Source organism: Eubalaena glacialis, chromosome 11 (genome assembly GCF_028564815.1).
Source record: "Eubalaena glacialis isolate mEubGla1 chromosome 11, mEubGla1.1.hap2.+ XY, whole genome shotgun sequence".
Lineage (NCBI taxonomy): Eukaryota > Metazoa > Chordata > Mammalia > Artiodactyla > Balaenidae > Eubalaena > Eubalaena glacialis.
Window position 1 is genome coordinate 19,324,127 of NC_083726.1, and position 144,179 is coordinate 19,468,305.

At 43.1% G+C, this 144,179-nt stretch overlaps 2 protein-coding genes across 2 annotated transcripts; one reads left to right on the forward strand and one right to left on the reverse strand.

Moving 5' to 3' along the window:
• Positions 1 to 5,313: 5,313 nt before the first annotated feature.
• Positions 5,314 to 5,991, reverse strand: ASCL1 (achaete-scute family bHLH transcription factor 1). Its single transcript, XM_061205912.1, has one exon. The coding sequence runs from the start codon at positions 5,989 to 5,991 to the stop codon at positions 5,314 to 5,316; it is 678 nt and encodes a 225-aa protein (XP_061061895.1).
• A 24,134-nt stretch (positions 5,992 to 30,125) lies between these two features.
• Positions 30,126 to 101,013, forward strand: PAH (phenylalanine hydroxylase). Its single transcript, XM_061204701.1, has 13 exons — positions 30,126 to 30,200; positions 37,448 to 37,555; positions 50,972 to 51,155; positions 66,302 to 66,390; positions 78,446 to 78,513; positions 85,412 to 85,608; positions 87,713 to 87,848; positions 88,912 to 88,981; positions 92,527 to 92,583; positions 94,941 to 95,036; positions 95,565 to 95,698; positions 98,708 to 98,823; positions 100,880 to 101,013. The coding sequence occupies exons 1-13, from the start codon at positions 30,141 to 30,143 to the stop codon at positions 100,921 to 100,923; spliced, it is 1,359 nt and encodes a 452-aa protein (XP_061060684.1). The 5' UTR covers positions 30,126 to 30,140; the 3' UTR covers positions 100,924 to 101,013.
• Positions 101,014 to 144,179: the final 43,166 nt, after the last annotated feature.

A 144,179-nucleotide genomic window follows, 5' to 3' on the forward strand; every position in this document is an offset into this window, starting at 1 on the left:
CATGTGTCCCTCCCTTTTTAAATGAGTGCGTAAATGGATGAGTGAATGAATGGGTGAATGAAACCATGAATGGCTGCCCAACAGCAGCATGGTCTTTATCTTGGTGGAAAGTCCCCAGCACCACCTCTCTACCTGGTTCAGGAAGCTCGTGAGAAGCGGGTATCCCTCGTGCTGATATAGTCAGGGACAGCTCTAAAGCCCTTTCATTTTCTATTTATCTGGTGATCTATGCAAGGGAAGGCATTTTCCTCATTTTCCAGAAGAGAAAACTGAAACTGACTTCTTTTACCAACTTTCAAGTAAGTCATTCCCAGCTCCAAAAGGTAAAGTGATCTTCCAGAGTTTGGTTTTGAATAGAGCTGGGTTCACCTCTGCCCTACGAAGTTTCTATGAGTCCCTGAAAATCTTACACAAAACGAGTATATCCCTGAGGTCCTGTGGGAGAATCACCTGGGTATCAGCCAGGGTCAGCAGGAGCCAGTAGCACACTTGAAAGGGCAAATGAAAAGAGTTTAATGGAGAGACGGAGGTGGGTGGAACTAAAGGAATCAAAAGGTTGCAGCACCCAGAGACTAGGAACGAGGGGGAGCCTTACCATCTCTGGCTTGTAGGGGACAGAAGAGGAAGCTGTTACCACATCTCAGCAAGAGCTGTTGCTATGGGAGAGAAGCCTCCTGACAAGAGCTGTCCTGAGACCAAGAGCCACCGCCAAAGCAACTGAGGAGCTTTGCAGGGAGGAGCAGGGATAAAAGTGTCCTGACCTACCCCCACTCCTACCTCACAAACTCCTAGTGGTGCCTCCTAGTGGCCAAACCCAGCAGGAAGCCAGAGGACAAGAGAGACCTAGTGAAGAGGTTCACAAAATCAGCTTCCTGAGATGCAGAGCAGGGCAGGAGCTGGAGAGATTCCAGTGAACAAGACAAGTAAGGTCCCTGTCCTCATGAAGTGTACCTTCTACTAGGGGGCAATTGATAGCAATTGTATAAACAAACAGGTGTTTTTTGTTTGTTTGTTGGGTTTTTTGTTTTGTTTTATTTTGGTAGGACTAGATGCCAGGAAGGAGAAACAGCATAATGGATAAAGAGTGACTGTGGCCGGGGGAAAGCTGCTTTAGACAGTATGATCAAGGAAAGCTTCTCAGAAGAGGTGGTGTTTGAGGTAAGGTGACCTGGACTTCCCCGGGAAGCCTACCTTGACTCCACATCTACTCCCAGACTTCTTTTTATGTGCTTTGTGGGTAAGCCTCAAATCTAGGCTGATTTAGATGCATCAACTAACCAGTCCCCATGAAAATGAGAGACTAGAATAACGCCACCAAGTGCTCATATTTACATATAGCTTGTAATCTCCCCTACAAGGCCCTGTGCTAAGTCCTTTACGTAGCCTCCTGTTGCTGCTGTGGGTACCCTCAACCCCATGTTATAAACAAGAATACTGAAACTCAGAAGGAAGGGGGTGTCGATTCCCTGCTCTAACATCCCAAGCCCTGCAAGAACAGCGAAGTGTAAATGCATACTCTACTCCCTCTTTCTTACTAGCCTCAGTCCTAGCCCTTTGACGCTCTAGGCAGAGGTTTGACCGGTGTCTTCCTTCTTCGGTGGGCCCGTCTGATATGAACTTGACATAGATATTTCTCCATGCACATCCCCCTACTCCCAGTTTAACAATGTGAAAGGCAGAGTCAGGGAGGTGAGACGTGTGTCCCAGTAGCTCCAGCACAGCCTCTGATAATACTCGCATTCAACAGTTTTGCAGCCAGCGGCGGGTCTATTTTTTTCTTTCTCTCTCGCACTTCCCGCTCCTCCTGGTCAATTTCAGGCGGCTCCAGTCTGAATTCGGTGGTCTCCAGGCCATTTTTTTGAATAGGTAAGATTTCTCAGTCAATAAAGTCAAGGCAGTTTTCTTCCCCAGCACCCTCCTCCCCCCAAAAAAGAAAGCGGGAGTTGGGGCTAAGACGGGGGAGAGGCCGCGACTGCTAGCCGCTGGGGTCTACGTTTTGTATTTCGCTGACAGCCCAGGGCCGCTCCAAAGCCCGCCGCGCAGCCAATGGGCAGAGGTGATTTATGGAGCTGACTAATGCTGGCTGAATGCGGCCTGTCAGAGCGCCCTGAATGGCTTCCCTTCGCCGCACAAGCCCCGGCTTTGTGTTGCTAAGCGATTAGAGCAGATGTAATGAGATTTTGCCCAATCCCCGCTTTGCCCTTTCCTAGCTTCGGCAAAACTGTGTGTGTGTTTGTGAATTTTTAGAGTTTGCCTCCGCATTGTGGCAAACAACGGCTAACTTTGCCCCGAGTTTAACGAGACTGGATATCTCCCTTTCAGAAGTGAGTAAAAGAACACCTGTCTTCACAAGGAGAAGGGGGGAAACATCCCCTTTGTGGGGACTGAAACATTATCCTAATGTTATATTCATAGCCATAAATGACTTGCTACACTTTCTTTGCGTACCTTATCTGGAAACTTGCAAAGGAGCTAAATTAAAAGAATAAGAAATGCATGGCGGCGGAGAGGGGGGACCCAGCTCTGGTCCTCCAAATGAGAAGATAAAAATAAAGCAGGCATCACAAAAGCATTACTTCCCTCAAGTAAGCTCTAAATTGGACCACTGCTGGCAGAAAGTCCGATTATTTATGGCGATGAGGAATTTACTGATTTTTTTTTTCCGCCTTAATTACGCTCATCTCTTTGAAAGGGACTGAAGCCTCAATGTGCATTCTATAGAGGGTCATTTAGCAAAATGACATCAGACGCTGTGGCGTGCTCCGCGCATCGCGGCTTTAAAAAATGATTATTCTGTGCCACTAAATGGTATAGATGTACCAACACAGACTAGATTTTTAACTCTGGAAGACGTGCTGGCTCCCTGCTCTTTGTTGGGTTTTGTAAGATGCATTTTGCGCTCGGCTTTCCGCTTGGCTGGAGACACGCTAACTGAATCTGCAAGTAATGCAAGCGGCGAGCGAGGAGCCGGCAAGAGGCGGAGTAGGATTCTGATCACGTCCGTGCTAACTGACAAGAAGCAAGCCAGCCAAAAACCCACCAATTTCTTTTTGAATCTTGGTAATTGGGTACTTTTACACGCAGCTCACGCCATTCGGATAGAGTCACAAGCTTAGATAGGCCAGTGTCTCAAAGCGACCACACATTTCTAAGGCTTTCATTTAAATCTAACTCCTGTAAGAAATTTACATCATACGTGCCCTTTACTTAAAACCAATATGGAAAGTGTGTGCTGTGCGGAAAAGGAGTAGAAAATGCATGCCTGGCAGTGAAGGGAGAAGAGCACACCTACCACTGAGAGTGTGGACAGGGCTACCTCCCCTAAGCCCAGCCTCAGGCACCAGCATCCTTTCTCCCACCCCTAGCGTTCATTATCTCATCCCGCCCTTCCACAGTTTCACAATGAGAAACTCGGAATGGGGGTAAGGGTTAGAAACTGGGGTGAGGACCCTCTCTTTCCAGTTCACTTCTGGAGGAATTTTTTCAATGTAAAGTCATGTTATCAAAAGGTGATGTAGCCATTAATCACCACCTATTCTCTAGGTGTCTGTGTACATTTGCAACATGAACATCGAGAAAAACCATATACGTGTGTGTGCATATATATATATATATATGTACATTCATCATAGAATCATCTTGGATAGGACTAGTCACAGCACTTATCTTTGTCATTTCTGCCACTTAGCATGTTTCTTACCACTTTCTTCTCCCCCGCTCTTTCCCTTTGACATTTTCATAATAACTTGGGCAGGGGCAGTAGCGTCAAAGAAGACTCGGAGGCGGCTGATTATTTTCATTTGTAAAAAAAGAAAAAGTTTTATTATGAAACTAGTTTGTATAAAACAGGGTTATACATGGGTTTTTTTTTTTGTAAGTTTGTAATAAAACAGTAAGAAAAAAAAAAAGGCAGTGATAGAAATTTCCCAAAAGGCAACCCATCAAAACCAACTGGCTGCCACTTTGCGTTTGGACAGTAGCTGCATAAACTTTGTTCTTCTTGAACAGTATTTAATAACATCATTAATACATTAACAAAGTTTCTATAAAGTAAGACACATTGGTGCTGAAGTACATCTGGTGGCCTTTTGATCTCACCTATGAGGACAGTTCTTTACAAAACCACATAGGGAAAATGGCAGTTGTAAGGTGAACTACACATCTAAAATATGCAGAGGTAATAGCATTACATGTTAAAGTATCAAGATATACACATTTTAAACCATTTGTACAAAACTCTATAAATTTTTTCTCTCTCTCTTATGTACAAAAATATCTTAATATATCCCCAAACTGGTTAGGATAGATACAAATAGATTTTTCTTATAATAAAAAAAATTCACAAAAGATTGGAAGCATTCTATGATGAAAAAAGTAGAAAAGATGGTGTGAGGGAGTGGAGCTTGGGGAGGGAGCCCCCACCCCTCCCGCAGAGGATTGGGGTTTCAAAGAGGATACTTTCACTGCAGACAAATGTCCACAGCTTATCGGGATGGAGGATACAGAGACGAAAGACACCAACCCATTTCTAGAGGGCTAAGAACTGCGCTTTCAGAGGGGGCGGGGAGGTCAGCTCTGCCTGTTAGTGGTGGGTGGGAGTTTCTACAGGGCGTGTGCTGCTCCCTTCCGCCAGGAGCCCGCTGTTTTTGCACACAAGCTGCATTTTGTGCATTGACTCGGGCCCTAGTCACTCTTTCTATCTCCGTGAATGATTGGAGTGCAAAGATACTGTTCTGAGCGCATTCCTGTTTTGCGAGAGCCTTGCTTCTCAGGCATGCGGCGCTTAGTTGGCGTAGGGGTTGGTTGCCTGGATTTGTTTGTTTTCTTCTTCTTCTCTTTTCTTCTCTTCTTCTTCTTTCTTCTTTTTTCTCCCTTTCAACATCGCTGACGAGAAAGCACTAAAGATGCAGGTTGCGCGGTGGCCCTGTAACATAAGAAGGACGGGAGAGCTTAGTGTGCACTTGGAGGCCAGTAGTGGGAGGAAAAGGAGGTCTGGAGACAGATCTGTCAGGTAGAGCGCCTCTTTTGACAGGTCTTAGTACTCGGTTCCCCGCCTCAGCTCTACCCTCCAGTTTTGGAGACCTGGACAAAGCCACTCTCAGAAGCCAAGGCGGAAACTAACATACCAGGATTTGAAATCGACGGACTTTAACAAATCCTTTAAATCAACCCCCCTCCCTCATCTCCGTGGAGACAGTCCCCCTCCTACAGAAGAAAAAGGACGAAGGCAAGAAAATCCCCCCGTTCCCTCCATAATGCAACCTACCTGCTTCCGAAGTCCATTCGCACCAGGGCCTGACCAGGCCCAGCCCCTCAGAACCAGTTGGTGAAGTCGAGCAGTTCTTGTTCCTCGGGGCTGAGAGGGTCGTAGGAGCCCTCGTCCGACGAGTAGGATGAGACCGGCGACCCGGCCATGGAGTTCATGTCGTTGGAGTAGTTGGGGGAGATGGTGGGCGACAGGACGCCCGCCTGGAAGGCGGCGCTCACCGCGTCGTGCTCGTCCAGCAGCTGCTGCAGCGCGCGGATGTACTCGACGGCGGAGCGCAGCGTCTCCACCTTGCTCATCTTCTTGTTGGCCGCGCCGTTGGGGACGTGCTCCCGAAGGGTGGCGAAGCCCAGGTTGACCAGCTTGACGCGGTTGCGCTCGCGCTCGTTGCGGCGCGCCACGGCGGCCGGCTGCTGCTGCGGCAGGCTGTAGCCGAAGCCGCTGAAGTTGAGCCGGCGTTTGCAGCGCATCAGTTCGGGCGAGGACGAGCGCTGTCGCTTGACTTGCTTGGGCGCTGACTTGTGACCGCCCCCTGAGGGCTGGCCGTCGGCCGCGGGGCTCAGCTGCGGCGCCTGCGGCTGCGGCGGCGGCGGCGGCGGCTGCGCGCTCTGCGCCGCCGCGGCCGCCGCAGCCGCCGCCGCGGCCGTGGCAAAGAAGCAGGCTGCGGGCGGCAGGAAGGGCTGCGGGCCTGCGCCGCCGCTCTCCATCTTGGCAGAGCTCTCCATGCGCAGCGGCCGCCGAGGAGTCGCGGGATCTGAGCGGTCCGGGGACGCGAGGTGCGGGGCGCGCGCTGGGGGGAAACAGACAGGACCGGGGTGGGGGGGTGGGACACGAACAGAGAGGGAGAGAAGGGGAGAGATGAAGAGGGAGCCCGGGGGGAAGTTACAAAAATACAAAATCCCCGGGAGACTTCTTAGGGTGGGAGCAAGGAAGGTGCAACTGCTTCTCCTCCTCCCTCCACTCCTCCTCCCCCCTCCCCTCCTCCCTTCGCAGGTTGGCTTCGGGAGCCTCGCGTGGCGCTCGCGTGTGAGGCTGCCGCTAGCGCCTTCTTGTTTAAAAAAAAAAAAACCAGCAGAAGAAGCAAAAGTCGGTGGTGAGCGCGCTCTGCTGAGTCTTCTGTTCTTCTCCCCTTAGGGCTGCGCTCTCTTGCGCCGGGTCTCGGTCTCTCCAGCCGCGGCTCGGGCTGTTTGTATTATTTTGTTAACCCCCTTTCTTTCTGATTTCCTTCTTTCACTCGCCCTCCTTGGCCGGCTCCCCGTCGCTGCGCCTTCCACGTTCCCTGGCCAGAAGTGAGAGAGTGCTGGGCGGCTGGAGTGCGGCCGCCTTTTCAATGGGACACCCAGCCCCACGCGCAGCCCTGGCCCCGCCTCGCCCCCCACTCCCCGCTGCTGCAGCGAGCGGCTGCAGCCCCCCCGCCCCCCTCCTCTTACCTCCTCCTCCCACCCCCTCCCTAAACTCCCCCTCCTCCCCTCCCCTCCCCCCGCCCGTCCCCCGAGCCCGTTCCTTGCAAACTCTCCATTCAGCCGGGTTTGTTGTTGCAGTGCGTGCGCCTGGCGCGTGCCGGACTCCCGGCTGAATAAACAGGCGGCGCGCTCAGGGCGGGCGGCAGCCGGGGGTGGTTCTAGAAGGGGGGGGGGAGGGGGAGGGCAGCGTCGCCGACGGGCCAATAGCTCTGGAAATTGGGGGTGTATGGGTCGAAAGGTTTGGGGTGAAGCGTCCCGGGATTCTCCTGAGAACTTGGAGAAAATCACAGGGAAGGGTTTGGGCAGAAAATGTGACACGGGGCGGTGTGGAAGTTGGGGGCAGTGAGGCTCCATTTTTTTCCTGTTTTCTTCTCCTACCCCACTGTCACTCTCTTGGGGGGTTTTCGATGCTCTTGGGAGCGGAAGGAAATTTGCTACTGAAGTTCAGAAAGATGGGGAGGACTTCGTGGGACTGTTAAAGTACTGTTAAGACTTAGGTTCTGGTCCCAATGCATCCTCTCACTAGCTCCGTGACCCTTAAGTAAGTGACATCCACTCTGAGCCTCAGTTTCCTCGTCTGTAACAACAGAAGGTTGGATTAGGTGGTCTCTAACGTCCCATCCAGTTGTGAAAGCTAGGATATGCCCCCTACAACTGAGCAAGTGTGGAGGAGGCCAAGAAGAAGGGAGGTGATCGCTTTGAGGGGTGGTGGTAACCAGAGCTGTAGGGAGACAGGTGTGTATGGCCAGGATACTCTTCCAGGATGACCTAGCTGCCTGTAGCATCGCCGCCGCGCCCCCCCCCAAAAAAAGATTATTTCCGGACCGGCTAGGGGGATGCATAAAGAGGGGAGCGCTTTGGGATATTCCCAGGGTGGATCTGAGAAAGGAGACGGGGCGGGGGGGGGGGGGAGGTGATGGAGCTTGGGGGTGGGGGCGGAGCAGCTTCGCTGGTTGTTCGGCGCCGCTGCAGGCATCTCGGCGGCCTTGGCTCAGCCTCCATCCCGCCCCAGGCGTGTGCCCGGCGGGCCGGTGGCAGGCGACTGGGAGCCGAGCCCGGCCGGGCCGCGTGCTGGCGCCGCGAGGGAGGAGGAGGCGCTTGCAGCCGTCGCTCGGCCGCTTGGACGGCGCCCACCCAGGCGCCCTTCCTGGGCCCTCGGCCCTGGCCCTGTCTGGCCAGAGCTTGGTCCAGCTTCGGGGCTCCTTGGGACGCGGCGCTGAGGAGAAAGCGGACGGAGCAAACGGGTCCCATCTCTGTACCGCTCTGGTGGAGGGAGAAGAAGGAGACTGGGGCGCGTCTCAGGTCGCGTCTACATAGCCGGAAAGAAGCAGAGTGTCACCATCTGGTTGATTTGTCCACTAGAAATAGGCAGTTTGGGTTAGAGACCTGGGTACAAGGATGCTCGTGTTGACTTATCCCAATAATTGCTTCTCATTGAACTTCCCTTTGTGGAGATGGGTCTCTCTCTAAAAGATCGTGTGGGTCACCGGGGAACCTCCTCTGGTATGGGCGAGTGGCTATGAGTGCTGTCGGAACAATAGTGGTGGTGAGGGCAGTGGGGTCGGGGTCCCGAGGTGAATCACATCTCAGCCTCAGTTTCTTCGTTTAAAACAGATGCCTTTAGGAAGCATAGGACTGAATGGGGCCAACAGAGATCAGTTCTGTAAACTTCCCACCTACACGGCCCCCTCCCCTACAGTAGTAGCCTATGGCCTGCTGACCCCAGAGGGCCGGGGTGAACTCCGTGGGATTTACACCTCTGGCCTTTCCCCCTGCCACTCCCCCACCCCAGGAAAGGAGCTGAGAGGGCTCCAGATTACATCTGTCTCCTCTTCCAGGAAGTATAGGAGGCCATGAAGCCTAAAGCAGAGTCGCATTACCCGCTTTCCAACAGGAGGAAGCCTCAGACCACCTGGCAGGATAGCGGGCATTCAGGCACATTCCGCCACCCGTTTGCCCTAGCTGTGCGCCCCGGGTGCGGGCCGCTAGGAGGCATCCACCCTCCTGAGCAGAATAGGGGCTGGGGGGGGGGTGCGGGGCGTGCGGGGCGTACGGGGCGGGTCGTCAATATCAATGCATCTAAAGGGCACTTTCCTTCACGTTAGGCTGTATTCCTTCCAATTCAGACTCTATCCTTCCACACTTTACAAAGGCCCATAATCCTGGCTCTACCACCATTTCGCGTTGTAACCTTAAACAACCTCTAAGGCCCTCGGTTTCCCCATCTGTGCCAGAGCGGCGTCCGCCAGCTCATTTCGAACCGTATCTGCGAGCGGGGGAAATTTGCTGATGGCCAGAACGTGTTCTCAGTTTCCTTCTAGGGTGCGGGTTCCACGGGTGCACAGAGATGCTCATTATCAGGGACTTCAAGGCCAGAGCCTACTCCCAACCACACACACACACACACACACACACACACACACACACACACACACACGCCATGTAATGGGCGTTCAAAGAGAAGGGCCAACTAGTGAAGCCGCGCATTGTAGCGGCCCTACGCTTTGGCCTCCGCCCAGGAGAAAAGACAGCGGGCGCTGGGATCCTTCCGGCCAAAGCCAGGGAACATTTGTCCCTATTCTTCCCGCCCCAGCCCCGAGCCAAAATCCCGTCCTCACCCTCCCCACTCCCACATCCTCAGCCTATTTCCTTACATGCTTTGCAGAACCTCCAGGAACCCAGGCTTTATCTTCCTCCTACTCAACACAAAGAGTGCTCCCAGCCCGACGCTGTCCTCTCCACCTTCTCTAACCCTAAGGTAGAACAGTCTAGAATCTTTTCTTAGGGGCTTAGCCTCGGCCCTTGGGGACTGTGCACTAACTATCGAGGGTAGTTTAACATGTTCTTCCACTGAAATTGGCGTTCTGGTTGCTTCACCAACTTGGAGCAGAGGACTGAGGCTCAAGGGCCAATTAGAATCCTGCCTATGATTCTGTGACCTAAAGTTGACCTCCCCAACACACACACTCACACACTTAAGAGAGCTGCCACATACTCTCCCAGGCCCAGGGAACTCCAGACCTTATACTGGGGGATGGATAAAGCAGAGGCACTTAATTTGGTATCCAGGCTCTGTTACTTAAGAGCTGGGAGTTTGAGCAAATAGTCGACACTCTGAGTTTCGGTTTCCTCATCCTTACATGCCCATGGTTATAGCACCTACCTCCAAGAGTTGTGAGATTTCAAAGAGATGTACGTGGAGCTCTCAGAACTAGGTCAAATGGAAAGGGATTAACAGGAAGGGCCTTTTCCAAAACAAGGAGGAAGGCCCTGCTCACACAACCCGCCCAGGAAGGGTTTTGTGGGAAGAGGACGCCTGGCTGTCAGCTGCCTGGAACCGCACCGTGCTAATTGCTCCAGCCATTGGAGATCAAATGCCACCTGTCTCACTGTCCTAGAACCTGGGAATGGGTAATTCCTGTCCTTTTTGAGGAATGGTGGTGATGCTTGCTGGCAAATCGGGGTGATAGAGATAGAAACCAAGTGTTTGTTTGTTTGTTTTAAACACAAACAGTAACAAGTCAGATGGAATACAGACAAGCTTCATGGCTGGCAGAGGGAAAGGGCTTCAGCAGAGCCAGTGGCCCTGCCCTCCAGCTATCTGTGGCTCCTTTGACACCCAGTGGGCCTGACTCTGAGCAAATTTCCAGGCTTTTCTTGATCAGGACACTCAAGGTCCCATTTATCTAGAAGTGGAGGGAGAAGAAAACAACTCACAAAAGGAGGGTTCCATGCTTTCATTCATAAATGGAGTAGTGGCACTCCCTTTGTTTATCTGTCAAGGTCTGCAGGAGAATTAAATCTGTTGTTTTTTGTGAATTCACTTTGCAAATTCTTCCACGCATATCAGGGGTTACCATTCTTGTGATGGGGAGGCAGGACACTCACCCCCTTTGGTGTGTATTACCCATAATATAGATATCCCAGAAAAATGGGGAGGTTCCTCTTTCTCCTCCAGTACAATAAAGGCCTCAGTTTCTGCACCTTCAGACCCCTCTTCTATGTTAGGGAATCCTGAAGCTGGACCATACCTTAGATTAAAACTGCATTCAACACCAGGATCTACATGGGGAGATGACTTTCCTAGTGATGCATAGCAATCAGCTTCCTGGGAGACCTGAGGTGCTGAGGCCCCAAATCTCCCGCCACTTTCTTTCCACCCGCAGCTGAAGGCCAGGCCACCTTTGCTCACAGGCTACCCTCAGGCTCCATAATTGTGCACCTTCTCTCTGCGGAAAGGAGATAGGCCTCATCTCTTTCTAAAAGTGCCTTTGGTGCTTTTTCTCTGGAGGGAGGGGAGTTCATATTGAAAGTGAAACTAGGTTTCCCATTGAATGAATCATTTAATACAATTATATTTATAGTGGATCCTGAATAAAAGGCAAAGGGAGTACAAAGATGAACACAGGCCTTAGAGCCTTGATTTGAACGGGAGATTTTTGGTGCAAACTTCAATGTTGGTGAGTGTTAAGCCCCATAAACCCGGGGTTCTTTGAGAAAAGTGCGCGTGCAAGGAATTCAGAGCAGACACCCACCTCCAGTAGCTGTAACACAGGGCCTCTGTCCTGGGATGTATGCGGCTCCAAGCCTGTGCTTGACACTGTCTTACCCAGGGGAAATGAGAAGTTCATTACTGTGAAGTCTGCTGTCTCCAATACACCCTTCCCAAGGTAAGTTTGGAAGCGGTGCTGCCCAGCCTGGGTTGAGTCTGACCAGCCTGGGATAGGCTGTTGCGGTCGGGGGCAGAAGTACACAAACCAGAGATCTGGCTGAGCTTCTTGGTCACAGCCACCAGGCCTGCACCTGCATTAAGGAATCCAGGCTCCAAACCAATCTATTTGCTTTTTCCATACGCCTTACAAAGGAAAAAAAAAATTGGAAAAACAAAACAAAAAAAGCACAAACTATTATTTTCTCGTGGCTTTTTGGTGAAAGAGGGGAGGTCCGGGAGGGGGAGGGGGTAATTTGCAGCGAACCTCACAAATCCTTTTGAAGTTCTTCAAATAAGGAGAAATAACGCTGCTAAGTCTTTATTTTTTCTAAAGCCCCATTTACATTATGATTAAATACCTTCCTCGGATAAGCATAAAGAAAGTCGTTAATCTATATAGCTCTCCAAAGAATCAATACATTTGAAACTTTTGTAGGATTTGTTACACCCTATTTTCTTACAGTAGACCAGCTCCTCTCTGTCTAGGCACATGGCTCTCCTTCCCTCCCCCCTGCTTCCCCACCTCCTCCAAGAAAGGAAATAAAGTAAAGGTCTTTCACGGTAAACAAAACCAGCTGATTCTTCACAGAGAACCCATGAATAGCTGGAGAAGAAAAAAAAAAACTTACAATAAATGGTGCATTTTTTCTCTGCTGGGTATAGTATTCAAGGATCAGGGCAGTATTCAAACAGAGGTCCATTTTTTGCTCAGCAAGAGAGTTTAGAAAAGGAGCGTGGGGTCCATTCAGCGCTTTCCCCCCTTCACAATCGCCGGGTTCTATGAAACCTATCTTCCATGCCTTGTCGGAGTGTTTCTGGGGACCAATTAGTGCTTTGTTGCACGGCTTCTTTGCTGAATCTTTGAGCAGCAAGAAAAAGCACTCTCGACTCTCCCCTTATTTTGACCATTTCAGTCATTACTCAGTGTAATAATTAATATGACAACTGGACGCTCCAGTTTGTATAGAAACACCTCAGCTACAGGAGCGAGCGTGCAGTGGGTGGTAACGAGCCCTCACATCAGCCGGGGAAGCCACACACACAAAAAAGGAATGAATGGCCAGAGAGAAAGAGAAGGAATAAAGATAAAATAGTTGGCAGAACGCAGAGGAACATAAAACAGATGAGAACGGAGAGACGGAGGGGGAAGGGGGGACAATTAGAAAGGGAGGGGGAAAAAAAACACTCGATGGAGGTTAACTTATTTTGAAACTGTTTTCTGAATAGGACCCTGGACGTGAGTGGGCCGGCTGTCAGCCCAGCGCGTTTCCCGCCCCCACCCCCGACTTTCTGAACTCTCTTGGAACTCGGTGGGGAGGAGGGTTGGAAGGAGGACTCCTGCAGCCTTTAGGCTCTCCCCGGTCGTTCTAAAGAGTGCACCCAACACCCCACCCAGCTCCTAGTTTGCCTTCCAGTTTTGCAAAAATCCTGTTCCCCGTCGCTCCAGCTTCGGGAGGCAATAGAGAAGATCGGGCGCGAGTGTAGACGAGAGTTGAGTGCTGCATCAGCTCCCCGCGGGTGAGTTTTGGGGAGAGGGCACTTGTGATACACCCCAACAACTCTGCAAAGCTGTCTCGTGGAGCAGCGCCCCGCGGGGCCCTGGCGGGGAGGGTCTTCCCCGGTAGCGCACAGCCAGACTGCGCGCTGCGCCCCGGGTCCCCGCAAGTGCGCCCCGGGGTGGCGATGCGCCCCGGGCTGGCGCCCCGCTCCGTGACGGCATGATAAATAATTAGAGGGTTTAAGCGCGTTAGCCACAGCTAATGCTAATGAGCCAGATAAAGGCTCAGTCTAACCCGAAGTGACAGTTTGCGTATAGCAGGGAAGAAAAAAAAAAAATCCGTTTATTTTTTCCCTATCTTGATTGCTTCTTCTCAAATGCAGGCGTCCCCAACCCCCTATTCATTCCCCTGATTCCCTCTTCTCACAGACCCCCACCTCCTGCCACACACACAACACGCACATTCCACCCCCTTTTGACCCTTCCTCTGTCACCCAGGCCCTGCCCGGCCGCCTGGTGACATCGCAAAATCCCCGTGTGTCTCTATCTGACCAGCCGGGAAAGTTCACTCCCAGCGCGCCCTGGCCAGTCTCAGCCCCCAAGCGGAGATGGTTCGCTTTCTTTATAAAATATGGAGCGCAACAAGGCTCGCATGCTGAAGGAAGGACTTTGGGGCTGAGGGTCAGAGGCCTCTGAGAGCTCCGGGGGCCCAGCAGGCCCTTGGGCGCCCTCTGCGCTCACCAGGGCGGGCGAGGGGCGCTGCCTGCTGGGGAGAGGAACGCAGGCGCCGCCGGGGCCCTGGAGCTGGAGCTCCTGAAACGCTCCTGCCGCCTCCTGAAAACAGGGGCAGTTTGCCGAAGTGACTGAGGTCAGTCGTGTGTCCCCATTGTGTGGCCACGTGTCCTGTGTCCATCATCACCTCCCCAAAGTCCGAGCTCAGCCCGACTCCTTGCGGCGCGGCCGGGGAATGCTCTGGTCTATAAATCAGCCAGCGGCTGCGAGCTGTCTGCACCTCAGTGCAGACCTGGACGCTGGCCCCCGCCGGCCAAGGGGAAAGTTTGCTCGCACCAGGTTAGCAAGAAAGAGGCCGCTGCCAGGGTCCAGGGTCTACTTGAGCAACTGTGAGCCTCCAAGGTGGGACAGTTAAACTCTTTCCTCCCCGCCCCCCATTCCCTAGACCTAGCATTTGCAGAGTCTTTTGGGGTAGGAGGTGGAGGGAGGGGACGAGGGTAATTTCTGATACATGGTTATTCGTTGTCATGGAACCTTAAGTAAACAGCAACAAAAACAAAATTAAATGAGTTAATATTTGTAAAATGCTGATAACAGTGCTGGGCACCGAGTGAACACTGTATATGCATTTAAGTAAATATAAGCATACTGAAATACATCACAGGAGGTATGCGCTATTCATCTCAGATGTTAGAAAATATTGCTTTGATCCAAAAATGATCAAGGTTGACATGCTCACTGATTCATCAAATAACTATTGAATATAATCAGAGATAAATAAGACAATCTGCCTTCATTAAGCTTCTAGTTTAGTAGACAGAAAAGGAGGAGTATAAGACAAGAAGGTCCATTAAAACACAGTTTAAAAACAATGGAGAGCCCTCTGCCCTCTTCCCTCACGCTCTGTTAGTGTGTACTCCCACCCTCCCTCATCCTCCAGGTTACCCCCAAATAAATACACGATCTAGGTAAAAAGTGGACTTGTTGATGCAAACACATCCAACCCCTCTTCGCCAACCAGATGGTCACCCCCAGCTTCTCCTGTATGACAATAATTCATGAGCAGACACTAATGAAGTAAACACACACACACACACACACACACACACACACACCCCTTTAACACCATCAAGTGCAGTGAAAAGGCAAGCCACTTGAAGTCAGACTCCAGGTTCTGGAACTTTCTATCTCTGTGCCCATGGGCAAATTGCTTACTCTCTCCTAGACTATTCTCCATCTACAAAATGAGGGGGCTGAGTAAAATGCCTCCCCTTCAGCTCTGACTACACAGACAATACAGGCACGACCACATGACCCTCTATTGGCAACAGCTTCCCTCTTTGAGCAGACAAACCTCTTTTGCTGATCTTTACTGCAAGGACCTTCAGAAGGCACATGACCTCATACAGCTTCATGATGGAGACCAGTCCTTGCTAGTGCCAGAATTATGGCTCCTAGGGGCCAGAGGCTGCATTATGGGGTCAGCATAACTTTAGCCCTGGGGGCCAGAGTAAGAGATGGGCTATTGGCTCATCAGGATTCACATGCAAAGAGAAGAAGCTCACCACTCTGGCTAAAGGCGGCTTTGCTTGGGACACAGGATTCCCTTTGACTGCCTGAGCGGTTTTTGGTTTGGGATTTGGCGGCCCTGGAAGCTCGAAGTCCTCCTTGGTGGGTTGTGTGAGTCTCTCGCCACCTGCCGGTTATTTCTTGAACTGCAGTGAGGACTGCGTGAAAATCTTGCAATTCCATTCATTACAAGTTGATTTTACTAGCTCTATCCCATACAACTCAGTGCAAGCACAGAGCACCGTGCTGTCTGTATCACGTCCACACAATACCTACATTAGAAATACATGACGTGCTGTTAATGTTCAGATTATGAAGCTTCAGCCCAGACCCACCAAGTCATAATCTGGCCAGCTGGCTTTTTTTTTTTTTTTTTTTTTTTAAAACATCTTTATTGAAGTATAATTGCTTTACAATGGTGTGTTAGTTTCTGCTTTATAACAAAGTGAATCAGTTATACATATACATATGTTCCCATATCTCTTCCCTCTTGCATCTCCCTCCCTCCCACCCTCCTTATCCCACCCCTCCAGCTGGCCTTTTTAACAAGCTATAGAGTGGAACTTTTGTACACTGAAGATGGAGAACTAGTACTCTAGAGGTATTTCAGGTGATAAGACACAGTCTCCATTATTCAGAGCTATGAAGAATTAATCTCTTCTGATAAAGAAGTTACACTAGTCCCATGAATATACTTTCTATGGGTTAAGGGGTGTCCTGCTGACTTCTGAAGGGGGTGGAGAGGATTGGTAAGTTATTAAGGGATGCTCTTTGATGCTGGCCCTGAAGAATTGGCAAAAATTTACAGTGGGAAGAAAAGGGCCATTGGAACAACCTACCGAGCACAGAGCCTCTCGCTTCCTCGACTTTTGAGACTCCAACAAACTTAACCTGCACTCCTCTTTGGCTACCCTCTTTCGAGGCTATATCTTGGGTGTTGTCTGCACCCAGAACAACTCCACCTTGGAAATCTTAACTTTCCATCGATTCCTTCTCATCCTCATGCTTTATTACCAAGTATATTCCTAACAAGGAAAGAAATTCTGTTTTTTTTAAAATTGGGAGATTGGGGCGAGTTGCCCAAGCATATGATATTTCCCCCAGCTTTATTGAGGTATAACTAATTGACAAATTTAAATTGCATATATTTAAGGTGTACAACTCGACGTTTTGCTGTTCATATCGCCACAATCAAGTTAATTAACATACTTATCACCTCACATAATTACCATTTTCTTTTTCTTCTTTTCTCTGTGTGTGTGTGCGCACGCACGCACGCGCATGTGGTGAACACACATAAGATCCACCCGCTTAGTAAATTCCACGTATACGATACAGTATTGTTAACTATAGTCACTTTGTTGTGCATTGGATCTCCGGAAAGGAAACTGCTTTGACCAGGGGCTGAAGAAAACTGGACGCTTAGACCACACTCTCAAAGCTTCTGACCTCGAACCTTAAGACTCAGTGACCCAGGGCAGTGAACAGTAGGAGTGTTCCTGAAACCCTTCTTACAGCTAGACAACCAGCGAGAGCTATCCATGAAAATGACTGCAGATGACATAAATGCATCCACTAAATGCAAACTATTCAATAAATGTAACTTCATCTTAACTTCTCCTTAGCTTGATCTCAATGATGTCTGGGCCACTGGGCATGAAAAGTGTGATGAAGAGGACATCAGTGTGGAAAGAGATGGCAGTCTTACCTGATTGTGGTTTAACTCCCTTTGGAAAATTTTACAGAAATATATGTCTATATATGAACCATTGCTAGAGTCCCTCCAGGAGCCGTGAAGGAGTCTATGTACGTGCAGGACCCTAATGCTTTAGCTTCATAAGCTCCATAATAAATCTGCCTCCAGTGCCTGTGAGTAAATGGTAGACATATATTGAATGAATGAATGAATGAATGATTGAATGGCTGAAGTTAAGGAACAAGAGCATGGAATTTGGACTCAAGATAGCCTGTGTGACTTTGGACAAGCTTTGGGCAAGTTTTCTAGGCAAGCCACCTTTTTTCTTTGCAAATTTCCTTCCTCATAGACATTTACATGGAAGAGATAACAACAAAGACAACAAAAAAAACCTCTCTCCCAATCCCACAATCTAAAGAAAACGCCTCTTTCTCATTCTTTTTTGTTGTTTTTGTATTCTTCCTGGCATATTTACACAATGGGGAATACAAAACTTTATATTTTACTTTTATCTGTCATGGGTTGAATTGTGTGCATTTTAAGTATGATAAATGTTTATGATTTAAAAAATAACTTTTATGGCTACGATGTGAATGAAATGTAATTTAATTATTTCCCCTGTTGATGAAGTTTTCACTCCCCCCCCCAAAGTTTTCTGACCTGAACATTTTTGTACATATTTTTCTACATTTCTGATTAAATTAATATGAATTGAGTACTTAGTATTATGCATCAGACACCGTGCTTAGTCCTGGGATTTAGAAAGACTAAGATTTGGTCTCTAGTCTGAGAGTTCTTAATCTAGAAGGAGGAGACAGAATAGTGAAAACAAGACAACGAGAGAATTTATGTGTTTAGTTACAGAAGAAAAGTCAAGATGCTATCTGAGTCAAGGAGGGGTGATGGCTCCCACCTGGAGGAAGTGCTTTTTGGAAGAGGCAGTACTCGCGTTGACCAGCTGAGTACCAGCCCTTGCCAAGCCTCACTATTGCGGCAGCTTCCCCTGGCTTTGACCTTGGATTTTTCTTAAACCGAATCTTACCCTTATCTGCTTGGATTTGATGCCATAGCTCTACTGACCAGTAGCTGAGCCCACTCTGCCCCAAAGTGTCTTCAATCCTTGACTGACATTGTTGTCCTGCCTCTGAGGCATCTGACTTCGATCCAGACCTACTTGTGGCTTTGCTGCTGTCACTATTGTTGGTGGGATGGTGGTAAATGTTTAACAACCCACTGACTTCACCCCTGATTTGTAGTGTTTGCTGATTTCCATGGAGTAAATATTCCCACTTTGGCAGATTTCAAGCTATCAATGTAAGTATGAAGTTGAGAAGAGAGATGTGGTAGCATATTATTATGTACTATTTCTACAGCCCAGATAAAATGGACGTAAATAACCTTAAGAGCATGGATAATAAAATTTAGTAAAACAATTATGAAATAATTAAATCTTGAGGATTTATAACCTTTGTCTTAAATGTAATTTATTTAATTTTAAGTTTATATAATTTAGTTTATAATCAGGGATGTGTTTAGCAACAGGCTCACAAAACTGAAGAATCAGCTCTCTCACATCTATAGGAGCTGGCTTTAGTTCACCACTGGTTATAAATACATGAACTGGTCCTGCCCACCTCTCCAGACTCAGCTCTTCTCTCTCTCCCCTTCCCTCTCTACTTCAGCCACAACTGGCCTCTGTCTGTTCCTCAAAAAATTCCCCTGTTCATTGTATTAGAGATTTTGTGCAGATGTTTCCTCCAGTGGGACCCTTCTCCCCTCAGATCTTTGCATTTGGAGTGGAGCCATCTCATAATTCAGTTCTCACTTCAAATATTACCTTGTTGAATAGGTCTTCCTTGTGCATCCAACTTAAATCAGCCTCTTCAAAACAGTTTATCTCTTTTATAATACCTCTTTTTAAGACTTGATTTCTTCTTGGCCATATCAGTAGTGAGTGTATCTTGTTTTGTTGTTGTTGTTGTTCTTTTCCTGTTTACTGGTCATGTCCCCTAATAGAATGTGAAATCAATGAGAGCATGGAATGTCCTGCTCATCAGTGTCTAGAACAGTGCCTGACACATAGACTATACTCAACAAATATTTGTTTAATGAATGAGTGTATGAATGACAACGCAGTGACTTCAATCTGATTGCCAAGAAGGATGCTAAAGTAATGGCTCCAGAGTCTTAAGATTTTATATATGTACATTTAATAAATTTGATCAAGTGCATTTGGCTTACCAACTGATTTTATTATACCCCAAGGAAATGTCTAAGTTCTGCTAAGAATTCCTGGAATAGCCTGCCTTAATTTTTATTTTGATGCAAACCTCTTCATACATTAATTGTTAGTTTGTGTGGGCATTGATTGATAGCAATCTTCAGATTTCTGGGTTGTCTGTGTGGGAAAAGTTAGACTAAAAAGAAGCAGACCACAGAAGTGAGGTTCTGAAGAAGCTCACAGCCAGCTGTCTATGCAGGGTGCGGGGTGGAAGGGTGGGATTCCTAAATTTTTCCAATGAGACATTGCATTGTTCTTTAAATTCTGATAAGGAAAGAGTAGTGCTTGGACAGATAAATCCATCTTAAAGAACATCCGCACATCTCTTTTATTGCTAGAAGTAGATTTGGTTGTGAGTGGCAAAAATTTCAAAATGACATGGGTTTAAACAAAATAGAAGTTAATTTTTCTCTTATGTCAATGTCTAAGTCAGCAGTCCAAGGCTGCTGGAGTGATGGTCCATGGTGTCAAGAACCAAGCTCCTTCTATCTTGATCCTTCTCTATTTTTGCTCTGAAAAGCATGGCTCCCATTCCTACTTTTACCTCATAATCCAATATGGCTCCTCGAACTCCAGTCAGCATTTCTACATTCTGACCCGCAAGAAGGAGAAAGTAGAAGGAGAAGGGCAGCTTCCTTTAGGAACAATTCTTAGATGTTGCACAGACCACTTCTCTTTGCATTTCCTTGGTCAAATATTAGACCTGTAATTACATCTAGCTGCAAGGAAGGCTGGGAAATGCTTTTATTTTGGGAGGCCTTGGGGCTGGCTAGCTAACATTCAGAGCTTCTATTTCCTGAGAGAGAAGGAAAGAAAATGGGGCAGCTAGCCACATATGCCACATCTTTGTTTCTTCTCCATCAAGTGGGTTAAGCAGTTCCCAAATATCAGTGTAACTACTAGGCCATGCCAAACTTCCAGAAATTGGCCAGTAAGGAAACAACGAGCCCAAATGAATTTAGGCAGTAAATTGCTCGGAGCAAAAATAGGCAACACGTTTCAGGTTTACATTGGCTCCCCTTGTCCCTCAAGTCCATGGGCGTCAAAGCAGAGTGAATCTGGGTGGGTGCTGAGCACACACTAGATCTGTGTCACAGCTGAGGAATACTGAGCTTAGGAAACTCTGGTCTTATTTAAGGGTTGATGGCAACTTTCCCATCCTCCTCTCCAAAGAGAGGCATTATCTTACCCTGGAACAACAAAAATCTTCTCTGGGGAGAGGAGAAAGATTTTATTATGATAGAATGTCTTCAGGGGATGGAGAGGTTCTCTATCTATTATGCTAATCAGGAAACAAATCTGCCCTTTGACCCAGAGGGAGATACTATCTCCCACTTCCAAGGCTGTTTGCTGTGCAAATACCCTTGAAAAGGTAGTCCAAGACATGTAGAAATGCCGGGGAAATTACCTCCCAACATTCCCCTTTTCTAAATTCTACATAAATGCATGGCCCTAGTTACACACTTAAAGGAATATCTGAATTTGTTTGAGACCTATATGTTCTGCTACTACTCTAATGGTATGTTAAATGTCATTGTTTTGTGGTTGTTGTTTTGGAGTCTGAGACTCTTACAGGACATTCTAAGAGATGGTGAGGCCCATTTTGCAACCTTCAACTCATTACTCACTTTAAGGATTTATAAGAGGAGTCTAGGAGACTAACACAAACGATCGGAATAGAGAATTTTATTAGAGAGAGATTTGTTAGTGTGCTGTGAAATTTCTTCTTTCCATTGATTAGTGTGCTATCACATTTCTCCTTTCTTTCCAGACATCTTTCCTCTTCACCTTATATCAAGTTAGGGAGGTTAAAAAGAACCTAACAGAGAGTTTGGCCTTTGTTCTCTGGAATTTGGGAGATGTAGGGACTATGCCTAACTCATGTATAAAGGCAAGAAACTCTCTAGCTTATTTGAATATTGAACATGGATGGATGGCCACAGTGAGAGCAAGCTAGACTCCACCATTGGCAGGACAAAGGTATGTTTTTCTTGAACTAGGCTGCATGATGAGATGACTCCAAAGAGACAATTTACTGTGGGCTGAACCTCTCGAAGTCAGAAGCTATCACCCAGACCACAGAACCATGTTTAAAATCCCCCAATGGGAAATCTTCATGCTAAATACAAAACTCCCCATTAAAGAAATAATCAGAATTTGGACATCTTTTTTGTTTGTGTGCCAGAGAACAACAATACCAGATTATAACTATAGATGCTTCCATGAAGAACAGGTATCATCCACAGTGCAGTGTAACTGGGGCTGGGGGCAGGGTTTTGGGATAAAGCCCAAGCCTCTGTGCTGCCTGATGATTTAAAATGTAAAGGGCAGGGGTATAACTCAAGGTATAAATAGTTCACAGAAAAGTAAATAAAAACCTTGCTCAAAATAAAAGATATTCTAATTAAAACCATAATGAGTTTCTTTCTCCTCCAGATTGTCAAGGATTTTAAAATTTGTTAAGTGCGGAAGAGGCCTCATGGCTGGCCTAAAGGCCACATGTCTGGGTATCTAACATTTGTTCTGCTCCCACAGCAATAAATTCATAAATGTTCTTGGCTTAAGCAATTTGTATTAGCATGAAGAGATTGATAAGTGGGAAGTTGGTTCTAGGTTTTGTGCTGTAGCATCTTCATAGGCTTATGCAATGTATGGGTGAGGTTAATGAGTTCTGTTTTGTTTTTTTTTTCTCTTTTTAAAAGTTTTTATTATGGAAATTGACAAAAAATACAGTAAAAATGAGATAATAAAATAATTACCTATCACCTACTTTCAGTAATTATCAATATTTTGTCAATGAGTTCTGTTTGATCCAGGCAAGGCTCTGTCCAGACGTGTTTTAGTCTCATGGTCATCAGGTTGGTGTGAAGGCGAGTGCCAAGCTTCCATGAGGTCTGATATGTCTCTCATTCACTCAGATGTTACCATCCACGTGTGTGTACTCACTTGTGAGGGCTATAGCCCTGCTTCTCCCTTGATAATGTTGATAACCTTTTTGCTGTGAATCCTGACTCAGCTGATTTGTTTGATTTACTGAAGTGATGTCTGGTCTTTCTGTGTATCTTAACCAACTTGTCAAGATTTGTCAATACTGAGGTAAGCAACCTCATATTAGGTTGGAAAAGTTATAGTAAATAGACACTCTCATATTTTTCTGGTAGTGTATAAATTGGTAGAACCCATATGGATTGGGAAACTACACATAATGATTTGCCTGGGATAGTTCCAATTTATACCTGTTGTGTCAGTGTTAATTATCACTAGCACTCCTTTCACTATCAAAAAATTCCAGTTTGGATGATAAATTATATGGTTACCCTCTGGAGGATAATTAATAATTTTTAATATCTATTGAAATGATAAATGTCCAACTCCTTTGACCCAGAAATTCTACTGAGAGTCTTTTTTTCATACAGACATATTCTAACATATGTGTAAAATGATGCATATACAAAGTTATTCATCACAGCATTATTTGTAATGGCAAAAGATTGGAAACAACAATAATGTTAATTAACAGAGTACCAATTAAATTATGATAATTCATACAAAGAAGTACAATGGAGCTATTAAAAAAGAATGAGGAAGGTATACGTAGTAAACAGGGTGATTTCAAGACATATTATTGAGTTAAAAGTTCAAAATGGCAAGGTATCATGTATATTGTGCTACTATTTGAAAGGAGGAGAACGAATACATGTACACACACAAATACAAACACATATTTGCTTAAAAGTCTCTGGAAGAAAATAATAACATTGGCTGTCTTTGGGGAAGAGAATCAGGTGCCTGAAGGATATGGGAGTGTGACAGAATTTTCACTATTTATGCTTTTACTTTTGGATTTTTGATCCATATGGGTGTTTAACTCTTCAAACACAAATAATGAAATTTAAAATCATATCTAAATGGAAAAAATAAATAACAGAGATAACCAGTATCTTAGTCAGTTTGGTCTGCTATAATAAATATACCATACATAGACTGGGTGGATAAAACAGTAAACTTTTTTTTTTCCTTACAGTTTTGGAGGCTGGGAAGTCCAAGATCAAGCTGCCGGCAGATCTACTGTTTGGTGAGAGCCCCTTTCCTGGTTTTCAGATAGCCATCTTCTCATTGTATTACACATAGTGAAGAACAGAGAGAGAAGCAGCAAACTCTCTCATGTCTTTTCTTATAAGGGCACTAATCTCACTCATGAGGGCTCTACCTTTATGACCTAATCATCTCCCAAAGTCTTCAGTTCCAAATACCATCACATTGAGGATTAAGCTTCAACATATAAATTTTGGGGGGACATAAATGTTTCAGGTCATAACAATCAGCAAAGAAAAACAAATAGAAAGGATAACTTCTTAATCATAAGAAGAAAACTTGATCTATTCTTCTATAGAAAGGTTAAAAAGGAGAAAATGAAATAAAAAGTGCAGGATATAGAAAATACGAAATAAAATAGCAGAAGTAGGTCCTAACATAAAATTTGTTATAATAAATGTAAATGGATGGGGAGGGGGAAGGGTAAGCTGTGACAAAGTGAGAGAGTGGCATGGACATATATACACACACATAATGTAAAATAGATAGCTAGTGGGAAGCAGCCGCATAGCACAGGGAGATCAGCTTGGTGGTTTGTGACCAACTAGAGGGGTGGGATAGGGAGGGTGGGAGGGAGGGAGACGCAAGAGGGAAGAGATATGGGAACATATGTATATGTATAACTGATTCACTTTGTTATAAAGCAGAAACTAACACACCATTGTAAAGCAATTATACTCCAATAAAGATGTTAAAAAGAAAAAGAAAAAAAAAGAAAAAAAAAAGAAAATGTGGTATATACATACAATGAAATATTATTCAGCCTTGAAAAAAGGAAATCCTGCCATATGCAACAGCATGGATGAACCTGGAGGACATTATACTAAATGAAATAAGCCAGTCACAGAAAGAAAATACTTCATGATTCCACTTATATGAGATATCTGAAATAGTCAAACTCATAGAAGAGAGTAGAGCAGTGGTTGCCAGGATCTGGGAAGAGGGAGAAATGGAAAGTTGTTATTCAAGCAGGTATAAAGCTTCAGTTATGTGCCATGAATAAGTTCTGGAGATTTACTGAACAACATAGTGCCTATAGTTAACAATTCTGTATACACTTAAAATGTTTTAAGAGGGTAGATCTTATGGTAAGTGTTCTTACCACAATAAAACATATATTGGTGGTTAAATGTTAAAAAAATTAAAAAATAAATAAATAAATAAATAAATGTAAATGGGTTAAACTTACTAATAAAAAAGACTGAATTATCAGATTAGATTAAAACACAAGATATGTATGTATACATACATATTTATAATCTATGTGTAAACGTTTGAATGTATTGTTTGTGTTCTACATCTTTTTTGTCTGATTTATTAACTTCTGAAATGAGTATGTTGAAATATCTATATCTATCTATCTACCTATATCCGAGAAATAAAGAATACCTATTCTTTGCTAGCATGCCTGAACATTTACAAAAATTGACCACATGTGCTTGGCCACCAAGAAAGCTTCAATAAACTCCAAAGAATCATAATCATAAAGACTGGGCTCTTTAACCATGATGTAATTCAGTTAAAAATTAAAAAATGAAAGTTAAAAATATCTCAAGTACCTTGAATTAAATAGTAGATTACTAATAACCCTTGGATTATTGAGAAAATTATATTCAAAATTTAGAACCAAACAATAATAAAAAACACTGACTGTATCAAATTAATGAGACACAGCCAAAGCAGTACTTAGAAACATTTCATTTTAAATGCATTTATCAGGAAAAAAGGAAGATTGAAAACAGTAAGTGTTCAACTTAAGAAGTTGGGAAAAGAACAACAAAACAAGCTCAAACAAAGGCATAATAAAGAAAAGTGGGGAGAAACAATGAAATAGATGACAACACAAAAAATAAAAAGGAGCAGTCTTATGAAATGCTGACTCACATTGGACAAACATCTGGCAGTATAAGAGAAGATTCAAATAAACAAAATACAAAATGAAACAGGAAAAATAAATGTAGACACAATAGAACTTCACAAAATAAGAAAAGAATGTTTTGAACAATAATATGTTAGTTTTATTGAGACCTTGACAGACTGAATTAATTTCTGAAAAAAATATAAAATGAGAAGAAACAGAAAACATAAATATGCCAATAATAGTTAAATAAGTTGAACTATAATCTATTACTTTTCCTGCCTCCCAAACTTTCAGGTCCAGTATATTTACAAGAGGTCCTACCCTACCAAATCTTCATGAAACAAATAATTTCCATCTTATAGGTTGTTCCAGAAATTATAAAAACAGGGAAAGTTGTACAACTCCTCGTGTAGGGCTACTGCAATCTTGATTTCAAAATAGGATGATGATGGTACAAGTAATAAAATTGCAGTTCCATTTCACTAATAAACAGAGATGGGAAAATCTTACATAAAACATAAGATAACCATATCTAATAGTGTAATAAAAATTAATATATCATAATTAAGGAAGGTTTATCCTAGTTTGTAAGAAGAGTTTAACATCTAAAAAAATCTACCAATGTGATTCGTCACATTAATAGACTAAAAGGAATACATCACATAATTTTCTCAGTAGATGTAGAAAAAGCATTTGCTAAATTCATCGCTTTATGATAAAAATAAGCCTCAGCACACAGGGAGCAGAGAGGTTTTCATAAATCTGATGATAGTTATAACATCAAAAACATACATTTAGCATAATATTGATGGAGAAACTTTGGCTGCATTCATAACAAATTGGGACTTGGCATGTATGTCTACTCTTGACTACTCCTGTTTAACACAAGTGTCCCCAGATTAGCCAATACATTCAGAGTTAAAGCAATTAATGTTTCAGCTGAAATATGGAAGAATAAGTGTGCATTAATAGACAAACTTTGGGAAAAAATACAGTCAAGAAGGGGGACTTGACAACCAGATATTAAGATATACTACCAAACCATATTGTAATAATAAATGCAGTATGATATGGACGCAAGAGGAGACATAATGCAATAAACCAATGGAATAACATTAAGCTTTAGAGAAAGACTCAGGTATAAATGGCAATTTCATCTCAACTCAGAAAATTCTGACATAAAAATTGGGGAAAAGTCTTTGCCCATGTTATTGAAAAACTGACTCATGATATGGAGGGAGAAGAAAAAACAACTGGGTGATTACCATATCCCATATACAAGACATACAGAAAGATTAAAGATCTGAATGTGAAAGAGAAAACTCTAAGGATGACAGAAGAAAGAAGAGAATATCTTAGCAACTTAGGGATGAGGAAGGACTTCTTAAAAAAGACCCCAATAGCACAAACCACAACATTATTTTAAGATGGATTTTTATTACATCTGAATTATATTTTTTTCTCAAGGAAAGACATCAGCTGGCAGTTAACTGAGAGTGATAGATTGGGAGATGGTATCTTTGTGACTTGAGAAAGGCACAAGGGTAATATCTAGACCATACAAATTATTCCTGCAAATCAAGACAAAAACCAGGAATCCCAATAGAAAAATAGGCAAAGTATTTGATAGTGAACTATTCACAGTATGGGAAATCTTATGTGGCATGGTGTAGAAAGAGGTACTCAAACTCATTCATTAGAGGAGGGATGCAAATTAAAAACAGCAAGAACATACCTTTTCACACTGAGTAGACTGGCAAAGAATCAGACACTTGGAAAAAGCCGAATACTGAGGATGCCCAGCAACAGGAACTCTTTTGCCCTACTTGTGGGAGTGTGGACTAGTGCAAGCTGTTCAAAGGTGCAATCTGGCAGTACTTTGTGAAATTAAGAACGCATGTTCCCCATGATTCAGGACCCTACCCTTCTATCCCAGAAAAATTCTCACACGGGGATATAAGCGGACAAGGATGTTTACTGCAGTATTGTTTGGGGTGGTGGAAAATTAGAGATAGCCTAGGTGTCCATCACCGGGGAATGGAGAAATCACATGTGGTGGATACACACTGTGGAATACTCTACTCCAGTTAAAAGGACAAAGAACCAGTACATTCAGCAGCATGGCTACATCCTAAGAACATAGCTGCAAGAAAAAAGTTAGAAACCATGAAATCTATAGTACATGTATATACTGTAGTAAATCTATGCTACAACATCACTCATATCCATGAAAAATACATACACACTCCAATATTTCCCTGCATTTAATAAATCCATGGCTAAATATTAAAACATGTTAAGGATGTTGCCTCTGGGGGAAGGGAATGGGAGTGGGGAATGAAGATAAAAGAGAATGAATAAATAAAACAAGAAAGGGGCCTTGGAGGTTTTGATTATTTGCCATGAACTCAGAGATTATGATTAACTTACCTCTCTACCTGTGAGGTTAAATGAAAAGCGATTGATGATAACCTGCAGTGATTGGGAAATCTTCAACTTCCAAATCAGTGAAGGTCAGCCCTAAGTTTACCAGGTACACAACTGCACATCTTGCGACATGGTGCCCACCTCTTTCTGGCCATTCACAATATCTCAGTGGTCTGTAGGCTGAATTCTTGGATGTTCCTTCTACATCAATTTTCTTAGGACTCAGCACTGCCCTTGTTCATAACAGCAACACATTATATTCCATCCCAATTAAGATGATAGTTTGAAAATCATCTACAAAATTCATGTCACCATCAATCTCATCTTAAGTGAGTTTTTATCTTATTTCATGGATAAATTTTCCCTTTTTGCCAGAATAATTTTTAAAAGAAGCTATTAAGTGATTTTCTCTGAAGTAGCAGACAACTAGTTGTGCTCTCCTCCCAACACAGATCCGGGGCATTTTTATGTGAGAGAAAATTAAGAATTCCATTTTTAGTAGGTGTGAAAAGAAAAGAGAAGTGCTATTATTTTGTTGTCCTAAAAGTCACTGTTGTTCTTATTTTAAAAAGGGAAGGAAGAGTATTTATGAGCCAGTGTCTTGGAATTGGGTGAAATGTAGTTTGACTTTGAACTACTTATCTAAACTTTCTGTGTCTCAGTTTCCTTATTTATAAAGTGGGGATGCATGGTTCAAGTTTGTGAGGGAAGAAATGAAATCATGCATGGGGAGAGCTTGGCAGTGTCTAACATACAATGTACATGTAAGTAAGTAGCTGTTACTGCTGTTTTCATTCATTGCATGCCTGTTATATGGCAATACAACAGGCGCTGTCACATTCATTGCTCTCCTTAGTATGCCAGCAACATCAAGGGATGACGTGATGTTTGCAAGGCAATCCTAGGGTGGAGTAAAACTCTTCATTTCACGTCTGCCACACTAGAAAACCACTGGAGTCAGATAAAGGATACCGATTCTCCTGAGGGTGGAAGTCAAGGTCTTGCCCTTCCATGTTCAACAACACTGATCTTCCAACTTACCATAGAGAATATTAATCACACACCCAAGGACTCCTTTTGGACAGAAATTACACTTAACGTATGTCTGTCTTCTTAGCAGCCAGTAGAAAGCCTGGCACATCATACAGGCTCAAAGAATCCTAAACAACAACCCTTAAAGCCCCATTTTAAAGACAAAGAAACTGAGGCATGGACTTGACCGAAGTTAATCAGTGGTGGAATCAGGAGTTCATCTGTTTGTTTTGAATCCTGAATCTGAGATTTTTTCCTCTTTTGGCAGGTGCTTGGTCATTCTGTCAAAGAATTATGGGAGGGGAGGGGGCGGATTTCTAGCAACCTCTATTATTGGCTTGTTTTCTCTTAGCCCATTGCCCTCTCCTGGCTAAATATTAGGCAGGCACTCAAGGTCTTGATGCCCCTGATTTTTTCACATCCTTTCTGAACTTCTGACTTTGCAGTGCTCTTTTATATTTTGTTTTGCCTGCTGGCAATGAATGCCTCGTCTCAGTTTCTGGGTCTGAAAAAACGGAGGTGAATGACATTTTCCTGCCTACTAGCCCATCTCCCTATTTTATTTTCTTCAGAAGACTTAGTTTTGCCTAAACTTATTTATTTGTTTGTTTTCTGTCTCCCTCCCAGAATGGCAGCATGGGTGGGGGCAGGAGGCAGGGTCCTCCACTTCATTCACTGCTGTATCCCCAGTACCACCTGGCATGCAACAGAGGTCCGCAGTAAGCATTTTTTGTTGCATACTTTTAAGCAATAACTTCTAGTTATGGAGTGTTTAACTATATGGCATGAACTGTACTAAGTGTTAAATGCATCACCTCATTCTTTCTCTTATCCACATTCTTAAAACATCCTGGCAAGATTGAGCTTCCATCCTCTCCTGGGTGCTTCCAGCAGTGATGTAAACAGCTCCGGGACACATGGCTGCATTTCAACCCAGGTCGTGCTCTCACCTTTGCTCCTTAGCAACTGTGCGCTGCGTTCACAACATCACCTATATGTAGTTTTCTGAAGTCAGAGCACAAAAAGGCAGTTTCCTTAGTGGTTAATAGAAAGGAATCCCCCCCTCCCCCATCTCAGTTAAGATCTTGGCTCTGTTTCTTATAATAGTTATCATCAGGCTGTCACAGGTTTACACCAGTCGCAGAGAACCCGTGCCCAGGCTTCTGAGAGTCCCAGAAGTGCCAAACCTGTCTAATCGCCAGGGCACATGTGGCCCTGCGTTCTCTTGTTGGCCTTCCTCCATCCAAGGCGGGCAAGCCAAGTCCGTACTCCCCGGCCCGCTCCCCCTGCCCCTCCCCTCCGAGCGGTCCAGCCCGGAGCTCGCTGCGTCAGGACAACGCCCACCGGGGGCGTGACTGTGGCGGGTAAGCGTGGCCGGAGACACCTTGGAATCTCTCCTCCCTAACGCCAGGTTAAAAACCTCAGCACCACGTGCTGTTTGCACTGTTTGCAAACCCGCCTGCGACTGACGCCTCAGAGCTCGGGAGACCTCACGCGCTGGGAGCTAGCATGTCAGCCGTGGTCCTGGAGAACGGAGGCTCGGTCAGGAAACTCAGCGACTTTGGGCAGGTGAGCCAGGGCGGGCCTTAGCTGCGCAGGGAGGGGAGTTTGGCCCGCGGTGGAAAGAGGTCTGAGGAGTGTTGGGTTTTCTTACTCCCATAAGCTCACCAAGAAGGCTGAATTCATTTGAAGATGATGAAAATGTCTAGGAAGTTGACAGATAACACATGTGCTCAACAAATGTTTCCCAGTGAGAGGACATCTGTCCTGTGTGGCTTTCAGGGAGTCAGGGATCTGGCTTCCAGAGCTGCCACCAACTAGCTGCCTGTCTTTGGACAAGTCACTGCCTCTGTGGCCTCCTTTTTCTTCTGTAAACTGGTCCTTGACAATCTGGAGTGGGAGTTGGGGTCCATCCAGATCTGCTGTTCTTTGATGTTTATAAGTGTTCTCAGCCAGGTATCAAAATGGCAAAATTATGAGAAATTGTAGCCTTTTTTCACCTTTGGGAGAAAATGGGGCATGAAGACGTCTCAGACTTACTCAGACCTGAGGAAGAAGAAAATTAAAAAGAGAGGAAAATGCACAAGAGTTAGCCTTGGACTTGGAAAATAAGAGAGCCCTAAATGTGGCAGGGATAATGTCCAGGGTGTATTCCGTTCGCTAGAATTTTTGCCTTTCCCTTGAGGTGAACAACTGCAGAATACACTCTTTAATCGACGGATCACACTCCCAGATTCTGGGGTTCAGACTTAAAGCCCAGCCCTGGGAGATAACGTGGGTCTAAGGCATCTGTCAACTGTAGGATTAGTGAGAACAATCTAGACAACAGGGAGCCTGGACAGCAGAGGATGATTGATGTTTTAGTATAACTAGAGACTGCAGAACTTTGGACTAACTTTTTTTGAGTCCTGAAAGAAAGACTTCCTTTGAAAATGGTACGTAGGGCTTGGGAGACAGAACTTCATGTTGAAGAGGGACAGCATGGGCGTCAGACAGATCCCAGAACAGATGCCAGCTGTGTCATCATTTAGTTTCTGTGCTGCTGGCCGTGGGGCCCCCATGACTATGGCGGGAGGTTAGGGGCAGCGATCTGGTGAGGGAGCTCTGGGGACTAAAGTTTTATTTGTAGAGCACTTAGAAGATGGAGAACCACAGATTGTCACTGTCGATCACGGGGGGTAAAGAGGACGGTTTAGAGAGTGCTCTGTAACACCTGTGTGTTGAAAGCAAGGGATTTAACTTTGCAGATCCTCAGGTCTATTCATATGAAAAATTGGAATAAAAATACCCACATCCTAGAGTTAGTATGAGAATCAAGTGAAATAATGTCTATAAAGGTCTTAGCACACTTCCTGGAGCATAAGAAAGTGCCAAGGGTGTCTAGCCAGAAATGATTTGTTTGTTCAACCAAATGCAGCAGAACATTGGCAGGAGGAACGCACACTGAGTCAAGCACAGTGGCTGGTGGAGCTTTGCAGTGGAAAGATGCCCGACCTGGAATTAGGAGTTGTGGGCTCTCGTGTTTGGTTTACTGAAGCTATGTACTGGGAAGTCACCTAATCAGGGTGGAGAGGCTCAGTTTGGTATCTGTAAAATTGGTGGGGGGGGGGTGGATTTTGAGCTAGAATAGTCTTCAGGACTCCTTCCAGCTCTGACAATCTGCAAAAAAGACACATTTATGCCTTTTTGAAGCTCCAACCCACATGAACAGAACACACTAGGTGTAATCCTGACATAAGGGTGCCTCCACCTGCAAGCACAACAATCCTGCGGAAGATGTTCAGCTCATTCATCCACTCAACAAAGACTTACTGAGCACCTACTCTGAGCCAGGCACAGTAGAACCTCTGCCCTGATGAAAATTACATTCTTGTGGAGGAGACAGACAGTAAAAAAAATTAACCAAATGAACATATACTTTCGTGTAGAGATAAGTGCTGTAAAGAACATAGAACAGGGCGATGTTTTAAAAGATTAAGGGAACTCAGAAATCACAGCCCTGAATGGCACAAAGCCAGGGTTCAAACCCAGATGTGACTCCAACACCCTGTGCACTCCTCCACCACACTGCTTCCTCCTGTAGATAAATTCTGGAATACAGAGGCAGAGTATGTCCAAGGCAGGATGTCTGCATCTTGTTTTTGGGTATCTTACACTGTAGATGTGTGTATGTATAATCACTCATGAGAATCCACACCTCCTCCCATGACCCCAAAAAGCACTAAGATTGAAAGTCAGTGCCGCTGGAATATCCTTGCTGCAGATTAATTGCTGCTGATTGTGAAAACTGCTCTTTTCCAAAGATAACAGAATGTACTTGTTAGACACAACCAAAGAGAATGTATTTCTATTGTTAAGGGTATTGCTCAGTGATCAAAATCCTTTCCTTCTTGGTTGCTAGTAAAGCTTTTTCTCCCTGCCCTCTTTCTTCTTTTCTAGTTTCGGAGCTACTTTTCTCTACCTTTATGCATCCTGAGTGTACATGTGTTTCTAAGTCAACTCACATGTCTATTGGAAACAAAGTATAGATCATGAGCCAATATAAACATGTTCTGCAAGAGGTTTGTCCAAGATCTCATGCTGATCCGCATAACAATGTTGGAATCAGAATCCACTCAAGGCCACACCATTTCACAAAATTCCATGAGCTTCCTTTCATTTCAAGTCCCTCAAGCTTTGAAAAGGGGAGCTATTGTCCCAGTTGGGTCACTGGGAGGTGGATTAAGGATTTTGGAGTTGTTGGACCTGGGTTCACATACAGACTCTGCCACTCATTAGCTGAGTGTCCTTGGACAAACCACGTAATCTTGCTGAGTCTATTCCTTCATTTTCAAAATAACAGCACCCATCTCATGGGGCGATTGTGAGGACTGAATAAGCTATTATATGTAAACTCTTTTTTTTCTGCCAGTGCTAGTTTCTGCCAATGGTGATGTTTATTAACTGTAAAAAGTACCAGATATGGCTTCGGGCACATGGTGGGTACTCAGTCATGGCCAGCTCTACTTTCAATATTAATAACAATAAAGAGTAGTGCCTTATGGTAAATGTGAATTTGCAGACACATATGAGAAAAGTCATAATTAAAAAAAAATAGGCTATATATTTATCAGTGGTTTCAAAATCTTCCATGGTTAAGAGTCCTCTGCGATGCTTTTGAAAATGCAGATTCTAAGATCCTACACCAAATATTCTGATTTGGTAGGTTTGGATGGGGCCCAGGAATCTGTATTCAAACAAGGAATCACAAGGTAATTTTGGAGTGGAGACCCAAGGAACACCCACTCAGAAACCCTGATCTAGAAAGTATATGGGGAGAATGACGAAAGTGAAAGGGGACAGACATGGGTAAGGTATAGGCTGTTAGGAGTGGTATTGAGTAACCTTCTGGTGATTGGACCAGAGTACAGCCCTTATTATGCAAGAAACAGAGCTTTTAATGTGGACATTGTGTCCATAGCAGAGGGAATTGTATAGAATGAATGACATTTGGGAGCCTGAGTTCTTTTTTTTTTAATTACTTAGTTTTATTGAAGTATACAATGTATACTTCATGTATTGAAGTATACAATGCTGTGCTAGTTCCTGCTGCACAGCAAAGTGATTCAGCCATACATATACATATATATTCTTTTCCATTATGGTTTATTACAGGATACTGAATATAGTTCCCTGTGCTACACGGTAGGACATTGTTTATCCATTCTACGTATAATAGTTTGCATCTGCCAATCCCAAACTCTCAATCCATCCCTCCCCCACCCCCCTCTCCCCCTTGGCAACCACAAGTCTGTTCTCTATGTCTGTGAGTCTATTTCTATTTCTTGGAAGTTCATTTATGTCATATTTTAGATTCCACATATAAGTGATATCATATGGTATTTGTCTTTTTCTGTCTGACTTACTTCACTTAGTATGATAATCTCTAGATCCATCCATGTTGCTGCAAATGGCATTATTTCATTCTTTTCATGGCTGAGTAGTATTCCATTGTATATATATACCACATCTTCTTTTTTTTTTCTCTGTCATAGCACTTCTTTTTTATTTCACTTTTTATTTTATATGGGAGTATAGTTGATTAACAATGTTGTGTTAGTTTCAGGTGTACAACAAAGTGATTCAGTTATACATATACAAGTATCTATTCTTTTTCAAATTCTTTTCCTAATTAGGTTGTTACAGAGTATTGAGCAGAGTTCCCCGTGCTATACTGTAGGTCCTTGTTGGTTATCCATTTTAAATACAGCAGTGTGTACACATCAATCCCAAACTCCCTAACTATCCCTTCCCCTCACCCTTCCCCCACGGGCAACCGTAAGTTCATTCTCTAAGTCTGTGAGTCTGAAATAAGTTCATTTGTGTCATTTTTTTTTTTTAGATTCCACAAATAAGCGATATCATATGATATTTCTCTTTCTCTGTCTGAATTTCTTCACTCAATATGACACTCTCTAGCTCCCATCCATGTTGCTGCAAATGGCATTATTTCATTCTTTGTAATGGCTGAGTAATATTCCATTGTATATATGTACCACATCTTCTTTATCCATTCATCTGTTGATGCACATTTAGGTTGTTTCCATGTCTTGGCTATTGTGAATAGTGCTGCTATGAACATTGGCGTGCATGTATCTTTTCGAATTAGAGTTTTGTCTGGATATATGCCCAGGAGTGGGATTGCTGGATCACATGGCAATTCTATTTTTAGTTTTTTGAGGAAACTGCATACTGTTTTCCATAGCAGGAGCCTGAGTTCTTAACCTGCCACCCACTGCCTGTGTGATCTCAGGTGGCCCATAGTTTCCCCATCTGAAAAATGAGAGTGTGGGACTAGATGAACTCTTAAGACAAGTCCACCTCTTTGAGTCAATTATCAAGTTCCATGTGGGTATCAGAGGCCAAATGAAATGCACAGATCAAGGAGGGATTGTTCACCTTGGCTGAGGAGTACATAGGTTTTCTGAGAGAAGTGAGACCCAAGAGGGCTTTTGAGGAAAGGTGATGTATTTCAAAGGGGGAGAGGGAGGGATGCATTACTCTAACGAGGAGTTGAAAGGGCAAGGAGGAACCAGTTTTCTGGAGGGGAGGTTCCTGTGGGTGAACCTCAGGAGGTGGGGTACTAAGGGGACTTTTGAATATCAGAAAGAGGTCTTGTATCCTGTTGGCCATGGGGAGGCCCTAAAGAATTCTGAGTAGAATAAGGACACGAGCAAAATTCTGCTAGGAGGGCTCAATCACTGCAGATCATTAAGAGCTGGATTATTGTGGTGGCAGTGGGAACCAAAGAAGGACCTGACCCCGAGAATCATTTCTGGAGAAGGTCAGACTGGACTTGGTGATTGGCTGGACACACACAGGAGTGGGAAAGTGGTGGATGACAGAGTTTCGAGCACGGTGCCTTCACGTCTGAATTGCCCCAGACATAGGTGACATCCGTTGAGGTGTGTCAGAAATATGCTCCCTTTCTTGGAGGCCAACAGGAGAGGAGAATGCTGCCAAGTGAACTAGAAATGGAAATCTTTTGTCATTTCAAAGAAACTGGAAAGAACTGAGGGCTCAGTGTCCTCTCCTAGGAAGAAGACTGACATCAGAGACTGCTCTGCGTGTCTCTGGCAGGGTTTACTAGAGATGGAAGGGAGAGCAGAGCCTGCAGGAAGCTGTGATTCATGGACAGCATGCTGGGATCCAGTGGCATGGGTTCCACTGCTAACCGTGCAACTCTGGACAAGTTACTTAACTTCTCTAAACCTTCATTTTGTCATCAATAAAAGGGGCACTTGGAAAATAATAAAACCTACTTTCTAGATTGTTATCAAAATTAAATGAGATAATCCAAATCAAGTGCCTATTATAATATCTGGGACATTATAGGGGCTTTTAATGTATGGTAGATTAAAAAAAATTTTAGAAAGATAATATCATGGTCCATATAAGGATATATAACAGTTCAGTTTTGCAATTCATTTAGGGCTTCCTCTAATCACACTTGCTGATAATTCTGGTTCTTCCCCCGCACCTCTGTTTCAGGTGAGGTTCTGGGAAAATCTGAATTCTCTGAATTAAAAGAATTTCATCCTGAGGGTCATCCGTGTTCATACAGGGCTTATGATGCCAAGTCACTGAGAGCCTGCCCAGCACAGCCTTCTCATGGAGATGATGTAACAGCCATTCCTCTAATTTCATTAACTTGCTTACAAGAGAGTAATTGTTCTGCATGGGTTTTTTTCCCCCCAGTTTTAGGTATATGTTGTTTATTTGAAAGCACGCATGGAACTCTATGTATTATTGTAAAACTTAATTTAACACTTAACTTTAAAATTTTAAAAGATTTTGGCAAACCCTTTCTGGAATGGCAACACTAGTCCCACCTTAATTTACTGTCACATGCATGTAGAAAGTTGCTAGATCCTTGACATTCTTTGCTGTTTTAAGGCATCCATCTTCCAATAAGTTATATATGTGCTCTTATGTACTTAGTGACTCTTTTTCAACAATTGGTGTCTCTGATCCCAGCATCTGGGAACAAGTTTAATGTTCCCGAGACATCTTTGCCAAAGGCCAAGAAGTCATTCGTGGGTATTCTTAATATTTCCATCATTTTTACATATTTCTCTTAATATTATATTTAAACTATTTTATCTTTATCTTTTTCATCATCTGAATAGCGTTTTGACTGGGCTTGTTATGATTACAGATTAGCCTGCTTTCACACATGAGGAAGTTAAGAAGCCTAGGCTATCCCAAAGTGTTCTGGTTGGTAAATGGAAGAGAGAGGATTCCAACCCATGTCTTTGGACTCAAAAGCCTGTGTGTGTTCTATTTTTAGTATTTTCCACCCTGTATTTCTCAGTGTTTTCCTGGGACAATTATTGCACCATATTATACCATCTCTAAGATCTTTTTAAATTTATCTCGTTTGTTGTGTATGTGTCTACTAAGTCAGAATTTGAACTTCTGATGAATGGGGCCTCCTCTTATTCATCTTTGTTTCTCTCAGAGCCCTAATTGTACCTAGCACTTGGTAGGTGCTCATTAAAAAGGCAGTGAATCTATAATGTAACTGGTGACATTTGTGAATAATTAGAGCTTTCTAAAATTGAAATCTGATCTAAGAGCACCACTGAACATTTTACTTCCCTTGATTTACTTATTTTCCACCACACATATACTTCTGTATAGAATATATGTAGCTCATTGTATTCCAAGACTTAACTAGAAGAGAAAGTTCATGATCGCCTCTTCCTTAGAGGTTTCACAGGAATGAATTGCTGAGCTGTGAAAAACATTTTACCCAAATGCATTTAATCCTGTAGGAAACAAGCTATATTGAAGACAACTCCAATCAAAATGGTGCCATATCACTGATCTTCTCACTCAAAGAAGAAGTTGGTGCGCTGGCCAAAGTCTTACGTTTATTTGAGGTAAGTGCTTTATTCATTTCTGCCTTGAATAATGGCATAGCAGACTTCTGTGTTATCTTTTAGTTTGATGCAGTGAAAAGAACATAGGATCTGGAATTGGAAGACTTGATTTTCAGCTTAGGCTCATACATGACCCAACTGTGTGAACTTAGTTAAGTCTTTCATTCTCTCTGAGCTAAGGCTTCTCCATTTCATAATGAGGATCATTCAGAATCACTGGTTGCACACCAGGAAGCCAGTGTTGGACTCACTCTTCTTTCATCAAACTTTCCTTGAATTAATTACAGTCAAGCCTTCATGTTTGCGAGTCCTACATCCCTCGGATTCAACCAAAATTTCGATCTGGGTTTGGTTGAATCCGCAGGTATGCAACCCATTGGTAGAGAGGGCAGACTGTATTCTTTGTACCACTATTACCATTTTCTATAAGAGTCTTGAGCATCTGAGGATTTTGGTACCCATGGGGTCCTGGAACTGTTTCTGCATGGGTACAGAAGGACACCTGTACTATCCTCTCAGTGTTCCTGAAGCACTCTTTAACTTTTAACTGCAGCACTTATTTGCCTTGTGAAATGTATACATTTCTGTTTGACCCCGAGGATAGTTTCTTCAGGCAAGAAACCTTGTGTGAGTCATCTTGTGTCAGACTCAGTTTTTTGTTGTTGTTTTTTTAAAAACATCTTTATTAGAGTATGATTGCTTTACAGTGTTGTGTTAGTTTCCGCTGTATAACAAAGTGAATCAGATATATGCATACGTATATCCCCATATCCCCTCCCTCTTGCGTCTCCCTCCCACCCTCCTTATCCCCCCCACCAGGTGGTCGCAAAGCACTGAGCTGGTCTCCCTCTGCCTTGCATCTGCTTCCCACTAGCTATCTATTTTACATTTGGTAGTGTATATATGTCAATGCTACTCTCTTACTTCGTCCCAGCTTACCCTTCCCCTTCCCCGTGTCCTCAAGTCCATTCTCTGTGTCTGTGTCTTTATTCCTGTCCTGCCCCTAGGTTCATCAGAACCTTTTTTTTTTTTTTCTTAGATTCCATATATATGTGTTAGCATATGGTATTTGTTTTTCTCTTTCTGACTTACTTCACTCTGTATGACAGACTCTAGGTCCATCCACCTCACTAATAACTCAGTTTCGTTTCTTTTTACGGCTGAGTAATATTCCATTGTATATATGTGCCACATCTTCTTTATCCATTCATCTGTCGATGGACACTTAGGTTGCTTCCACGTCCTGGCTATTGTAAATAGAGCTGCAGTGAACATTGTGGTACATGACTCTTTTTGAATTATGGTTTTCTCAGGGTATATGCCCAGTAGTGGGATTGCCGGCAAACTCAGTTTCAATATGTATATTAAATGTTCAATTAAGAATGAAATTTAATTTAAATATGAGCAAAGGAAATTAGACTTTTCAAAATCATTTTTGGAGGCTTCCATGGTGGCGCAGTGGTTAAGAGTCCGCCCCCCAATGCAGGGGACATGGGTTCGAGCCCTGGTCCGGGAAGATCCTGCATGCTGTGGAGCAACTAAACCCATGTGCCACAACTGCTGAGCCTGCGCTCTGGAGCCCATGAGCCACAACTACTGAAGCCCGCACACCTAGAGCCCGTGCTCCGCAGCAAGAGAAGCCACCGCAATGAGAAGCCTGTGCACCGCAACGAAGAGTAGCCCCCGCTCGCCGCAACTAGAGAAAGCCTATGTGCAGCAACAAAGACCCAATGCAGCCAAAAATAAATAAATTAAATTAATTAATTTTAAGAAGAAGGTCTTTAAAAACAAACAAACAAAAAACAACACTTTTGCCCTGGATTTTAAGGAGGAATATTTTTGAACCAAATAATTTTTTACCCCTAGTACTTTAATTAAATTCTACCTGGTGACTGCATACATAAATAGATGGAGAAGAGACAAATCTCCCAGACAGAGGAATGCCGAATAATTTAAGTAGATCCTCTGGAGTCAAAGAAGGAGAACATAACTCCCCACTCCTTAGGTCTGGGCCATGAAGAGTGACTTGATGAAATGGCCCTTTACCTCTGTGGCCTTCCTCCCCCAAACCCATAACCCCAGTCTAACCATGAGGAAAACATCAGGCAAACTCCAATTAAGGGACAGAATACAAAATACTTGACCAGTACTCTTCAAAACTGTCAAGGTCATCAAAAACAAGAAGCGTCTGAGAAGTTGTCACAGTGAAAAGGAACCTAAAGGGATATGACAACTAAATATAATGTAGTGTCCTTAGTGGGATTGTAGAGCAGAAAAAGGACATGAGATATAAACTAAAGAAATTCAAATAAAGTATGGTCTTTAGTTTGTGATAAGGTATCAACATTGGTTCATTAATTGTAACACTTGTTCCATACAAATACAAGACATTAATATTAGGGGAAACTGGATGTAGAGTATATGGGAATTCTCTGTACTATCCTCTCAATTTTTTCTCTAAATCTAAAATTGATCTAAAAAAATAGTCTATTTTAAAGAAATTAAACTTGGCTATCCAAAAGGAGGAAGAAAATGTCTGCCTGAATGAGAGCAAGAAATGAGTGTAGAAAAGAGAGACAGAGTGCTGTCTGAATGACAAGCTGGTTGTAAGAAAGAATATATCTGTAAAATATAGGAATGTCACATTTTAGTCTTTGTGTTATACGGTTCATCAGCATTTTCCTCTTAAGAGGTCAGGCCTTAGGGTTAATAAATTAAATGATAGTAAATTAACAGGATGTTTTCAACCTAATAAATAAGCCACAAGTAACTAAATTACTAGGATGAAATGCACCCAAGGAGCATGGACTGTATGTGGGATGGTTGAATCCCAGAGTTCATTGACCTTGACAGGTTGTTTAACATGTGTGCCTTTGTTTACTCATCTATAAAGTAGGGCTAATGATCCATACCTCCCTGGGGCCATGAGATTTTATGTGCTACGTGAAATGCATAGTATGACTGAGCCCAAAGATGATGCTCATACGATATCTATTCCTTTACTTTTTCCACATGTGTTCTATGAAACTTATCAGAAATCTTTGAGAACATACGAAGAGGAGAAAGATGACTAGAGACAGTCAAAAGCCTTGATTTAAAAAATTTTTTCCCAAAAAAGTAAAAAAAAAAAAACACCCCAAAACTTAGAATGAAATACTTAGTATATTTTGTGAACATTTATAGCAAATGGCAATGACCAAGAGTCAGGGCAGTGCCATTAAAGAAAAGTAGAGTAGCTTAGTAGAACCAAGGGATTATGGTGGCCACAGTGTATTTGTGTACTTCATGTCCTTCATGGTATCCTGAACGAGATGGAGAAGTAAGTGTTAGATAAAATTACAGACAAACCCTTTAAATTGTGTAGTTGACACTAAACTTCTAGACCATCTAAAATGAAATCAAAGGTAATAAATGGCAAAAAAAGAAAGAAAAAGAAACAGGAAAAATCTAAACTACACTTTTGGGCAGTGTTTCCTAAGCAATATTCTATTGAATGCCACAAGTTAGTAGATGTTTTACTAGAGAGTTACAAGGGTAAATATGGCTGGAAAATTCTGCGTCTAGATTTTGGAGAGCCATCATGCCTGTGAAAATATTAAAGACTATGGAAAGCCCTGCAGAGTGGAAACCTATTCAATGCTATCTTACTCAGAATTTCCCAAACATTTTTGGTCATGGAACCTTGTTCAAGAAAGACCTATTACCATTTTGCAGGCACTAGTGTTCCACTGAACTTATGCTATTTTAGAGTTAGGAGCTCCAGACTATCAGTTATAACCTAGGTTTGGGACCCTGAGGAGTAGAACAGCATTGGGATTAAGACTATATTGTCTGGAACCAAACTGTTTGGGTTGAAAAACCAGTTGTGCCACCTATGAGCTGGGTCACCTTAGGAAACTTATTTATCCTCTTGGTGGCTTAGTTTCCTCATTTTTAAAATGAAGGTAATAATAAGCTTGCTTTGTAGGGCTGTTGTGAAGATTAAATGAATTAATACATGCAAAGTACTTATTATAGTATCTGGCACATAGTAAGAGCTCAATAAATGTTTGCTCTCATTATTTCTATGCACCATAATTTTGGAGAGTCGTGGAGCATCAGAGACTCTTAAATTCTTAGCTCTATGAGAAATAGTTAAAGGATTAACAGGACTTCCCTGGTTGTCCAGTGGGTAAGATGCCGCACTCCCAATGCAGGGGACCCAGGTTTGATCCCTGGTCGGGGAACGAGATCCTGCATGCATGCCGCAACTAAGAAGCCCGCATGCCTCAAGTAAGACCTGGCGCAGCCAAAATAAATAATAAATAAATAAATAATTTTTTTAAAAAAAAAGGATTAAGGTTAATAGGCTTGAAGAGGGAAGATGGGGTGAGGAAACAATAGGTTCATTCAAATATTTGAAGGAACATTGTGGAAGAAGAATATTAGTTATTTTTTATTACTTCAGAGGCAAAAGGGCAAAGCATAGAAATTATAGGAAGCATATTTCAAATCACTTAAAGGAAACATCTCTACTGTAGAAGGGTGCTGGAAGCCATTGATTTCAAGCATTATTACTATCAAAACAGCTAATAAAAGGCAGGGCAGAATCAAAGCAAAAATTATGGTATAAATAAACTTACCTTTCCTTAATAAAGACAGAAGATAAAAATCCATTCCAAGGATTCCCTGGTTGTCTAGTGATTAGGAATTGGGCTTTCACTGCCGTGGCCCAGGTTCAATCCCTGGTGGGGGAACTGAGATCCCGCAAGCTACGCAGCATGGCCAAGATAAAAAAAAAATACATTCCAGCTCCTCCAAGATTGGCAATGGAGGAGAAACATTCCATATGGGAGAATCACCTGCTCCCTGTGAGTCCCTTGCTAAGTACTCCTGCAGTCACCTCCATGCTTAATGGGCACTGCCGTCTTTTCCTTAGATGATTAACACCAAAGTCATCATCCCATTAAGAGATGATGTTGCCTGCCAATGGGCTTGTGGTCTATTAGACTTCAGCTAGTAACAACATCAGAATGCAACACAATAGGCTTGATTATTATAATGAAGATACAGATGTATAGTGTTTACATGTATTGGGTGGGTGGTAGGGACAGTGAAGCAGATGGTTTAGTGAATTGGGGCCAAACGAAGAGAAACATACCCAACCCTCTATCTGCCAACCCACAAACATCCCACTGTCCTCAGCAGATTGATCTCTCAATTCTCTGCATTTTCCATACCTCTCTATATTTTTAGCCTGTACGCGCTCACATCCCACGCCTTCTTAGAAAAGTAGTCTCCTGAGAGTCTTTACTGCGAGTGGCTTAGTAATGGGCTATAAAATTAGAAGCAGGCTCCTGGGGGAAGTTGCAAAGAAGAGGTCTCCCTTCCTCTGCCAGCACTCCGCTAATCGTTTTACCGTGAATTCGCCAGGGGAGGGAACAAGCAAACAGGCAGATATACAGAGCTCTAAAGTATCAGTACACGGGTGTGTTCAGTTGTCATCATTTAATTGATGGAGACACACAGGTTCAGACTAAGTAAGCTGCCCAAGGATAGACACTTAGAGTTAAAAACTGCTTCCAAGTTCACCTTTCATTTCCATGGTAGATTGGTCTTTTGAAAACAAATCTATATATTTGTTTATAGTCTAAATGTGACATATACAGTCTATATTTGTCACATTCACTTTCTATGTGTGACCTCTGCCCAGATGACCCACGCCTTCCCCTCATCAGATAGTCCATGAGCTCTTATTTTCTCATTTATGCATTCAATTAATGTTCTTTGAGTATTGGCTGGGTTTTGTTTGTTTGTTCATTTGTTTGTTTTTATTGGAGTATAGCTGCTTTACAATGTTGTGTTTCCACTGTACAGCAAAGTGAATCAGCTATGCATATACATATAATCCCCTCTTTTTGGATTTCCTTCCCATTTAGGTCACCACAGAGCATCGAGTAGAGTTCCCTGTGCTATACAGTAGGTTCTCATTATACATAGTAGGTTATCTCTTTTATACATAGTATCAATAGTGTATATATGTCAATCCCAATCTCCCAATTCATCCCACCTCCCCTTTCCCCCCTTGGTGGCCATACATTTGTTCTCTACGTCTGTGTCTCTATCTCTGCTTTGCAAATAAGGTCATCCACACCATTTTTCTAGATTCCACATATATGTGTTAATATACGGTATTTGTCTTCCTCTTTCTGACTTGCTTCCCTCTGTATGACAGTCTCTAGGTATCGGCTGTTGTCAGACCGTTTATAGGTGCTGAGCAGACTGCGAAGACCCAGGCAGTCAGTCTCTGCCCCTTTAGAATGTGGAGGAGCTCAAGCTTCCATGAGCTTTCTTAACCCAGGCTTAGGGCAAAATTGGCCAGGGGAGGTTTCTTGCAGATATCATGTTTAAGCTGAAACCTAGAGGGTTGGCCATGGGAGAGGAAGGGGGGACGTACATTCCAGAATGAAGAAACAGATGACTTGAGTTGAGAGAATAAACAAGTGGCCAGGTCACAGAATCGTCAAATCCCCTTACCATCTACCAACCTCAGTGTTCCTGGAGACAGAGGTGGGATCGCAGAGGGGACATTCGGTCAGATACAAGATGTTTATTACTCTAAAGTTTGGACTTTAAGGTCCTGCCTGTGACCCCTGGGTCTGGTGAGCAGGACAGGATCAAGAGTGAATCACAAGGGTTGCTTTTACCCCTTTGGCCTTAGGTCCAGAGCAGTTATGGCAGTAAAATGTTTACAGGGAACATTCCATCTTTAATCAAAATAAGAAGAGCCTTGAGTTCCACTGGGGGGAAGAAAGTTCTTACAACCCAGATGACTTTTTCATCCTATTTAAACCCCCAAATATAGATAATGATATAAAGAACGCCCATGTAACTCACTCCCTGCTTAAGAAATACATCATTACAGAAATGGCTACAGTCCCTGGGTACCTCTTCCCCATGCACGTCCCTCCTCAGAGGTAGCTATTAATCTGAATTTGATACATACTATTCCCATGCATCTTTTCAGACTTTGTTATACAGAGATGTCCATTAAGATATATGGCATGGTTTGGCAAATTTTGTTTTATTTTTTTGAGGTATAGTTGATTTACAATGTGTTAATTTCTGGGGTACAGCAAAGTGATTCATTTATATATATAAAAGAATATACAAATGAATAAATATATATATATTTCTTATTCTTTTCCATTACGGTTTATCACAGGATATTGTATATAGTTCCCTGTGCTACACAGTAGGACCTTGTTGTTTATCCTGTAAGCTTTTAATCTTCATAAAATTGGAATCATATTGTAACCATCCGTCTGCAGTTTTCTTTTGGGGGAGAAGGTGGGGAACATTATTTTGATATTTGCACATATATTCTTGCTCATTTTCCCATATCTTCCATCGTGTGACCATATTTCCCGTTGGTGGATATTTAGCTTGCTTCCATTATTTGTCCATACAAATGGTGCTACCCTAAACATTTTGTGTAGGTTTGATGATCTAGCTATTGAATAGAAGAACCTCAAATGGAAAACTGGCACTGTTTTCAGCTGCTAACCTGTTCAAAGCTGGGCATATTTGAGAAACAGCAACACGGAGCTGACTTTCTAAACTTTCATCATGAAGTTGGATCCCACATTGTGAAAATGTAGACACAGTGCTGTGGTCCATTGATGGCACATGACTTGTGATTGCGCATCAGTAGCCTGGACTGAAACAGGCCACTGGGCCATTTTGATTTTCTCTCTCCAGTGGCAAGAAAAGGGAGAAAGGGGAACTTGGGACAAGAAAGCTCTTTTCTCTAACGCCTTGAAAAGAGCCTGGATTAAGCTGCTAGCCTGGCTCTTCCCCAGGAAGGGGTTCCCTCTGAGTTGGACACAATCCCGACCACATGGAAGGGAGGGTGGGGAAGAAATAACCTAACAAAGAGGGACAAGACTGAGGGAAGAAAAGACCAAGAGATTACAACAGAGACCCTTCCAGAGACCCTTCCAAGAGTGGGATCCCAAAAGATGGTCTCCAGGGCGTGAATCCTTCTGAAAGTTCAGCTTGAACCTGCCCAAGAACTCTCCTCCACAGTAGAGTGGGAGATGATCTTGAGCTCCCTCTAGAATTTAATTGTGCTTCTCCTGCTTTCCTGTTCAGCCCAGTGGGTTTAATTTTCAGACTCCTGGTCAGCTAGGGCTGTTGCTGGCCCTCTCGTGAGAGGAGATCAGTAAAATATACAGGAAGCCCTGCCTGTACTTCTCTGAGACTTATCTTTGTAGTTACCATTTCTCACCCCAAATGTTGACGTAGTCCGCACACTGTTTCTGCCTTTGTCCCACAAGAGTCCATTCTTCTTCTTCTTCTTTTTTTTTTTTTGACTGCGCCATGCAGCTTCTGGGATCTTAGTTCTCCGACCAGGGATCGAACCCATGACCCCCGCAGTGGAAGTGCAGAGCCCTAACCACTGGACCGCCAGGGAAGTCCCCAGTCTATTCTTAATATAGCTGCCAGACTGCTCCTTTGAAAACATGAGTCAAAGGATGTCTCTCTCTCTGCCCTATTACCTCTCATAGCTTCTTAATATCACTCCAAGTGAAAATTAAAGTTAAGATAATGGCCGATAGGTCATTCTTGGTTACTTCTCTGCCTCATGTCCTATTGCCTTCTGCCCCGTGCTCACTCTGCCCCTGTCACGCTGGCCTCGTTGATGGTCTTCAGTCATATTGCACAATATCTGACCCCAGGACCGTTGCACTTGCTGTTCCCTCATGACCTACTCCCTCATTAACTTCAGGTCTATGCTTACATGTCACCTGTTTATTTTTTGAGGACTTCCTGACCCCATTGTTTAAATGGCACTTCCATTGAACCCCTGGAATAGTCTGTCCCTCTTTCCTGCTAATTTTTGTCTGTTCCCTCTGAAGGCAGTATATTTTACTTATTTATCATAGTCATTGTTTGTCTCTTCCTTCAAGAATGTAAGCTCCAGGAGGGCAGGGATTTTTCCTGCTTTTTTGTTTTTGTTTTGTTTGCTTTTATTTTGTTTTTCTTTTTTTTTGCCATGTGTGCATCATGTGGGATCTTAGTTCCCCGACCAGGGATCGAACTCTCACCCCCTGCATTGGGAGCATGGAGTCTTAACCACTGGACCACCAGGGAAGTCCCCAGATTTTTCCGGCTTTGTTTGCTGTTGTAGCCCAGCACCTAGGACAGTGTTTGGCACAAGGAAGGTGTTGGATCGGCTGAGTTATGAAAGCCTCCTGTCCGTTTACTTGAGACCAATGACGTGGGACATCGTTTGTGACTGTCTTTGATGTTGCCCCCCAAAAGCTCTGAAACAGGCCAGGACATAACTTCATTTGCACTTATGCCAAGGCAACAGCATGTAGGGGGTCCAAGAAGCTCCCCCTTTCCAGTCTAGTCTCATCTGACTATATGCTCAGCATTTCCTTCTCCTTTCTAAAACATGCTCTCAGGGAAAAAGCTGAGAAAAGTTTAAGGTAAAGCAAATATGAAAGGGTAAAATGACTCATCAGCTTAATCTGTGTCAATTCCCAGGGAAATGTGTCTCTATACCAGGTTGAGAAAGGTAGTGTATAATGAGTTCTTACTGAGTATCTGTGAACGAAGCCACAATTGTGCTAGGTACTTTCCCTCTTTTTAATTCTCATTAAGCTGCCAGGTAATATTATGATTTTTCTTTTAAACGCAGACAAACAAAAGTTGAGAATGGCCAACTAAAGTATCCAAAAGTAGTGAATAGCAGAACAGAATTTGAACTCAGATTAGTTCCAAAGCTCACATGCTTTTCGCTGTACCATTCTTCTTTCCTCGAGGAATGAAATGGAGGAGGAGAGGAAGGGGCCCTAAGCTGGAGGTCAAGAAAAGGTCCAGAAGCATGAATCTGTTTTTCACAATTCATCATATTCATCCTGTGTGTCTGTAGCTTTATCCACTTGTGACGAATCCCCTTTTAGAAAGATTTCCTCATGGATGGGAGTGGAAGGGGGTTTCTGGTCACTCCTTGTTCAAATAGACCGTTCATTCCACTTTGCTTTTCTCTGGTCCCCACACTGTCTGTTCAAGAGTCCTGAGTAATCAAGTTGTTGCTCAGCCATCTTGTATATGCAGAAATTAACTACTGGACAAATTGTGAAATTGTCTTTGGAGTGTTTAACTCTAAACCTTTCTTGCCTCTGCTAAGATGTCCACGTGGATTAACACAAAGAATCCTTTCTTTATCCCTCCCCCAAGATGTGGTGAGTGTGTAGGGGTCAATTTTTAACCTGCATAGAGCCCTTGTTTAAAAGTAAAAATTAATTTACTAAAAGGTAACTAAGATCATAATCAGGTTTGGAGGTTCATTTCTAAAGCCTCTCTTAGCAACCAAAATTATTGGTATCTATCTAAGGATCCACACTATTAACCTGGAAAAACTCCACTAAGGAAATTGCATGCCAAGCTAGAGAGTTAATTGTTAACAAATTGATTCAAATGGGAAAGAAATGGTTTAAAAATTTTGGCTGGATATTCTTAGCCAGAAATTTCAGTCACATTTAAAAGATATAATTTAATTTTCATTATATGCGTAATATTATAAGACATTTGGCAAATAAATAGAAGATACACATAATCTCGTCATAACTCATCATGATGCATTTCATTCTAGCCTTTTTTTCCTTGGCCTGGGCAAAATTTTTTGAAACATATTTTAATGATCACATATCTATAGCCATCGTATTTTCCCAAGTGGCTGTCATTATAACCATTTAAGAGAGAAAGTTAAATTTTCATTGTAAAGTAATAAATGTTGTTTTCAGAAAAGTTGAACTGTGATAAAAAAGAAAATAGAAAGGAGACAAAAACCACCCCTAGGCCCATCACCTAGAGACTATCACTCATATCTTGGAGTGCTTACTGGCGCTGTATTTTATGCATGTTGTTGTTGGTTTCTTTCTAATGGTTGCATAATCTCCACTGAATGATCACACTGCAGCCCGCCTAACCACTTCCCTATTATGGGAATTTAGTCAGCTTACAAATTTAGGTAAAAATTTTTCCCATAAGTTAGGTCTCCAGAATTATAAAAACTGAGTCATGGGGCATACATTGTCTTATGGCTATTCCCAAAGTGAGAAGCTTCTCTCTGGAAGTGCTGTCACATTGCCAGGGGTGGGGTATGGGTGGGGAACATTATCAGCCTGTAGTCTGCCTGCCAGCCTTTTTTTCACTCTACACCCTTTCTCACCTCCTACGCCACCCACCCTCCCATACTGTCTCTCAAATAGCCATGCCGAAGGTGTGTGCACTCCTGGTTCTTGGCTTTGCTGTTTTCTCTGCTCTACACAAGGCAGAAATTGGCTATCTCTTCATTTGAAGTTTCAACTTAGGTAAATAGCAGGCGGAGCTTAACCATTCTCTATCATCCTGAGCCAAGAAGGATGACATTGCTCTTGGCTGCGTTTAGGAGGTCACCTCTGTTTGCATAAAAAGCTTTAGAGCAACCGCTATCTCTCTGGCCTTCTCTCCTCCACATACTCTCTCTCTAGTCGGGACTCCCACATTGGGTTTCCTGGTCAGGGGGTGTGTTCTCTGCAGCTGGTGCCCATAAATAATAGCTCCATCATGTACCCCTGAAAATTATGAGGAAGAAAGAGCAGGAAGGGTGCCTGCATAGGAATGCTTATTACTGTGTTTACGATACCCCGAGGTTTCATTTGGGGGGGTTTGGCATAATAGCAATAACAATGATAAAAGCTGATATTTGAGGGATGCTCACCGATATCTCTGGCAGGAAAGGCTGTGTGGTTAGACCAATGTCTGAGATTAGAGGAAAAGGGCCTCCCTCTCCAGCCACTTTTAACAAAGCACCTTTATCTCTGATTTCATTTTTTACATCTTCCTTAACCTCTTCAGAGGTTTGTTGGGAAGGTCACAGAAAATAATTCTAAACTGTAAAGTGATATTCAAATGCAAAAAGGTATCGTTATTGTAAGTATCCCTGCGCTCTTCAACCATATGCCGCTAACCATCAAGGAAAAAGATTCACTTCTTGAACTACAAGGTTGATGAATTTCATTTCTTTGAAATTATAGAGTTATTCAGGTTAAACGTTTTTTCTGGGTACATTTTGTCCATTTCAATGTTTGGGGCAATGCCCTTTTTGTTTTTCTTTTTTATTTTAATAAATAAAGAGGCTTGGTTTTCTTCACAAAGAACAGTACTGTCAATGAAATCAGACTTTTGAATAAGTAGCAGATGAGTACCACACATTCAAATTTGAGGACCAATTTAAGTAAATAGTTCTTCTTAAATGACAAACCCCATAATAACTAAAGTACCACCAGCTAAAGACATTGAAGTTGAGAAAGTTTATTAAGTGAATATTATTTTTGTGGCATTTAATGAATGCCTGTACATGAGCCTTCCCTTCTCAATGAGGCCTCATGTGTCCACTCTATTAAATACTGCAATCTCCCTCATTCCATCTCAGGATTGCCCGTTCCCTTCATCCTGCTCTGCTTTGTATTTTTCCCTTAGCCTTTATCATTACAATCATTATAAAATAATACACAAATCGGTTATCTTTTATGTTTGTTGTTTGTCTCTTCACAACTTGAATGGAAGCTTTATAAAGGAAAATATCTTTGTCTGTTTTGTTCACTGATATATCCCAAACACCTTGCAGAGTGATCAGTACCTAGTAGGTGCTACATATACATTTGTGGCATAACTTGAATGGAAAGTAATTATATAAAAATATGAATGGTATTATACTGGATAATTTTAACTGAGCATTTACTAAGTACCTGGCAATGTGTTTGTATCATCTCATCCAATGTTTCCAACAAATTTATGAAGCAGGTACCATAGTACCACCAAATTACAGCTGGAGAAACTGACGGTTAGAAATGTGAAAGTACATTTTATAAGGTCTCATAGCCAATATAATTAAGAACTTTGATTTAAACCCAAGAAGCCTGACTCCTGTGGACTCTATTCAAGCAGAACAATGTTGCTTGTATTTATTGATTTATTTATTGAGGTACTATTACTGAGATTCTGTGAGATGTCATTCAGGAAAGGAGGTTTTCCTGTGTAAATATTTTTGGCAACCACTGACCCAATGAAATCTTATGTTTGCAACTCTAAGCCTTGAGCAGATTTCCACGTGATTAAATTCTGTGGCATTTGAACTATCTCCCCCACCTCCTGTGATTAGTTATTTGGTTTTGCAGAAGAAAAGGTAAACAACGTTTGCAGTGTTAAAGACTTTCTTCTATTCTTATATTTAAAAAACAAAAGACAAAAAAAAAAAAAAAGAACTCCTCTTCCTCATCTCTTCTCCTTTCGTTGTGTTTTGCTCTGGTTTTGTGTGTTTGGTCTGTGTCAATTCCAGTGACTGCCCCCTTCATATACTTCCTTACACCTATTTTCTAGGAGAATGATATAAACCTGACCCACATTGAATCAAGACCTTCACGTTTAAAGAAAGATGAGTATGAATTTTTCACGTATCTGGATAAACGCAGCATGCCCGCTCTGGCAAACATCATCAGAATCTTGAGGCATGACATTGGTGCCACTGTGCATGAGCTTTCCCGGGATAAGAAGAAAGACACAGGTAAGAGACAGGAATTTTGCAACACAGATGACCCTACATTCTCATCATAAAATAATGGCAAAAATAACCTCTACCCTGGAAGACCAGGATTAAGTGAGAGGATATAGGTTAGGGACTCAGACGAGTACCTGGCATATTTAGACATTTAATAAATGTTCTTTTCCCCCTTCCTCAAGATAGCTGTTTCTTATATTAGTTGTCTTCTGCTGCAATTTTCATATATTTCTCATTCGTGGATTATTTTGCTCTCAATTTCCTAATTTCTAGAGGTAGCATGATTAGGGGATCCAGGGTGCTTTCTATATAAATGTAATTTCAAGACAAATTCTTTAGTTATCTCCATTTCATCTCATAGCCTCTCCCCAAGTCCTTCTCATGACATGTCAATTCTGGAGCTGGAGCTCCTTGGCTCCTTGTGCTTAGGTCTTTCACTGTCTTTCCGTCTCTTCCACTAGATTACAAGCTCCTCGTGGGCAGGGAGAGTCTCTTACCTATGTTAATATCCTCAGAGTTTAGTACAGTGCTTAATACACAGCTCTCAGCAAATGCTTGTGAGTGAATGGCTAAACAGAGCAGTTGTCAAGACTTGCTCTGCCCCCTTATTTACTTACTGAAATTGCTACTGAGTCCAAACTTGTTCTGCTCGGGTCATGTCAGGCCAATAAATCAGGAGACGAGTTGTTAGGGCAAGGAATAATGACTTTATTCAGAAAGCCCGCAGACCGAGAAGATATCAGACTAGTGTCTCAAAGAACCATCTTACCTTATCAAAGAATTCAGGCCTTCTTTGATACTAAAAAGGTGAAAGGGTTTGTTTGTTGCAAACTTCTTGGTGCAGGAATCCTTTGTTCTTGCAGGTATCCACATAGGTCAGGTCATGATGTTCCTATAAACCTCCAACAAAACAAATAGTATTCTCTGTTCTGCAACTAGTTATCCCTGTATGTATGAACTCTTAAAGGTCAGAGCCCTGAGAATAGGCTATCCTGTATATTTCAGGCTATAGGCAACATTCTTTTACAAAATGTGCAAAGCCATCATGACTAAGCAGGGGCAACAGAGTACAAAGGTTAAAGTAAAAGAAACAGCTCTAATATGGAGTCAGATTTGTTCTTCCCTATTACAAAATGTCATTGATGTGCCCTGGAGGGGAGTGGATTGTAGGAATTAAGAGTATGGGCTTGGGGTTGGACAGGCTTCAGTTCAAGTCCTACTTTTTCCACTTATTGGCTTTGAGACCCTTGACAAGTCTGTTTAACTGCTCTGACCTCAATTTTTCATAGGGCTTTTGTGAGGATTAAATGAGATCTTCCATAGTCGGTGCTTAGAACAGTGCCCAGCTGGATAAATGAGAGTATGTGATGGTTGTTAAATTGATGAGCCATGCTAATACATTATTATTAACTAAAGGCTATACATTAGGGATCATGCTTTGTATTGTATAGTTCTGTTGGTTTTGATAAATGCATAATGTCATGTATCCACCATTACATCTCATGCAGAACGGTTGCAACGCCCTAAAAATGTCCTGTGCTCCACCTGTTCATCCCTCCCTCCTTATCCCCTCCCCCTGGCAACCACTCATCTTTTTATTGTCTCCATGATTTTGACTTTTCCAGAATGTCATGCATTATGAATATGGAATCACAGAGAATATATCCTTTTTGGGCTGTTTTATTTTTACATTTAGCAAGGTTCCTCCATGCCTTTTTGTGACTCGATAGCTCATTTTTTGTAATTACTGAATAACGTTCCATTGTATAGATGTACCACATCTTGTTTATCCATGGGTAAGGCTGTTAAACATTCATGTGCAGGTTTTTCTGTGGACATAAATTTTCAACTCATTTAAGTAAATACTTAGAAGTGTGATTGCTGAGATGAACTACTTTTTTCCTATATAATCAAAAATTGTTTTCTACTGTAAAATCAAAAGCTTTTTTTCTCGCCCAAACATTGAAGACTAGCTCAAGAGAATTTCAGGCTCTGTACCTGAAAATAGTATGTTAATAGGCAGAGATGCTTTAAAATGAGACAAGACCCACCTCTTTGCATAGGCCATTGAAACATTTTCTAAAAGACACCTCCGAGGCCATCCTAGGAGACCTCTTCTCTTCCTGCTCGTGTCCTCCTGTGGCTGTAACCAAGACAAGGAAGTCCATCCTGGGCTTCTGCCTTTGCCAAGGGTAGACAGCAATGCACACGGTCTCCGGTCGCTGGGGGCGGGTACTTGGAATTCCTCCTCAGATTAACCCTATCTGCCTTCCTTCCTCTTCCACCTCCCAAGTGAGCTGCTGCCCTGATGACGGCCTTCTCGTGCTTTTCCGGCCACCTGCTCCCCACAGGAGCCACAGGCCCTCAGGGCAAAGGGGCTGCCGAATCGTGGGTGAAGCTCTGCCTCTGCTCAGAGCAGGTAGAGGGCAGGCCAGCTGGTGCCCTGGGGTAGGAAATCAAAGCAACTGACAGGCAGGCAGGCAGCCCCCTGGGGAGGCAGGGAAGATGCATAGAGATCAGCTGAAGGTCTGGCAGCCTGAACGGGAGGCTCAGAAATAGGATGTGGAAGAACAGTTAGGAGCCCAGACTCTGGAACCAGGATACACACTTGGTGTGACTTTGGGCAAATTACTGATCACCGCAGTCTGTCACTGTATCAGATGGGAGTACGAGTCTCTGCCTCACAGGATTAATGAAATAACACCAGTGGAGCACTGAGAACAGCACCGAGCGTGTTTAAGGGCTTAACAGAAGTTCTCTATTCTTAGCATTAGCATCCTTGTTATTATAAACTATGACCTGAGCACGGGAGCCACGAAAAGCCAGCCTGTACACAACTGCGTTTTCAGAGATTCTGGGAACTAGAAAATGACCTCACAGGTCAGGCAGCCCAACAGACTCCTTAATTCTTCATCAAAAAAAATGGAGGCCGTGACTTGCCTTAAGGCACAGAGTGAATTCTGTGCAGTTGTGGGCAAGCGGATGTCTAACATGGGCTCATGGGCTGGCGAGGATGACGGGACAGCCAGGTGAATACAGAAGAGGGGCGGGTGCTGTGATGGAGACACGGCTGGTGGAATTGGGCCTCTTCTCCACTTTGAACTCTGAGGACCCAGCAAGTGTGAAAGTGAAAAAGCCAACGTTCTGACACAGGGGCACCACGTCATCAGTGTGGGGCTCATCGGAGGTGGAACGTGGCACAGGGTTGATTCCCCGGCGGGGCTCAAAATGGCAAGGCGTTGACGTTTAACGTTGGATTGATATTTTACCTAGTGAGGAAACAACTGCTCGGACTAACCCTTTAAAACAACACGTGTTTCTCGACCCTTATTTCTTTGGATGGTTGGTCACCCTGTCGCATATTGGCTGCCACTCCCTGACACGGTTTCCTGAGCTTCATGTCCACGTAACGGACCGGCTGCTCTGGATGCAGTGATGCCGAAACAGCCCAGCTTTGCACCTGCCGAGAGACACGGGCCCTTTGGGTTTCTGGGGGTAGTTTTTGTGAACTGGAATCTGGGCCCAGAAACAGATCTTTTTAGGGGAAACAACCATCCCTTTGCAGAGTTGTTCTTTCCGTCGAACTCCACGGGAGGATGATTAGAAGAAGAAAAGCATCATCATAGATCTGAACCTTTGATTCTTTCACTTGACAAAATGCCCTTTCTATTGAGGGGCTCAGATCTCAGGGGCGAGTCTGACAGCAGGTTGAAGGGGAGAGATCTGAACCCCTCAAATCAATTAGGCTAAACCACTTTCCATTCTAGTTTTCAAACGTTCAAAAGGCCGTGTGGGCGCTAGAAAATGAAAGTTTTCAGTTTCTTAATTGCTAAAGTTCCCCACCCAAAACAGCTTAAGGGAAGGCTAATTATGGTGACATGTTAAAGAAACCCCAACCTTCTAAAATGCCTCCTAGAGAAGCTGATGGGAGTTTAATAGGATTTTAATCCAGAGAGTCTTTTGAATACTTGAGGTCTATTCTCCTGCTACCCTCTCTCCTGATGACCTCAAATCCTTCTTCAACCCAACATGAAAGAGCATTAATATCTTCCATCGATCAATCTACTAATCCTTTTACCTTTCCCTTTGAGTCTTCTGCATGACATTACATTGAGCGGTGGGGGCAGGGTGTGTGTGTGGGGGGTGGGGATGGAAAATTCCTACATGGAGCCAGATTGCAGCCAGGAGAAGCAGATGGACAAAATGACTTGGCTAGACAGAGGTGTAGGATCATCACCTTTTGAGAAATTTATCTGTTTGGTGTTATTTTCCAAGAGCGGTTGGCCATCAAGTAGATTTCGTTCATGCTGTGGTGATTGTAAGGGTCTTGCTGTGGAAACAAAGGGAGTCCAGACTGCCAGGACAATTGTAATTTTCTGTGGGGAGTAGAAAGGCTATTTATTTATTTATTCATCTCTCTATCTACTACCTATATCTAGCCTAGGGGCTCTTATGATTTTATTTGTCGTCTTATTTGGATTAATTCCTGAAGCAATGATTTAAGTGGAGAAGACAAAGATTTAATTGTGAGAAGACAAAGTAACATCATTATATTTATTCCTTCCCTCATATATGCCACTCTCCCCTCCCAGCCCTCTTGAGTTTTTCCCTTTTTTGCTTCAACATTGCTGCCATGAAAGGCAGTGCCATGACAAGCCTGAAGTTTCAGATCCATCGTGGAAGGAGGAAGGATAGGGTTCCTCGGAGGAGTCTGAAAAGCCCCTGGGATTTTGGGCAAAATGGTACATGTGCACCTGCATGCATATGTTTTAGGAGAGAAGATTTTCAAAAAGGTCATTGTTCCCAAAGAGTTGAGACCCTGTAGAGAGAAGCTGCTTAGGGCAGGAGGGGGTCCAGATGGTTTTCCCCATTTCCGTCACCTGTGCCTGCTTTTCCTCTCTCTCTCCCTCTGCTCCTCTGTTCTGTTTCCATCATCTTTCCTTTGTCCCCCTCCTCACTTCCAAACCTCCTCCCATGCGTTTCACTCAGCCCCAAGTGTGCCTCAGGGCTGTAGATGTTCGTGGCCCTGGGCCTGCAGGAGACCCAGGGTCTGCATGTTTGTAAAGACACACAGGATTGATTGACAGCCTTTTCCAGTCTACCAGGATGCTTGCTGCCTGTGTTGATGTTGCCGGGAGTCCTCTGGCAGCTGAGGATGGGACTTTTGTTTCCACTCTGCCTCATCGAGACAAGCAGACCCGCAGCTGAGAGGATAAGCCCATTGAGGGGAAGGTGGCATCAACCCTGCAGCTGGAAGCTGGTCTAGGGCTTGCTCCTTCACGATCGGTCAGAGGCAGCTCTATTCACTGGCAAGGGAAGATCCCGAGTAAATGCTGTTTTTGTAGCCAGTCTGTTTACCAGGTCGCAGGGCTTCAAGCTGAGGAAGATCATAAGATTATAAGCAGGCTTTCATTCTAACAGGAATTCCTTATTTGCATGCCAAATCCAAATGATTTTCCCCTTAGGTTGTCTCATTTAAGCTTTACAACAGTCAACTCAGATAGCTAGGGCAACAGATAACATGATTCTCATTCTCAACATTAGGAAGTGAGACAGTGGTACACTTGAACCGTGGTGTGGATTTTGGAGTCTTCACTTTTCCAGTTCAGTTCCAGGGCTGTAGTTGTTTTGGCCAAGTTGCTCGCCCTCTGTAGGCCTAGCTTTTCTCGTCTGTAAAATGAAGATATCTGTGTGCCAGTGCGGTTGTGTGGATTCTGTGACATACTTTGCACAATGTGCCTGGCATAAAGGATCCATGCAAAATGGTCAGTAAACTTGTCCCTGAGTCTTTTCTAAGGATACCTGGTGAATCTTACGGTTGAGGCAAAGCCAGAATCCCCAAACTCCTGATCTTTGGTAAAGAAAGGCCGCCATGATGTGCTTTTTGGATGGTGAAAATTACAAATAATTAGACTGAGAACACCTTTTCTGTCTGTGACAGGTGTGTTCCCTCAATTAAAGGGGTAATAAAGGAATAGGAGATGATTTTAACTGAATGTCAAGTTGCCATTCATGCTGGATTGAGGGAGTATCATAGCAAGTCAAAAAGAGCAATTAATTTAGAGTCGAGAGCTAGGATTTGGATTCCTATTCTGTACACTGCCAGCTAGGTTTGAATCCCATCTGACTCCCTACCAGCTGGGAGACCTCTTTACCTCTCCTTCCTCATCTGTGAAATGGACCTAAGACCCACTTGGCCACTTTCTAGGGCTCATGGGGTCTTCGTGCAAGACACTCTGTGTGTTAGGGTGTTTGATGGATTGAGTTGAACTTGCTTGAGTTGAATAGGCCCTTGATCTTATTCCTCCCTAAGCCTCAGTAAGGGGGGAGCTTTATGATCTATAACCTCAGCTTAATGTCAGACTATTTGCCACCACCAGCTCCATGGGGTGGACGCTGGCCAGGCTAATAAAATATAGGGAGTTGGTGGCAGTCACCCCCTCACTGGGGCCAGCCTCGCCTAGCCGCCAGGGAGATAACTTCCTCTGTGGGATGATGTGAGGGGCCCTGGGAATGGTATCTCATTCCCAAAGATGACTTCCTGTGAACATGGTTTGGAGGCTTGACATTATCCCCTTGGCCATGTGTTATATTGGAAATAGCACTGGTCTAGGAAACAGCTTCACATTCAGATTTCCTGCTTTTTCCCTCCCTCCTTCCCTTTTCCCCCCTCCCTTTTTTTCCTTCTCTTCTTCCTTCTTCCTTACCATTCTGACAGCATCCATTGCCAAAAGCAGTAACCTCTTTCTTGTTTTCATCCTCTTTGAAATATTTGTAGCATTTGACGCCATTTTCCCCCTAGAATTCTCTTTTTCCATAGTATTTTATGAATTACGTGGCTCTTACTTATTAAAATCCTGACGATTGGGGTTTTCTTCCTTTTTCTCTTACTACTCCTTCTCAAAAACCAGAGTCTGCTTTACCACCTTCTTCTCTTTCATTCACATTTATGCCCTAATTTGGTTGATCATTCATTCATGCAACTCATATTTATTGAGCATCCATTCAGTGGCAGCCACATGGAGGGATGCAGCAGGGAAAACAACACACGTGGTGCCTTGACTCACATGTCTTATGGTCTAGGAGGTAGTTGCTGTTTGGCCATGTCTATGCAGGGATAGGGAAGTGGGCGTGTGTCAGGAGCACCTAGGAGATACACTGAAGTCATTCTTGTGCATGGTGGGGAAAGGGGGAGCAGGGCCAAGGAGGGGCTCCTGGAGGGGGACAGACATATGGAAAAGGCTTTAGATGCATTCTGTTTGATCCAATGGAGGTTGACTGTAAGTCCAGCTGTAAGCAGCCAGTAATCAGATCTCAGGGCAATGTGAGCGCTCAGAAAACAGAATTCAGTATTTGGGAATATGGTGGACAACCTGCCAATAGGTAAGTTTATAAGATAAGTGACATCTTAAAAAGGCTATTAGGAGGATCTCTAGGTTAGATTGGTGATCGGAATAAATGCCCTTTTCTTTATTCATTATTTCCCTTGTATCTGTCACTCATTCCACCCATTTATTCATTTCCACACCATTCACTCTTTACTTCCTGCTAGGTTCCTTTTATTCATCTGGTTCTCATTCTCATTTTGACATGTGGACGGAGAGATCAAATGCTTTGCCTGGGCTGTCAGTGATAAAAGTGGGCCCTGCCCTACCACGCCTCCGCTCCATCCAGGAGGCAGGGACCAGCTTGGCTCCATCAGCCAGCGTTTGGCTCACCCGTTCTTGCCAAGACCTTCCTGAAGGGCGTTCCTTCTTCAAAAAGAAAATGGAAGCTCCTTAAAAGAGAAAACTAACCCCCTCAGAAGTCTTCATCTGTTGTGATCAGCATAGCAAAGGCTTCTCTGCCCAGCTGGAGGCCATCGGAGGCTTCAGAGGGGACATCCAGGAGCCTGGGAAGAAGGGGTGCAAAACACCCTTCTATTTTGGGCCTAGGAAGCCGAGGATTTATGGCTCTCCCTGAGACAGCCTGGAGACAGAAGTCTGGGGCAAGCCTGGGTGCCTTGTTGGCGACACCCTGGGGCTGGTGAACGGAGGGAGGGAGGGGGTTAGATAGGACCCAGGCTGCACCTTGAACTGCTATAAATTTAATGGGCCAGTTCTGACCCGCTGGCCGGGAAGCAGGCTCCAGCCAGGCCTGGGGGCTGCGGAAGGCTTTTGCTCAGGAGCACCCCTGAGCCAGCCGCCTCTCGGCGCCCAGGCTGAGCAGTTGACCCCGACTTAATGAGACCACGACGTGGGTGTCCAGGGCCAGCTCTCCCTCGGGCTGCTTCCCTTGGAGCCAAATCAATATTTATTAATGATCCGCACCCCGCCCCCACCCCGGATGTTTCTCTCTTCACAGAGGGCCTCTGTCGCACCAGCCTGCCCAAGCCATTCATTAACTGCGGAGCCCCGCAGCCCGAGAGGCCGTGGGGGGGGCTCACAGGGGCCAGCCCACCGCGGATGTATTTGCAAAGGTCATTAATGAGCTAATCTGATTTAACTTTTCAAAACAGAGGCCTGGGTCGCTGGGGTCAGTCTCGATTCCCGGCTTTGTGAGTGAGACTGGGTGGGAGGGGAAGGGCCTGTGAGTGTCACTGAAGAAGAGAAAGGAAATATGAAGGTGTCTTTGAGGAACCGAGGACTTAGGTGTTAAATAGTTACCGCCCCTAAAGCCAGGGGGGCTCGGGATGGAAGGTGGTGAGGACCCGGGGCTGTCCTAGGGATTTTCTTCAAGCCCCTCTCAATTCCTGTGTTAGTTTGTCATCTCCTTCCCCTCTCCAGGCAGGAGAACAGAAATCTAAAGTCAAGGGCCCCTCATCTGCACCTTATTCTAAACCAGCCTAGCACATTCAGCGCACAAGTTCAGTGCACGAGCTACAGAGTTCGGATTCCCGCCCAGCCGGTGCTGTGATCTTGAACAAGTCGCTTCGTCTGTCTGAGCCTCAGTTTGCTTATCAGTAAAGCGGAAATAATCGTGTCTACCCTCTAGGGTTACTCTGAGAATTAAAACAGACAATGGAAGTAAAGTGCTTAGTGCAGCATCTGATGTATGGGAAGCTCACAAAAAATGTAACTTTGAAGGAAAAAAAGGTAACTGTAACTTTGGGGCTGGGGAAGTTGGAAGAGCCAACTCTTGACTCTTGGTGTCGAGGATGGAGACACAAGTATGAGCCCTGCCCCTGCCACCAGTGGCCTGCGGAACCTTACTTAACCAGACAAGTGTCCCTGGGACTTTTTTTGGAGAGGTTCAAGTGTAATGATGACACAGGTCTACCTACTGGGGGTCAGTGGCTTCTCATCCTAACCAAAGAGTAGGTGAGCGCTTGGCTGCCGCACCTGTTTCACAGATGAGAAGCCAGAGACTCAGGAATCTAGGAACTTTCTCTGTGGGAGGGATGGGTAGGAAAGCTGAAACTTGAACGCAGACCTACCGGCTTCCAGTTGGTTCTCTGCAGTCTCCTGCCTTTAGCACTTGCGGTCCCCACACTGTTTTACTTCACAGCCCTGCTCAGCTGGGCCTCTTCCCCAGGCAGTGAGCCATGGCAGGACCTTGGTCCCCCCTGACCCCCCAACACCCAGAACTTGCCTCTCCTGGGTCTCATTTCCTTAAGCCTGCTCGTCCCTGCTCCCCAGGCTGACAGCCGGTGAACCACTTCTCTTAATCGTCAAGCCCAGCCTGGGTCCTCTTTTCTACCGCAGAGGCTGTACCCAAGGGCCTCCAGGAGATGACACCTTAACCTCACGTGAGGTCTGGGGAGGGGATGGGGGAACCGATTCGAAGTTAGGACTGGGCTGCTGCCCGGAGAAAGTGTGTACCAGGCCCATCCCCCCTTATTACCTGGCTTTCTCTAATGATAATCATGATCATGATAGTGATAATAATACCAAATACTCATAATGGTCCCGCTCTGTGCCAAGCACTGTCCTAGTCGTGCCTTAGCTCATTTAATCCTCACACACTCTGAAGTACATCCTCTTATTATAGCCATTTTACAGATAAGAACCTGGGGAACAAAGGGGTTAAGTAATTTGCACAAAGTCTCAACATCTCGAAGTAGCAGAGGTGAGATTTGGCCCCAGGCAGTCTGGCTCCAGAGTCTGTGTGACTAGCCACGAAGCTTTGCCACTTCTCTAGCCTGCTCTGTTCTGGGCCTTTTCTGGATGATGATGGGGCCCAGAAGCCACTGAAGGCCCCTTGACTTGGGTGAGCGCCCCGTGGCCTCGCAGCACCCCCTGGGGTCCCCTGACAGTCTCCCTGACTAGGTCCTGGTTTTGCTAAGCTGCTTCGACCTTTGCCTTCTCTTTGCCAAGACTTGAATCCTTGGAGTTTTTGCAGCCCTCTCAAGTTCTCTGATATTTTTTTCCACCAGGAGGTCTGAACCAAGACATGTGGCCCAACTACAAAGTGTTTTCCCTTTGGAGGAGAGAAGGAAAAAAAAAAAAAAAGTCAGCCAGAGCTGAAAATATGCTGGTTCTGCTGCCCCCTGGCGTTCATTTGGGAGCCGGCCAGCACACCCAGCTCTGAACCAAGGCAGGGAGAGCAAAGCTTCTCTCTGGAGTAGAGCCTAGTTTCTTGGGTGAGAGAAAGGGAAATGGTGGGGGCCGTGCATTTTGGATACTGAAGAAATGCAGTGGCTCTACTTCCAGAAACAAGCGAGGCTGACACATTAATTGACTGGAAGTATCAATATATTTTCATGTGTCCTCTGGCCAGCCTCAGCCCTCCATAGTTGGAATATGAAACCCAAAAGGGACTGCAGCAGCTAGTGAATCCCCCAGCTCGAATTTTATACAAGGGGAAACTGAGGCCCAAGATCAGGAATCCTGTTAACATCAGAGCCAGATTGAGAAGGAGCTTCTAACTCCAGTCTCCCTTCTTTCCTCCCCTTCCCCTTCCGCCCCCTCTCCCTTCTCCCCCTCTTTCCTCTTCTCCTCTTCCTCCTCCTCCTTTTTCTTCTTCATCATCATTAAACTTTTTCCCATCCTAATTGTTAACACCGATTGAGCACTTACTATGTGGGCCGGTCACTCTGCTAAGATGTGTCCCATTTCCTATAGCATTTAATGTATGCAATGATGGCAATAATAGGGAATGACAGTTTTAATCCATTTTGTGGCTAAAGAAACTAAGGCTCTGAGAGATAAAATACTCACTCAGTTACACAACAGAATAAGTGGTTGACTTCCTAGCCTTGCTGAAAGACTTTCTACTCACCTCCCTGCACTATATTAACGGCAGAGTAAAAGGAAAAAAAAAAATCCCTGGAGCTTGCAGGTGAATAATACTAGTACAGACGTACTTCTTCTATTGTGCTTTGCTTTACTGTGCTTCACAGATTCTGTGTTTCTTACAAATGGAAGGTTTGTGGCCGCCCTGTGTCAAGCAAGTCTATCGGTGCCATTTTCCCAACAGCATTGGCTCACTTCCTGTCTCTGCGTCCCAATTTGGTAATTCTCACAATATTTCAAACTTTTTCATGATTATATTTGTTATGGTGCTCTGAGATCAGTGATCTTTGCTATCACTGCTATGACTCACTGAAGGCTCAGATGATGGTTAGCAGTTTTTAGCAATAAAGTATTTTTTATTTAAGGTATGTACATTGTTTTTCCATACATAATGCTATTGCACACTTAGTAGACTACAGTATAATCTAAACATAACTCTTATATGTACTGGGAAACCACAAAATTCACGTGACTCACTTTATTGTGCTATTCTCTTTACTGCGGTGGTCTGGAGCCGAACCCACAATATTTCCAACATGAGTCTGTATTTACTATGTACCAGACACTGTTCTCAACAAATCACACATATTAACTCTTTTAAACTTATGTTGTTTCTATAAAGTATACTTTATTATCCCCACTTTACTTATGGGAAGACTGAGGCACAAAGAGGAATAATTTGTCCTGGGTGCCCCAGAGGGTAAATATAGAGACAGCATTCAAGCCTAGGCTGTGTGGCTCTGTTATCCAGGCCCTTAACCATGACCAGTCTGTGTCTCCCTGAGGCAGATAGGGAACCAGATCTGGGACAGATCTAGGAACAAGCTCTGGCTATTACAGTCCCCTTCAGCCATGGCAAGGTCGTGTCATGTCTCTAGGACCCTCACCCTGGGGTCTGGAGCCACAGGATGTTATATAAAATAGTATCCCCATCTCCTTGCACTGCTTTGTTCTTCTTCAGGAACTTCCTGGCATTGTTATATATTTAAATTTATTTATTGTTTATTCCTTGTCACCCTCACTAGAATATAAGCACCACAGGCATGAAGACTCCACTGTATTCACCTCTCAACGTCCAGTGCCTGGTAGTAGTGGATGCTCAGAACGTAATCATGGAAACGCCTTTGGCAGGGCTAACGGCCGCCCCGCCCCCCCAAGTCTGAAAGGGGTGCAGCAGGAAAGGGCTGGCTTGCCCTATTTCTGGGGGCAGCTGTTATTGCCAGAATTATGGATAATTTTTAGGCAAAAGAGAGACTATGAACAAGTGGGGACGGGCAGCCTTGGAAGTGAGGTGACAGGGCGGCAACATGCTAGATAACCAGGAAGGGTCTTGGAGGAGATCCCGAGTCCTGGCTGACTGCAATGGGATGTCCTTCCTCAAGCCCTTCCAAACTCGGGTAGGGAATAGACCCCATTTTCAGTGCTGACAACAGAGGTCCATTGTGCAAGGGAAGGCACTGGATTCAAGGAGAAAGAAAAGCTTGAGGAGAATTCAGGTGACAAAGTGGGAAGTCAGGTCCCAAGCTAGGTGAGCAGAACGTGGTGCTGAGTCATCCCAGACTCCAAAGTCTAGCCTTTGGGACCGCAGAGGTCCATGAAGAGACTTACCCTCCCTGTTCCTCAGTTTCCTCTTCTGTAAAATGGGGATAATAATAACACCTACCTCATGGGCCTGTTAGGAGAATTGGGTGAGGTACGGTATGTAAAGTGTTCAGGACAGTGCCTGGCACGCAGCAAGAGCTATGTAAGCATTAGCTGGAATTACTACGTCTGTTCCCATTATTACCATCATAGGGAGCCCACCTTGAGAAGTGGGCTGGTTTTAGGGGCATGGAAGCCTTCAGGTGGGAAACTGTAAAGACAATCAGGCCGTCAAGCTCCAGCCCTCACAACCACTGTGCTCCCCACCCCCATACCTGGCAGGACAGATTTTGTGGTCCAGACCTGAGACCACAGAGTCATCCAAGCCCGAGTTTCAATCCTGAATCCACTGTTTCCTAGCCGTGTGTGTATTTGGGTTTGTCACTTAGCCTCTCTGTATCTCAGTTTTCTCATTTATAATATGGGGAGACCAACAGTACCCACCAATAGTACAAATACTAAGTAAAGTATTTAGAATGATACTCAGTGTTAGTTTTTATTATTAACAGAAAGCTTAGCATCTCAGATCTATGGAAACGAGGCTCTAAATGGACCGTGATTACTGCTATTCAGATAAGCATCTTCTTTTGGTGGAATGCAGCTGATTCCTGTCTGATGCCGTTATTGTAGACCGTGGAAGACAGTTCCCCACTCTGGCCACTAGATGGCACGCATGATCTTTCCTGCCCCACCGGAGCAGGGCCAGAATCAGAAATAACGTGCAAGAGATGGAAAGCCACCTTCTGTGGGCCAGACACTCGGCTGCACCCTTTGCCTGCATTCTCATTTACACCCCGCAACAATCCCCAGATTAAAGGAGATATTTCACTAAAAATGCTAAGCACAGTGCCTGGCACATGGTAAGGTCTCAAAAAATGTTTGGGATGCTTTCTATTGTTGTTGCTGCTATTCTCATTTTTACGGAGTTGGGACTGAGACACAGAGAAGATGAATAGGCAGCTGGGACCTAGATTCTAAGCCAGACCTAATTGGCTGTAAGTTCAGCATCTTTTCCCCTAAACTTTCCTCCCTCCTTCCCCTCCATGCACCTAGAACTACAGTGCACTCCTGGTTCCTGACTTCTTGGAATTTACAGTGCAAAATGTCCTCGTCTCTGTTCATTCTTAGGCTGGTTCCACTCCCAGTGTGTCTTCTTTCTTGAAGGCCACATACATTTAGGAGCTACCACCTGCTCTTTGCCCTGGGGTCCCTCTGCAGGACCCAGTCACTGTGGGTCACACAACACAGACCCCATCTTCTCTCCCACTATGCTGCTGCTTCAGAACAAGCCCACAGATTGTTAGGTGCTGCAAGGCATCGTCAAACTGCTGAACTGCATTCATTCTATGTCACCAGTGGCTTTCAAATTGGCTTTGGCATCAAATGGTTTTGCCGGGGTCCCTGGGGGCCCTTGGGAGGGAGACTCATGATAGGAAGATGGGGTCATGAGAAGAGAGCTCATGGGCTCACCTGTGCTTACAGTAGAACAGCTCTGTTTTACCTAATTTATATTCCGGAATATACCTGAAACACATATTACATGAAATATTCTGCTGCTACAGTAAACCATCAAAAACCACTCCACTAGGCCACGATAGGTGGAAAGGAGATGAATTTTGAGATAATTCAGAGAAAATTTCCAGGAAAGAGAGTATGTTTAGGAATGTGTTTTCAAATTAGTTTCCAAGGTGCTAAGTGAAATAAGGCAGACAGAAAAAAAAAAAGTTAAATACCACATGGTATCACATCTAGGTGGAACCTTCAAAAAGAAAAAAGGTAAACTCATAGAAACAGAGAGTAGATAACTGGTTGCCAGGTGCTTAAGGGTCGGGAAATAGGGAGAGGTTGGTAAAAGGGTACAAACTTTCAGCTATAAGATGACTAAGGTCTGAGGATCTAATGTAAAACATAATGACTATAGTCGATAACACTGTATTGCATCAATGAAATTTGCAAAGAGAGTAGAATCCTCCCCCCACAAAAGATAAATATGTGAGGTGATGCATGTGAATGGGGAGAATCCTTTCACCATGTATATGTCTATCAAATCCCCATGATATATGCTTAAAATACCTTAAATTTTTGTTGATTATACTTCAGTAAAGTTGAATAAGCAAATAAGTAAATAAGATTAGTTTCCAAGGAAAATAAGATTTGACTTTCGGGGGTTATCTGGGACCCCACTTGCCACCACCATGGACTTTAATTGGAGCTGGTCCCAAGCTTCTGATCTCGGTGAGGCCTTTGGCCGTGTCCTGCCAATCTGCTGCTCAGGACTTTGCCCTTTCTGTGTTGCAGTGCCCTGGTTCCCAAGAACCATTCAAGAGCTCGACAAATTTGCCAATCAGATTCTCAGCTATGGAGCGGAACTGGATGCAGACCACCCCGTGAGTCCATGGCCCCTCTGATGAGATTCTATTAGTACCTGCCATCCCGCACCAGACTCCCCTCCCTTCCTTTGCAGCAATGTGTCTTTGTTTGCTTGTACAACAAACATTTACTGAGTGCCTACTTAGACATCTTCAGCATCATCGTTATCATGGTTACTATTGTTGAAGCAAATACAGATCATTATCCACATCCAGAAACTCTTGTTTATGTATCATATATGTATGTAAGTGATGTGTATACACACACACACACAAACACACACACATATGTAAATCATCTTTATGTCTGCCTTGGTCCAACTCCAGAGGTTTAAATCAAGCGTTTGGGAAACACTAAACTACTAACAACTCTGCCAGGTACAGTGGAGCTGTAGGGAGTGGTGACACCGGAACTGGATTTCAAAGCCTGAGAACAAGATGCTAGTCCAACAAGGAACTGAGAGGCTTTCTGAGCTGAGGGTACAGCATATGCAAAGGCTCAGCGTTCTGAAAGGATCCGGAATATTTGGGGAATGGCTGGCTGGCGTGTTAGGTGTGAGCGTGAGAGTGTCAGAAGATGAGCCTGGGTGGTGGGTTGTGGTCAGAATTTAAAAGATCTGATGTATCTGACAGAGAACTCGGACTGTGTCCCGTGTCCTTTAATATTTCTAAGTGAAGGACTGGGGTCAGGGATCTTATCATTCCCCTTTTCTAGGGCAAAGGGTTCCAGGGAGGAGCAGCCCGTAGGTGAGAAATGCCACCATCATGTTGACGGTCTTTTATTCTCTGCCCAGGCAAATGGTTCCTCAATCTTTAAATGACGTGAAAGCTGTTTTCCTTCACAAAAGCGATGGTTACTGTAACTTACCGGGAGCCTCTGCATTTCATCAGGACTCTGTTTTCTTCTTCCATTTATGTGGTCTTTACACTTGAGGAGGTTGTGAACTTGCTCTTCACAAGGGCTCTTTTCAGTAAGCAGAGCAGATGTTCCCATTTTACAGACAGATTCATTAAGGCCCAACATGAGTAAATAACTTTTCTAAGGTCCCATGCTGAACTCTGGATCCTTTGACTCTTACCTCAGTGCTCACAGTGCCTGAGGACAAAAGTCTAGCCAGTGGCAGAAATTCAGGCCCCTTCACAGAGACAAAGAGCAAGCTATTTCGGGGGTAGGCTGGCCTTTTAAAATATGAACAGTTGTTGTTCCAATTCAAATCGTAAACCCCTTAGAGTGGACTCGAAAATACAGAAAAGCATGAGGAAGAAAATGAAGATCATCCATAATCTCTTTTTTTATCTTATTTATTTTTTATTTCTCTTTTTTCTCTTGGTACTATTCTGCATTTTTTTACTCTGAGAAAGTGTTTTATAAACAGAAGCAAAGGTGAATTCCCCCACTGCTCCTAGGCTTCAGAACAGAAAAAAACAAAAATCACCTATTACATTGTCCAAAAATAATCAATATTTTATTTATTTATTTATTTAGACAGACAGACATGAATATACATGTTTTTTTTTAATAATTTTTTTTCTTTAAAGTATTTGTTTATTTATTTATTTATGGCTGTGTTGGGTCTTCGTTTCTGTGCGAGGGCCTTCTCTAGTTGTGGCAAGCGGGGGCCACTCTTCATCGCGGTGCGCGGGCCTCTCACTTTCACGGCCTCTCTTGCTGCGGAGCACAGGCTCCAGACGCGCAGGCTCAGTAGTTGTGGCTCACGGGCCCAGCTGCTCCACAGCACGTGGGATCTTCCCAGACCAGGGCTCGAACCCGTGTCCCCTGCATTGGCAGGCAGATTCTCAACCACTGCGCCACCAGGGAAGCCCTATATTTTTTAAATGCAGTGCCATAACTTACTAACAAGCCCCCCAACAGCAAGCTTGTAGGAGGTTTTCAGTCTTTCACTGTTACGATAATTTGGCAGTGACTCTTCCTGCCTGTGTGTGTGAACTCCCAGAGCTTCTTTGATTCTTACTTGTGAAGTTACTTAATCTAAGGATAGAAATTGGATTTCAGGCTCCTCATCTTTATTATTTAAATACCCTCTCCCTGCAAAAACTAGAGGTAAAGTCGGAGCGTTTGGATGCCGGTCCCATCTTCCTGGGTAGGATGCAACCCAGTCCCATGGAGCCCTGGGGATGGCAAATGTCATACAAGGAGAAGCTTTACATCCCCTTTGACGAGTCGGTGTCGGGCCGCTCTGCCCTGGGAGCAAAGCATTTCCAAAAATCTCCTGTTTCTCAGAAAAGCTGGCCACCCTTGACCCCGTACCTGGTATGGGCCCCATCGGGGTGTTTTCTCCTCTTCCCCAGCTCCCTCCTCCTTCCCTGTCTCATGTCCCTTCTGTTGGCCATGTGCCTGGCTCACGTGGAGCAGTGGGGGAAGAGGCCAGTCCTCAGATATGACCTGTTCCCTCTCTTTATCCTCGTGTCTCCTCAGAGGCAGTCGGGGCTGGGCTTAACACTCCCCTGGAATTCGTTGTCTTTACCGATCCAGCCCATGTCTTTGGCTCCCTGGCCTCTCCGTGTCATGCATTTTATCATAAAACTATAATTTATCAGGTACACAGTCCCCCTGACGAGGAGGCCAGGCTCTCTCTGTTCCTTCCCGTGGCTTCTCATCAGATCCTGGGAACTCACGGGCCAATGTCAAGAGTAAACCCTCCAGGGTGCTTCCCTGCAGCCTCTGGGCCTCACAGGGCCTGGCCTCGCCGTGAGGAGTGGCTTGGGTGTTCTCCCCGAAAGAACCCTGTGTTCCCCCTGGTCCCCTGGTGTTCAGGATGATCTTCCCCTGACTCCCTGCCCTGGCAGCGAGCGCTGACATCTGACCCAGCTTCTCACTTCAGGGCCTCCAAAACAGCCACTTTGAGAAATGAGGCCAAGGAAGATTGTTCCTGAAATGCAGGGTAACGGGCATTTGCCTTTCAGCTCGCTAGTGAAGCGGGACCGTGAAATGGGGTAGCTGACCTTCTTTCTTCTGCTGGCAGTCTCCCGCCTTCCCTCCTTCCCTTCTTCCTTCCACAAACATTTATTAAGCAAATGACATTCACAGCTAGCATTTCTTAAGCGTGGACTGTATGTCAGGCACTGTGCTAAATGTTTTATCCACATTTTCAAAATTTAAACGTTATAACCATCCTGGGAGGATTGTATTTTCTCATTTTCAGAGGAGAAATCTCAGACGAAGAGGGCTGTGTGGCCTCACATGTATGTGAACTGTGTCCCAAGCCATGTAGAGGAAAGGGGGTTGAAATGATGAATAAGACATGGTTCCCGCCCTCCAGGGGCCTTCAGTCTCGGGGTAGGGCAGGGAGGGGTGCCCACTCTTCCCAAGGGATGCCGGAGGGGACTGGAATACAGCTTGGCAGGCGGAATTCAAGTGGGTCTGCGGGATTCCCATTTCTAAAACGGACTCTCCTTTCTCTGACCATCTCCCAGCCTCTGTGCTCCTGTTCATGTCGTTTGCTTTCCCCGGGACACTTTTCCTTATCCTCTCACTTCTTTCCCTGATGGCAAACCTCTCTTCATCTTTTAAGACCCAACTCATATATCTAGGTTTCCGTAAAGCCTTCCCCCTACTTCCTTCCCCAGGCCAAGCTTTTCACACTGATGCTGCACAACTGTGGGCACTGTGTTTTATACTTTGAACACAGAGTATCAGATCAAAATAAATTCACTACCTCATAGGACTTCTACAAGGGTCATGAGCACGATTCTCAAATTGTAGTCTTTGAAAAGAAATTCATGATCAAAGGGAGGAAGGCTGTATTCTAGAACCTCATTTTAAGCATATACAAGTCCCATTATCTCATTAGAGGCTTTGGAAAATCCTGTAAAAGTGAAACCCATTCAACCTAATGCCCCTTAAATTTATTTACCCATGGAACCCCTTTTTCATGGAATACCATGCAATATTATCTTAAATGGTAAGTGTTCCATGAAACACAGCCTGGGTAATATTTGGTTAAATCATAACACACAAAGTACATGATTAAACACCAGGTTTAATGAGTCAGATAGCATACGCTATCAGTTCTAAGTTCACTATCAGTTCTAAGTTCACTTATCAGTTCTAAGGTTCAGTCCAGTTTTGGGACTGGGATGGTTTGGGAGGACTTTGGGAAAGAGGGAGATCTGAGGTGAGCCCTCTAGTAACAAGGTCAGTAGGGCCAACTGCTTATCAAACAACCCCCAAATCTCTATGGATTAACCCAATAAAAGTTCATTTCCAGTGTTGGTCAATAGGGAAATTTCTTCATGCAGTCTTGCAGAGACCAAGTCTCCTTCCATCTAATGGCAGGACCCTCATCCGGGTCCTGGAAGCTGTCTCCATTCTCCCAGGCATGGGAGAAGAAAGAGTAAAAATTATGCCTGGGAGGTTTTTATGATCCAGGATTCAAGGTGACTCACATACCTTCACTCGAATTCCACCGACTGCAGCTCAGTCACAGGGCTGCTACAAAGGAGGCTGGGAACAGTGGTTTAGCAACGTTCTCTGAAAGTAAGAGGGCTCAGATCTTGGGGAGCACGAGGAGCCTCTGCCACACAGACCCTGACCCCAGAGCTCCCTCCTCCAGTTTCCCTGGCACCTGCACCTGTGTCTGAGCTGAAGATCTGCACAAGGGGAGGCTTTCTGGTGGAGAAAATATTAGCTAATACAACTGCTTTTCTGTGTCTCTTTCTACTTCTTGATCTAAATCTCTCAAACTGCTTTTCAATCTTTCAAGGTGTGGATACTGAGTTTCCCTGCTCTCCAAAAAGAGCCTCGCTCATCCCCAAGAACAGGGAAGTCTTTCCAGTACTTCTCTCCTTCCCTCTTCCTTTGCCCATCCATCCTTCTCCACCCGAGGGCCCTGTCAAAGTCTGTTCTAAGGATTAGTCAGCTAGTTGAGTCATCAAAGACTTCCTTTTTTAAAAAAAAAAAAAAAATTATTTATTTATTTGGCTGCACTGGGTCTTAGCTGTGGCACAAGGGCTCTTAGTTGAGGCATGCATGCGAGATCTAGTTCCCTGATCAGGGATCGAACCCAGGCCCCCTGCATTGGGAGCATGGAGTCTTAACCGCTAGACCAGCGGGGAAGTCCCTCATCAAAGACTTCTTGCACTTCAACTAAGCTGCTCTGTCAAAGCATAATTTTTAAAGAGGTACAGGTAGATAGTGAACATCTGTCAAAAATCCATTGACTCGGTTAGTAAGGGAAACAACAAGATGACAAAGATGGGGCAAAGGAAGATACAAGAGACCAAAGCATATATATGGTCATTGAAAAGTAGGACGCCGGAATGAGACTGAAAAGGTGAATACACGTGATTAACGTCCTATAAAACAATAGGCCATCACAATGAGTGTTTTCTATTGGACAGAAGTCATTTGCAACTTGATCATAAAATAAATGTTTTGCAACTTACCAATCTTCTATAAGTCAACATCTAACTTTGAAGAGTTTGGGCCTTACTAAGTAGTCAATTGCACATCAAACAAATATACCTGCCCCTAGAGCATGCAGTGAGCTTGTTAGACAGTGATCTAATAGGACTTTGAAAAGGCACACAGTAATTTTTTCTGCCTAAGTTTTGCAAAATTTTTCTTAACAGCTCCTACTCAGGAGTATGCTAAGTACGCTTTGCCCTGAAAATCCAGTGTAAGTAAGATAGATAAACAGATTCCTGAGTTCAGTAATTATTAACAAATATAATGATTGAAAGGAGAAACACTCAGTTTGCCGAGGGAACCTATTGTAGAGGGAAACCAATAAACTTCAGGAAAATCAAGGTAGGTTCCTAAAAGCTGAAACCAAGTTGGAAAGACCAAGTAGTAGCTTGTTGGTCTGAGAGAGGATGGAAGAGTGTTCCAATCAGAGGGAACAGCATGTGTGAAGGCCTTAACATGGGAAAAAGCATAGTGTGTTCAAAGAATTCAAGTAAGACTGATTTGGATAAATTTGGAGACATAGTATACAGGCAATTGTAGTTGGAAACATAGGCAGGGCCAGATCACGTACAACCTTGTGGACAATGTTAAGGATTTTGGACTTTATCCTAAAAGTGGTAAGAAGCCATTGAAAGTTTGTAGAGAGGGGAGACACCCTGCCAGGTTTGTATGTTGTAAGCCTCCTTGGGCTGAAGTGAAGGAGGGGGTTATGAGGAACAGACAAAGAAAGGCCACTTGGAGAGTAGTTGTAGTGGTCCAGAAGAGAAATGATGGGGGCCTGAATCAAAGTGTAGCAGTGAGATTAAAGTAAAAAGGATAAACTCAAGATATTTGGAAGGAAAAATGGACAAAAATTATCAAATGTGAAGAGGAGAGAGGTAAAACAATTCCCAGATTACTGACTTGGAAAGTCAGGTATCCGAATCTTTTCCAGAACAGTCTTCTTGGCCTTATGGGTGGTGACCATGGCCAGCAATGGAGAGTGGGCAAGAGGAGGGGTTGTGGTCAGCACTGTCCTTGTCTATTGACTTGCAAGTCTTTGGTGAGTGTCTACAGCATGGCGATGGCAGGTACTTAAAAAATACGACTTTGAACTTCTTGTCTCCTGTGTACCATCCTTCCTCCAGTTGGTGTGGGACTGATAGAATGCAGAAAGCCTCTCACTATTGCCCTAGATGAAATATAAATAGCAAGGTAAGAATTCGGCAGATGCTCTTTTAAAAGCCCAGGGATGGGTGACGGGACTGAGTGAACCATTCCAGAGTACATCCTTTTCATGTTCTGAGCCAGACTTCTCAGCTTTTGGATTTCCCACCATTTTGCACAAATGCATCATTTTTTCACTGTCTCCTTTGTACTAGGAATTTTACTTGATACCCTGTTTACATTACCTAATCTAATCCACCCGACACTGTGAGGTAACTACCATTACTAGTTTCATTTTACTGATGAAGAAACTAGGGCTCTGAGAGGTGAACTAACCAACGTCAGGCCGTGCTCCTAGGGATTGAATGAGTGAGTAATCCAACCCAGCGTGTTCAACTTCAGTAGTCTAAAGATGGCATTTCTGAGGTTTAATCTCCGCCATGATATCAAGAAATGATAAGGATCTCAGTCTAGAAGAGTACTCACTCAGAAGACTTTTCCATATGGTTACCGTCTCCCCAAAATCCCCGCTGAAGCAAAATCACAGACTTCAACACCACAAGGAACAAAAATGCTGAGATTAAGGAAAGTGATTGCATGTGGACCGCAGGTGATGTTACAACTTCGCACCCTGTAGAATTCTCTCCCCTTTCTCCCATCCACTCCTCCTCTCTTCCCCCTCCCCCTCACCACTTCTTCACCAACAATATATTTTCCTGTCAAAACATACTTGGTAACATGCAGTGCAACCAAAATTGCTGCTATTAGCTTAATTGAGACAGGGTGATTATAAATAAATTACATGCAGTGCTACTGAAATTGCTGCTATTAGTCTAATTTGAGACAGGATGATTAGTCATCACCAACTGTAGCTTAATTCAGAGTGTATTCCACATGTCTGCGGAGCCCTGTGGTCACCTGGCAGCCCAGAGGATGCAAGACCAAGTCCCTGAGAGATGGACTCCAGACTTTTGCTGGTAACTGAGAGAGCAAAAGTCTGTGCTGCCTAGTTGGCAGGGTCCCTTCTCAGGCTGATAATGAACTTCTTAGAAACTTGAGCTGGCAAAGGACCATGGTTAGAAACCTTCCCATATAGAAAATCCTTGTATTATATTTGGATGTGTTGATGTAGCTTAATGTATGAATCTGCTGTCACCTCCCATAATAATTGGAGATGGATTTTTAATATTATTTTACTTTTTTTCTAATTATAAAAGGAGTAGGGATAAATTAGGAGGTTGGGATTAACATCTACACACTACTATATATAGAATAGATAACCAACAAGGACCTACTGCATAGCACAGGGAACTATAATCAATATTTTGTAATAACCTATAAGGGAAAAGACTGAAATATATATATATGTGTATGTATGTATAACAATCACTGTGCTGTATACCTGAAACTAACATGATATTACAAATCAATTATACTTCAAATAAATAAATAAAAGTGAAACAATAAAATAAACTCAAAGTGTAAAAAGGAAAAAGAAATCCACACTCACAGTAGAAAAATTCAAAAGCCTAAAGGAGAACAAAACAGTTCCCATTTTCATACCTTTTGTTGGATTTGGTTGTATTTATTCCATCATTTCATTTTTATACTATTTATATAATCCCTCTGACATAGTTGTTACCTACTGGATATATAATTTTATATTAAGCTTTTTTTTTTTCACTGATGGGAAAGTCTTTAAACTGCCTAGACAAAGTACATTGAAGATTAAAGATAAATGGGAAGAGAAATTGTCATGGGCATCCCATTCTGGAGACAGTACAAGGAAGTGGAAATCCACTGGTTAAGGGAATTCTTCGCTTGTCTCCCTGGTTACCTGTCTCAACCCTCAAACCTCAACTTACCACCTGGCTAGGACCAGAAAACCCAAGTGGAGGTACAGGTTCTGCAGTTTAGGGCCCCTGGGCAATTGGCTCTACGGGCTTCACTTTCTTCATATCTAGATCAAAATGCAAATATAGATATTCTCCAAGGCACCTCACAAGCGCAAAAGTCTATGCTTTGTACTTAGGGGCTAGAGAAGGCCATGACTGTTAAATAAGACTTGTAGGTGAGGATGACTGTAAAGGTCAAGCATTAATGATTGACAAACATTAACGTTATATTTTGAGTCCTAAGTATGGAGATGTGTTCTTCATTTAGCCCAGTAGACAGGTTCCTAAAAGGGTGTGTTAGAGCTGCTTGGAAATCAAATGATAGTGTCCAATCTTCTTACTATATCATCCCACAGCAACTTACCTTCACCCAGTAGAACTGGGCCCAGCATAGTTTTAAGTTTTCAGATTCCTAAGCTTTCCTGTTTATTCAAAACCATTCAGTGCTTAAGAGAAAACACTATAGTTATACTTTGTAATGACCATGTTCTGGAATCTTTTCTAAATTGAATAATCACTTAATTTATCTGGGATTTAGTTTTAGAACAAAAAACTAAACAGTGTGGTAATTTTACTTTATTTTTCCAGTGTGAAACATTTAGATTTCTCTGTTTCTCCAAATATATCCTGGGAAACAAAATAGGGAACTCCTTTCTTCCCTCCCTCCTTCCCTTTGTTTATCCCTCCCTCCCCCTTATGATTTTCTTCCTTTCCTCTTTCAGCAAGTGTTTGTAGTTCTTTCTGTATGCCAGACTCTATGCCATGGATTCTCAGGTGAAACTACATTATATACATGAACCCCTGGTTTTTTGGAATTACTGGTAGAGCTGGATTTTAAAAAAACAAAAAAATAACCAACCAACCAATCAAACAAAACAAAAAACAATATCTGAAAGTCAGGGAGTACTTATCCTTTAACAAAAGTCTTTACATATTACTCTCCGCGACATTAGCCTTTGTTTTTGATTCACTAATGTCTTGGTTTGGAGGGATGGCGGGACAGAGAAATTTCAAGCTAAAGTGATGGACGGCATGATTTATTAGTAAATGCTTGGAGGGAACAAAGCAAAGTTCTACAGTGGTGACACCAGTGTCTTGTCTTACAAAAACTCAGATCACAATCAATTTTGGGGGGAAAATGACCTTTTTTCTAGCTTTATTGAAATATAATTGACACAACATAGTGTAAGCTTGATGCTGATTTAATACATGTATATATTGTGAAATGATTACCATGATAAGGCCAGTTAACAACTCTATCACTTCTCATAATTACCATTTTTTTCCTGTGGTGAAAACATTTAAGATTTACTCTCTTAGCAATTTTCAAGTATATAAAACACTATTGTTAACTATAATTGTCGTGCTGTACATTAGATCCAGAACTTATTCGTCATAACTGGAGGTTTGACCCCTTAACCAACATCTCCCTGTTTATCCCACTCTCCATCCTCTGGCAACCACCAATCTACTCTCTGTCTATGAATTTGGCTTTTTTGGATTCCACATATAAGTGAGATCATACAGTATTTGTCTTTCTCTGTCTGACTTATTTCACTTAGTAAAACGTCCTCAAGTTCCATCTGTGTTGTCAGAAGGTTTCCCTTCTTTTTTATGGATGAATAATATCCTATTGTTTGTATATACCACGTTTTCTTTATCCATTTATCTGTCAGTGAACACTTAGGTTGTTTATTATGTCTTGACTATTTGAATGAAGCTGCAATGAACATGGAGGTGCAGATATCTCTCCAAGGAAGTGATTTTATTTCCTTTGGATATATACCTAGAAGTGATATTGCCAGATCATATGGTAGTTCTAGTTTTAATTTTTTGAGGAACCTCCATATTGTTTTCCAAAGTAGCTGTACCAGTTTACATACCCACCAATAGTGCACAAAGGTTTCCTTTTCTCCATATTCTTGCCAACACTTATCTCTCGTCTTTTCGATAATAGGTATTCTAACAAGTATGAGATGATAGCTCATTGTGATTTTGATTTGCATTTTGCTGATGATTAGTGATGTTGAGCATCTTTTCATGTACCTGTTGGCCATTTGTATGTCTCCTCTGCCTATTTCTAAATCAGATTATTTGATTTTTTTTCTATTGAGTTGTATGAGTTCCTTATATACTTTGGATATTAACTCCTTATCTGATGTATGATTTGCAAATATTTTCTCCCATTTTATAGGTTGCCTTTTCATTTTGTTAGTTGTTTCTTTTGTTGTGCAGAAGCTTTTTTGTTTGATGTAGTCCCACTTATTTACTTTTGCTTTTGTTGCTTGTGCTTTTGGTGTCATATCCAAAAATTCATTCCCTAGACCAATGTCAAGGAGCAACCTAGAGAAAGAAGAACAAAGCTGGAGGAATCACATGTCCTGATTTCAAACTATATTACAAAGCTATAGTAATCAAAACAGCATGGTACTGGCATAAAAGCAGACAGACTAATGGAACAGGATCAAGAGCCTAGATATGAACTCATGCACATACAGTCAACTAATATTTGACAAGGGAGCCAAGAATACTCAATGGGGAAAAGAATAGTCTCTTCAGTAAATGATGTTGGGAAAAATGGATATTAACTGCAAAAGAATGAAATTAGACCCCTATCTTACACCACTCACAAAAATGAATTTGAAATGCATTAAAGACTTAAATGTAAGACCTGAAACAATAAAACTCCAAGAAGAAAATATAAGGAAAATGTCCTTTTAACCAATTGGGATCATGTCCATCTCAGGGACGTGACCTCCCCCCACACCCCCAACACTGAAAGACACACTTGGCCTCTTTTCACTCAGAAGTGTGCTGCTTGCAAATTGCTGAGGAAAGGCTGCCTGCAGGTCAGCCTCAGAGGAGAAATTATTATCATCCTTTCTATGTACTGAGGCAGAATCTCAGTGAGTTGAGCCCCTGCCAAGTTGTAAAGGTTGACATTTACTGAAGTGAAGTGAAAAGAGCAAGAACAGGGTGATTCAAATCCTGGCTTCAACTTTGCCGGACTGCACTTCTCTGAGCCAGTGTTTATTCTGGAAAGAAAGGGATAATCATACTGGTCTACCTTACACATTTGTTGTGAGAGTTATAAATAAAATAAGTTTGTAACAGGCATAGACTAGCACATAATAGACACTCAATAAATGGCATTTTTTTCTAAATTGCAATAGCAGTAAGCATGTACCTGTTTGTCTATCAAGAAGTTAGGAGGCAGTGCTAGACACATACCATTGGTCAGGAATTTAGCGGCTATTGTATATCTTCTTCATAGACATTCATCCTAATAACTCTGCCGAGTTTAGCAAGTTTACAAGTTAGAATGCTGTAGAGGAGATATCTTTAAAACCTGGACACTGTTTGCACTTTGGAATCCCAAAGCAGAGGCTCACACTGAGTTGAAAGCATTGCTAGTAATGCGTCACTCACGATATTTAGTGGGAGAGCTTACCCTCAGTTTAACTGAGGCTTTATTTTCAGAGTATAATCAGGGGAAGGAGAGATGCACTGTCAGAGCTCAGGGACCCCCATTCAAAACATGCATAGATATGCCAGGTCTCTCCCACGAAAGCCTGGAGAAATCAAGTATCTCCTTTCTTCCTAGGGCTTTAAAGATCCTGTGTACCGAGCAAGACGGAAGCAATTTGCTGACATTGCCTACAACTATCGACAGTAAGTCTGCTCTTCATGGTGGGAGGTGGAGCAGGGGGTGGGGGGCGTGAGAAGAACAACTCCTAGCCTGCCTCTCCCTCGCCCAAAGGGAAACTATCGGTGTAGAGAATCCTCCCCTCTGTGTATGTGTGTGTGTGTGTGTGTGTGTGTGTGTGTGTATTTAAACCCTCCCTTGAATAAGACACATTTTAAAAAATCGACCGCAAGACAAAACAAAATTACCCTCTGTGCCAGGGCCCAGCTCTCTCCCAGGCTTTGTTGTATAATTATGCAGGGATGTCTGAAGTAATTATAAAAGGCCTCAGTCCTGAATAAAACAGCCTCTGGTATTCTCCACATTGAACCAGAAGCTGGCAAAAGAGAATCATTTACATTCAAGAAGGAGTTGGCTGCTTTACTGAAATAGTGAATCATTGGAGGTTTCAGGAGAGCCAAGCCTCAGGGTTCTACTTTTATCTGATCTGACCCAGATGTGAAGGGCAATTTTAGGATGAGTTTATTTTTTTCTATCTGGGGTTCTGTGCTCCTCCTCTACCAGATTTCAGTCAAAGGAAAATGCAAATATCAAATATGTTATTTGGGAAGAGAACCACTTTGCTATTTTGTGTCCTCGGAAACCACAGAAATGCTCCCATGAGAAACTCAGTGTTTTGGAACCTGAGCTCCATTCCTGAGTTAAGAGTGTGAGAAAAGACATGCCCAAGAAGAAAGGAACAGGTTGTTCCGAACACTGAGGTGATGGTATTTTAACAGCTTTGCTAGAATATGAGGGAGATAGAGGAGATGCTAGGGCTCTGTATACTGAATAAAAGCCTACCTTCCAAAGGGAAAGACTTCCAGAGAAAATGAGAAAATTCCTTTCTCTGAATGAGTCCTGGTAGTAGAAAGATCCAGAATAGTGCACACCTTGGTCACATCGAGACCCAGCTGGGCCTTGGCTTGTGGCAAGCAGGAATCACAGAACATGGTGACCTCTCTCCCCTGTCCCCACCGTGGCCCCAGCAGGGACAGGTAGACGCCATCAAATCAGGTACAGACAAGAGTCCTTCTTGAGGTAGTCAGTAATAATAGGTCATATTTATCATCTCCTTGCTATGTCTGGGGCTTTGCTAAATGCTTAGTTTACATTATTTCATTTAGTTTTAATAATAACTGCCCATTTTTCAGGTGGAAAAACTAAAGCTTAAAAAAGATTAAGTAACTTGCCAAAGTTATAGAACTAGTAGGTGGCATAGTCTGGTTTTGAACGCAGGCTTGTTTAACTGCAAAGTTGTTCTCAACCACTTCCCTGAGTGTCTGGGGATCTCTGAGTCAGGAGACCACACTTTTCCACATAATCCAGGAGCTGCTTATGAGATACATTCACTCCTTCTTGGCTGTTGGGATTTGAAGGGAAAAACTCAAATCCACCTCCTTTCCGTAAAAATGTTACACCTGTTGAAGAAGTATGGAATTGGTTGAATGCCTCATGATTCTGGATGGTCATCAGATAAGTTAAACTGGTTTTTGAAAACTATTCATAGATGGCTGGTACTCAGAGGAATACCAGAGATCTTCCAGTCAATTTTCCACCTTGTATAGATGAATCCCAAGTGGTTAAGTGATGTACTCAAGGTCATATATCTCATTAGGGACTGAACTTGTCCTCCAATTCAAAGCCTATTTCCAGCCTCATCTCAGCTCATCTCTTTTGAACTTTTGATGCTATTTACTACCCCTTCCTTCTTTGCAATTGTCTTTTATCTCTGTATCTGGTACAACTGATTCTCATTCTTTCAAGATTACTTGCTTAAATTTATTTGAGACCCCCAAACTCGGGGCACTGTCACACTCATTCCCAGACATGTGCAGAGCAGGGAAAAATGTGAGTCCCCTGATGCACAAGTTCCCAGCTGAGGTCAAATAAGGCAACATTGCCTCTTGTTTCAGCTCTTCTACTGTAAACAAGTGTTCTTTTTTGAGGTCTCTTTAGAGCCACATTTGTTGAATTTTTGTTCTTTTCGTCAGTAATTTTGCTGTTTAAAATGGGCCTCCAGCGTAGTGCTGAAGTGCTGGCTAGTATTCCTAAGTACAGGACGGCTCTGACGTGCTTAATGAGGAGAATGTGTTAGATACGCTTCCTTCAGGCCTGAGTTGTAGTGCTGTTGGCTGTGAGTTCAGTGTGAATCTATCAACATATACATTAACCGAGGTGTCTTTAACCAGAAGCACACACAAGACAAGGAAGGGATTATCAGTTGTGTCCTGCATTTCCCGCAGGAGCTGTGGTTTGGTACTCACTCAGAGTTCATGGTGACTTTATGGAACAGAACTCCTGCCAATAAGGAGAATCAGCTCTACTCTGCTCTCTGCTGGTTTCCCTCCTTCCTCTTTGAGGCTTCTTCTCAGTCTCCTCTGGCCTCCTCCTCCCACCCCAGAAATTGTCATGCCTTTCAGGACTCAGCTTTGACCCTCTTCCTTGGGCTCTGCCACCCTCCATGCCAACAGCCCCGTATTTTGGTCTCTAGCGCCTTCCCAGTCATCCTCCCACATGGGGCTCAAACTCCTGCCCCTTGAGTCCTAGAATCACAGGATCAGTTGATACAACGTGTTTACTGTGTTCCAGGACCCATGCCAAGAGCAAGACCAACAGACTCTGTGTCTTCTGGGGGATCATTGAGAAAGACAGACAATAACAAAAAGAACAATAAATGCAATAGGTATGACTAAAGTCAAAACACAAGTGTCATGAGGCCACGTAATTAGGAACTTTAATGTAGACCAGGGGAATTGGTTAGAGGAAGTGATATTTAGACTGAGAATTGAAGATTGAGTAGGAGTTTATCAGCTGAAGAGAATGAGGGTAGTGAATGAGAGGGCAGGTCTGGTTAGAAACAGGGCTTTTGTTTTATTAGTAGATGTATCAGTATATATTTGGGGCCAGAGCTGAATTACTGGAGACAGTAAGGAAGCAACTAAACCCTGCTCCTGTTTGCCACCCTCTTCTAGGCCCATCCACCATGTGATGCTTTGACTCTCCTCCAGAAGAATATTTAACAAATTCTTAAAACATCACTTTGAAGAGGCACTGATTACTGTTGTGTTTTGGGGGCACCATATTATTTGTCCTGGTAATAATTCCATGTGTGGGGACTTGGTGTAAAATAAGACTGAGTGAGGAAGGCTATGCCAGGTGCTGGAGTACCTTGAATGCCATCTTTGGTTGGTGGAATAATTCAAAAGCAGTGTCTTCTCCTTAAAACATTTTTTTTTTTTTTTGGAAGAGGGATCCTAAGTGGCTGAACCAGACATCCTTTTATTTCAAGCCAAATTGATACTCTTCCCAAAATATCTTAGTTTATTTTACTTAATGAGATCATGGTTTTATAAAAATAATTGACGATATATTCAAAGACTGAGGATCTTGTAGAACCTCAGGTCTCTCGGTAGAAGGAGAAGATGGAAAAAAGGTGCTGAGTTCAATTCCTAAGTAGACCATGGAAGCTGGTGTGTGTGTGTGTGTGTGTGTGTGTGTGTGTGTATAAAACTAAATTCTGAAGTATTTACTATATCCAGGCAGCATTTCACACATTGCTTACTTGATTATCACTACAATGTTACTAGATAGGTTTGATTATCCTTATTTTGAAAAAAAAATATAGATACAGATACAGATACAGATATAGATATAGATATCAGAGAGTGGCAATAACTTGCCCAAGGTCTGACACAGCTGGGAAGCTGCAGAGTTACAGCTCAGATTCTCCTGCCTCGTCCCAGGAAAGCAGGGGCCCCTGGGCCACTCACGTCTAGGTTGGGATGAGCTGCCCCAGGAGGCATGTAAAGAGCACAGAGCTGTCACTTTCCCAGACTGTAAGGATGGGTGCTGTCAGGCTGAATCTGCAGGAAGGCTGAGTCAGAACCTCAAACAGGCAAGTGCAGGTGAAAGGAGGGCTCCAGAGTGAACCCTCACCTCCTTGGGTCTTTATTCAAATGACACCTTCTCAGCCAGGTCTTCTCCAATGTCCCAGGTAAGACTGAAACCCCTCCCTAACACTCCCCATAGGGACCTTTGCTCTTCTTTTTCTCCCTTACACTTTTCACCATCTAATAGAATTGTGTGGATTTTCTGTCTCCCCCCCACTAGAAATGTGGGCTCCACAGGGCAGGGATGTTTCTTTTTTGTTGTGGTAAAAATATTTAACATGAGATCTAGTTTCTTAACAAAAATTTAAGCTTACAATACAGTAATATTAACTATAGACAATATTGTACAGCAAATCTCTAGAAATTAATCGTCTTACATAACTGAAATTTAATACCCATTGAACCACAACCTTCTGTTTTTCCCTCCCCACAGCCTCTGGCAACCTCCATTCAACTCTCTGCTTCTGTGTGTTTGACTCTTTTATGTACCTCATGTAAGTGGAATCACGCAGTATCTGTCCTTTAGTGACTGGCTTATTTCACTTAGCATAATATCCTCAAAGTTCATCCATGTGTTTGCATGTGGCAGGATTTCCTTATTTTTAATGCTGAGTAACATTCCATTGTAAGTGGTAGGGATTTTTGACTGTTTTGTTCACTGCTGTATTCCCAGAGCATCATGAGTGTTCGATAAATATTTGTTGAATGAATAAATGAATGCATGAACCTAAGAGACCATATGATAGTAAAGATTCAAAGCGGTAAGTCAGAGATGGAGCTGGGAATTGTGTCTAGAATCACCTAGAAGGCAGCTGCAGCAGGTTAGGATTATGTTACTGGGGTGGGGGTTAGGCTTTCAAATTTTACATAAGAATACAGTAAATGGACTTAGGGATTTATATCTTTCAGCTGCAAGTCAGCTCAAACAAAAACGAGGCTTTTCTTGGCTCCTATAAATGAAAAGTTTAAGGGAAGTAGTGGAGGCACAGATGGGTCTGGGACTCAGCGTCTCATTCTCTCTCCCTCCCCCTGACTCTGGTGTCCTCTGTAGTGGCCTTGCTCAGAGGCACTGGCCTCATGTCTCTTGGAGGTGGACCCCAGCACCGCCAGGCTGACACCACAGCCCAACTAGAGGTTCTGTCTCTTTTCAACAGAATCAACAAAAGTTCTCTCATTGAGTCTCATTGGCTCTCATCAGGACATGGGCCCATCTCTCAGCCAGTCACTGTGGCCAGGGAAATGAGACACTCTAATTGACCGGGCCTGGTCACATGCCCACCTCTGAAGGTAGGAGCGGTGGAGTCTCCTCTTACCTGAACCTGCAGACTGAGATAGGAGAAGGGTGCTTTACTGGAAGAATGGGAAAGGATATTGAACCCCTGGCACGGTAAGTGTCAACCAGGGGGAAAGCTCAGCGCCTAGGACGTTACTAACTCTTGAAAATTTGTTGCAGAAATAGCAGATACCTTTTTTTCTAAATGAGAATCCATTATTATGATAATTACCAACTATCCAATGGTATTATTGTCAGCACCAGTGTTACGTACTTTATACATAGCATTTCTTTTTTTTTTAATTAAAAAAATTTTTTTTAAATTTTTTAACATCTTTATTGTATACATAGCATTTCAGTTAACTCTCCTCCATACCCTCCAAAGAGTTAGCTGGTATTAGCCCACCTAATTGCTGTGCAGACTAGGCTCAGAGAGGTTTACTAAATTGCTTGAGGTCATTCAGCTAGGCAATGGCGTAGCGGAGCGAAGCAATGAACCCATCTCTGTCAGTTTCCAAAGCCTGTTCTTTCCCTGCATCAGCACTTAGCCCTGAAACAATGGTGCATCCATAGGCAGGGGCTTTCCTGATGTTCTTTTCACAGTCCCTACACCATTATAGAACCCTCTGGGCTTGTCTTGCTTTCAATTCTTAAGCAACAGTCAGTCTTTTTTCCCTAATCCCTGCCCATCTTTCCATGGAACATAACAATGACTTTGCTTTAATGTCCTTGGAAGAGCGACAACTCTGAAAGGGCAGGAGGGACCTAGTCTGGAGCCTGAAGATGATCCATAAATCTAAGGTAAACAGTCTCGCCTTGTCCCAGACACCGTGTACCCTGTTAGGAAACAGGCCTGTAGCCCAGAGAACAGTCACGGGTCTTTGAAGTCAGGCTTTGTTTGGTTTTTATTTGTTTTCACTGTTCAGAACACAGCTCACTCTTAGATGGTTTTCAAAAGGACCTATCGAACTAATGACTCTCAAATTATAGTGTGTCACCTAGGAGCTTATTGGAATCCAGATGCCGGGGCCCTCCCCTTCCCCACAGGTTCCGGATCTGAGGTCCAACATACATACTTTAATAAGCTCCCCGTACTTTTGTTATGTCATAGCGGAAGATGCTAGGTAAGCAGATCTTGTACCTAGCATGCATTTAAGTACCTTTATAACTTCCTAGGGGCAGAAATATCAAATCCAGCAAGTACATGCCCATTAAACAAGGGATCTCAAACTCATGGTACACATATTAAATCCACTTTAGCCAACAGGTAGAATTGCTTTAGTTTGCTTGAACTTGGATGCCTTTGTTTAGAAAGAGGATGTATTCTTCACTTGACTCAGCCTTCACCCTCCTATTATCTATACCTGCTACTTCACACATTTATATTACAGGCTCCTGAAGGTAAGTGAATTTCCACACTGGGTAAAGAATAGGAGATAGGAGAGCAGAAAAGCCAAGTGGTTTCCCAAAGTGAGAGGAAATCCTTGGTGCAGTGGACGAGGTGAGAGCTTGTATTCTTGCTTAACCAAGTCACATGAATGTTTGCTATATCAAGAAATGGAATTTTCCTCTTTCAAATAACTTATGAAATATGAAATCCGCTGTTGTCGGGGGCGGCAGCTCACCCACTCTGAACCCGTCTCCCTCTGCTAAGGCTCCTTTATCCTCTACTCTTGCACCTGCCCTGCTGCAGACAAATATTTCATGTCTGTATCCTAGTGGGCAGCCCATCCCTCAAGTGGAATACACGGAGGAAGAAAAGAAAACATGGGGGATAGTGTTCAAGACCCTGAAGTCCTTGTACAAAACCCATGCTTGCTACGAGCACAACCACATTTTCCCACTTCTGGAAAAGTACTGTGGCTTCCGCGAAGATAACATTCCCCAGCTCGAAGAGGTTTCTCAATTTCTGCAGAGTAAGTCCACATCAGGGTCAAAAGGTTGGTGTGGGGAGGACGGGGAGGGGAAGAAAAGTAAATTGAGGTGAGTGTGCTGATGCAGGCAGGTTGATTCTCCCCGGAAAACTGGGATTTCACTGCTGGCCTCTGCCTCCCCTCCAGCCCCCACTGTCAGTCCACTGTCATCCAAGAAAAGGTGTGGATTTTGCCATATCCATATTCCTGAAAGGATTTTTTAATACTCAAAGCCCGAAGTGCCTCGTCAGGGTTCTTCCTGCAGCTCCTGATACGTTACAAGCTGGCTGCAGTGTGCGTTTGTGTAAGAAAATGAGATTTGTGCACAGATACCTGAGCTCTAAGTCTATGCATCTGGTATCTGGAATCTTGCTTTGATCCTCTCTAGTTGGGAGAAACTACCTCAGTTTAGTCATCTGTCAAATGGAGACTGTCAGCCTTTTAGCCTTTCTCCTAGGGAAGTTGTGAGAATGAAATAAGATATTGAGTGTGAAAGCATAGCGTTACCTAGTGTTACAGTAGGTGCTCATTGAATTTGGGCTTCATTGGAATCTGAGTAACTCAGTGGGTAAATTGACCTGCCCATCTTTTCCAGGAGAGATAAGTGTTTTCCTTTCTGCCAGGTGATGTTGACTCAGCAAAATCAAAATAAACAGACAAAACATATTAAACGCCTATTATGTGCCAGGTAAAATGAGGGAAAGTGGGGATACAGACCACAGGGTTATAGAAAGAGTTTTCCTTGCCTCTGAACTATGCAGAGATGCTATGGCCAGCTCTGGGGCAAAAAACCAGGGAAGCTACGTGGCAGGGAGGGAAGTGGTAGCTAGGATAGATTGAGAGAGGGGGCGGCTAGATGACCTTTTGAATCCCTTCCGTTTAGAGTCTTTACTTCTCAGATAAAGAGAGGAGCGGGGGCCCAAGCAGAATGAACTTCAGCCTGAGGGTCTAAGGCACATAAGCGGAGGGACAAAGGGGTCTTAAAGACATTCTTTGACTAATTACCCACGTTGCTATGGCCAATAACAAGAAGAATACAACAGTAATACTAGCAGTTGGGGAGGTATAGAGTAGCAATTAAGGAAACAGACTCTGAAGCCAGACTGCTGGTAGCTATGACCTTGGGCAGGAGCCTTAACCTCTGTATGCCTCAGCTTCCCCATCTATAAAGTGGAGGTAATAAGAGCATCTACCTCCTAGAGTTAGGGTGAGGATTAATTAGTATATATAAAGTGCTTAGAACTGTGTCTGACATGTGGTAGGTATTATATAGTGTTAGCTATTATTACCATGATCACTGCCATTACTATTCTCCTTCCAGGTTTGGAACAAATTGAGAGACAGATATAGGAACCAGAGAGATGGGTGATCAAAATGTCAGCTGTAGTACTGATAGAAGGTACTTAGAGAATGTGGTATAGATGTGCAGCCAAAATGGATTTCCTAATATTTCACCCCTGGATTAGGTAAACTTACTTGCCAATTCATTGGTGCAGTTGTGTAGTCCATTGCCTGGCCAAGAGCAGACCAGAATGAGCTCCTGTGTGGAGAGTGAAGAGAGAAAGGGCAGAGAGGGTTAAATGGAGAATATTCATTTCCTCTTCTCAAATCCTTCAATCAGAGAAGTCACTGTTCCTCATGGGGTGTCCTGTGTGAAGCACATACAGAAAAGCTAGAAGTGTTCCTTTCATACTCTTCCGTCTTGGGAAGTAGAGTGAAAATTCCCTCCCCACTCTGGAAACATGAGAAGTAGGGAATAAGCATTCCACCCTAACAAACAATAATGAAAGCTAAATTTATTGGATGTTTCCAATGTGCTAGGCTCTAAGTATTTTATACTTATTAGCTCTTCTGATTCTCAGAATAACCCTAAGAAGTATCTACCCCCATTTTGCAGATGAGAAAACTGAGGCTCAGAGAAGTGAAACTACTTGACTCAGATCACCCAGCTAGAAAGTACTGGGGCATAGATTTGAAGCCAAGTCTGCTTGGCATCAACACCCATGCTCCTGGACAGTTGAGTGTACTGGTTCCCTGCCTAAAGGTCTTCAGGCCCTTTTGGCTCCCTGTGATGGGCTTTCAGTTTTCTTTCTCCTTTGCTTCCCAGCTTGTACTGGTTTCCGCCTGCGACCTGTGGCTGGCCTGCTTTCTTCTCGGGATTTCTTGGGTGGCCTGGCCTTTCGAGTCTTCCACTGCACTCAGTACATCAGACACGGGTCCAAGCCCATGTATACACCTGAACCGTGAGTATCGTGCTTCTGCAACCACTTGCCAGCCACAGTGAGTGCCATCTCTCCCTGCTCCAGGTACACTGTGGGCTGGTCCACGGGACCAGTTGCCTGGATGACGACAGTACGACAAGGGAAACTCATCTCTTCTGGGGATTTTCTCTGTCTGAATAGACTGTACTGATTGGAGATTTAGGTATCTTGTGACTCAAAGGTTCAGATCTCCTCTGAATGAGAGAATGAGAGCTCACATTCAAATTCCAAACAGACGGTAGAAGTCAGAGCTGTGAAGTGCCCAAGGGGAACAGGAACAAGTGATGGCCAGGCTGTCTCAATATCTCCTCATTCCTGAATCACACCTAGATGATTCTAGTCACTCTTTGCCTAGATTGTGTCTTGGCTGGAGGTAGTGAATGATTGGCCACCATGCTTTTAGCCATCTTCTTAGTCAGATAGAACTTAAGCAATTGATATGAAAAGTCAGCAGGATGCCCCAAATGATCTTTCCCAGCCCGCAAAGTTCATTACTATAAATCAGAAACGATCTGTTCCTAATAAACCTGGTGCCGAAAGTGTTAAAAAAATGTTAAGTTTTCTTCTCTGACCAACGGCTGCCCTCTCCAGAATAAGAGAGGACTGTTATTATTATTATTATTACTATTATTATTTAGTTCCCATGAGGAATAACTAACTGAGCATATTGTATCTGCCCAGGGATGTCAATACCAACGATAAGACTTGGGATGGGAAGTGTTTGTGATCCACAGCTCGCTCAGGTGTATGGGAGGTGCTCATAGGAATATTGCCTCTTTTGTTCTGCATCCCACTGGGCATACACCTAAGACCCCCGGCTGCCGTGCCCTGCCCTGTCCCTTACTTTTCTTTCCCCTTCTGCCTTTTCTCTTGTACCTTGTCTCAACTGATCCCAAGCTTTACACACCACTTATTCTTAGGAATGAGTTTGTAAGACTGAATGAGTTGCTTCCTTTCTTCCCACCCATTCCTCACGTAGAAAGACTGAGGCTGTCATGGCTTATATCCCTCCTCCCCTCCAAGCTCTGTGCTTTCTGTTTTTCAGTGACATCTGCCATGAGCTGTTGGGACATGTACCCTTGTTTTCCGATCGCAGCTTTGCCCAGTTTTCGCAGGTGAGGAACTGATCTCTCTAGCCTTCTACTTACAGGGGTGAGAGCTGGACTGCTCAAGATAAATTGAATCCATGGAGGGGCCTTCATGTCCTCTGCAAGGGTAGAAACCAGGTACAGTTCTGTGATCCCATCACAGATGGGTATGTGGTCCCATGGAGCTGGCCAATTGCCAATCCCAGGGACCACAGCATGGAATTGGTGACTCAGTCATCCTCTGAATTGTGTGTTATTGACTTAGCTAATCTCACTTGTCCTACCAGATGTAGTTTAAGAGACTTTTCATCCGTGAAATCCTCCCTGATCCCCATGCAGAAGTAACCTTACCATCTTCCAAGTTCTCCGGGCATTTTTTCCCGTCCTCTTTAGGGCCTTTGCCACTTTCTACCCTGTCAGGAAGTCGGTTTTGTATATGCTTTAATTAAGTAAGATGGCATTTGACAAGAACCCAATGCCAATAGCCTGACTCATAGCTGACAAAGAATAAAGAGCCAGTTGCCTCGTCACCATCGTCAAAGCAGCAGGCTAGGCTTTGATTCATCTAGTACAGTGGTGAGCAGTCTCGAAAATGCTTTTTGGACGAGTGAAAGGATCCTAGTAATTCTCTCCTGGCACTGAGAGGCGGCCCTAAACCATGACTGGGTAGCTGCGATCATGGGAGAGTTGAATGGTGCTGCTGGGGGGCATGTTGCCAGGCAACCCTGTGCCTGGGTCACAGAGATGTGGATCAATAAAAGCCCTTCCTGACAGTCTTCTTCCTCACAAGGAAGAATAAGGATCAAATGGAATGACCCATGAGCAAAGGCTGGGCCACGTGTGTGTGAATTTCACAAGCATTTCCCCTCAACAGAAAGAAATAACTATTTGCACTCTTGAATGAAGAGGCTACCACTGTGTAGCTGAAACAAACTAACAAACAGAAAGCAGAATTAACTGCTTGCTAACCAAGGGAAAACTGCGCTTGTTAGACACTGCCTCTCTAAACAAAGACAATGATTGCTTTTATGTGGGTTTTGGGGGATTGTGAAGTTCAGAGATTGTTGGACTTTTAGAAGTGGGAGTGTTTAGAAATTAGGTGAACTTTAACTGTGGAAGTGTCACCATGGGACTGAGGCTATTTGCCGACCAGCTGACTCTCAGAAGTGCGGTTCCTGCTGCTGAGATGTCATTGATTGCTTGGGATAGCTTTCAAACCAGGATTTGTTAATATGGCCAAAGGAAGATCAGTTTTTTCCTCGGGGAATAGGAACTTTTAATTCTCATCACCAGAGGTTATTCTGCCCAATCAGAGGCCAAGTGGCCATTCTCCCCAAGCCGTTTCCATTTTGGGGACTCCCCACAGAAGACAGGACAATTACCTGAGTCAGCAGACAGAAGCTACTGGGTCATCAGTGTTCACGGTTCCAACTTTGACCCAGACAGTTCCAAGGCAGGGAGTCATTTGAGTTCCCTGAGCATATTCCTTTTTGATCTAAAAGCAGGACACTGGAGTGCAGGATGGGGTGGGGATGAAGCACTTTGGGCCCCTTGTTTTAGGCAAGATCTGGGCTCAGCAAGAATGGTGACTATGAGTACAGGGCACTCTTTCAACCTTGCATTTGTCTATGACTTCTGTTCGATTCAGGACTGCAGCATGTCTGGGCTGGGTGGATGGAACACAGATGCGGAAGGGGCAGGAGAGTGGAGCCAGGCTAAGTCAGTGTCTGAATTTGATTCACTCTAAATCAGACAGCATTTTCTTTGCATGTAATGGGCTTGGCCAGGGAGGGATACAGAGACGAAGACCATGTAGCCTCTTGCTTCCAAGTGGGCCCGGTCCTTGGTCCTTCTCTCTGTCTGCTTTAAGTACCATCCAATCTCATGGCTTTAAGTACCATCTCCACTCTGATGATGAACACATTTATATATCTAGCCCAGACTTCAATCCCAAAACTGAGACTTACATATCCAACCATCTACTCAATATCTCTGCTTGGATGTCCGATGGACACCTCTATTCATCCTGTCCAAAATGGAATTCCTGATTTTCCCACTCAGACCTTCTCCACCCACAGCTCTCCCTATATTAGTTCATGGCAACTCCATCCTTCCAGTTGCTCAAACCTAAAGCATTATTGACTCCTCTCGGATATACCCCACAATCAATCTTGCATAAAATTCTGTGTTTTACCTCCAAAATATGTAGAATCTGACCATTGCCCATCACATCCACTGCTACCAATTTCATCTCAGCCCTATCGCTTCTCATGCTGGTGACTGCAGTAGCCTCCTAACTGGTCTTTATGCCTCTACACTTGACCCCCTACAGTCAATTCTCACACAGCAGTCAGAGTGAATCTTTGATGGCACAAATCAGATCTTGCCACCCTTCTGTTCAAAACCCTGCCTTGGCTCCCCATTTTGTTGAGAGGAGAATCCTAAGCCCTAAAATAGCCAAGAAATTCCTACGTGATTGAGCTGCAGATCCCTCTTTGCTATCACCTGCCACCCCTGCCCCTTACTCTGCTCTAGCCACAGTGGTCCTTCCCCGTTATTTGAACCAACCGACATTGCCCCTCCTTAACGAGCTTTTTCACGGGCTGTACACTTGGCCTGCACAATGCTCTTCCCTCAAATATCAGCAATGCCAACAACCTCTCTTCCATCAAGTCTTTGCTCAGATATCACCTTCCCAATGATGCTTACCCTGGAAGCTTATTTAAAATCCCAGCCTCCCCATCCCACCCCCGCTTTCCTGGTACTCCGGATCCCCCTTGTTCCTTCCTCCTTTTGTTTTTTCTTTCCAAAGAACTTACCACCTTGTAACATACCTATGTATATGCTCATTATTACTGTCTTTCGCTATCCACTTAGACACTATTTACAAGGTCAAGGATCTTTATCATTTGGTACACTGCCTGCCACATAGAAGGCATTCGATAAATATTTTTGGAATGAATAAATGCATATAGTAGGAAAGAAACATATATATTTGTATATATACGCTATGTCTGATACAAGGTAGGCTGGAGCAAATGCTGTAAAAGAGACAGAGACCACTAGGGGATCCTGGATTTGGAGCTGTGATGAGAGGTGGTCCATGACATCTCAGACTCTCCAGCTATGTATATACCTGGACAGATGTCAAGCACTTCTCTGCAAGTCTCCTGTGGTGTCTTCAGGGCACATGATCAAGTCTCATCTAGTGCTCCAGGAATGTTCCACTTGAACTATAGAAGAATAATCAGGACATGAAACTTTAGATGCCACCTACCGTGTGAACTTGAGCAGGTCATCTCCCTTCTCTGTGCCTCCATTTGCTCTTTTGCAAAGTGAATACAAAGGACCAAGTGATGGATAAAGGCTTCCCCCATTCTAGAGATCTGTGATTTTATGAAATGTGGTCAAGGAAGATTTGACAGAACAATGAGAGTCTATCTGGGCCCTTCTGAAGGCATCTAGCCACCCATCCCTTTCCTGTGGTCAAGTACGAGGTTGGACCAGAGGGTAAAGGTTGAAGATCGGCAGATCCCAGCCATGCGAGTGACTTTGTTTCTCCACAATTACAGGAAATCGGCCTCGCCTCTCTGGGTGCCCCTGACGAGTACATTGAGAAACTCGCAACAGTAAGTTCTCTCACTTCCTGGTGGATGGTGGCAGTGCCTCAGGTCTTTGAAGCTTTGCTCCTTCCCTGAAAGCCAGGTCATCTGCGGGAAAAAAATCAGAATGCCCTGGGTTACATTTTCACAAGTGACATTTCACATTTTGACTTCTTAATGGTTCGATTGTGAAATCAACTGCATGCAGACATTTAATTTTAAACAGTGTCTTGAAAACACCAACAGGCTATAATGATAGTCCTTGAGAACCCCCTTAAGTGGGTGGGAAGTAGTGTGGATTCACAGCTTTGAAGAGGGAATATTTACTCTCTACCTTTACACTGGAGCCAGCATTAGGATCTTTCCTTTCTCAGACACAAGGTAGAAAAGGGGGTGGGCTTTCCCCTTCTAACTGAACACTTCCTTCCCCAGTGGATGTGATGACTCATCCATTGAAGCCATGGAGGCAGTGACTCGGCACAGCAGGGCTTTCCTTCCTACAGACCCATTTCCAACTTGCGTGCATCCCTCCCCAGCCTCTAAGCCACATTTCTTATAATGTGCTCAGCTGGGAAGATGAGAAATAAAACTTTATAATGGAATTGGGGACCGCAAATGAATGCAAATATATCATGAAGGTGTATCAGTTTAGAAGTTTATGAATTCAGTTTATCAGAAGGCCAAAAACTCCCAGATTCTTTCTCACTGACCAGCTGCTCTGAGACTCTGGGCAAGTGGCTTTTGCTTCCTCATCTCTAAAAATAGATACAATCGTTTATATTCTGCCCATCTCAAAAGTATATCATGAGGGTCTTGAGGGTCTGAAGAGTTAAATTTGTGTGAATGTGAGTTTTTAAATGCCAGATGCTATAGTGATACAAAAAGCAACTTTCAAAGAAAACTGCAGAGCTTGATAGAATCTCTCACTTGTAAGAAAAAAAGAAACTCAAATGCAGAGCATCATGTTACTTGCTGTAACAATGATAAAAGTACTCATTACCAACATAGCTTCTCAAAAAAAAATCTTATTATTGATATACTGAGCTGGAAACAGTCTTGGGGTCCTTGCTCTGCCCTTGAGGTGCTGTGCCACTGTATGCATGTAGCTTGACCTCTCTGGGCTAAAGACTTCTCATCTGTATGTGCAGAGGTCAGACTAAGTTCTGACAGCCTTTGCAGGTTTAGCATTCTCTAGTGCAATAAACGGACTTAACTAGAAACCCATGCCTAATTCTCCAAGACTGTGACGATCTCTAGCACTAACTGGGCCTTGGCTTTCTCTTGGCCCTATTCAGTAGGGTGGTGCCAGAATTCCAGGACCTTATTGCCCAGGCCATTTATCTAGGGCACGTTGCACTGGGAGCTATTGAAAGAAAAGGATTTGGTTATTTGGGAGGATAAGTGCAATGACTGACAGGGTTTTAACACAGATTGTTGGATGGTGGAGATATTAAATAATAACCTCCGAACTGAGAAGGAACTTTGAGGCCAAAAAAGGAAGCAGGAAACTCCATAAAATGCAACAATGAAGTTTATTGTGGGTAACTTACACACAGGCAGGGCCAGGCGGACAACATCCAAAGGCATTTGCAGCCGCACTCTGCGCCACGAGAAGGGTGCAGGGGGATTTAAAGGGGCCAAAGCTAAAGATAGAATCTGACTACTAAGGGAGAAGCATGTCTGCTCCGTCAGGAGCCAGGGTTTTTTCATCCCCCCAGGGGGTCTAATGACCATTATTCCTCGTGAGCCATTAACCATCTGTGTCAGCAAAATTTTTTATATCAGGTGAAGTTTTTATATCAGATGAAGGCAAGGGTAAAAGTAGATGAGGAACTTGTCTGGCGCATTCCTTGTGAATAGGCTAAAGCTCAGTCTTGCAGAAAGGGGAGGGGTTAGGACTGCAGGCTTAGATGGAGCTGACAAAATGGAGTCAGTGTGGTTCAGCCACACAGATGATAAGATACCCCCTCACTGATTCTATCATGACCCAATCCCCTACCTCCCCCTGTGGAGCCTGATGGGATTGTCTGGTAACTCCAACCAACTTAGGGGAGCATCTCACTCTAGCTGATGCCATGGAGAAGAAGGCAAAATGGGTGGAGGAGTTCCTGTCATAGAGAGAGTTGCTTGTTGGGAGTATCCGCTGGGGGCTTCCTCAGTACTCCTCCACTGCTTCCCATCACATCTTGCATTCAGCCAACTCTTGATTCAACAGGTGACTGGATAGGGTAAGACATAGGACGCAAAACCATGACCCCAGGTCATGCTGATTCAGAGAACAGACCTGCACAAACTCCCACTTGGGCAGTCCTGTCCTTGGCCCTGGGTCATCTGCTGCCGTTCCCTTCCTTGGGGTATGCTCTCAACTTGACGTTCCATTTCAGATTTACTGGTTTACTGTGGAGTTTGGGCTCTGCAAGCAAGGAGACTCCATAAAGGCATATGGTGCTGGGCTCCTGTCATCCTTTGGTGAATTACAGGTATGACCCTAACAGAAACCAAGGATGGATCTGAAAGTGGTGGGTACAGCAGACCATTCTTTTTCTCTTTGCGCTGTTGAAACCCATTTGTATTCACTTTGAAATTCAACCTGGGGGCTTCTCCTCAAGTGATTGATCTCTTAGCGGCTATGATTTGGTCATGACTGTGGGTGTTAGAGGTAGTACACAGGTCTCCAGTGCAGAGGGGCCTCCTGAGCCCAAGGTTGAACTGTACATTGGGATATATGCAAACACATGCCAGAAAATGTGGTTGGCTCCCACATTGTCTATTGATCACCTTACTTGAAAATGGGTGGGGTAAAATACTCCTTTCTATCTTGACTGCTGGCTTTCGATGAGTTATAAAGGTTATCTAGTATATGCAAAATAATTTAGTTTACTGCATTTGGGCTGGGGTGTGGAAGGAATCAGGATGAGATGGGAGGGGATGCACAAATGGCCTCTGGGATGCGGCAGGGACCACCAGCCCTGATTTAACCATGAAAACTTTCCATCTGGGACCTGCAGTATTGCTTGTCAGGCAAGCCGAAGCTCCTTCCTCTGGAACTGGAGAAGACCGCTCTCCAGCAGTACACAATCACAGAGTTCCAGCCCCTGTATTACGTGGCTGAGAGTTTTAATGATGCCAAGGAGAAAGTGAGGTGAGGTGGCGACCAAGGTGGGTCAACAGCTCTTGGGACCTCCTGATTTGCCCTAGTGCCACTGATCTGTGGGTGGCCTAGAGAGTGGACTCCAATGCCTACAGCAAGGGCGTGCATCAGACCGCGTTATCTCCCCAGCCTCCCTACCTTTGTCTCTTTCCACTGTCTGTTGAGAGAAGTTCTTTCCTTCGCAGGACTCTGTTTCATAGCTTACTGGCTGAACTGTGCCGACCCCTGCAGACAAGCCTGCCACCCTATCCTTGCTCATTGCAGCCACCCGTCCACACCTGAACTCTCCTGTGTACAGGGCAGCCACAGAGGTCCCCCCACGGAGCAGCGCTAGAAGTCTTCTAACCTGGGGAAGTCCCTGTCACTTTATTCTCCCAGATACTTGCATAACGCGCTCCCTCCCCTCCTTCCAACCTTCACCGGCATTTAACCTTCTCTAACCAGCTTATTTACAGTCACGACCCAGCCCTTTCCCGCCAGCACTCCTTATCCCCTTCTGTGATTTATTTTTCTCCTTAGCACTTACTAATGTCTAAACTCTTGTATGATTTAAGGTCCACGAGGATAGGGATGTTTGTCCTCTCTGTTTCCTGCTCTTTCCCTGACCCTAGCACAGTGCCTGACACATAGTAGGCCCTCCGTAAAGAATTAGCGAATGTGCCAGTCTCAGAGGCAGTTCAGCAAGAGGCTGATGGAGTGGTACCAGGACTCTAAGACTCTCAGCCCTCCGCGATGATGGCCCTGCCATCAACCTGCTTGAGCCACTCTGCTCCCAGCAGGAGGTAGGCCAGGCAGAGGGTCTACCAGCACAGGGCAACCATGATACCATTTTTTACCACTGTTTTTATACCTTATCAGTGATGGATAATAAACTTAAGGCATATAGGCCTCTGGGATCCTATGAAGCTGGGCACGTCAGCTTTCAATGCACTGGGCTTAGGTAAGCAAAGGCAAAATGCTAGCCCACAAATGCGCTTTGTTTGGCCCCAAATGACTCCCTCTACCCACTTTCTCCAGGGCCCTCAAGTCCTTCCTGCCATTCTTTTCCAGTTTTCTCCTAAACTTCTACCCTTACTGGGAGGCTAGTCTTCCTCTATCCCTAAAGGCTCCACTCTGCCATTCCTGGGACCCCTTTAGGGTTATGGATTTTAGTGGATTCATGAATGATTCCACCTAGGTAATTATAGTAACAGGTAAGATGCCTGGCACCTATTTTGTACCAAACGCTGTTCTAAGTGCTTTTCAGGTATTAATTCCTTTAATCATCAAATAAGACTACAAAGTTTGCAGATGGGGGTGCAGAAACATGGAAAGGGTAAGTAACTCACCCAAGGTCATACAGCTAGTAAGTGGCTGGCCCAGGGTTTGGACCCAGGCAGTGGGGCTTAGAGCCAGTACTCTTAACCGCTGTGTCACACCGGGATCCCACGTGTACAGGCCCTTCTGGAGACGACTCCCTAACCCAGGAAGTGATCAGCCCCAGGCCAGCAGGGAGGGCCTTGCCAGCACATGGGCCTCTCAGGTCTTTGAAATCCCACCTGCTAGTGTCCAGGACCCAGAGGAGACACCCACAAAAGCTCCCATCTGCTGAGAGGTGGCTCGAAGAGCCAACGAGAGTTCTAAAGAACAAGGTTCAAAAAAGGAAGGGATCTGAGCATCTCTGGGATACCCTCAGAGCATCCCAGCTAAAAGAAACCAATGCCAACCATTTTCAGTTTCAAGATTTAGTTCTAGCAGAGATGAGGCTGAGTTTGGTCACACACCCACTCCTTGGCCAGACGAGGACTGGGCCTGAGACTGACAGCCCAGTTGATGTAGCTCCAGTGGAGCAGAGGTAGATTCTCCAAAGCAAAAACGAGGTGCGCTATGGGAATAAGAGGGGAGAGGTGAAGAGCAGGAAAGTCACAGGTATGTACTACCTGGTTCGCATCACCGTCTGGGCTGAGAAAGCTCTTTTCAAAGAAGAGAGGGAGAGGGGTACTTACCCATTTATTCTTCATGCATCCCCAGTCACTAATGAAAGATAATAGCTGACACATAGCGCTCTGGTTCCAATTTTATGGAAGAATAAAGAAACCGAGGTGCAGAGGAGCCCCTTGCCTGTGCCACAAGGGCTGCGATTGGCAAAGGCAGGATTGGAGCCCAGCAGTCTGGCTCTGGAACTTGGGTTTCCGGCCACTATGCCGCACCGCTCTTGCCAAACTTGGAGAACCCTACTAGTCTCCCTTATAACTGTCTTCTCAGTACGGCAGCTTCTATTCTCACCAGAAGCCAATTAGAAATATCATTTGTGATGTCTTTGTATTTTATAAGCCATCTGTGAATATCTTCTTAATGATGTTGCTTCCTATGTTTCATAAAGCCCTCATGGTGCATTCCTCCCAGACCCAGGAATGATGCATTGGAGAGGCATGGACGTGAAGGGCCCAGGCCAGAGTCAGACTACCTGTGTCCTTTCCCAGCTTCTAATGTATTGCCTGCATGACCTTGGTAGTCACTTAGCTTCCCCAAGCCTCAGTTTCCTCACCTGTAAAATGGGAATAGTAATGGTACCTTCCTCCTAAGGTTTTTATGAAGACTAAGTTAGTGATATTAGTTGTGAAGAGTATAGCACAGTTAGGACTTGCTATAGTTCTTGGGACATAGGAGGCTCTTGATCCATTTTTTTGGCTGGATTTTACTTACTCTTCTTATTTTATTTCATGATAAAAATTTTGACCTTATTATATTGTGTGCTTTTATGGTAGGCTACTTCTGACTTTTTGGAGGTAGGTGCGAAAGTGTGTTTGTATATACACATAAGACACACCTACTGCACACAAAGGCTTCCCAAGAGGACCTCACTAAAGTTCCATTTCACTTCTCAGCCTGGTTCTAAAGCCCCTGTTCTAGTGAGGTTTCAGTGCTACCAAGAGCCAAGTGAAATGCAACGGAAAAATCTTTTAAAATTATTTTTCCCTAAACGGTACCCTTCACTTAGATCTATGGGTTTGGTTTCAGGAACTTTGCTGCTATAATCCCACGGCCCTTCTCAGTTCGTTATGACCCATACGCCCAGAGGATTGAGGTCTTGGACAATACCCAGCAACTTAAGATTTTGGCTGACTCCATCAATAGTAAGTAATTTACACCCTTTGAGGCCATTCTCCCATAAATAGAGGATTGTGTCTTCTTACCTTCACCATAGGAACAATAAGAGATGTATTAAATATTTAATTAAGAAGAAAAGCATCTCCAGGGAAGCCACTGATTTACTGAAAGAGAAAAACTTGGCCAAAAGGCCAGAATTGCCTTGCGTGTCCTTTCTCCTTTGACTTTCCTAGATTCCACCCCACCTCCTAGCATCACACCACCTTTCCACCCTGGCTTGTCGCCGCCACGTTCCTCTTTCTCCTTTGCATCTTGACCCCTTTCCCTCTAAGTGCCCACTGGATCTTGCTCTGCCTGGAATACCAACCCCTAAGGAATAGGCTCTATCTACTTTATCAACCATAAAGTAGCTCATCTACTGACCTTTTATTCTTCCTGGACAATGAAGATGTTATCATAGTTGCTCTTAAAAAATCACAGTGTTATTTGTTCATCGCCCAATTTTTTTCTCGCCTTCAAACTCCCCTCCAGCAACATCCACCATGCTTTCCCCTGGGCCCTGGCCTTCGCCTGTACAATTCTTGTTTAAAATAGTTTCCTTACCACTCTCATTTAGCTGTCCCAACCCCAGTTCATCTTTTAATCGTTCATAGATATCTCTTCTGATAGGAAGACTGGTTTGGGTGTCCCTCCTACATCTTGGCATTCCCACAGATCCCTCTCTCAGAGCATTTATCATTATATTTTTTATAATTTGGTAATTGTTTACTTGTCTCCCCAACTAGACCTGAGCAGAGGGCCATGTCAGGTTTGCTGTCAAACTCCTAGCAGTTAGCCCTATTCCTAAAAATCATATTAGGTACTCAAGAGCTATTGAATAAATGGCTAAAACCACCAAAGGATCAAGCCTAAAGGGAGGAGCTCTAGGCCAAGTGGAGGTTTCTATCTCAAACAATGCTAACAAAGGCCAAAAGGCAGGTGGGCTTGAAGTATCCCTCTCATACCCCTCTTATGTTGCCTGAGGCCACTTCTAATACGTAGAGCTAGCCCATTATAGTCATTCCTCCTTAGGTATGGCCCCCTGCAATCAGCCATCTTGAAAAAGCCCAAGGCTGATTCTCCCCCATAGACACCATTTGGACACTCAGCTGGAACAGGTCTGCTCACCAAAGAGGCCAGCCAAGGGCTCTGGAGGCTGGGGTGTGAGATAGGAGGGTTAGGCCATAGCTGTTTTCTCTCTCTTTCTCATTTCCCCTGAGGAAGCAAAAATAACTCCATAGGCTATTGTTTATAAGGAAATTTTTTAAATCACAGAATAACAAATTTAGCAACTGAAGGGTTCTTAGAGCTATGTGACCTAATATAAGGCCTCATCACTGCTCTATACTTTCCTCAGGGTCTAGGAAGGAGTGAGACTGGTCTGTCTCCAAGGTCCCTTCCACTTCTATGAAGAGTCTATGTCCCTGTGGCCCCTTGGCATGTGAGAACATGTCATGAATGGAAGCAACTCCATTGTACCTTCCTTAGTCCAGTGGTCTGGCAATCTAGGCTGACTTACCTGCTTAGACCATGCCTTCTCAAACCTAGTGTCCCTTAGAATCACTTGGAGAGCTAGTTAGAAATTAATAGTCCTGAGTCATATCCCCAGACTAAATTCACTGAATGTGTGATATGACTCAGGAGTTTGTATTTGTAATAAGGCCCCAGGTGATTCTGACACAGCAGGTTTGTGTGGCTTGGGTTCTGTGGCTTAGCTCCTTGCAAGCATCTATGGTTGGTCATGTAAAAGAGAAACAGAACAGCTAGTGATTTCCTGGGGAGAAAACGATTAACTCCTTCCCTGAGAAACAGCCTATGGAAAAGAGAAGCTAATTACATTAATAGCTCTAGTGCTTCCTACAACTTGGAATCGTCTATAACGGCCCAAATCCTATCACCCTAACTAAGCTGCCAGCTCCCTGAAGGTTGCGGTGGTACCTAGTATATCCACACACCCCACTGATCCCCTAGTGTTTTACACACTGTGGACACTTGAAGGGTGTTTGTTCATGGTATGAGTGGCTCCTTTGTTTTTCTTTGTAGGTGAAGTTGGAATCCTTTGCAGTGCCCTCCAGAAATTAAAGTGAAGCCATGCGCTGAACCTGATCCGTCAACTTGAGAATCTGCTGATGGAAATCCAACTACTTCTTTCATTTCATCTGAAAAAGTCTGAAAAGCAAACCTTAATTCAAAATAACAGCCTTGAATCCTTTCTAGAACAAGATAGAGGATCAACAAATAAATCAAAATAATCTGAAATGACAGCATGTTAATACATACCCAAAAGCATAATGGTAGATCTTTTGGAGTCATCTTTGATTTAGAGATGATAATCCCATACTCTCAGTTGAGTTAAAAATCAATAACCTGTCACATTTCATCAGAGTTAATGAAAATTCAGGACCTGCTTCATTCAACCTTCCTAAATACTTTTGTTATTTGCTCTAGAGAATTCCTAAAGGAGTATATATCACTCGTTGTGAAACACAAGTCTGTCAGAATTGAATTAACACCTTTATTGGAGTATAATTGCTTTACAATGTTGTGTTAGTTGCTGCTGTGTAACAAAGTGAATCAGCTATACGTATACATATATCCCCATATCCCCTCCCTCTTGAGCCTCCCTCCCACCCTCCCTATCCCACCCCTCTAGGTGGTCACAAAGCACCGAGCTGATCTCCCTGTGCTACGCGGCTGCTTCCCACTAGCTATCTATTTTACATTTGGTAGTGTATATATGTCCATGCCACTCTCTCACTTCATCCCAGCTTCCCCTTCCCCTTCCCCATGTCCTCAAGTCCATTCTCTATGTCTGCGTCTTTATTCCTGTTGCAAAGGTCATTTTCTATTTCAGGGAACTATGATTCTAATTACTGCTTTGTTATTTTGCCTGTGGAGATTTTCTTTAATTCAGGAGCCTATTAAAATAGTTATAAATATTAAAGTTCAAAGTATAAAATCAAAATATTTCTGTATGCTTTATTGTGATCATAAATGCTGCTGTGGAGAATAGTAGAACTCCCCATCTAACTCCTGCAACATGCAGTGTCATTCTCCAGTTGATTGTCAAGTCTGTTTTTGGAGACATTTTGAAGACCCTTAAGATGCAATAGATGTTAATTAAAAGCCTGGCTGGTAGATATTCAGTAAATATTCATTGAATGAATAGAGGAATGCATTATTAAACATCAAATCTTCAACAAATGTGAGAATTTTAATTATGTTTAAAAAAACTTTAGGGGTTACACAATTTTGTAGTTTCAAATATTTCTTGGAACGAAATAGTCCTCTCATTGCCCTTAGAAATATATTATCTGGATAAACTTGTGTTGAAAGAATGATCAGATTCTCAGATTTCCGACCCATCTCGGGGGCTCATTGTGATAATCCAAGTCAAGTCAACAGATTTCTGCTTTTATTGGTTGTGCATTTTACATGAACACACAAATATGAGAAACAGTGGGGAGAGTAGCAATGCCTTAAAAACTTTGCTTTAAATTTTCACACCACTCTACCATATTATTTTGGAAATAGTTAAAGGATTTTTGTAGTACTTCTTCAAGTGTGATTCTCAGACCAGTTGTATCATCATCAACAGTAAACCCTAGGTGCCATCCCAGCTTACCCAAATAGAATATCTGGGGATGGGACACAGAGACCTGTGTTTTTAAGTACCCCAAGTGATTCTTTTATGCTCAGTCAAATCTACTGGGTACATCAAGTTTGAGAAAACCTGACTTCTGGTGGTCAGTTCTGCCACTTGCCAATTATGTCACCTTGCATATAAGTCACTTCCCCTCTTTGGACCTCAGTTTAACTCTAGCAATGAGGCATTAAACTGGATGACTCAAGATCCCTTCCATCCTTGAAATACATTTCACATGCTAACATGTGTCTTTAAACAGCTCTTCCTAATGTATTAATAGGGTGTAATAATACCTGCCTAAGTATGCCAGCAGGGTGGAAAGAGCAATTTGGTCTGAATGTGTCTGAGGTTTCATTGCTTTGAAGCTGGGATTTTCTTGTCTGTATGTATTTCCTCATGTCTTTGAAGAACCCATTGACAAGCACTGATTCTAAAAGTGGAAGCGGAGTTTTTCTCTGGTGTTCCTTTAGTGCCCAAACACTCTGCAAAGGGACTATTTTGATAAATGTTTCTTTACTTTACATTAAATGCAAATTAGAAAATTTCTTGACTCTGGAACTGAAATATTATATAGTATTTTAGACTGGATATTTTATTTTATAGTGATTTTTAGTCCTACTGAAGATAATTTAGTGTGTTCTAAGTCAAAGCTTAGGTTTAGGTTGTAATTTTGGCAGGAAGAAATTACACACTGAATGGAAGATATAGTCTCCGAAATTTTCATGTGTTACTCAGTACTTTTTATCTGGGTATAAAAGCTATAGCGATGGAATTCAATATATTTCCATGTGTTAGTATTACTATCTATTTAATATATAGTAAACGAGCAGTTTTAAAAGAAACAGTGTTTTACTGACAGCTAATCTTGGTGTGTCCAAACAAAAGAAATATATGGAGGAATATTAAAACTGCATAGCATTAGTGTTCAATGAGTTTTTGAAAGGAGGAAACTAAATTTTAATTCTAGATTTCTAAGTTATATCATTTAGTTGTGCTTCAAAGAATCTACCACTAAAATATCAGCTTCATGAAAACAACAACGTTGATTATCTTCTTCACCTCTGAAAACCTTAGCATGTAGCACATGGTAGGTGCTCAAAATCTTTTAAAAATTTTTCTGAGTTGAATCACAGGGAGTGTAGTGAAGATTGTCTCTCACAAATAAACTATTTTGCAAGAAAAAATTGAGAAACACCTAAACTTGCAATTTCCCCTTTTAAATCTATTGAAAGTTTTGCATCTTAGTCTAAGCTATGATTTTTTTTTTTAAAGAAAGATATTATCCCTTGTATAGGCTAGGTTATGGCTAGATAGTTTGTATTTATACTGCTTCGACAACTGACATATGGTAGTGCTTAATAAATGTCAATTAATAAAGGGGACAAAATTGCATCAGTGAAACTTCTTAGTTATCCACAGTGGGGCTGAAATGGTCAGAAAGCAATGAGTGACTTGCCTAATAATTGCAAAAAAGCACAGAGGAGACAAAAGAAGAAAGCTTAGTAAAAAATGGACTTTTCAAAAGAAAAAGAAAGAAATGTGATCAAACCTTTCTCTTCTCACTGGAGTCTGCACCTACACACACAATCACTGCTTTTCAATAGCTTTCCCGTTCAGTTTCAAAAACTATAAACAGTAGTAGGTTTGATACATGCTATAAATGAACCTAGTAGTTTCTGTGCCTTGAATTTTCTCCTCATTTATAATCTTGCAACTTTGCTAGCTTCAAGGCACAATTTACCTTCTCACCTGTAGTAAGCACAATTCCTTTAGAGCAGGGGTCCCCAACCCCGGGCCGTGGACCGATACCAGTGCTCGGCCTGTTAGGAACCAGGCCTCACAGCAGGAGGTGAGCGGTGGGCGAGCCAGCGAAGCTTCATCTGTCGCTCCCCATCGCTCCCCATCACTTGCATTACCACCTGAACCCTCCCCCCGCCCGCTCCCCGCCCCCATCCGTGGAAAAATTGTCTTCCACGAAACCGGTCCCGGTGCCAAAAAGGTTGGGGACCGCTGCTTTAAAGAATAAGCTCAGAGTGATAAGCAATTGCAGAGAAGATAGATTCTAGCCCTCCAGGGTATATACAACTCTCCTCTATAACATTATTCATAATTGTACAGGGTACTCTTTAACAATATTTGTTTTGCATATTTCTTGCACATTGTTTCTTTTATGACAACAATCTCTAAATAATAGAACATTTATGAAAAATAAAGAGACAAGAAGATGTGGTTCTCTGAGAGATGGACTTAAGTCTTCCAGAAGAAGCAGATGATACCGCAGGAAGCATAATACCTGCTCATTTTCAGGTTTGTCGAAATGGATGAAAGGTGAATGGTGATTCGCTTGAACTGCAGTCTGTATTTTTCCTCAGATCATTCTTAGGAGGTGGGTGATGCCCAACGAGAGTAAGTGGATCAGTCTCTTTCATGGAGGTTATTAAAATTAGTGCATACTTTGGATGCCTATGGTTTATTCTTCCCAGAAGCAAATTAAGGAATATCTATTAAAGAAGAAATAAACTTAGTCTTCTCTGAGGCCTCTTTATTCCTAAAGGTTCTCAAAGAAATGTCAGCTGCATCCTGTCCTTTTCTGCAATCACATTTCAAATGGAGAGAGTGCTGGCAAAAGGCTGATTTCCACTATTCCTTGTGAGCTGTCAGGGGAGAGTGGAGTTTGGACTTCGAAAGAAGTGATCAGGAATGTATATTCCTTTGTGTTTTTGAGTTTCTCCCTTATGTCTCTGTTTTCAAAATTGCTGCCCTTGGGTTTCTTTGAAAAGTCACTCATCCTATCACACACACACACACACCATTCCTTTGACCTCTAAGAGATTTTATAAAAGATGAGTTGGGGCTGAGTTAAGGTCTCTGCCAACGAAGGCACAGAGAACATATTTGGAGGAGAACATGTTTTTAAATCTGTTTCTTAGAGAGCCTCCAGCCATTGGCACCACCCAGAAGTAGAGAATCAGCCTGGAAGAACAGCATTACTTGCAAAGGGTAACTGTTGGCCTAGGAAGGCTTTCAATCTCCTCCAGTGTCCAAATACTCCTCACGCCGCCAGCCCTAAAGCTGTGGAGCCCAATGAGCTCTGTTTCTGTGGCCTAACAAAAAATCAAATTTCCAGCAGAAACTAACACACCATTATAAAGCAATTATACTCCAATAAAGATGTTTTAAAAAAAAGAAATAGATGATCTTTGTGGAACTATAATTATGGACAAGAATTTTACCCCTTAAACAGAATAAAAATTAACTATCTAAAATTGGCAAAAAAAAAAAAAAATCAAATTTCCGAGTGAGGAAGGAGGAAACAGAACCTTTCCCAAACTTTCCATTCCCAGAATGTCCTGGCGAAAGGGAGAAAAAATCGCTTCCCAGCGCAAAGGGCAGGCTGGGATTATAAAAGAGCGGTTTTATGACAGCGAAGTGCCAGGTAAGAGAGCTAGAAGGTGCCTGAGGCTGGAGCGGAGGGAGAGGAACAGACTATCCGCACCTCCCTAAGCCGCGTTTCTCAGCACCGCGACAGTACCCACACCCAGCATGGAAATTACTGGCCTGGAAGAGGATGGGAAAGCCCAAAGTCTATCCTTTTACTGAGCAAAAGTGAGGAGGGGTAAAGAGTCTAGAAGGAGTAAGGACAAAGGTCAAGAGGCATGACTCTGATGACAGTCTTTCTCACTACAGACTCTGAAGAAATTTTGGCTGAATATTGGAAAGGCAAAGTTGACAAGTGTGATGTGGTCCCCTTGGTGACAACGTCCAGTGTTTTGCACTTTATACAAATGAAAGTTGGGTATCTTGTTTTTCGTTAGTGGTGCACTCCCACATGATACTATTTGAGATCAGAAGATGTAGCATCTTTCAGTAGCACTGCTCTGGCGACCCCAATTCAAGTGCCAGTTTTTCCATCAAGTTGAACCTACTTGGACAGACTCTTAATCTCCCTGAGTCTCACTTTCCTCCTCTGTAAAATGGGGAAGAGAAATGCCTACCTTATAAGATTGTCACAAAAATCAAATAACATATTTTGTTTATAGGTGCCGCTCAACCACTTTCAGTAACATTCTAACAATTTTAAATGTTTATTATGCTGGCATAAAGCACAAATGAACTCCCATAAGAACTGGTTATTATTATGATGGTTGTTTGGGTCCAGCAACATGATCCCAATTGACCCATCATTCCAAAAAGATGGATGATTGTGGAGGTGCCCTACATAAAGACTCTTTGGCTTACACTTGAGAAAGGAGTTTGACTAAAGCAGAATTTAAACCTTTCAACACACTCCAGCTGTATATACTATATACATTAAAGCTGTGAGCAATAAAATAATGAAATGTGCATCAACTTGAAGCTAAAACTATATCTTGAAAAGATAACTTTGGAGATCGAGATGGAAATTTCCTGTTTAAAGCTCGCAATAGACCTTCACTCCTTTCATCCCATTTCTGACATTCCCACACCATTGTGTGTTCTCTTTTTCCTTCTGGACCTATGGCATTACCAGCACTCTTTTAAACCATAACCTCCAGAAAGCCAGCATTCACTCTGCTGCTAATGCCACTCTTTTCTGCTGGGAATATCATGTTGCGCTCATTCTGTGAAATGGTTAACATAAACGAAATTGTCTTGAAAATCATCATTCTCTAGATATGTTGTTTTACTGAGGAAGCAACACAAGAAAACCTACCTTCACTTTGCTGCCCAATTTTAAGGTCGCCTTGGGACATGAGAGTTGGCAGGCTTTTTGTCTTTCCAGGGGCAGGAAGTAGAGATCAATTTTTAAAATAAAAGTAGTTGGTACTATGGTCAAGCCATCTCCCGCTCTGAACACTTTGCTCCAAAGCCGACCCAAGAAACAGCCAACGTAGAGGGCCAAATGGAAATAACAATTCTTGCAAAATAGAATTGAATGAATTAGTCCCTCAAAGATGCGGACGTTGTAAGAAAGTATCCTCATAAAAGGATCGTAGAATAAATGTCTCCAAAATCTGCCATCGGCTGTATACTTTGACAGAGGGAAGAGAGACTCAACCAATATACAAAGCTTTAAAACGCAGTTTATTACACTTTTCGGGTTTTATTCAACAAGTATTTATTTGCCTGTCTACTTCCTGCTCAGCCCGGGACCAGGCGCATTAAAATGATCACTGCGAGGGCAACGCGGAAGTTGGTTTAGCTGGTATGTTTCCACCTCTGCACCACCCCATTTCCACACCTCCTTTCCTCTTCCCTCCCAGGAGCTCGCCGAACTAAAAGGGGGCACTTCCCATGTTTTAGTCCTGGCTCAGATTCAGCTCGGACGGAACCGAAACACACGCTCCATTTTTAAGGGGTTCAAACCTCACCGATCCAAAGATCCAGTTTCTATTTGGTGAAATTAAAGTTGCGTCCCCCGACACACAGACCAGGGCAGTGGCCAGGGCAGTGGGTTTTAAGCCAATCCCAGACTCATTCCACCCTTCAGCTTCCAGGACCAGGCTGGCGGCTTGGGGATCGCGGGTAAAGCAGGAAACGACCACGTGGCTACGCAGCCCTCACCTTCCGCTTTTCCTCCTGGACCGAGAGGCAGGGCAGGTAAGGGTGCCGGAGGCGGAATTGCTTCGAGGAGGAAGCAGGGTGAGAGGGTGGGAAGCATCCACATTGTTTTGGTTCACAAGGGGAGATGGCACTGAGGGGGAAGTGAAAAGAAACTTTCAGATTCGCCCTGGCAATTGACACACGGTTGGGAGGGTGCGGAAACGCGGCACGCAGACTTCAATTAGCCCGCCTGCAAGCGGGTTAATTAAAACCATTTCCGGTACCACAGCCCCGGACTCCTTCATCCGTTTTAGCGGAAGATGGGCGGGCTGCTGTTGGCCTTAAGTATCCGCGCGTTGACGTCGGGCAGGACCACGGAGAGCTGCCGCCTCCAGGTCCTTCTGTCCTCCCAGCCCGGGGCAGTCTCCAGTTCCACCCGGGGGGACCAGGACTGTGGCTGCCGGAACCGGCCCTCTCTTGCTCTGCTCTCCCCACCACCGCCGGGTGACTTCTGGGAGCCTGGAGTCCCGCCTTGAGCTAAGCGCCCTATGAAGGGTCAGAGCCAGAGAGCCAAGAAGGGGGCGCGCCATGAGTACCGAGGTCTGCAGCGCTGGGAGCTCAGCTTCCGCGCCCGAGAGGCAGCACCCAGGGAGATGACAGAGGGGAAAAGGCGGCCGCAGGACCCAGGAGACGACAGGGCGGAGGTGACCTTGCTTTCCTCCCCGAGGGCGGCTGGCTTGTCAAAGGCTGCCCAAGTCATCAAGGTACCCCTTCCCTTCAAAGTGAGGGAAGGGAGAGAGATGTGTTGGAAGCCTCTCTGTGCAGTGGAGCTGAGATCTCCCAGGACAGTAAGCTCAGTGCCTCCGTTTTCCCTTCCACACCCCATCCCTCTTAACACGGCTCTTTGTGGGGAGGGGTGGCCAGGTGTGGAATTCCCTCACCTGTATTAGTCTTTTGTCCCAGTGTCCCCATTTCGCCAACCACTGGGTGATTCCCTCATGCCCACCTCCTTTCTTTCCAGATCCCACGATCCCCAGGTCCTGTAGAAAGAACTGAGAGGGAGGTGTGGTTACCAGGGCCCAGCTGGGGGTTGAGGTCTGGGGGTTCTTGCCTTTTGTTGGAAGGTGGGAAGAGAACGTGAGATCCTTCTGCTTCAGATTGGCCTTCTCTGCTGGCTTCCATTCTAAGTGTAGAGGCAGAGCTCAAGGAGAAAAAGGCTTCCTGTTCATCCAAGACTGAAGAAGCTTTCCACAGATATAACCTTTGTTCAAGGAGCTGGAGCTTTCTTTGTGTGTGTGTGTGGGGGGGGGGGTGGCAGGAAGCACGGGAGGCATATTTCAATTCAACTGAGCTGCATCTTCTAAGGTTTTGATCTCTGCGAACCCCAAAAGTACTCAGGGCTGGCCCAGGAGACAGTGGTCAGGGTGGAAGGCTGGACCTATGATGAGGTTGAGGGGGGCGGGGAGAGACAAGGGAGGAGGGAGGAGAGAAGATGCCCACTGGGTTTTCTTCCCGGTTGGGTGTCAGAATGGGAATGCAGACACACTCTTGCCTTTAGGGATTTATAATTTAAATTATTGCTACTGGTTGTGGGCATCTACACTAGAATCAGAAGCAGGAAGTATTTGTGGAAGGGAGTCTAGGACTCTGAAAAGAAAATATTCAGTTAAGCTTTATCTGGGTGGTTCAAGGGGGGTGGAAATCCCAACCATCTGACACCTTCAGGCAAGTGCTAAATGCTCTAAAAAAACATGAATTGGGCAATGTAAAAAAATACACCAAGATGATTTCTGTAGCACTTTTTGTATTAATAAATATTTTGAAACAAGCCAAATGTCCATCAATAACAGATTGTTTAGATAAATTATAATCTATATACTGGAACATTGTGCAGGGGCTCAAAATAAAATGAGGTAAATCTGTAAATACTGACTATCAGGGAAGTCTAGGAGGTATGGTTAAGTGAAAAGAAAAAGCATGATCACATTTTCATTTTTTTAAAAAAAGCTGTCAATGGTGTACATGTATGTACTTAGTTTATAGTTATATTTTTATGATCACAGAGGAAAGAAAAAAGACTCGTGAGCACCAGAATGTTGACAGTGGTTACTTCTGAGGCTGGGATAGGGGGTCAGAGACTGCTCTCATTCTTTACCTTATATAGTGGTTTTAAGAAAAGAAAAAAAATGGTGCAATTAAAGACAAAATTTCAACTTTTTCGGTTGATTTTATTTTCTTTATTTCGATATTTTCTGTAAAAACAAATACCACTGAAATGAGAAAAAACAAGTACATGAAGATGTCAATTACTGATACATCTCTCCCTTTTAGTCCTTGGAAACAAAGATCCGCTGTCTAGAATCCAAACCTGCTCCCAAGGCTAAGGGTGCTTTGTCCCAGCTGGAAATTTACATGAGTATGACATTTCTAAGTTCAGTGTCAGCCTATCTATTGATGCCTTAAAACAAGAGCTCAGAAATACACAAGTTTGCCCAGAGGCATAGCATTGTATTTCCGTGTTCATACTTTCTGAATCAAAACTGAGTAGAGATACCATTTCCTTGGATTGGCTATACTCACTAACTTTGTCTCTTTTTAAAGGTAGTTCCTGGAATTGCCAAGTGCCACAGCCTACTTAAAACTTTGTTCTTGTAAATCTTTCTGACTAAGAAGACGGCAGAACAGTGATTAAGCAAGGGAGTCAAGTCAGATTGAAACTTGGGTTTTCCCATTCACTGAATATATGGCCTCAAGCAAATTATTACCACCTTGTGCTTCTGTTTCCTCATCAGTAAGATGGGAATACAATAGGAAATGCCTCATGGGTAAACCTTTAAAGAGTTTAGGAGAGTGCTGAGTGGCAGCATTAATTATCAATAACCCTGCCTAGAAAAATGCTAATCAAGGGGCAATAGAAAACTGTTAGCAGCAACTTGGATTTTTTTTTTTTCTGGATAAAAATACCCAGCATAACCAAGAGGGATGGAGCTAGAGAAATGGGAATTGATTAAGGAACCTGAAGCTACAGTCTGCCTACTTAGATGCAATAAGATAATGGGTTTTAGAGTCAGACCCCCTGGATTCAACTCCTGGCTTTACCATTTATCAGCTATTTGTATACGAGCAATTATGTTACCTCTCTGTACCTTTCGTTAATTACAAAATGACAACAATAATAGTGCCCACTTTATACAGTGGCTGTGATAATTGAGGCTAATCATTAAGAAGTGTTAGCTACTATGCTTCTCTTGCCCTCTAAAAGCAAAATTGCTTAGACACTGTCGGTGACCCACCCATATCCCTGTGTCCTATCCACTTCAGTGCAGGAAGGCTGACTCCCAGCTGCCAGCTCCTGCATTTCTTTTCCTGAAAGTTTTAACTGGATTCTAAGGCACTTTGCCTGCCCTATGGTAGAACAAAAATGCCTAGAAATTAATAACCCTCCATCAGTCTTCTACCAATGACCAATAAGAGTTGGTAGAGGATTTCTTGAAGTGTATATATACACTGGCTCTCAGAGTTTCTTCAGTGAGGTTAAGTTCTGTTGCCCACAGTAAGAGCTGCTTGATAACACTCCTTTTAATTATTGCCTTTCCTTCCCCATCTCTCTTTCCTAATTTTCTATCTTCAGTTCCTAAATAAACTATTTGCACTAGAATCCTTTTTCTCGGGTTCTTCTGGGAGAACCCAAAGTAAGAGAGGAATATAGTGTTTCAGTGACGACTATGGGGGTGCCATGTGTTGCCCATACGAGCTTCTATATTTTCTTCCACAATCACCATCCTTAAACCTTATTCTATGACATCATTGCTCTCACTTTACTCAGATGTCTTCATTTCTCTTTCTTAAATTTGCTTGGATTCCAAGGAAAATATAAGCTCTCGACAACCGCCACCATCTGGCAACCAAGCATGGACACAGTTTGGACCACTATCACCCTGTTTGTCTGAAATTCATTCCAGAGCTTACAATTTAACACTCTCCAAAGTTCTAAAATGGGACTCCAGGCAGGCTTCTCATCTGCACTGAGAATAAATACAATCATTGTCCCTGTCATGCAGGAATCTGTCATGTAGGCAGACCCCTATCTTTCCTAATAATAAGGCTGGAAATGTGAACGTGGATTTAGGCCAATGTATATGTACTGCACAAACTCTAACCCCAGACCTACAGATAAAGGGAAATTGAACTCTCTTGTTCATGAGTACCTGGGAAGGAAAAATTCCACACAGTAGAGTTGGTAGCCTGAAGTCAGACAGGCTGAGATTTCATCCTGGCTCTTTCACAACTAGCTGTGTAACCTTGAGAAATTTATTTAATCTTGCTAAACTTTGGTTTTCCTCATTTGCAAATTGAGGATAATCGTACATACATACATACCTCACAGGTTTTTTTTAGCAGTTGAATATGCTAATACATATTAAGTACTTAACACAATGGCATATAGTGTCTAAGAAGTGTTAGCCCTCGTTTTAACTATTAATAGTAATAACAACAACATCTTGTAGAAGAACCATAAAGGACCGTATAGTATACAATGAATTTACAGAATCTGGACACTGGAAGGAGACCACAGACATCCCGCAGCACAGCATTCCTCTGAGATAAAGGGAGGTAACACTCTACAGCACACATATTTGGCTTCAGCAAGCAAATGTAGTCATTTGTTCAGCACACGTTAGATATGACTGTTGGTGTTGGTGCTGGTGTTGCTGTTGGAACTACAGGCGAAAGGTAGAGCTAGTTGATGGAAGGTATCAAGACTACAGGCCAGTGCAGAGCCCTATTCATTTTCACCCAGCAAGTGGCCATAGGTAACACCTAACACCAGCTGAAAAAAGGAGACCATCTCTCTTCTCCAGGCCAAGAATGTGCGCAGGGACCTAGCTACCTTGGAAGGGGAGGCAGGGCTCCCTGGGTGCAGTTTGCCAGAGGGAAGAGTGGGTTTCATTAGTGTGGCACTGAGATGGAAGTACGTAGGAACAGAGAAGGAGCATGGCTTCTGCCTCGACACACTTACTGGGTACAAATCTTGACTGGCCGGTTGATCATTTCCCAGGATAGAATGAGTATCCATAATATGCAGGTCCCATTGCTGCTGGTGGAACACACACTGGCATCTGCCCTAGTAATTTCTGCCCCTTATCTCCAAAGCCCCACATTGGAGGCCTTATTCGGAGTGAACTGCTGGAATTCTTTCAGAAATTTCAACCCAAATAAAGCTGCACTGCCTTATGGCCTATCTTATCACAGTATTGCTTTCTAAAGAAACATCATACTGGTGGTAAAGAAGCACTGTTGAGCATTTAATTCCTTACTGGAATCTTTGGAAAGGGCATCTAAAGGGAACTATTTCTTTCCTTACAGCAAAATACCCTGATACTCCACAAATTTTTCTCCTTTCTCTCTCCTGTACTTAATAATATCTCTCAAACACACACCCCGTGAAACTTTTCTTTCTCTCTCTCGTATTTACATTCCTATCTCCTTCCAAATTTCTGGCTCTAAAGATAACATAGTATCATGGTTCAAAGCATAATCTCTGGAATCAGACTGACTAGTAGCTTTGAACCCTAGCACTGCCATTGTTTGTTTGTGGCCTTGGACAAGTTGCCTAATAATATTATTTGACATATATTGACTTTTACCTTGTGCAGGCAGGTTTTAAGTAACTTGCCCAAGGTGACTTAGCTAGTTAGTGACAAAGACAGGACTTGAGCTCAGGTGGCTTGACTCCAAAGCCCATACTATTTGAGGCTATACTACTCTTCTATGCTATGCCTCAGTTTTTCATCTTTAAAATGGGGATAAATATAATACCTCCTCATGGCAGGGAAGGCAATGTACTTGTGAGTGGTAAAGCTGTAAATACATTAATTTCCTCAACTGAAGTTCAGAGAAGCTAAGTTACTTTCTTAGTACTGTAGTCACATTAGTAAATTGCTAAAGCAGGCTGGATTTAAATTTAAATCTATACTACTTCTAGACTAGGCATTCAAACCCATACTCAGCCATCTTTTAATGATGTGATATTGAGCATGTTTCTCTACCTCCCTGGGCTTCAGTTTCCTCATCTTTAAATTAAGGATGATAAAACCAGTCCTGTCCACCTCACAAAGCCAGGGTAAGAATAAAACTCAAATATGACAATGCAACTTGTAGACCTTCAAACGGCAAGGGAATGTAAGTTAAGGTACCACTGGAGCCTTCTAGAAGCACACAGTAGGGAAATGAACAAAGTTTGGTGGACATATCAGACAGCCTAAAATTACCCAAGGACACCATAGATGGCCATTCAGTCTACTGGGAGATCTATCAAGAAGACCTACTGAGGAGCGGACGGGGGAGGGCTGCCAAGGTACCTGAGGCCAGAGGTATAGGAGAATCGGAGAGCTGCCCCTGCTTCCCATTTGAGGATGGGAAGAGGATCTCTGTTGTACTGAAACAACAGTGTACTTCAAAGAGGTTACTTATGGAGAAGAAGGAAGCTTCAACAGTTGAGCTCATGGAGAACCCAGTCACCTATACATCCAGTCTTCCCTCATCCCCTGTCCTAACAGAATCACTAGGATTGCCTCCCCTTAGGGACCAGGTTGCCTCAGTCGTTTGTTCAAAATATATTTGTTAATTACCTATTATGTGCCAGACATTATTCCAAAGAATGCAAACAAGTTTCCTGCTTTTGTGGCGTCTGCATCCTGATATATGGGTAAGGAGGCAGGAGGGGAGACATAAAATAAAGAATGTAATTATTGGGTTGGCCAAAAAATTCGTTCAAGTTTTTCCGTACCATCTTATGGAAAAAACCTGAATGAACCTTTTGGCCAACCCAATATTTTGTGTGATAAGGGCTATGAAGAAAATAAACATCTGATTGTTTGTTAAAATCATTTCTGATGATAGACCACTCTATACTTTTGGCAAATAATCTGAAGGTGTTCAGATAATTGAGGGACATTACTATAATAAACCTTATATTCTCATTTGCCTGCTTACATCAATAAGGCTTCTCAGTACCTACAACTATAAAAATTTTTAAAACACACAAATAGAATCAATACTGGTTCCTGACTCATTCTAGCAATAAGTAAACTAGCTCTATATGAACTAACGGAGGTAGAAAAAAAACCCTCATTTATCTAATTAATAAATGCATTTCCAATTAAAGTGAACTTTTGTAGATTTTAACTATTTATAAATTGTGTATTAATAATATTTGTACATTTTACTCAATCCAAAAGAAATATTTTAACCCTTAGGATCTTATAGTTGCAGGAAATTTTTTAAAAAACATACTTACTTTAAATTTATATTCATATTTTTATTGCAAAGATCAATAAAATGCTTTAAGAAATGAAGTATACTGCATTGGGATAAAATTCTGCATGCAATATGGAATGGAAATACGACTTTTTTTTTTAAAAAAAAAGAAAGATATAAATTTTCTAACTATGAGCAAAGTGTTTATTCACATATTTTGAATGGATTATGATGAGTACCAAATTGCAATGGAATTCAGATTTCATTGGCTACCTATAGAAGGATGGTCTACAGTTTTATTTTAAAGGTCAATATTTTAATACACCAGGAATTATATTCTTTGCAACATATGATAAAATAATAACTTCAAAATATATAAGGGGTATATGGTTTTAAAGAATTCTTTTAGGGAGTGTGTGAGATAAAAGTTTGAATAAAGACTGTGTGTGTTATCCATAGGCTGCCTTATATTTAGTGGCCCCTAGAGGGAGTCCCTTCCCAGTTCCACTTGAGGACAGTTTAGAAGGGTAGAGAACTCTTACTTGCATTGATTGTTCCGTCAGTTATTAGAAAGACCCTGGATGGAAAATTCACTGGGAGGGAAAGGCCACATAGTGGAAATAGCACTAGATCTAATGTGAGTCTTGAGTCTTCTCGTAACTAGCTCTTTGGCTCTCTGAACCATAATTTCCCCATTTGAAATATGGGCATAAAACCTACTGTCCCTAATCCACAATGTGCTGGAATATAGTGATAGAGAACACAGACCCTAGGATCTGACTGCCTGAGTTCAAATCCAGCTTTGCCGCTTACCAGCTGGGTGACTTAAAGTATGTATTTTATACCTCTGTGCCTTCTGTCTGTCATCTAATAAAAAGCATAATAGAATCAACAATAGTACCTACCAAACAGAGTTGCTGTGATGATTAACCAAATTAATATTTATAGATAGAGTGCTTTGAATAACCCTGGCACATAGCTATTATTAGTACATATTACCTTAGTTATTACTATTATTATAATCATTCACATGTTCATTGACATGTAAAATCAAATGGGCCCTACGGCTGCTACACAAATAAAAGAAATACTGATAAAACCATATTGGTTGTGGTGCTTTCAGCAGCAAATTACAAAGCAAAACTGACTAAAACTGGCTTAACCTGTAAGAGGATTTATAATTTCCCATAACAGTAAGTTCACAGATGTGACAATTGGGGCTCCAGTGACATTACTTTGGCTTTGCCCTATGAGTGTGCTTTGTCTTTACAATGACATCCTTCATGCTCACAGGATGGTTACTGAAAGAAGCTGACGACTTGTTCTTCCCTTCCGCAATGGTCTGAATGTTTGTGTCCCCCCAAAATTCGTATGTTGAAACCCTCACCCCCAGAGATGACAGTATGAGGAGATGGGGCCCTTGGGAGGTGCTTGGGTCATGCGGGTGGAGCCCTCATGAATGGGACTAGTGTTCCTATAAAAGAGACCCCACAGAGATCCATCTCCCCTTCCACTATGTGAGGAAACAGCTAGAAAATGCCAGCTATGAACCAGAAAGAGGGCTTGCACAGAACCCTCTCACCAGAACTCTGGTGCCTTGATCTTGGACTTCCCAGCCTCCAGAACTGTGAGAAATACACTTCTGTTGTTTATAAGCTACCCAGTCTGTGGTGTTTTCTTACAGCAGCCTGGAAAGAATAAGAAACACCTTCCATCTAATTGGCCTATGTAAGATAGGTGCCCATCTCTGGATCAAAAACATTTGTTAAGGGAGTACCATGCACTGACTGCCTTAATCCTGGTTGTCTGAACTGATTGCTGGCAAATGGGATACCGTGACTAGATTAGACTAATCAGGATCCAGCCCCTGAAACTGGAGATGTGAGTCACGTGATGTCTTAGGGTCCCAGCAGGAAGCAGATGACATATTAAAACTAGGTAAATGAGGAAAATTTAATAAAGTGACTGTTTATGAAGTTGTGGGCAAAGTTGAAGGAACTCGGCAAGGGATGCTGCAGTGCCCAGGGGCTAGCAACTACAGAGAGCCACTACTGCCCCGCAGCCTGAGGAGTAGGGAGCTCTTATTAGAGCATACACACAGAGAAGTGGATGGAGAGGGCTATCCAAGAGGATCTTTGTCTGTTTATAAAGGAATGCTGTCTACCTGCAACTACTTAGCCACGGATGAAGCCAACAGAATAAATACCCCAACCTTACTCGTCTTCCAGTTGCTGAAAGCCACAGTGCCAGGAGCCATTAATGCCATCAATGCATGCCCATCACCAGGTCAGGCACCCAGGCCCTAGGTCAGAGTGGAGAAGGATAAAATGCAGTTGGAGGAGCAATTGGAATAGTGAGCACAAAGGAATACTGAGCACACTCAGACTGCTCAAGGGAGGGGAATGATACCTAAACAAAACCATGTCCTGGTAGGAAAGAAGAAAGGAAATGCTGGATAGATAACTAACAGGATTCACTAGAAGTACCCTTGTTCAAAATAAGATTGTTCTGGGGACTTCCCTGGCGGTCCAGCGGTTAAGACTTCACCTTTCAATGCAGGGGGTACAAGTTCAATCCCTGGTAGGGGAGCTAAGATTCCACATGCCTCATGGCCAAAAAAACCAAAGCATAAAACAGAAGCAATATTGTAACAAATTGTTGTTACAATATTGCTTCTGTTTTATGCTTTGGTTTTTTTGTTTTGTAAAAAACAAAAATATTGTAACAATTTGTTACAATATTGCTTCTGTTTTATGTTTTGGTTTATTGTTTCTGTAAAACAGAAGCAATATTGTAACAAATTCAATAAAGATGTTTAAAATGGTCAATATCAAAAAAAAATCTTAAAAAAATAACATTGTTCTCTTTCTTTTTCAAATATAGATTATCTAAAATTGCAAACATCTCTTATTTGTAAGTAAAATGCATCCCCAAGGGAGCTGCACAAGAAGATAACAAAAGACTGAGCTGCCACTACTTGATGAGGGATACAGGAAAGGGGGATGTACTGACCTTTCAAAGAAAAGTGAAGAAATCCATTCCCATAAGGGATTGCAAAGAGAAGTGGCTGTTCCCTTGATAAAGCCAAAGAGGGCAAGCCTAATGAGGCCTAAGCCAGTTACATGCTGTAATTTACTGAATGGTGTTGGCTGCCTTGCAATGTTTCAAAGCAATTTTTTTGTAACACATGATTAGTAGGAAAGGATTTGGATGTTGCCATTTTCCAAAGAAAACTTGACTACACTTAGTAATAGAGAAAAATATTCTCCTTGGAAATTCTCATGTTTCTAGGCAAAGCGGTATCGTTAAGTCAGAATTTACACAATGTATTATTGCCTAATGTATGAGGATTAATTCAGAACTAAATGTCAAGACAAACAGACCATCCCTAAGGGACTCCAAGACTAAGTGGCAACATCAAGTGCCCATCAAGGGCAAGGAGAGTCTACACCAGTGGTTCTCAACACTAGCTGCACATTAAAACTACTTGGGGAGCTTTAACTGTTTTCTACACCCAGACTCCTCCCTAGAGCAATTAAATAAGAATCTTTCAGTGAGGTCCAGGAATTGGTACTTTTTGAAAAGCTCTCTGAGTGATTATACTTATATCTCTGGTAGATGCAGCATGCCCAAATCAATCAGATCACTTGCTTTGCTGGTTAATTCATCAGTTCAATCCAAATAGCTACCCTGGAATGTGGTTGTGCCTTGCTGTGTCTTGCAGCCAGGTATTAAGGCCTTACAATATAAGGGTTAGGAGCGGGGGCTCTGAGATCAGGCTGCCTGGGTCAAATTCTGAGTCCACTCATGGGCTTATGTGACTTTGGGAAAGTCATTTAACCCTTTTGAACCTTAGTTTCATAATCTGTAAAATAGGGGAGGGGCAATGGTAGGAATTACAACATAGACTGTTTTGAGGATTAACTTAGAAATAACTTGATGTTTATGAAGGTTTTAGTGCAGTGCCTGGCACAGAGTGACTCTCAGTAAATGCAAACTATTATTAATGTGCCTAGATTTAAGCCAACTGGATGTCTCAGAAGTATCCCCACATTCTGCCCAATTGGCTTTCTGGAGTTCTTATGGAATGGGCTTGGGAAGGTGGGGATGTTAAAGTAGTTGACCCTTCCAACTCAAAGTCTAAGGGTCTATGAGTTGCTTTGGGGGGTCACTTTGCATGAAAGGCAAGGACATTAACAATTAACAGGTAGAAAACGACTATTATTCCAGCCAATGGTAGTCACTATTTATTTAATGTGCCGGGCACCATGTTAGGCACTTTACATCTTTTCTCACTTAATCCTCACAAGAATCCTACAAAAATAGAAAGTATCCCCCACTTTGCTGATGAGGATCCTTTGGCCCAGAGAGGGTGAGTAACTTTCCCAAGATTATCCAGCTATGAATCGACTGAATTAGGATTTGAACTCAGGTCTTTCTGGCTTTGTAGCTCATCCTTTGTCAACTGGGCCATGCTGCCTCTCTTGAATGACACTCCTCAACACTAGGACTGCTGTAACTTCTTCTTCTAGAACGAATGGAACCATGTCCCAAGGATGGAGCTTTCTCAGCTAGTCTCTTCCTTTCTAGGATAACACAGATCTGGAGTACAGAAGCTAAGAGCATACATTAAGGCTTTGGGCTACAGAGAGTAAGCAAACCACCCAGGCAGTGTTCCTGGGTCCAGAGCTTTTCCTGGAAAGAGAATTATTTTCCTCACGGGAATATTTTTTATCTTGTAGGATGGGCCAGCACGTAGTCTTCTCCATGAAGAAGAAGGGGCAGTGTTGGCTGGTGGTGCTCTTCTGAAGACCCACTCTCATGGCATTCAGCAGTGGAGGGTGATTAGTGGGTGGGTTAGCTGCTCGCAGCCCATCTCTAAGATATGGATATGAATCAATGCATAACCGCTGAGAACCTGCTACTTACCTACCACTGGGCAGGGCTCCAAGTCATTGTGATCCCACTTTCCCGTGCCCCAAGTATAGACACTTGGCAACACATACATTTTTCCTAATTTTGAAAAGTGCTTGTGTGAAAGTTCTCAAAAAGGTAACATTTTTAATCACATTTACATATGTATATATATTTTAAATAACCTCACCGCAAAGACAAAATAATAATAATAGCCTAGTTTTATTGAGAGTTTTTATGTGCCAAGCTTTACATGTATTATTAACCCATTGAAGGGTTAATAATTATCAGGTTAATTAACCCAATGCCCTGTGAGGTGCTGATCCAGTCTTTCAGCTGATGAGACTGAAGCCCAGAGAGGTTAAGTAATTGCCTGGTGGATTCTCTGGTAGGTCTCTGGTATCTATCAGGTCCCAGCAGGAAACAGAAGAGATACTCAAATTGGGTAAATGGGGAAGAGTTTAATATTGGGACTAGATACACTAGATAGTGTGGGCAAGGTATAAGGAAATTGAAAAAGGATAGGCAGTACCTTGGCCCTAGGCATAAAAGGAAAGACATCTGCCAGGAGCTATGACTTTGAGTGGGGAGAGGTAGCCAGGCCTCATGGCCCAGCATGGAGGGAGCTGGGAGAACAAATACCCCCAATTACTCTCCTCCTGCCTACCTCCCTCCAGTCTCCTGCAGTGCTTTCCATCAGCTGAACCCAAATGGAAGTCAGAAGACAAGAGATCCTTGATTCAGTCCATACAGGTTGACTTCCCTGGGGCACAAGACAGGATAGAGAAGATTAGAGAATGGATCTGGAGGAGAAAACAGAAAATATTCAGTGCACATGTGATCTCAGTTTGGATAATTAGCTCTTCTCTTTCTAGAATTTGAGATTGGAAACAGACACAGAAACTGTCCTTAAAAATGAATACTGTTAATGGTTCATGACAAAATGTCCATGAATTTCTACTGCTGAAGAATCTTGAGCTTTTCTGTTTCCATTCCTTCTACACATTGGTTTCTCAGCAATCCAGGATGTTTCTGACAAGTCTCTTATTTCTGCTTAACCCAATCAAAGTCATTTAGTGTGGCTTATAACAAAAGGTCCCTAATGAAACAATGCCCAAGTTTTCTCTCAGTCATCCTAGCCCTCTCTAGTGTTGGCATTTAGATCACTGTATTTATGTCTATATTCCCAACTGTGCTCAAGAAAAGAACTTATGTAGAAGAAGAGGAAGAAGAGGAGGAGGAGGAGGAAAGAGAGGGGGAAGGAGAGGGGGAGAGGGAAAAGGAGAAGGAGAAGGGAAGGAGGAGGAAGGGTGGGAAGAAGAGGAGAAAGAGAACAAGAATGATTTTAAGAACTTGGAAAGTAGGAACTTCTTCGATGTGATCCTGTTGAGAACCACTGGTCCCATCATCCACTTTCTCATATAGCTCTTTCAGGAAAAACTTAATTACAGGGTTGTAATTTTTTAGAGCTCGCTCTTCTGGTTAGTTGAATTTGCTGGTTAACTGTTCAGCACCTTTGAATTTTAATTCTAGTTGATACCTTTGTTTAAATGCTATTAGCTTACTTCCCTTCATTAGTGTGTAGTGAATCATCCCAGAGAAAAAGATTCCAGGCCATATTGTCTGACATTTTATATAGATCTGCAGCAGTTGCTTAAGATCCCTAAAGAGCAGATTGGAGAGACACAACTCAGTGGATTTTCTGCCCCTCGTTGAGAGAAATCAACCAGGCAATCATTTATTCTGCAAACATTTGTTGATCACCTATGTTGTGCCTGCCTGGAGTGGTCCAATCAGGGCATATAAAAATGAAAACAATACCTTTTCATGGGAGGTGACTTACAGCCTCAGCCCTTAGTGTTCCCTCTGCCTGGTAATATCTATTTTACTCTCAGTATTTTAATAAAGAGCTCTTTTTCAAATTATTTTAAGATATGTCTTATAAAAAAAAATTTGTTCGTGTGTTTCACTTTCTCTTAACTGCACCGGTGGAGAGCTTGGCTCTTTCAACTCCAAGTTTCTGACCAAGACCTTTCTGTCCACCTGGGGGCAGCATATCCTTACATAGAAAAGCACCTTGAAGGAAACGACTGGCTTTCTGAGCTCCAGGCTTTCAAACACAAGCCTTTCAAGAAGTGTTTCCCAAATGACTGACCCAATAAATATTCAGTCTGAAGAATTATCCTTGAAGAAAGGGTTCCATAGTCAAATAAGTTTAGGTAACTCTGGTTTAAGTAAAGTTAAAAGGTGTCTTCCCTGCAAGACCTCTCAGAAACTTTAAAATACTTTTGTGGTACAAAGTCAACACCAGGGCATGTTCACATTGTGCCTGGCACTGTGCGAAGTGCTTTACTTACATTGATATATTTAGTCCTCACAGTCGTCCTATGAGCAGGCACTAATACAATTCTCCATTTTACAAATGAAGAAACAGAGGGACAGAGCTCCTAAGTGGTAGCTGAGTTTCAAACACAGGCCATCTAGCTACAGAATTTGCATATTTGACCATTACACTATAATGTTTGCAATGTGAGACTCCAAGAGGAAGAATTTAATAGTCACTGTTTCCTACATTTATTTGGCTTTGGAACTCTTTTCTTCCTGCTGGTCAACATAGAGGACTGGTGTTTAACAGAACACGCTGTGAGAAATGCTTCCATAATGTGATGACAAACGCCATCCCTCTTTAAAATTTAACCTAAATATAAATCCACGGGCCCATTATGTAACTGAATGGTTAACATTCAGTTGAATTCTGATTTGATGGGAAAGATCCTGTCATGTTAATCTCTATTCTCAAAGCTAATGTCACTAAACCAAGACTAAAGTATGTATTTAAAGTATATCAAATACCAGTCAGAATTGAATTTTCTTGGGAAGAAAAATACAAAGTAGAGAGGTGAAACTAGAAAGCCACAGGCTTCAGCACAGAAGCTAAACAGAGTGTGGAATGTTCTGGGAAAATGTGGAAATGCTCACCTCTTCATGGGAATCCAAAACTAAGACTGAGATTCTAAATAATGTTGGAGAATTAGAGCTGGAATAAGAGTGGCACCTCTGACCAACACAGGCCATTTTAGAACAAAAGTTAAAACATCTGTAAAACAAAAAATGTTGCTCATCATCCAGTTATACAAGTATCAAATCATTAGCCACTGCAGTTGCTGACCAACAGTTCACCCTGAAAGGAATTCAGGACAAAAAACAGGATGAGGTACTCTGTGCTTTGGAAAAACAGGCCCCTTAGAGAGTTGATGTATATCTCAGGAAGAATTTTAATGAACCCAGATTCTTGCATCTTCCACAGAAACATAGAAACACTCTAAAATCATTAACTGAGATATCTGTTCCTTGTGACTAGCAGTAATATTTTACCGAGATTCATGCTTGACTACACGTATTCCCTAGTCAAAAATCATATATATACTGGCTTCTCCCCTACCTGTTGGGGGCAGTTCCCTCAGAGCTATTGAGAGGCTGTTTTTCAGGCTATAGTCCTCAGTAAGATCCCTAAATAAAACCCAAATCCACAGCTCTTACATTGTGTGTTTTCCTTTCAGTGGACAGCTTTTGATGACCGCAAAGGGACCAGAGCAGACTTCTCTCCTTCTCCTGAACTCTATGAGGATCCGAAGCCATACTACCGCTAAGGGCCCCTTATGCCCATCTGCCTCCTTGACAAGTCCAGACGACTCAGTAAGTCTCTCTTGTTCTCAGATCTCCCATTTTGGTTGACGATCCTGAGTTTTATTCTGTGGTGGATAAAGAGGTACTTGACGTAGTTGAAGGACACTGAGAAAGTCTTTGGTCATTTATAGGCAGTTATTATTTTAATAAAAATGCCTCTCTTCTAGAAGATTCATAGAAAGGACTTTTTGACAAGTACAGGTTTCTGATAACTTTCAGATCATACCACTGAACTGGATAAGAAATTACAGAGTTATAATGAAAACTCTGATGGCTTCATAAAACTGTTATCAGGAGATCAACAAGAATTAGTTATGTAAGGCTGAACGATAATTTTATGACTTTTTGTCTAAAATATTACTGGCTTTTAATCTTTGTTTTCCAGACATAAGGAAACATTTCCCCTTAAACTGATTATAGCTTACAACAATTTGGTAAATTATACTTTTGTAAACAGAATTGAAACCTTTATCTTTTTCTCGCTACCTGATCCCTCCAGAATTGGAAACTCTTAGTGAGCATTCTTATTTTCATGGTAATATAGTTATTTGCTTAAGTTCAATAAGAATCTGTTCTTCTTAGACATAATTGGGAACATTGGTTATGTCACCATGGCTTTGATTGGAATGATATATTTGAGAATATACACAAAATCAAATATGACCAGACAGCTTTCAAGAACTAAGGTGGACTTTATGGAGCCATAAAGCCCCTTGGAAAAATGACCTGGTACCTTGCTCACAGGGTTCCCAGCATCGTTACAAGGTGAACAAAGAAAGTTACTTCCTGGCAAATGCAAGAACCTCAAAAAATTTTGGGGACCTCAAGAAGAGGGGAATTCACCCAAATCTGTAGGTACTGCAGGCAAAATCTGATGTCAAGTATTTGGCGTGGCTTTCTTTGCCTTGAGAGGCCTTTTAAAGTTCAATCTGAGATTCCTTATGAAAAGTTCCAGTAAAGCCAATTTAAAAGAGCCTATGGTCAATTACACTTATGTAAATAGTCAAACCAAGTTTATTGAAACCAGGCTTATTTTGCAGAAAAATTTGTCTTAATTCAGCTCTATTTGATAAAAATGAGGGTTAATTTTAGAGAAAAAAAATGTTTCAGTGGATATTAAGTTCTAGTGTTGTTAATTGTCTTTGCATTTTGGTGTTTATTGCCTAAACTCACTTACTAGGTGGCTCCTTGTAACTATGTTGCATTATTGTAAAGCTTAATTGAATTAGGAAAAACACATTCTAAGCTTGTTTTTGAAGCTTATCTATCTTTTATTTAAGGTAATTTATCTTTGGATGAAGATTAGATGCCCTATGACCTGCAACCAGGAGATTATGTGTATTGGAAAAGACGTCATTTAAAGGGCTCCCATCAACCTAGATGGAAGGGCCCTTATCATGTACTCTTAACTAGCTCATGTGCAGTGGAAAAAAAAAAACAAAAACCAGAAGGAAATTGGCTCTTGGATTCATATTTCCCACATTAAAGGGGACCCAGCACTGGACTGGTCTATAGAGAGGACTGCTGACCTCAAATTCACCTTAAAATAATGCTCAAACAGAGGAGAAATGACGCCCATGCCAGGACCAGAAGATGACACCAGAAGTAGACCTCTATCCCAAGGTGCTGGACCTGACCCATATGATTATTTATAGTACTTTCTTGATTTCTTGGACATTTTGCCTATGAATCAAATGCTTTTCTATGGGCACGACCCTATGCAGAGCATAAAAATAAATCCAATTGTTGGGTTTATGGTCAATTACCTACATCTAGTACTTCTGGTTTACCTTGGTGGATTTCTCCTCTCCAAGGCTCTGATTAGACGGTCCTTAGAAAATTAGTTTCGAAGAAAGAAGTTATAGTTCTATTCAGGACACTATTGATATTATTAGATGAGATCCTCTCATTTGGCCAGTCAATCATACTTGCTATGACTCTGGCCATAAATATGAATTTTCTTTAAAAGTTACTCAAGCTAAATCAGAGTGATAAGCTAAGTTTCAGTCAAAAATCATAACCACCCATTTATTATGAGGGACTCTCCCTCAGTTATGGGATGGATACATACAGGCTACAGTTATTTAAGTTTAAAGACCCCCTTATGTTAGGGCAATTAGATCATACTAAGGATAATCAGCCTAATAACACTAGGAAATTGGGCTAGATCCCTTATGAACAATTCCAGTATATCATTACCCTTAAAAATAGCAATGGGTATGGAACAGACTGGATCAGACAACCGGGGATATACTTGGCTGCATCTAATGGAAATTCTTGGCTTAAATTCTTACTTATGACCTAATTTATGCTACTAGCTATGTTATATACTGTATTCTGCCTATTTTATAAGATTGTTGTTTCTTGTATTACCTAATGCATAACTGAGCCTCTGACAAAAATAATGATGACTAAGAGACTCAAAATGGTTGGCCAAATATATAGTTCCATACAAGATTAAAATTATTGTAATAGTGTAACTCTAGATGTGGGAAAAAGCAACAAGGGAGAATCATCTCCTGGACCATAACAGACTGGTAAGGCCGGTGGTCCAGAGACTCTTATGGCTACCATTAACAAGGTCCAGTCATAGCACATTGAGTGGTCTGTCAAAGAAATCCTCACCTGATTTAGGAATTAGCCTTCACAGCACTGTGACACAAATTGGTCATGAAATCCTTCCCACACCTTGGTCGAATTTATGACCAAAAGGGAGGACTGTAAAATAAAGAATGTTGCCCATCATCCTGTTCTACAAAGATTAAGTCATTAGCCACTGCAGTTCCAGAACGACAATACACCCTGAAAGGAATTCAGGACAAAAAACAGGGTGAGGCACTCTGTGATTTGTAAGAATAGGCCCCTTAGATGGATAGATGTATATCTCGTGAAGAATTTTAATGAACTCAGATTTTTGCATCTTCCCACACATACAAACACTCTAAAGTCATTAACTGAGACATCTTTGTGACTAGCAGTAATCTTTTTTTTTTAAATTATATCTCAAAGCTCTTAATTTTTATGTTATTTATATTTATTTTTGGCTGTGTTGGGCTTTCTCTAGTTGCAGCAAGCGGGGGCCACTCTTCATCGCGATACGCGGGCCTCTCACTGTCGCGGCCTCTCTTTGTTGCGGAGCACAAGCTCCAGACGCGCAGGCTCAGTAGTTGTGGCTCACGGGCCCAGTTGCTCCGCAGCATGTGGGATCTTCCCAGACCAGGGCTCGAACCCATGTCCCCTGCATTGGCAGGCAGATTCTCAACCGCTGCACCACCAGGGAAGCCCCCTAGCAGTAATCATTTACCCAGATGTGTGCTTGCCTGCATATACTCCCAAGCTAAAAAGCATATATATACTGGTTTCTTCCCCTTACCTCTTGGGGCAGTGTCCTCAGAGCTACTCAGAGATTGTTTCCCAGGCTATAGTCCTCAGTAAGGTTCCTGAATGAAACCAAAACCCACAACCCTTACGTTGTGAGTTTTTCTTTCAGTCAACACATCTAAGGGATAGTCTACCAGATAAGACTGGTAGTTACTTTAAGCAGTATTTTCTAAACCTTAGTCATTTATATACATACTAACTTCATGATTTTTTTCCTATCAGGATACCACTACTATTATTTATCCAGTATTTTCCATAAACTGTCTTATACTTTTGTATAAATTAATTTTTTAAAAAGCTCATTATCTGAGAATTCATGGTTTTGAAGGAATAATTATCTTTGTCTAATATGTAAATTTAAAACTGAAGAAATAATTGTGTTCCATCTAAAGTGATCTGTGTACCATTATTTTGGAAATGCTTTTCTAAAGGATAAAATCCTTCCAGTGCTGTGAAAAAAGAAAAAGGTAGAATTGAGACTGAGTTTTAAAAGGTTAAAATATATTGGAAGAATAAGACTATTGGTGAGAGATGAAATATATATATATATCTACTTTGAGGTACAATTTAAAATTCCTTTCTAAGGTTGTTCTAAAAATATTATCTATTCTTTTGCTTGTATTTTAATACTGTGTTTGAATAAACAGATTACCTACTTTCATAAACAGATTATCTTTTTCTTAGTTCTAATCACTGCAATGAAGATATCAAATATACTTGAAATAAACTGTCAAACCAAAAGAATGTTTATTATATGGGATATTTTATTTATGAAAATCTGTATTGCAGCTTTGTGTTAATATTCAATATCAGCTTCATGGCAATTTTGAATTTTTAACAACTCATCTTTTGCTTCTAACAAGTACAATATATATTAATATACTGCAAAGTTCACTTTACCAAACAGCATTTCATCTATCCATAGATTAATCATGGCACCAAACATTTTTCCATACTGTATTTGACACAGAAATTGAGATACAGATAGTTAAATCTGTTCCAACAACATGAACCAGAAGATTATTTGATAAAAACAGGAGACAGGGACTTCCCTGGTGGTCCAGTGGTTAAGACTTCACCTTCCAATGCAGGGAGTGAGGGTTCGATCCCTGGTCGTGGAGCTAAGATCCCACATGCCTTGCAGCCAAAGAACCAAAACATAAAACATAAGCAATATTGTAACAAATTCAAAAAAGAGTTAAAAAAAAGAGACATTTCCTTATAGCAATACTATACAATAGAACTTTCTAGGATGATGGGAAAAGTTTGACATCTGCACATGTAACAAGTAGCTACTGAATTGGGATTGGCATAATGTGATGTAGCCCATGCCCAAGGCATGAGCAATGATAGTCATATACTATCATTGCTCATGATGACCAAAATTAACCTGAATAACCAATAAATTTTTCATTATTTCTGTCCAGACCCCAGATTTATAGAACCAATGCTAGCTTAATTTAGCCAGAGTCACATACCTGTCTCTTGTGGTAATGTTATTTTCAGATTTTCTAGTAGGCATAAATTCTATTTATTTTCTTTATTGCCACTTGGTAGTACTATAAAAATTGTAAAAGCAACTTGAGTTCATTCATTTGATAAATATTTATTTCAAGCTTATTCTTGGCAAGATCCTGGAGATGCAGCACTAAACAAGATAGAAATGGTTCCTGCCTTCATGAAACTTAGACTCTAGCTGGATGAGGCTTGGTGGTATCATTAAGGTTCATCAATGAGAAAACAACCTTGTGAAAGCATTGTCCAGATTGTTCAGAAACTAAGGTGTCCAGAACTCAAACATGTATGCTTAACTCTGGTACCCTTGTGGGAGGAAACTAATCTAAACCAGAAAGTGAGAATCTATTTACAAAATGTGTTTTATCTTTTCCCCTACTTTTCAAGTGATTATCCCTTTCCAAGGGTTAATTATACACCCCAGAAGATTTCAACTTGGTGAACCCCATTTCTTTCTTTTCTTTTTTCCTCCCTCCCTTCCTTCCTTCCTTTCTTTCTTTATTTTTCTTTCTTTCTTTCTTTCTTTTCTTTCTTTCTTTCTTTCTTTTTCTTTCTTTCTTTCTTTCTTTCTTTCTTTCTTTCTTTCTTTCTTTCTTTCTTTCTTTCTTTCTTTCTTTCTTTCTTTCTTTCTTTCTTTCTTTCTTTCTTTCCTTCTCTTTCTTTCCTTCCTTCTTTCTTCATTTATTCATACATATTGACTTTATACTCTGTGAAGAGAGTTTCTAAAATTATCATGAATGTATTTTTTGTATAACTTTTTGATGGCTCCACCATGCAGGGTTAGAGAATTTATTGCTCTATATGTCAGTTGCCTTGGCATTTTGAGGCAAGTGAATAGAGAGGTTAAGGCTTGGATCTAGCCAAATATGTACTCTGTATCACAAATGGATAATCTTAAATGATAGAATAGAGCCACCTGTTTACCTCAGATATACTAGTCAATTTGATGTGCAAGACCTATGCTTCGTAGGCAGGGAAGTTACAATTTATAAAATAGTAAGAGTTGGGGCTGGAAAGCCATCTTAAAGTCTTTCTCCTGAAAGATAATATGCAAAAATCCCAGGGCTAAGTAGATAATATGAACACTTGTAAATGGACAGTGCGTAAGACCCCTGAGGCTAAACTGCTTGTATTCCTATCAAGCTAGCTCCTGACTAGTTTTGTTGCCTGTTAAAATCTATTAGCCAAACAAAATTAGGGGTGTTTCATCTAGTAGGTACTACTAAAGGCATAGTACCTAGGACCTAAGATTTTTTTAGAGCCTATAAACATGTTTGAGACCTAAAAAAAAAAAAAGTTTTGACTCCAAAACTTACAAAGTGTAACATACCAACCAATCAACTGCAATTCAACTATTTTGTAGCTGATTTAAATTATATTTAATTTGGGATATGGATTATGGTTGATTTTAACATGCTTGATAGATTTGACGGGCCTAAAAGAGGAAGAATACCTAGAACTCCAGAAAAAATGGCAATACCAAACTTTTCTGGTTGTCATCTTGAGTCACCAAGTTGCTAGTTTGCAAGCCCTGAATTATGTGCTGGTTGTCCAGATAAGAAAGTCACATTTAGGGAGATCAAGTGAATTGGACAAGTTCCCATAGCTAACAGAGGCATGTTCCCAACTAGAACTTTCATCTCTTGAGTCCTGCATGAGGGCTTTTGCACCCAATGTCATCTACATCCGATTCTTCGGGATACATGTTAAAATGCATATTCATAGGCTCTACTGAATTAGAACCTCTGGGGTTCAAACCCAGGAATCTGCATTTTGTCCCACACAAAATGTATCATTTTACATTTCCAGGGACAGAGCTATTTAACTAGTCAGCTCTGGTCAGTTCATTGAGCCAATTTGTTTCCAGTGAGTTGATGAATTGGCTTCAGATGACTTGTTGGTATAACATGGACACGAAAGTCTAAAAGTTGGGCTGTATTTTTCCTTTTAAATGGCCCTAAAATGGAGAAACAATAATGCTTAGATTCTTTCTTCAACTGTGACATTGGATCAAGTATTTCAAAGCTCTCTTGGAAGAAGAGCCTTGGACCTGCTGGTAAAAATACCAAGGGGCAATTGTCATGGAGGGGAATTGTGGGCCGAGATGAAAATGCTGAAAGGTTCAGGGATAAGCCACTCACCCTTTTGGTCTCTGCCTTTTTGACTTTTTTTCCCTAAATACATTAGTTCAAACTAGTGAATGTACAAATGTATGGAATGTTCCAAATATGTAAGTACCAGGCACTGTCCTAGGTACTGAGGAATCCATGATGACCAAGACAGACACAGTCCTTGACTTAAATTTGCTTACAGTCTAGCTCAGAACAAGGTAAACAAGTATTTAATCCCAGTTCTGCCAGTAATAAGCTGTGTGACCTTGGGTAGGCTACTTCACCTTTCTGGATTTCCATTTTCTTATTTTAACCTCTAGTTCAGCATAGCCCCTATAGGAAGCACCAACAGCCTTAGAGAGTGGTGGGCTACCATCTACATTGACATTTCATTGCTGCTTGTGCCTCTGTCTTCCTACCGGGCAATTTTTGTTTAATTCAGAGCTAGACCATGCCAAACCAGTGAAATGGCTGTCTTCTCCACACGACCCCACCCAGGGACCCCTGGGGCCAGTTACATCAACCTTTTCTCGAAATTTTCTCTCTAAATTAATTCGTATGTGCTCTGGCTATGTGAGAGGGTCACATCCATTACCTCATGGGTGTGATGGCTCCAGCAAAGCCCCCAGGGAGCTGTGCAGCCCACTGCAACCTCCTCCAAGGGCTTTCAGAGGAGCAGCAAGCAGGAAGCTTCCCCTCTGCTGTGCCACCGGCCCATGAAAAGAAAAAAAATGACCCCAGAGTCCAAAGGTTCACTTCCAAGACAGCCCCAGGGCTAGAACAAACTGTGGTGGCTGACTGGTGGGAAGAAGGAGGTAGGATGACACCACAGAAAAAACAGTGACCTTTGTGGATATTAAGGGAAAATATGCATTCTTCCAATTACAAGGCTAATCAAGTCTGGCAAATTCTGATGGGGGCATTTTTATGAACATGTAGGGTTAATCTGGGCTTCCCCATTACTGAGTTAGTCCAGAATACACACTCTGGGTTATGTACTGGGAGTAATAGTAACACATAATAGCTGTTGATTTAACCAGTATATGTTGAGCAACCATTATGTGCTTGGCATCATTGTGGGCATTGGGGATACAATGATGAACAAAGCAGTCTTTGTCTTCACGGTACATACATTCTAGTTCAGGGAGACAGAAAATAAAACCAAACTGATTAACAAAAAGCTATATATTGATATGACATAATTTCAGGTAATGATAAGTGCTATGAAGAAAAGGGAAGCAGGGCAGGGGATAGGAAATAAAGGAGAGGTGGCGGGGTGGGGGGGAGGAAAGACTTCCTGACTGAGGCAACATTTGAGCAGAAACTTAAATGAAGGTAAGGGATGATCTAGAGGCAGATATCTGAGGAAAGAACATCTCACACAAAGGAAAGAGCCTAACCAAATACCTGGCAGAGGCTGCTGTGTATTTTACACACATTATAAATATTTGCTGAATTAGTTCATACAGTATGAGACAGGTATTTCTACCAAAATTTGAGAAAACTGAGGTTCAGAGAGGTTAAGTGATGTATCCCGGGCCACAGAGCAAGTTAAGTGACAGAGCTGTAAGGTGACTCTACCTCAGTGCTGTCCCTTCCTATGTCTAATTGTTCCTGGGATTAGTCATCCCTAAACTTCACCTGAATCCCCCCACATAAGGCACACCACCCTAAGCTTCTACCAGCTCTGAGTTCTGGAATTTGATGTGAATCCCTAGAGACAGAGCTTGGTATTAATACCTGACTCCCATAAAAGGTTAGATAAAGAGCCCCTGAGAAACCACCTGCAGGCTGTGCCCAAAGACGTTTGGGTCTGAAAGCTACTGGAGGCATTGATGGAATTTGTCCTCATGGTACTGTGGGAGGTCAGCCTCTCCCAGGCACTGAGTTAGGCTGCTGCTGCCATTTCTTTCTTTCCGGGGAGAAATAGGTGTCTGGGGGGGGATGTCAGTTACACCCTCCCTGATTAAGGAAATGTGCAGAGTGGAAAGACAGCCGTTACCCGAGGCTGGCCATTGCGCCCTTAGCAACAAGAGCCATGTACACATTCACACACAAACACTGCACCGAAACAAGCAAAGGTCACTCTCTCTGGTCACTTCCAAGAATGATCTCAATTTTTCATAAAACAATGTTTATAAATTAGATGGAATTCCGGAGCAGTCCGGGAATAGAAATAACCATTTTATGAGGCTTACTGCCATTATATTATTGCTTGTTTACCCTGAATGAGCAAAATAGTGTGCAGCCCGCCTCTTCCAGAGCCAAGCAAAGACCTTTTACAAAGGATCCAGCCAAGCAAGTCTGAATGGGGCGGTATCCTTGGTTCTAGTAGGGGCTTCCATTTACAGCCTTTTGACCAGAAGCACCTTGAAGTCAGGGGCTGTGCCCTATCCATTTTTCCATTCCAGCACCAAGCACAGTCCCTAGCACAACATAAGTATCTAAGAAATGATTTCGATTGTTGAATGAGTGAATCTGTAACTGAATCAATGAATGAAAGAGCAAATGAATAATTTGATCCCCAGGGCTAGTACCAAAGAAAATGAAGCTACTCAACAAGACTACAAACACTTTTGAGCCCTTGTTACATGTCCAAGCTTTATTTGTGAGGACACTGAAGAAGTATCCCATGTTCTTCAACCTGCTTCCTGCTTTCACTGGCTTTTCCTTGGTCCCTCAGGGCTTCCATGCTGCTTGCCATAACTCCTGACACAGGCTGCTCTTCAATCCTAACTCCAGAATATACTTTCCCTCTCTACCTATAAAAATGTCCACTGTCTCAGTCCCCTGGATGTAACTGGCTGGCATATTGATGAACTAAATGCGTTAGCTGAGTTCCCTCAGAAGCAGGGCTTGAGGCAAGGATTCAAGTGCATATGGTTTATTTGGGAAGAGAGGCAGGAAGAAAAGACAGCCAGTGAAGGGTACATTATTAAGCCAGTTACCTTTATGGACAAATGGACTTTAGTCCTATGTGAAAACTATGAAAAATGGCACAGGAAATATGTCACCTTACTACAAGTTATTCCACCAGGAAGCAAGAGAGTGTGGTATTTGTTCACCATCTTGTTGGTTGCTGGCTGAGAGGTGTTAATTCTCTGGCACTTCCAGGCTTCCTTGCACGTGAGCAGATTGGCCTTCCTTGGCTTTGGAGAAAGCACTCAGACAAAGCAATGCTGATGTCTATAGTCGGAAGTAACTGGAGCACAGTGAAGTGGTAAAGCTGAAGGAATGTGGGTGGGCCACTGACCGCACTGGCCACTCTAACTCTTAAAGCGAGAAATGGCTGATCACATCCACCACAAATACCCTCCTAGAGGCACCCAACTTTCTAAAGAATAGCTTGAATGGGATAATGTCTTAACACAAATGAATGCCTCTCTTATTCAGGCTGGAAGATGAGAGAGGGAGTTGAGATTTGGTGGTGGAAGGGGGCAAATGAATCTCCACTTAGATATGGCAGATGCACGAGCTTTTCTTGGAATTCTGGGTGAGGTGAGCTCAACTTTTGTAAAAGAGTTATAATGCAGCCAGTATTCTTTACAAGAGAGAGGTCAACCAGAAATTAAGTAGCCTCTATCAAACCTATGCATGTAAGCAGTACCTGGATGCCTTTCAGCTACTGGAGAAATTCTGTGGCTACTCAGAAGACCACATCCCTCAGCTGTAGGACATATCTAGGTTCTTAAAAGTCAAGTTTCCCTTCTTTTCTCCTCCTTCCTTGCTCACAAACCTGTGAGAGAGGACTTACAGTTTCATGGAGTTTTACTGACATTAAAACCAGAAGGAAACTGAGAAGTCATCTCCTCCAAACCTGTCATTTTACAGCCTGGAAGCTGAGGCCCAGAATGTGGAAGTCACTTGCCCAGCATCACACAGTGGTGAGTGATAGGCTCGTTTTACCAGGCAGAGTTCAGCCAAGAAATTAAAATCGCTTGAGGTTTGTCAAGCAAAAAGGGATTTAACACAGGGAAATAAATACTTTCAAAACCATTGGAAAGGCTAATGGGGCAAGAGTCAGGAGGACTGTCACTAGCTTTTAAGCTGTGGTTCCAACAGCCATAGAACTTTGGAAGCTGTCCAGAGCTTGGAAACCAGTTCCTTCCACAGACCTGAGGCATATAAATGTCAGGAGACCACTGCAAAACCTCCTGTGCTTAGCATCACGTGCTGATCCTTCCAGAAGAAAATGATGGCTTCCATCTCTCTTCCACCTTCCACATCTGCCAGCCCAGCTGGCTGGCGGACTGTAAATCATACGTCGCAGTGTGGTGAGCTCCTGTTTGCAGGTATATGTGCAAACCTAGGTGGTAGAGGGAACATCTGCTCAGTGGTATATGCTTTTCTCGAAGAACAAGTGAGGAAGAGAGATGGGAAAGAGGGCCATCAGTGGCTGGAATTCTGTACCTGGTCCCACCCTTTGCAGCAGTTCTAGAGACCCTGACACAGGAGTACTTCCAATGTCATTCAGTCCATCAAGTTCATTGTCTTTGTTTTTCTGCCTCCCCCATGTATGTCAGTCTATAATGCTCTATTATGGGTGTGTAGTGACAAATCTTTGGGGAAAACTGGGGTTCCTCAGGACCTGTGGTGGCTACAAGTGGAACAACTTGATATGGGAATCCAGAAAGCCTCCCTTCATGGAGCCCGCAGGTGTTCATCAGGAACTGTTTTGAGTACTTCACTGGTGTGTAGGGATTTGGAGTGACGTGGCTTGTTGATATTCATAAGTTTAGGGTAACTTGGTTGGGGTTATGCCTCTTACACTGATTTGATGCATGGCTTTAGGCAAGTTACCTCAGGGTCCTCATCTCTAGGGGGAATGTTGTTGGCCTACATTGTCTGTGTCCCCAGTCCTGACGTTCTAGTATCTTGACATCAAAGCATCTTAATTGTAAGGTTGCAACATTGTCCTGAACCTCAAAGTATGGCAGTTTCACAACAATCTGGAACTTTCTATCTTAAGGGGAAAAGTTCTGTCTAGACAATTCCCTCCTGATCCTCTCTCCCTTAACCAGAGTTAGAACTGACTCTGTGAGGCCAATGGGGTCACTATAGTGTTTGGTTCACAAACAAGTGTGTAAATTATAGTACACAGTATAATTGTGAGCTATCCATTAGAAACCACTCCAGGGCTCTGAATCCTGTGTTCAGAGTAGTCCTTGTGCCAAACTTTGAGATGAGGGCTTTTGGGAGGACAAGATTCCCACTTCTTTTTAAGCATCCCATGACTTCCTCTTACTCCGTTTTAAACTCTTCTGGAGGCATCACATGTTCCTAATCTCTTTCTCACTAATCCACACTTATCAAGTGTCACTTCTTCCAAGGTTCTTGCTCTCTGTTCTGAGATGAGGGTGGCATTATCAGATCATTACATCCCTGTTAACTGATTACTGCATTAATGTGTGATCTCATCTAATTTATGAAATATCAGAATCAATTTCAAATGTGGTGATCAGGGTGGATATATTATTAGTACTATTATTGTTATTATTACCAAACAACGATATTATTATTGAGCAATAGTAATAATTACTAATGATGAAGATGATGATGATAGCACTTAACCTCTGCAGAGAGTCCTGGGGTCTTCAAATTATTTTATTATTTATTTTCAAAGGAGGGAACTAAGACTCAGATCAGTTAAGAGATTTGCCCAAGATCACCCAGCTGATTGGCTGTAGAGCTGGAAATAAAACCTAAGTCTCTTGGCTTCCAGTTCTTGCTCTTCTAACTCCATGTATCACTGCTGGGAAGAAAAGCTTACAGAAGTTCCTGAGGAAGGCTGAATGAGGAAGACGAATGAACTGAGTAAAAGGACTGAGGCCATGGCGGTACCTATGTGGCATTAGACAGACTTGCAGTCTTTCATAGCAAAATACCCATCCTGGTTCACAGGATGGTCTGATTTCTGAGTTTTAGAGGGAAACACTCATTTCTAAATCCATCAGTCTGGTTTCCTGCTTAGGAAGCAGTCGGGGCCACCGTCTCTGTGTGGCTTGGACACTGCACAACCCCAGGTGGTACCATTCCCACGATTAGGCACTGTAGATGTATTCATCATGAAAGCTTTCTGGAAGGTGACAGTAAAATGTCTTGTTCTAAAAAGTCAGTGCATTCTGACAATTTTCTGAGAGCTGGAAGTGGGGTTTTTTGAGGAAGCGAACTTTTTTTTTTAAATCTCATTCACTCAAAGCTGGATAGGTGAGTGGTTATCATGTACACAATCTAGGGTCCAGAAGGATGGACGATATGGAAAAGAAATGTGCCTTTCATTTGTGTCCTTATTGATTTACTCATAGTTCATTCGTTCATGCATTATGCATCCATTTAAAAACTAGACTTGGGAGGATAGCCTGTGCTGGACACTGTGCCGGACATTGGGATGCTCAAGACCAAGTTCCTGCTCTTGGGGAACTCAGTCTAATGGAGACTCAGACAGGTACCCAAAACACCCTATCGTAGTGGAGTGTTTCACGGAAACCCAGAGGCAGGAAATGTAACCTAGCCTCACATGGGAACAGACAGGATGGGGAGAGTCAGCGAAAGTCATTTTCCTACCCAGGCAGCCTGAGGGTGTTCCAGGTGGAAGGAACAGCATGTGTGAGTCCCTGCAGGTAATAGGCTGTGTCCTCAATACCTGACATGTATTAGCTCTTATAACCTCAGAACAACCCTAGCAGGCAAGCACCATTATTATTCTCATTTAACAAATAAGGAAAGAAAGGCACAGAGGGATTAAGTAACTTGCTCAAGGTTACACAGCTGATAAAGAACAGACCTAGCATTTGAACCCAGAGAATTCCGCTACAGAGTTCACACACCATGGGGGTTTTAGGAGAAGCCAGTTTGGCGATTGTTCAGTGCTGGGGTTGAAGGTGGTGAGACACGAGGCTGGAGAAGTCCGTGGATATGAGTTAAGGGGACCCTTCATGACTCGGGTGGTCTGACTCAGGGCTGGTTGTAAGACCATGAGCCTTATCTTTTCTTTAGCTCCAGCTGGTGACTTCACCTTTTCTTGTGGCTGCTTCCCAGAATCCACAGCCCAGTCTCCCAAGGGGCATATACCTAACAAACTGTGAGGACCCCGGGAAATTACTCATCTTCCCATTCTATGTCTGTACTGACTCCAGAGACATTTCCCAGAAGTTGCTTTGTCAATTTTTAAACTAAATTTCCATCTCTTGTTTTGTTGCTATGAAGCTCTTTTTCCCTAAATGTTGAGTGATTGGGAAAAGGTGACCCCAAAAACTAAATTTCAGTTATTTGAGGGCTCTGATTTAGATTGATTCCAGTTAATTGTGAGTTTACTCTATTGGGTTATTTTATTATTTAAGTTCCAAAAAAGCTGGAAGGAATGCATAAATTTCAAAAAAATCTGTTACTTGCTCTCTCAGAACTTTTGGTCTATTTGGTCAGAGTCAAAATTTATCCTTGAGAGATTATTAGAGAAAAATCAAATTAAAATTTAGCTGAAAAATAACTTACTCTGTATCTGTTATAATAGTCCATTAAAATCACTATGCAAGTTCTTGCCAGTGTTCATAGGCTTTGATCAAATGAACAGAGAGAACTTTTTTTTGGCTCTATCCCGGGTTCAACAATTGTTCAACTATCAGATACAAATACTCAGATATTAAAACACCAGATCATTGCACGGGTACAATGAGCTACAAAACATATTTTAGCAAACACTAGAGTATTCCCATGCAAAACGTAGCAAAAAGATCTTAAGAAAATGTCCCTCTGAAAACCAGCCCAGAGTGGGTATTTTGCTGTTGATCATGGAAAACAAAGAGCTATCCCTTTGGTCCATTTGCTGTTTGGGTTAGCAGCCCATGTGGTGAAAAGGGTACCGGCTTGGGAGTCAGGGGAGTGGGGAGGAGAGCTCAATACTAAACCCATTTCTACCATTACCCAACCCTGAAGAGTCCCTTTACTTTGGGAACATCAGTTTCTTATCTAAAATGGATTGAACTCTATGATCTCTTGTTTCAATGGGGAAACAAGACCAAAGCTTTGATACTGATATAGATAGGCAAGCCTCAAGTAACCTTACATTATATTTAATCAGGGCTCCACAAACTTTTTTTGTAAAGGACCAGGTGATAAATATTTTAGGCTTTGCAGATGCAATATTGTGATTTGTAAGAAATATATATATATTTGGTCTTCATCCACAGTTACTGGCTCACAGGTCACAAAACCATTGGAATTTCCTAAGCTATAAGAATAATGGGAGTATCTTTTGTTATGATGTTTGGTCTCCTGTCCTCAGCTCCTGAAAATGCTTTAGAGCCATAAAGGTAGCACAGGCGTCTTGTTATTCATAACTAGCCCCTTTCCTCCACTACTGGGTTTATGTTAATGAAGATGACTTTGGCCAAGTACCTAAAGATGGAGGCTGGTTGCCAAAGGAACCAACCTGAATAAAGGGTTGGAATTTTCAGTCCCACTCCCTGATTTCTGGGGGGAGAAGAGGAACTGGAGGTTGGACCTAAGGCAAATGAATTAATCAATCATGCCTATGTAATGAAGCCTCCATAAAAACCCAAAAAGGAGGGGGCTTGGAGAACTTCCATGTTCCACCGTGTGGGGCCCTAAGCTCCATGAGGACAGAAGTTCCTTTGTTTGGGATGTTGCCCTATGTATCTCTGCATCTGGCTGTTGATTCATATCTTTTAATATCCTTCATAATAAGTTGCTAATCTAGTGAATAAACAGGTTTCCTGAGTTGTGTGAGCCATTCTAGCAAATTAATCAAACCAAGGAGGGTGTCATGGGAACCTCTGATCTATAGCCTTCGGTCAAAAGTACAGGTAATAACGTGCACTTGCAAGTGGCCTCCTGAGTTGGAGGGGGTTGTTGGAACCTCCAACTTGTAACCTGGGCTTACGTTTGGTGTCTAAAGTGTAGGGCAGTCTTGTGGGACTGAACCCTTTACCTGTAGAATCTGATTCTATATCCAGGTGGACACTGTCGGACCTGAGGTGAATTCTCAGATGCCCTGCTGGTGTCTGAGAATTGCTTGTTGGTGTGGGGAAGCCTACGTGCGTGCACACACACACACACACACGTACGTTAGGATTGGGCCCAGGAACCTAACTTAGCAGGCCATAGTATCTGTGTCACAACTACTCAACTCTCATGCTCCAAGAAAGCAGCCGTAGACAGTACATAAGTGAATAGGCGTGGGCTGTATCCCAGTAAGACTCTATTTACTAAAACAGGCAACAGGCAGGACTCCAGTTTACAGCACGATGGAGAGGATGGCTGTAAGGATATGATTGGGATGGGGAGGCCCAGAACCCTGCTCCAGGCCCACCGGGCAAAGGCCACGAAAGCTGCCCAGCCCATTCCACCTGTGAGGGACCAGAGAACAGACTTGGGATGTCTCCCTCCGGGATGGGGATGAAAGAGTTAAAGAGGCAGGGGCAGACACAGTTGTTTCTTTCTAGGGAAACTATTCAGACTTGGGGCTTTGCTCTGCCACACAGCTGGAAGTCATTACTGCTGAAGTTTTTTAAGTGAAAAAGTTTTATTTAGGCCCTCGTGAAGGTTTACTTAGGCCAGGGGTGAACTCTGTGCTCACATTGCTGCCATCCCCAGCCAACGGCTTTGGTCAGTCCTGCCTGTGAGCCATATTCTTGAGCCTTCCTTGCCCTCCTGCTGACCCTCTTGCCGCCTAGCCTCGTCCCTCTCTCCTCCTAGCCTCTTTCATAAACTATCAGGCCACATAGATCTTCTCTGGCAAGTGGGACCAGCCTGTGCCAGCAACATGGAAAATTGCATAACTCAACAATGGGAACATTCACCTTCTTGTTAGCTGGTGTCCAAAAATGCCAATATTTTAGATGAACTCAAGAATCTCTCACCTGGAGCCTTGGGTACAGATACAGTGGGTGGGGTTCACAGACCATCGAAAGTCAGGTCAACACACATAGGGAAAATCAAGTGGAAAAAGTAGACTCTTTTTTTTTTCTTTTTTTTAAACCTAGCCATATACATTTGGGTTTTCTTAACACTTTAATTTTCCTTCCAGTTTAAATTTATTTATTTATGTATTTTTGGCTGTGTTGGGTCTTCGTTTCTGTGCGAGGGCTTTCTCTAGTTGCGGCAAGCGGGGGCCACTCTTCATCGCGGTGCGCGGGCCTCTCACTATCGCGGCCTCTCTTGTTGCGGAGCACAGGCTCCAGACGCGCAAGCTCAGTAGTTGTGGCTCACGGGCCTAATCGCTCCGCGGCATGTGGGATCTTCCCAGACCAAGGCTCGAACCCGTGTCCCCTGCATTAGCAGGCAGATTCTCAACCACTGCGCCACCAGGGAAGCCCGGAAAAAGTAGACTCTTTTTCCTTCTTTCAGATTGATTTAAATAAAGGAGACAAAGGGGTGGTTTGCCTAGTGTGAATGATGGTAAGCCTCTTAGTTAACTAAAACCCAGTGAGCAAATGCCCTTAGTTAGCTAGACACCTTTTTTTTCTTTTTCTTTTTTTCTTTACTTTTAGGCTAAAGAAATAAGGGTAAGGAAGCAGCTGGTGGCAGGGCTTGATAAGCAGTGTTTGCAGCTCCCCTCCTAGTATCACTGCATCTGGGATCCCGTCTACACACCCAACTTGGCAACAGTTGGGTAGAATGGTTATAGTTTAAGTTCAGAGTAACCCTCTTTGGCACTGCAGGCTCAGAATCATCACAATTCAATGGCATTTTCCATCCTGTGTGTCACCAAAGCAAGGGGGGGACCCTCAGACTCCTAATAGGATCATCTGTAAGACTGGCAGAGAGGGTGTCTCTGGTGAACCTCCTCGTTCATCAGAAGACTGCTAAAAGGAGCAGCCCTTTCTCCAAGCACTAGGTTCAAGAGCTACTAATTTTAGGTAACGGTGGGTAACCCTGGGCAGGTCAGCTGTCCTTTCAGAAATTCAGTGGCAGAGCTACATGTGGCTGGGATAGAAAGAGTGTACAGAGGATCGAGAGGCAAAGATTTGGGTCTGAGCTCTCACCCAATAAATTCGGCATTCGGTATGCAAATTTGGAGTAAGCCAACCAAAATATTCCAGAGTCAGGAAAGAGATAATAAGAGCAGTCATGTAAGTGATGACGAACATCTGCTGAGTCCTTACGGCGTGCCAGGAACTGTGCTAAGCGCTTTCCAAGCATTATGTGAAGCAGATGCAGCTGCTCCCATTTTCCAGAGAGAAACTGAGGCTCAGAGAGAAAAAATGGCATACGAAGTGACACATGGTTACCACACAGCACAATCAGAGTGCTGACTAAGGGCTAGCTGGTCGCCAAGCCCACGCTCCTGTCTCCATGCTCTGGGTGGACAGGAGAAAGGGCCCCTGAATTAGATCTGGAACCTGGATGCTAGACAGAGCTCTGTCACTCAGTAGCTGGGTAAACACTTTCTCCTCCCCGGACCTCCAAATCCACCCTTACAGAGGGGCTGTCCCGGTGAATCTGGGAGTGTCCCAGTGGCCTGGGATTCTGTGTCAGAGGTGCAGCTCATCCTCTTCTCTATGTACAGGCAAAACAGGCTTTTAGCTGCAACCCACTGAGGACTGCTCTCAGGTCAGGCTTTCCTTGCCAGCCTCACTTTTCGGTCATCAGACACCCCTAGTTCTCAGTACATTCTCTGAACCATAAGTGCCAAGGATGCTCACCCTGCCCCTGCCTGCTGTGTGATGTGCATTCTTCCAGGGCTGAGCCCCCAAGGCTGTTCTGTGAACACTCCTAGGAAGGGCCACCACCTTACAGGGGCACCAGGCAGGGCTGTGATTCAGGATAGAGCCAGGATGGAGATGGAGTGGTTGATAAAATATTTAAATAACCTGAACAGCTGCTATAAGCTTCCTACGTGATCCCTTATGATCCAACCACTCTCCTGGTGCCCCAGAACATTCTGGAAGCCAGCCACTGGAGAGTTAATACCTGGCCCAGTGACCTGATCCGGTCTACCACTGATGTCAAAACTAATGAGTGGATGCCACCAGAGCAGTTGTTAAATATTTTGAATATCATCCCTAGCCCCAGGCACGGGCAGAGCAAGGGGTACTCTCTGGGAAACTTTTCCAAGGATATCAGAAAAGCTCCTTTCTCCATCCACTTGCTAATGCTTAAAACCAGACAAAACTTTTACTGCAATTAGAAAAGATTCCTACAATTTATTCATTTATTCCTTCATCATTGCTATTGTCTGAATGCTTGTGTTCCCCCAAAATTCATGTGTTGAAATCCAAACCCTCAAGTTGATGGTTTTAGAGGATGGGCCCTTTGGGAGGTGATTAGGTCATGAAGGCAGAGTCCTCAAGAATAGGATTAGTGCCCTTATAAAAGAAGGTCCTTCTACCATGTGAGGACACATGAGAAGGTGAGAAGGTGCCACCGATGAACCAGAAAGCAGGGCTTCATCAGACACAGAATCTGCCGGCACCTTGATCTTGAACTTCCCAGCCTCTAGAACTGCAAGAAATAAATTTCTGTTGTTTATAGGTCACTGAGTCTATGGTATTCTGTTATAGCAGACTGAACAAACAAAGACAATTCAATATCTGAGACACTCTTATTATGTGCCAGGTACCTGATTAGGCTCTGAACAAACAGCAGAATACAAGGAGGAGAGAGAGAGAATAGAAATAGAGAGAAAGAGAAGGAGAGGGAGAAAAAGAAAGACAGATACAGACAGAGAGACAGAGAGAGGCAGAGAGAGACTGGAACTTGTCACCTATGATTGAACATGCAAGCATTTGAGGAATGTTCAAGATTCATTTATTCAACAACAGTTATCAGCCCTAACAATGCAGCAGGCTGTGTTCTAGGTGCAGGGAAACTGCAGGGAATGAGACCAGGACCCTCCATGCCTGGAGTTTCCTTTCTCATGGAGAGAGACAAACAATAAACATGAACCACTTGTACTGATAATACAGTAACTGAAGAGAGTGAAGGAAGAACGGGGAGGGGACCTGACGTTCAGGCTGTCCAGGGATGGCTGTTTTATTATGATAAAGATGATCTTGTATCCACCTTCAATATTTCAGCCATTATTTAGTAACAAACTATTAACTGGTAGTACCTATAATGTGACTGTATCAGTCCAGGGAAATGTGTCACAGTAGTTTGTAGCCTGTGAGTAGTAGTACAAACTACTCATAGCCTTCCCAGTTATCTCAAGACATGATGCAAAGGTTTCAATAATAAATTGTGTCTATTAACTTTCTAAGATTCATGAGGAGTTGGTGAGTGCCTGAATTTCTGATGCCTCTGGATCATCATTTTGAACCGTAGTTGCTATTAATTATATCAATTG

What these genes read in the sequence shown, in the direction of transcription:
- ASCL1 (XM_061205912.1), bottom strand. Translation starts at nt 5,991, where the DNA reads ATGGAGAGCTCTGCCAAGATGGAGAGCGGCGGCGCAGGCCCGCAGCCC.
- PAH (XM_061204701.1), top strand. Translation starts at nt 30,141, where the DNA reads ATGTCAGCCGTGGTCCTGGAGAACGGAGGCTCGGTCAGGAAACTCAGC. An exon ending in GGATAAGAAGAAAGACACAG is followed by an intron (nt 51,156 to 66,301) that starts GTAAGAGACAGG and finishes TCTGTGTTGCAG; the next exon opens with TGCCCTGGTTCCCAAGAACC. An exon ending in ACATTGAGAAACTCGCAACA is followed by an intron (nt 92,584 to 94,940) that starts GTAAGTTCTCTC and finishes GTTCCATTTCAG; the next exon opens with ATTTACTGGTTTACTGTGGA.